General features: G+C 41.6%; 3 protein-coding genes across 3 annotated transcripts; all 3 read right to left on the bottom strand.

Moving 5' to 3' along the window:
• Window positions 1-5,141: 5,141 nt before the first annotated feature.
• On the bottom strand, window positions 5,142-19,811 carry LOC140121398 (sulfotransferase 6B1-like). The gene is made up of 7 exons (XM_072140913.1): window positions 19,534-19,811; window positions 17,474-17,583; window positions 16,154-16,243; window positions 14,494-14,620; window positions 13,114-13,208; window positions 10,718-10,874; window positions 5,142-5,304 (listed from the first exon to the last, which is right to left on the bottom strand). The coding sequence occupies exons 1-7, from the start codon at window positions 19,727-19,729 to the stop codon at window positions 5,174-5,176; spliced, it is 906 nt and encodes a 301-aa protein (XP_071997014.1). The 5' UTR covers window positions 19,730-19,811; the 3' UTR covers window positions 5,142-5,173.
• An 18,175-nt stretch (window positions 19,812-37,986) lies between these two features.
• On the bottom strand, window positions 37,987-53,234 carry LOC140121397 (sulfotransferase 6B1-like). The gene is made up of 7 exons (XM_072140912.1): window positions 52,960-53,234; window positions 47,017-47,126; window positions 45,291-45,380; window positions 43,663-43,789; window positions 41,207-41,301; window positions 39,150-39,306; window positions 37,987-38,240 (listed from the first exon to the last, which is right to left on the bottom strand). The coding sequence occupies exons 1-7, from the start codon at window positions 53,180-53,182 to the stop codon at window positions 38,110-38,112; spliced, it is 933 nt and encodes a 310-aa protein (XP_071997013.1). The 5' UTR covers window positions 53,183-53,234; the 3' UTR covers window positions 37,987-38,109.
• A 20,510-nt stretch (window positions 53,235-73,744) lies between these two features.
• Window positions 73,745-114,941, bottom strand: LOC140120480 (sulfotransferase 6B1-like). The gene is made up of 7 exons (XM_072139506.1): window positions 114,593-114,941; window positions 104,062-104,171; window positions 102,780-102,869; window positions 95,924-96,050; window positions 84,278-84,372; window positions 75,667-75,823; window positions 73,745-74,024 (listed from the first exon to the last, which is right to left on the bottom strand). The coding sequence occupies exons 1-7, from the start codon at window positions 114,801-114,803 to the stop codon at window positions 73,894-73,896; spliced, it is 921 nt and encodes a 306-aa protein (XP_071995607.1). The 5' UTR covers window positions 114,804-114,941; the 3' UTR covers window positions 73,745-73,893.
• Window positions 114,942-122,694: the final 7,753 nt, after the last annotated feature.

Genomic DNA, 122,694 nt, shown 5'->3' with positions numbered 1-122,694 from the left:
TAACCCCTCAACGACTTGGCCTTTTTTAGTTTTTTATTTTTTTTTTTATTTTTCCACATGAAGAGCTGTGTTATGGCTTATTTTCTGCGTAACAAATTGCACTTCATAGTGACAGTATTTAATATTCCATGGCGTGTACTGGGAAGCGGGAAAAAAAATTCCAAATGCAGTGAAAATGGTGAAAAACCACATTTGTGACGTTTTCTTGTGGGCTTGGATTTTACAGCTTTCACTCTGCGTCCCAAATGACATGTCGACTTTATTCTTTGGGTCGATACGATCACGTGGATACCAAATTTGTATAGGTTTTATGATGTTTTCATACATTTAAAAAAATTAAAACCTCCTGTACAAAATATTTTTTCTTTATTTTGCCATCTTCTGGCGCCAATAACTTTTTCATACTTTGGTGTATGGAGCTTTGTGTAGTGTCATTTTTTGAGAATTTTGATGGCATTTTCATTGCTATAATTTTTGGGACTATGCAACCTTTTGATCACTTTTTATGAATTTTTTTATATTTTTCAAAATGGCAAAAAAATTACGCTATTTTCCGTTACGGGGTTAAACGCATTTAAAAAAACTTTAGTATATTTTGATAGATCGGGCATTTTCAGACGCGGCGATACCTAATGTGTTTATGATTTTTACTGTTTATTTATATTTATATCAGTTCTAGGGAAAGGGGGGTGATTTGAATTTTTAGGTTTTTTTATTATAATTTTTTTTTTTTAAACTTTTTTTAATTTTTACTTTTACTATTTTTCAGACTCCCTAGGGTACTCTAACCCTAGGTAGTCTGATTCATCCGATCATATACTGCTATACTACTGTATGGCAGTATATGTGGATTTTACTCCCCATGCATTACAATATGCAATTAGCACATTGTAATGCATGGGTTAAAACGAAGTAGCCTCGGGTATTCGGAACACCCGAGGCTACCATGGCTCCCATGCTAGCACCGATCGCGGTTGTTACCGGTAAGCCTTTGCTGCAATACGGGCTATGGAGAGGGCTCGGCGCTGAGGTTTTTTCGCTAATTTCTTGCTTTCCACCTTCAAAAATCTGTACATTTTTCTGTGTACAGAACTGTGTGAGGGTTTACTTTGTGCGTAACAAATTTTATTTTACTCTGTGGCGTTTATAAATTATTCCGTGCCGTGTACTGGGAAGCTGGAAAAAAATTTAAAATCAGGGGAATTAAACAGCTCTTAGTTCCTATCTGTATTTGAAGCTGTTCCTCCTATGCTTAACTAGATGGGGAGCTAAATGGAGACAGAGATGAGCAATGGATTGTATGCTTATTAGACAAAATGCCGCTATAAAGGAGTATAGACGAGCAGTGGCTTGTATCTTAAGTGTTTGTCCAGCATGGTAACTAGATCATATGGCGTGGAAAGATAGGGACTAAGATAGACAGATAGGAACTAAGAGCTGTGTAATTCCCTTGATGATTTTATCTGATGATACATGAAACGCATAATGAATAGTTGTAAGGGACAGCTTTGGGACTGTCCTTGTCAGGACAGGAGCACTTGGCTCACCAGGCAACAAGTTGATTGTAGGGTATAATAGGCCCTACACACCTGGACTGTTTCCCAATTGGATCCGGAACCTATACACAGAAAACTGGTGAGATCCAATCTATTTTTCTTCTTGGTGTTCCTTGCTGTTGATTCCCTTAGGTGTCTTGAATACTTGACAATTTCAAGGTTTGCAATAAAAGGGAACGTGTCACTGGCATATCTGAACTTGTAAACATCATATAGTTCTGATTTTAAGTGACCTGTGGCTTCTTTTTATCCAGTTCTGGTGACTGGCTAGTCAATAATGCACTTTATCTTCATTGTTGAATATTTTATTGATACAGATTAAAAGTTACATTTTATATATGTTTAATGTGCACATCCTGCTTTAAATCTATTCATAATTTGTGGATGCATTAATGGTTTGGTGAGTATACCTGACTGGAAAACAAACAGTGCACTTCTCACTAGCATTCTTATTGTGGATTTTGATTATTTTACTCCCTTTGACAAAATCCTTCAAGGTTGTATTTTGCTAATTGGGGTGACTCTTTGGGAGTTTCAAATGTTCTGTTATCTCAAGGGCTTTATAAATTTAACACACCACCTGACCCATGATGTTTTTTTTATTTTTTATCAAATACCCTGATCTGCTTATTATCTATGTTCCTTCATGATCATGTGTTCTGTTTTCTCATGCAATATGAAAATCCAGTACTATAGACAGCAGTATTACAGTGTAGTGTGATAAATACATAGGTGTTGCTGCAGTCTACTACTGATAGTTTTGTTTTCAGCAGCTAGCGTATCTCATCTGTTTGAATTTTGTACTCTGATATCTCAGTTATAATGAATAGCAGCCACTATGTCTTTCATTTGCCAAGTCCTTAGGTAACCTTGAATTTTTATGCACCTAAAATGTATGATAGAACCTAATCAGTGTAAAATAAATATTTATTGGATGTCCAATTCATTTAAAGTATTTAAACAGGATATGTCACCTCTTTTGGTATTGGATTGTGCAGAGGCACACTAGCAACTATTAACACCTTCTTCCAAGAGAACTTGGAATATGTGTGGGAAATACTTAGCCAGCTACCTGAATCAAGATGACAAATCTCTTATATTTTGCTACAGAGTAGTAGTCTGGAATGTAGGCTTGAATCCACATAGCTGAGAGCAGGAACAGGTATGTGGAAATAGGCTGTTTTCACGTAAGCATTCATAGGTTCGGCTTAGTATCCTCGATAGCTAGAGTAGCATAGTCTGTAATGTTGTTCTTGCCACCAAATAATGGAAGCTGAATGGATATGCCATTTATATTTATTGGAAAAGAGAGATCATGGAGTACAGGCAGTCCCCGGGTTATGTACAAGATACATACAAATTCAAAACAAACCCATGGAATCTAAGTCGAAACATGTATATTTTATAATTGTAGCTCCAGACAGATTTTTTTTGTCCCAGTGACAATTGGATTTTCATCATTTTTTGCTGTAATGGGACCAAGAATTATCAATAAAGCTTCATTACAGTCACCTTACAGCTGATCATTGCATCCTGGGAGTAAAGTAAAGCATTCAGAGAGCTTCACCAGAGGTCACAGTGGGCAGAGGGGTCCATCTGTAGCTAGGGGTCGTCTGTAAGTCTGGTGTCATTAAGTAGTGGGGGCCGCCTGTATTTACAAACAGAACATATTAATGCTTTATAGTTAGCAAAAACCTGCATTTTTGCAGTGTAAGGCCAGCACTGTATATCGTGTGTAGACATTGCCGTACAGCATCAGGTTTTCTGTTTCAAACCATTAGGTTCAGTGACGTCTCACATAGTGAGCGTAATGCAGTTTGCTTACATTGTGGGTCTGTTAATAAGAAGTATCTGATTAACCCTTTGAAACCCTGCAGGCAAACCCTGTAAGCAATCAACTAACTCTTTTTTATGTTCGTTGCTGATGAAGTCTGTAAGTGGACTATAAATAACAAAAGTTAGCAGATTAGGTTAAATAGAGAGAATCCACAGGCTGATCTAACAGTAAAGAACCCCTGTTGTTAATTATATTAATAATTCCTTTATATAGAAAATGCAGCGCTACACAGAACTTGAAAAATCGGTCCCTGACCCCAAAGGGGCTCACGATCTAATCAACCTACCAGTATGTTTCGGAGTGTGGGAAACCAGAGGAAACGCACACACAGAGAGAACATACAAACTCTTTGGAGATGTTGACCCTGGGACTTGAATCCAGGTTGCCAGCTTTGCAAGGCTGTAATGCTAACCACTAAGCCACCATGTCTAGGTAATAGGTAAAGCTTGAGTTTGATAGCCTGCTTTTGTACTCTAACCCCTTTCCCACATTCTCCCGTAGCCTTGGTCAACCTCCTGTAATTCAATAATACATAAAGAAAAAGGGAAATGCATTGTAAATGCATATCCCCCAATCAAGAAAGCCGTGCTGGATACTCCAAGCACTTGGTCTGGGTCCAAGGTATAGATATTAGAGCAGAAGAATGCAATAAAAATGTAAATCCGCACAGGCAAAGGGATGAAATCCAAAAAATTCTTTATTCAATCCATGTTTGGTTAAAAAAGTGACTTTACTTAAAAAGAGTAAAATAGTATGCATTCTATTTTCACTTTTTAAGTGATGTCACTTTTTTAACTGAACATGGATTGAATAAAAAAGTTTTTGGATTGCATCCCTTTGCCTGTGCTTATTTACATTTTTATTGCATTCTTTTGCTCCTGTAATTCAACTTTTTCCTCATGATACCATGGTACCCAAAAAATGTATACAGTATTCCATGTGTGGTTTGCTTATCTATTTCTATAAAAGCATAACTATCTCCTTGAACAAAAGCATATTCGGAAATGCCAGGAGTGTACACCGGTATCTGGCTTTACATGGAATTGGTTCAACAAAGTTTGTCGCAGCACATCCAAAAATCACAATTCTTTGTTCTTCATCCATTAAAATACACAGCAGTGTACCTAGTCGGTGTAGGTGAGAAACACAGTGAGAACACAGACAAAAAATTCCTTGAGCATTAAAAATTCTTTTTGTGCACTCCATACTTTATTTGCTTAGGCAGCAGCTGTCCAATACTTCCTCTCCTGTCCACCAGGACCCTCAAGACTTTTTCCACTATGCCGTTGTTACCCAATGTTTTACTATTACTTTTTGTTTCCTGGGCCCAATTGCATTGCATTGCATTTATTTACATTAAATATTAGTCTGCATCTTCAATGCCTGGAGAAGAGGCTGTTCTAACATTTCCATAGACAGGGTCTGTAAGAACAGTAAGATTATGGAACTGTGCCACAAGATGATAATGGCTGATTCTTTGTCAATAATAACGTTATCTCTTACCACCAAAAATTACAATTTGCCTTGCACTGTTCACCAACACAGAAGACAAGCAGAAAAACTAAAACTCAAAAATCTTGTCTCCAAAGGGTTAACCTCTGAAATTGAACTCATTAATAGAAATTTAGAGGGCACAAAGTAGAGGGCCCAATACTGATCCCGATGGCATTCTACTGGTAACTTCAACCCCATCTGAGAATGGGATAATATTTACAGATGATGGCATTAATGCTCCACACAAATAAAAAAAGGATTTATGGTATTTAATCATACTACATTTTCATAGTTTACAATGGACATTATACTTAAGCATTTGTCCGAGTTTTGTTCCTGCCAAACACTCTTCAAATTTTGCATCCATTTCTTGGCTTTGAGCTTCTGAGAAATGGTTTTTCCAGTCTCCAACATCCCCTAGAAAATAAAAATAAAAACAATTGTAGAGAATAAAATAATAAATTTAGAAACATCCTCGCTTCCCAAAACATAAAAAAGATTTTTCTCTGTTGTGAATGCTGAAATGGAAAATAACAACCAAATGTCCAAATTGCCAATTTTCAGCAATTTTGCCACACATAAAAATTTGAAAAAAGAACAATCAAAAGTTGTACAGAAGGCAACATGGTATCAATGAAAATGTCCTATCATCCTGCAAACAGAATATGGCAACACAGGTTTTATTTGTACAAGACATGACCAATCTATAGAAATGTAGTATCTCTGCAATCTAAAGAATAAAAGGGAGCTGTCATCTGGACTGCACAGTGAAACCCATAATAAAAAAGTGCATTACAATATGGAACAAAAATTCCACCAAATTTGTAATTTTTTTCAGCTTTCCAGCGTCTGTGTACATGGCACAGAATATTAAATGGTGCTACTAGAAAAGAGATAAGCCGACATACAGCTTAGTAAACTAAGGTCAAAAAGATACTGTAAAAATACGGTAAAGATACTTAAGTATAAGCCAATTTTTGTGCTGAAACCTTCCCACTTAGCTTATACTCGGGTACATAAAAAATAAATAAATTGAATACTTACCATTCCGAAGCCCCTGGCAGCTCCTCTTCTTCTTTCAGGTACGCTGGCGCTGGCTTCTGGTCAGCAACAGCTCCGTGCGCACGGCCCGGCCAGCGCACAAATTATGTCATCACAGTTGTGTGGAAAATATGAAAAAAGAAGAGGATCTGCCCGGGGCGTCGGAATGGTGAATACTCAGGTTAAATTTTTATGTGCTGGGCATACTGGGAGCTGGCAGGCTATATACTACACGGGGCTGGCTGGCAGGCTATATACTACACGGGACTCGCTGCCTAGCTGGATATGTACTAAACTTACTTCAACTTGAAGGTGGTAATTAATTAACTAATCCTGGTAACAAGATAGTGGACAGGGTTTGTTATTATGGCAGCCTGGGGCTTTGTACAATTTCTGTTAAACTTAAAAAAAAAGTTGTTTTTTTTTTAAGGGCAAATACTCTAAATTCCTAGGCCCTTCAAGATGCAGCCTGTTTGTACGTTTAGGCTCAGCCTGATTTTTTGTAATCTGACAGGCTTCTCTTTATATGGTTATAACTTTTGGACACTTTAACTTACCCAAGGGATTTTGAGATTGATTTTTTGGGACACATTTTACTTCATGTTAGTAGTTTTGTTTTGAATTTATTTATTTGAAAAAATGACATTTTTTTTTACATTTTAAAAATTTGCCACTTTCAAAATTCAAAATTATTTCCTTTTCAGACAGATAGTTTTACCAGACTCGATGGAAAAATAGATCCAGCGTAGAAAAACAAAGTCTTTCATTAACCTCTTAACGCTCAGCGTCCGATATATCGGACGCTGAGCTCAGTGAGTTAGCGCTCAGCGTCCGATATATCGGACGCTGAGCTGATGCCGGTTTGGCTCAAGATCTGAGCCGAACCGGCATCGGGAAACACGGGGTGCCGGCTGTAACTAATAGCCGGCACCCCAGTGTAACACCCGCGATCGGAGTTGACTCCGATCGCGGGTGCTTAACCCGTTAAATGCCGCGGTCAGCGCGACCGCGGCATCTAACATGCCTCTGGGGGGTCTTTCCCCCACGATCGCCCCCCCCGAACCGTTTTCGGGGGGCGCCGATCGTTGCTATAGTAACTCTGGGGTCCGATCTGGACCCCAGAGTTACCTGCAAGAATTGCCAGTAAGATGGCGTCTGTGACGTCATCTTACTGGCACAGTGCCAGCCTATGCAAGTGCATAGGCTGACACTGATAATACTCTGCAATACATGAGTATTGCAGAATATTATCATGAAGAAGCAATCAGAAGATTGCTTCTTCATGTCCCATGGTATAAAAGTGAAAAAGTAAAAAAAAAAATGTTATTCAATAAAAAAATAAAGTAATAAATCACTAAAAATGCCCAAAACCCCCAAAACATATAAAGAGACATATAACTCAAAAAAAAGTCTAAATCATAACACAAACCCCACATATATAGTATCACCGCGTCCGTAACAACCCGTAGAATAAAAGTAAATCATTATTGAACCCCCACGATAAACGCCGTAAAAAAAAACTGCTATAAACCTTCCAAAAATTATGATTTTTAGCTATTCAATCCCACAAAAAATGCTATAAAATGCGATCAAAAAACCATGTGTACTCCGACATGATACTGGTGCAAAGTACAACATGTCCCGCAAAAAACAAGCCATCAACCAGCTCCGTAGCCAAAAAAGTAACAATGTTATGCCACTTGGAAGACGGCAATACATAAATGATAGATTTTTCCCCACATTAGGGTTTTGTTTGACAAATTTAGTAAAACGTAAGAAAATATATTCAAGTCTGGTATCCCCGTAATCGTATCGACCCATAGAATAAAGATAACATGATTATTAGTCTATACGGTGAACACCAAAAAAAAAAAGAGTAAAAAATCCAGTACAGAATTGATGCTTTTCTACTCCTGCCCTCAAAAAAAGTTCCTAAATTTTCAACAATAGGTGATACCAACCCCAAAATGGTAACAATGGAAAAAGCATCTCATCCCGCAAAAAAAATGGCATCACATGGCCCCAATAACGCAAAAGCGAAAATTTTATAGCCTTCAAAAGGGGCCAATGAGGAAACTAAAATCCTGGCAGCTGCAGGGCGCTCCTTCCCTTCTGCGTCTCGCTGTGCGCCCATAAAACAAGTAATGGCCACATGTGGGGGGTCTTTGTACTCAGGAGAAATTGCAGAACAAATTGTATGGTGGGTTTTCTCTTTTTATATTTTGGAAATGTGTAAATTTTAGTGCTAAATGAACGTATAAGGGAACAATTTGACCATTCTAAATTTCACCTCCATTTTGATTCAATTACTATGAAGATCTCAAGGGGTTAACAATCTTCGTAAAAGCGGTTTCTGATAGCTTGAGGGGTGCAGATTTGAAAATGGGTTGGTTATATAGGGGGTTTTGATGCTAAATATGTAAAATTTCATTCCAAACTGTATTTATCCCCAAAATAGTCAATTCTGAAAATCCGGAAAAGCGATATTCTTTTTGTAAGCCGCGTGACATCAAAATAAATTATCCAGACATATCAAAAATTATGAAAATGTAAAGTAGACAAATGGGAAATGTTATTCAGCAACTTATTTAGGTGGTAAATCTATCTGCCTGGAAACGCAATGATTTTGAATTTCGAAAATGGCAAATTTTTCAAAAAATTTATCATATTTTCTTTTTTTTTGTAAATAAACGCAAAACTTATCAGCCAAAATTTACCACTAAAATGAAGTACAACATGTGGGGAAAAAACAATCTCAGAATCGTTTTGATAAGTAACAGTGTTCAAAAGTTATAACCATATAAAGCGACGCAGGTCAGAATCCAAAAAATCGGGCTGAGCCTTAACCTGCAAAATGGCTGCGTCCTTAAGGGGTTAAAAACTTTATTCCAAAAATATTGTTTATGACCTAAAATCCACTCTAGTCATAACCAGCAAGTGAGAACAGGATAAAATAGCAGCTGGCGCGTTTACAGTATCACCCGACACTCTTACTCATAGCTTATTTTGTGGGCATGTGCAGAGCCGAATATGCATAGTAACCGAAACTAAATGAAATTTTTTTTATAGTTTTAGTCCTAGTGGAAACCAGGTTTGCAAATGGAATATCCGAAAAGCCTCTCTATCAAGGGCATTTTTTAACATCGCTACACCCCTGCTAGGTGTCTGTACTTTCTCAATGGCGTACACTTGGAAATACTGGGTGGTTCCACTGTGTATGTTGTTAAAATGTACGGATTCACCTGATATAACTTTTCTAACTACAGTATTAAATCCAGATTTACACCTAATATCTGCAAGATGTTCCAATACTCTGACTTTTATGGTACAGACTATTGATTATGTCGGGTAATTATACATCGGGTAATTATGTCGGGTAATATATATATATATTTTCTCAATTTATCAAAAAGGTAAGCATCAATAGAATTCATTTATATCCTTTTACATCGCCTTTAAAGCATGTAATTTTTATCTACAATCCAGTGAGCTACAACATTTTTCTTTGTTTTGTTTTTTTTTATTGAGTTTACTCATTCACAAAAAATAGGAGAAAACTAATTTTCCTGTACACAGGGACACCCCCCATGTGGAAGTTATTTTGTGAACGGGCACACAGCAAGGTGCCTATGAAAAGGAGGAACACGCAGCAGACAATTTTCCCTACGAGAATTTATGGTTTTCGTTTCTTCAAGTATATTGTAGTAACATTTTTGCTTAGCTTTTTTCTTGTCTATGGAGCTTGTTGACAAGTTGTACTTTACACTATTACCATTCTGGAGTACATGCATTTTTTTGATAACTTTTAATTGCTGGTTGTGTGACAGGATCTTACAGGCTCTGACTATGTACAGTCCTGTGGTCCTGATCAGACTCTAGTCATGCCACAGCAATGATTGTCACCCCCCAAAAACACTGATGGGGAGTAGGAAACTGAGGTTAATCAAGTGCTCCAATGTATGAGAGATAAGTGGACTCGCATTTAACCAGTACCCCAAATAGAATAGAAAATTACTACATCCACGTTATTTCTGTGTAATGCTGAATGTAGTACACGAAAAGACTCCCCCACCACATTCCCAGGGAGGTTGATGAAATGGTTAAAGGGGTGTTCCTATTTCAGCAAATTAATGTTATTGTTTGTATTATAAAAAGTTAAACAACTTTCAATTTTTTTGGAATAATTTTGGTATCAATGCCTCATGGTTTTCTAGATCTCTGCTTGCTGTCATTCTATAGAAAGCTTCTGCGTCTACTTCCAATAGACAGAAATCTGTCCATGGTCACACAGGTGCACAGGTCGTTATGTCACAGAGAGTAATCAGAGCTGTGTGATATAACGAGCCGTGCACCTGTGTGACCATGTTCTGATTTCTGTCTATTGGAAGTAGACACACAAGCTTTCTTTAGAATGACAGCATGCAGAGATCTAGAAAACCACGAGGAATTGATACAGAAAGTATATTGTAAAGTTGTATAACTTTTTATAATACAAACAATAACATTACTTTAACTTTAGTTATTGGATAGACTATTTGACACATTTTTTTTTTATTTTATGTGTATTTCTTAAGGTGTCCCCATTTTTGTACCCATTTGGATTTTCGGTAGCTACATGCCATCTGTCAGTGAAAATGAGCCGTCTAAATTAAGCAAATTTTCCTGGGGAATCTACAATAAAAAATGGGGTTTTCAATCCAATATGTATTTTCCATGATATTCCACTATTCTGACCTTTTTAAAAACAATGCTCTTTATGTCATGTTTTATATTGAACTAGCATGCTTACCTTTTCTAAAAATAATGTTTCCAAATTCACCATGGGTTTTTCTAGAATTCTCTTTCATGGATCTAAATGTTCCTTTTTCAGCAATCTGTTTCACTTGTTCATCAGTTATTGAAATTCCCAAAAATTCTGAAATCTTTTTAACTGATCCTTCCAGGTCCTATAAATGAAGTTTTGAATACAAATATGTTTCAAGTCACTAGAAATAAAATTCTTCTAAAAAGAAAAATTATTCAATTTTTTTTTCCCTAAGAATGGGTTAAAATAAAGCAGTATTCCTAAATAAACATGGAGGAATCCAACACTTCTTAAAACTTCTTATATTTTATTATTTCATATTAAAAGTACAATGTGCATTGTTCAATGAAAAGCAGCATGGAATAGTAAAATATAAAAAAGTTTTAGAACTGCTGGATCCCTCTTTTTTTTTTTTTTTTTTTTTTTTTTAAAAACAACTTCACTTGCAGTCAGATTGTGGGAATCCTTTTGCATGAAGCTGACAAAAAGCACACGCCCACATGACATCACAGGAAAGGGTGGTGCTTACTGGGTTTTATATGGAATCTTAATGTTTGTTCAATAGATCATGACTAAGGATGTCTAGGCAGAGACGCGTCAATCTTTTCACGTGTAACTTGGGATATCATGTTGTGTATGCCCTATTGAGCTTTTTACTTTGTTTAAATAAAGGAAAATCAATTTTTAACTCCACCGGAACCTGTGCTGGACTAAAGTTTTTTTCCTTCCTTGGTCTGGAGTCTCGGGATTGTCCGTGCACGACAGGTGGAGGACAAGCCGGGAGTGGTGAGCTGAATTTACCTTTCTTCTATTACTAAATTGCTGCATGTCTTCTTATTCTGAGCTATATGTAAATATGCCCAACAATTGAAAGCTCATTACATTGGAGTAGAAAAACTTCCACATGTCCATTGGTTGTGAATAGGCGGTCCCCTACTTAAGGACACCTGACTTACAGACGACCCCTAGTTAAGGATGGACCCCTCTGCTCACTGTGACCTTTGGTGAAGCTCTCTGAATGCTTAACTATTACTCCCCCAATATAGTTTTTTGGCCCTGTCTTTTATGCTCCCATGACGCTTTCTCAAGACAATATCTCCCAAGACATTCCTGTGCATCTACCCATAATCTCCTATTCTCCTCTGTAGGATTGTGCACAAATTCATTCTCCAAATTTAACACCTTCTCTTTTACCAATTGGAAGGACTCCATTTTCCTTTTTTTATAAAATCAAATTTGATCCCGAATCAACCCCCTCAGGTGCACCTTCAGTGTATCCCACACCACCCTTATATCTTGCCCCTCTATATTGTAATTCCAGAAGAATACAATTTCTTCTTTTAGGTTTTTATAATCTTTTATCAAATTAAACCAAAAGGGCTTAACTATATAGAAAATGATGCCAGTACTATTATACCTTTTATTGTAAACCACACTGGAGAGTGGTCTGAGAGACCTCTCGCCCCTATTGCTACCCCCGTCACTAAATCACTACCAAGGTCATTAGCCAGTACCAGGTCAATTCGGGAGAGAGAACTACATGACTTTGAATAACAAGTATAATCCCTCCTTGCAGGGTTCCTCTCTCTCCATATATCCCTGTATCCCAACTCCGAGATCAACCTTCCAAAGATAGTACTTTGCTGTTTGGCCAATATTCCACCATACTGGCTACTTTTGAACCTGTCCAGACTTTCGTTTATGACTTGGTTAAAATCCCCCAGCAGATAAATCGGATCATGTATCTCTAGTTGGTTCACAATATTCACCAGAACTTCTAATGGTGCAGCGGGCGGAAGATAGATGCCCACCAATACTATACTCACTCCATTGAGCGAGGCATGCAGGATAATATATTGACCAAAGGGGTCAATCCTTATCCCATGTTCTGCGAAGCTGACCCTCTTACTAATCATGATACTGACTCCACGGGCATACTCAACAACCTTAAAATAAGACCTGTCACCTGAATTTTATCCCTCACGTTAGTAATACCTGATGGTAAAAGGGCGAAGTCCTCCCCATATCTCCTAAAATTAGACAAATAGTTAAACTCTGAATGGAATAGTCATGTTTCTCCAGGATACCAGGATACCCACCTCCTTCTTTTGATTTACATATCTCATATCTTCTTGATCTTCATATCTCGCCCTGAGCAGAAAGGAAGTCCTCTCCCTGTCCACTTCCTGTCTTTCCCAGAATGCTGTCCCTCTCATGTTAAAGTGAATTCAGCAGTGAGCACTTTGTGGGAAGCTGCAAATCTTCTTACCATTTCACATACCCCACTATTGGACGAGCCAAGAGGCAGTAGGTAGAGCCAACATAGACAATAGCAGAAAAAGTTTGAGGAACAATAAATAACAAAGTGATTGTTTACTTACTTCTTTCATATCCTCAAATGTCATTAACATTATTGTATCCTCATCAAGATGCTTGTTCCAGGCAATTGCATGATCAAAATAAGATCCCCAGACAACTAATATTATGAAAAGGAAGATAATGAAAACCAAAAATATTATGTAATTAAAATGGAGTGATAATATATTCCAAAGCCGTTCTGAATTATTAGTTACAATGTATGACTATATTAAAATTTGAAAGGTTTTTAATTCTAAATTTAAAAAAAAATGCTAGTCATGTCCAGTATTTAGGATAGATCATCAATATTGGATTGATGGAAGTCCGATACAACACCCTGATTCTGCATGCATAAGCAGAGTGTGTACTGTGTTTTGAAATGCAATTGCATTAAAAGGTTGTGGTGAGGATCTTGAGGTGTTCTAACAAGCATTTACATTAAAATGCTTGCAATCAGGATGTTTTCTCACCTGCCTCTAGTGGATTCTGTATGGTGCAAAGTTACATGGTGGAAACAACTGTGAACTGCTATTTGATGGGGATGTCGAATTCATGTCTGGTATTCATTACTATTATAAGGGATATGTATACCATCAAATTCCGCAAATACTTATTTAAAAACACCATCAGAGAGACCTAGTAACTTAAAGGGAACCTGTCACCAGGAGACCCATTTTTAGCACCCCCCACCCCCAGTCCCCACAGAGCATAGTACATACACTGCCAAATTGTTTTTGTATTAAAAATTGGTTTTACAAAAAAAAGATATGTTATATTGTACCTTTCATTAGCATCTGCTGTGTGACTAGGCAGTTGCCAATTGGGAGGGGAAGTCCCCCCCCCACACACCCTTGGGGAACAGCTACTCCATGTGACCTTTTCAAATATATGAAAACTCCCCGAGTGAGGGGAGTTATTCATATATTTGAAAAGGTCACATGTTTTCCAAGGGTGGGGGGGAACTGCTCCTTTCCAGCCCCTCCCATTTGGCAACTGCCTAGTCACACAGCACATGCTAATGAAAGGTGCAATATAACATTTTTTTTTTCTGTAAAACCAATTTCTAATACAAAAACACTTTGGCAGTGTATGTATTATGCTCTGTGGGGACTGGGGGAGTGCTAAAAATGGGTCTCCTGGTGACAGGTTCCCTTTAAATGTGCCAGAATCCTATAATCATATACTCAAGTATAATGTAAATGGTGTGCACCTCATTTATTATAAGCCTTGGGCATTTTTTTGCTTTATTATGCAATAAAATGATGCTTAAAATGAACCAATGTGCACTAAAATAATATACTATATTATAACATACTTTCACTATCATGTTACCCTTGCTGTAACTTAGCTTATTTTAAAATCTATGTGTATTATTCGCAAAAGTCAAGTGTTAAATACAGTACCTTTTCCAGCCATGAAATCTTGGAAAAAATCGTCCCAGCTGTTGTAGTTAGGAAGCATTGGGTTGTTATTGTAGAAGTGAAAAAGTGACACAGCTGTATCTTTTGGATTCCGAAACACCACAAGCATCTGTTACACAGAGTAGTAATAACATATATTGATAAATGTGGTAGAGCTTTTTGTTTGATGCTGTTAAAATCCAGACTATTAAGGTTAGGTCAATACAGCAGAAATATTGGATATCTTCCATACACATTTTAGGTGGCCAAAGCATAGTGGAATACCGTTACATCAAGATGTATATAATTTTAACAAATTTATTTTCAAATAAATTTACATTGCAAAGTCATTTTTAAATCAACACCACCAATTCTTGTTATCAAGCAGCTAATTACCTTCCAGATGACCTTGTGACGTGAGATGTAATTTGGTTGTATAAAGTAACTGAGAGGGTAACTAAAGTGAAGCTCCCTCTGCCTCACTGTGATTGACATCATGGTAAAGACATTAGGAGAGGTGATACGTCATGTGCCTATATGCAGGTCTGTTAATTACATTGAAGGGGACTTTTTGAAGAGAACTTGACCGCATTCCTGAACTCTCCGCCTCCTCGACTCTATATAATTATTTGATACCTCACTTTAAAGCTGATGATGCTACTACAATGGTTCATAAAAGAAATATGACCTTAAATGGGTTATTCAGTTTAAATCATACTTACCGTGGTTTAATAAGACAATTTCTGCTGACAAAATCCCTATAAAATGATTACATGTGATGTATAGAGATGAGAACTTACAGTTCGGGTCTGGCTGAGCGAACAGACATATTGCTGGATTGCTGAACAGCTAATTTGTCAAATCGACACCATTTTTCTACTAGCTATGACCACAATGGACCAAATAGTTGTATTATGTACTATGCATCTGTACAATCATATAGTAGTTTAAAGGGGAAACAGCAATTATATACTATTCAACATAACACCACATTTATAGTTATTGAGGTTTAAGTATGAAAAAATATAGTAATTTTGAATTCAAACTATAATAGGGCCATTTATAAAATGCCCCCACCACATTTTACAAACGATTTTGGCAAGTTTTTCACTTTGATGACTGTATATTAGGACATCAAGTGGCAGTGTGGCAAATGTTTGCAGCATTGTTCTGATATAGACTAAGGCACAAGAAGGTATCCACTTGATACACCACTTGATATTTTTTTAAATGTGATGAAGTTTGGCTCTGCCTAGTTTATCATGGTACTATTTTCAGCCAAATAAATAAATCTGCTCCAGTGTAACATGTCACAATCATGGCTGTTCTGGTTCTATGTAAAACATATAAAGCCTAGTATCAGGTTGTGGCAAGCGATTTTAATCTGGATTTTTCAGACCCATTGTTATTTCATAGACTAGACTAACTGGAGACTCCTTGCTAATCTAGCAGCCCACACTAACCAAGTTAAAACTACACTCTACAACTCACACAATAAAAATTGTGCCATACCCCACAATATTTTTAGAGCTTGATCATTGGTGGAAACATTTCAATTTATATAGCATCCAAGCATAATTTGGCAGCACGTCATTGTGCATATTGCTGATCTGTGCCAGGATATTGTATACAATAACAATACAAGATCAGAGACAAAGCTCACCTTCACTTTCTTGTCAAAAAATGATTGAGGTATGTGATCATAATGCAAGTGCGTCCCCATGACTCTTGGTGAAGGGTCAGCTCTTAGCTTCTGAAAAATAAATGATTTAATTTAATCATTGTGGTAGATTTCAGGGCATCTATTAGTGCAGCAATTAGTGTAGCAATTGTGTTTATGAAAAAACTAAAAATGTACTCTGGAAAGGTACAGTATAGTAAATGCACAGTCCAAGAAACATCCAGATCTGGAAGTTCCCTAGTGATGTAGTTGGCCATATAAGGACAGCAAAAACATTAACAGCAGCCATACACTGGCAGCTGCTAATGTTCACTTGTTCTCCTACTTTCAGTGGGGATGGGTGGACCTGAAGAACGTATCCTACTACATGAGAATACCATAGGATATGTTCTAATGCTCCGTTGTAAGCATATGTTTGGAATCTGCACGACATATCTTTAAACCATTGGGCAAAAAGCAAGATGTGAATGTAGCCTAACAGAGATGAAAGAGAACAAAGCATTTTCTTTAAGAAGATATCGTCAATAGTTTATTATATTTGAATAAGCTCATAACCAAATTTTTCTGGAAAAAATGTAAAGTAGATTTTCAACTTTGGGAGTATGGCTTCATAGATAATGAATGTAGCTTAGAAGTGCAAGAAGTTTTAAGAAGTTGAAACTGTTCCAAAGCAGTAAATAGGTTTAACAAACACATTGAAACACCTAAAGATGCACCAGATTTATCATCCAGCATCCACCACTGTAAAACATTATGGACAGATATGGGTGGATAAAGATGCCCATGGACCTTGGGCTATATGAGATCAACACAAGTTAAATTTTTAAAATGGCATTGATTTTTTTTTTGCCTTTGGTCAAGTAACTTGGACCGTTACTGGGGTCCTTTCTGTCCACTTTTAGTTCTGCAGTTTAGGGATCTTTGGAGAGCCTTCAAAGGTCCCGGACATGCTTTTTTTATGCATGTTTGGTGAGAACAGGAACAAAAATATGAGGATTTCATGACTGGAGGCCCCTCTCTTTATAGCCCCTCCCTTTATTATATCTAAAAGATGGATTCCAATTAAGTAATTGATTTAGGTGACCATAGGCCCCCTAGAAGCTTAATCTGCTGCTGGACAGAGCGGAAGAGAGGAGCTGTAGACCAATTTATTTTGTGGGTGAGCCTCTTGTGCTAGCAGTTGGAGAAGTGACCGCCAGCAGCACAGTTTACTTCAGTGTTATTGTCATCTTATAACAAAGAAATATAACATTTCTTATAGCTTATCTTGCACAGTGTACTGTATCTATTAATGTACATTACCTCAAATTTATTGGGGCTTTTAAATTCAATTAATGGTACACCAGCTGGTGGTTCCTTTTTATAAGCAGCTTGCACCATGCCTAATAACAGCAAAATTGTCCAATTGGATCCTGTAAATAATAATACAATAAAATGAGACGATGTGTTATGGATCATGAAATGGATTATCTTTTCACAACTTCTGCATTGTGACATTAAAACGAGTTAGGCCCGATCTCAATGATGAGACCCAAACATATCACGAGAACAAGGGGTCCAATGGGGTTCCAGGTACCTCCATGGGACCCCTCATTGCTCCCCAAGATGAAAGAAGCAGACGGCCATGCATCTCTGTTCTTCTCCATTCATCTCTATGGAGCTGAAGGAGATTGCCGCGCGCAGCAATCATCTAACTAGTTTGGTGCGAAAAGCCCTTTAAATAAATCACACTTGTTTGGCAAATGTTCTTGATATGTGGTCTCCCTAATTTTTACCCTTTGACTTCTAAACTAGGATTGGGACTTTACTGCAGAGACCACCAGGTTGAGTCAAGTAGTCATAATATGGATAAGAGTTGAGGGCCAGGAGATGCTGGGGTAAAACAAGTAGATGAATGTAGTCTGGAAGTGGCCCCCAGAGCAGACCTGGTGAAGTTTCCCAGGTGTTATCAGGTTGGAGTTCATGGCAGACATTGCCAACTACTATCAGGGGTCAGCAATAAAGATCAGCAGATCAGAGATGTTTACTCTTCTGCACTGTTGGGTCATCCTGGCTACTTGTCAACTGCTGCCAGTGAGCTCTGCGTGTTATATCCTCTGATTTAATAGGCCAATGTGCTCAGTCCTATTGTGTCCCCAGTGTATCCATGGACACCCCTTGTCATAAAAGGCACCTTTTCCCAATGGGACAAAATGTCACATATTATTCTATATGTGTCAATACATAAAATTTAAAGGTAATGTGTTGTTTTGACTCATTGAAACCTAATAGCAAAATATATCACTTTGTCTAATTTGTTTTTATTTTTTGAACTTTTATTTCTAGTTTTTTTGGTCCATGATTATGACGGCTGCCATCTTGCTCTAGTTTAATAAATTATGATAACCTTTACAAAATCATCATCGTCAAAGACGGCAATGGTGCAGACTCTATGGAGATTTTATGAAGCAGTCATTTTCTAGTCAGATATGAGCTATAAATAAGCTGTTTGTTAAATAGGTAATATTCTGGTGATTCCTTACTTTGAGCCTGGGGGGCACATCAGAATAACCGCAGAAAAATAGCTAAAGCAGCGACACTGAGATGAAGTTCAGTGGCAGCATAACCAATACAATTTTAATTCAATTCACCTACTGCTTAAAAAATAAATAAATCAAAGGGCAAGGTGCTTTTTGCTGCTGGTTTACAATCTGCAGGTTAATCATTACAATGTAAAGTTCTATAAAAACAAGTGAAGTCAATAGAGAAATCTGCACAAAAACACAGCTAATTTATAGGGAACATCAATGCACATAAAAGGAAGTGGCGAGGGGCAAGGGAGCTGCATGAGTTTGGAGGAGAGAAGACTGACACAGGCACACACAGGCTGCATCTGCACCCAGTAGGACTCATCATACGCTGCTAGTAGGGAGCACAGCTAATGTGAATTTAATCTGTATAAACTACTGAAATTAAGGTGTTTTTTAAAATTGGCATATAATAGGCTATTGGAACCTATTACCAGCTAAGAATCACATTTCTGGTGACAGGTTTGCTTTAATGTCACCGAACCAGACAGTGGATCATTGGACAAACATGTTAAAGCATTTCCGGTCAAGAAACTGAAAGCTGTCAAGAGGGGGAAAACCTGTACAGATACAAAATTGCAAAAAAGGTTGACAGAAAGGCAAGAGAAACCACAAATGCCTTACCACCAGTTGCTGAAAACTTTTATGATAGAAATACTAATACAAATTTTACTAATATGTTCCCTCAAAAGTATATATCTGCTCAGCTCTCTCTACTCTGTTGCCTTTTTTGTGACCAGTTCCCTTTAAGACACATGAAACCAGAAATGTCCTGCCTGTAGTGTTTAAACCTACCGCATTTTGGATAAGCTATCAGCATCAAATCTTCTTCTCGTGCTTCAAATGTTTCCATAGTTTTGAATGTATCCACATCACATGTCACTGATGGATACAACACTTCATTGTAGGTGAAGATTAAGTCCTCCTTTGGAATATTCTTGGATAACTCAAGCACTTTTTCAACTTCTTCAATAAATTTAGGATTCTCCATTGCAATATGAGTTGGGACTTCTATCTCTGAAGAGAAATGTCAGTAAACTTCCTCTAGTTTACAGCAAGAGGGTTGAACCAGAGTAGGCAGGCGTATAAGAGGATTAGCTTTTCTAGATTCTGAATTTTAACCTCTTACATTCTGTAGAAGTAGTTGTGCTTATATGTGTAAATGTATAAATATTGTAGTTGCAAATTATGGTGTAACCAAGAAAAGTTCAATAAAGTACATAAACTAACAAAAGAAAAAAAAACATCAGTACACTGCCTCTGTTAATATGTTACTTAACTATTTCAAATCCACTAGTTCAATAACATTTTTACACTACACATTATAGGACATTGTAATGTTCGCATTAAAAGGATTTTCTTGCTCACACTGCCATATCCATAATCAGGAATGAATGGCAGAATTGTATGCTATCTCACAGACATTTAATAATTATAGTCAGCAAATTCAGCAATTACATCCTGGTCCTAGAGTCTGAAGGGACTTAAAGCCTCAAATCCATGGAAGACACCACCATGTTAACTGGAATATAGTACATGGGGTTACAGTGTTTTGCATTGGAATCCAGCAAAATTAAGGAACTGTAACAACAGATAAGTTTTCTCTCAAAGATAGCTGATATCATTCGACTGAGTGGGAGGCAGAATTATTTCTATCTAGAAAGTGCTAGAAAGGGAAAGAGTCTAGGGCTTAAGCTGGGGGGAACTTCTTATGGGGAGTACAGAAAACACTCCACAGGTCAATGGAGACAAGGGCTTGGGACAAACAACCACCTGTAACACCTGTTATTGGTGCTAGCAAGGGTCCTGTAATTTTTGCTGGGATCGTTGCTGCCTGTGACATTATCGCATAGGAACAATCTGTTCCAGGACTCCACTCCAGGACCTGTCATTTGCCGGAACTGTAAGTATGTCAGAGGATCAAAGTTATAAATCCATAGTAAATTCCCCATATACTGCAATACTGTAGTATTGCAGCATTTGGTAAGAGCGATCAGACCCCCCAAGGGTTAAAGTACCCTAGGGAGTCTACACATACAGTAAAAAAAAAAAGGAAAAAAAAAAAAGTTCAAATCCCCCCTCCCCTCATTACCTCATAACAGAAAAGTCAGTTTTTCACTATTTTGCATCTCATAAAAATTGGAATATAAAGTTTTCAATGATGTACATTGATAGTAGTTGGCAATGTCTACCATGACCTCCATCCTGATAACACCTGGGAAACTTCACCAGGTCTGCTCTTGGGGCCACTTCCAGACTACATTCATCTACTTGTTTTACCCCAGCATCTCCTGGCCCTCAACCCGTATCCATATTATGACTACTTGACTCAACCTGGTGGTCTCTGCAGTAAAGTCCCAATCCTAGTTTAGAAGTCAAAGGGTAAAAATTAGGGAGACTACATATCAAGAACATTTGCCAAACAAGTGTGATTTATTTAAAGGGCTTTTCCCACCAAACAAGTTAGATGATTGCTGTGCGCAGCAATCTCCTTCAGCTCCATAGAGATGAATGGAGAAGAACAGAGATGCATGGCCGTCTGCTTCTTTCATCTTGGGGAACGCTGAGGGGTCCCATGGAGGTAGCTGGGACCCCATCGGAACCCTTTTTCTCGTGATCAGTCTCATCATTGAGATTTTGAAAAAACCCTCATACAGCTCCGTGCATTGTAAAAATAAAAAAAATCTGCAAAAATTGGAAACCCAGAAACGAAAAGGACATTGTTTGCAAGGGGTTGAAGAGGTCAACTGGGCCAGTTGGGCCACCCAAACTCAAGTGGGTAACTGACAAGCCTTAATCCAGGCTTGTTGGTTCTCCCAGATAAAGTACAAATATTTTGTTACATCAAGAATCGGAGTTGGATGACACCATCCAATCAGAGGCATATTTATTTTAATTGGATTGATTCTCCCAACTCAGGATATTGTTGGCTGTACTCATGCATCCTCAAACCAGTATAAGAAGTCATACCTTGAGGTATTCATAACTCCAAGGTATTTATTATGTGGTTTACAAACAAAGTTAAGTGAAGTAGCTTTCCAGCATAAGGGGAAAGGTTGCAAAACAAACTAACAGTTTCAACCAGTAGCAAACCGATCAAGCAAGGCCACCAGGTTTAGAAGAGAAGTGATGGGTTTTGTGACTGTGATCAGCAAAAAGATTTGCCATCTCTTGCTAGGAGCCAACCACAACTCCCAAGATTATAGGGTCTGCTCTAAATAGTGAGGCCATGTGTTCCATAACCAAAGCGAAAAAGGGCCGGAGATAAAGTGCAACCTTGGCTTGTATCCAGGCTCAGACAGGCCCAATGGAGGACCGGAGGATCCTCCGGTGGGGTCCCCACTGGTCACCTTCATCACCAAGGGGAAAGAAAAGTTTTTATTTAAAAAAACATATATATTGTCAGCAACGCCCCGCATGGGGGTTTGGGGGGTGCAGTCCGGGGTGTCGTCGTGTGACTCGGTTTGGCTGCAGGAACAGGCACCAGGTGCCTTTGCCCGCTGGCTGTTGCACATACTGCATGGAAGCCTGGATAATAGCTGCAGTGGATAATGATGATTGAGTTGATAAGGTCATTACCATGTGACTCCTGTGTGCAGGAGGAGCAACACAGGAAGTCCCTGGGTAGAGTTTGCTGCCACGTGTGCTACTAAGCTAGGGGAAGTTATACTGAGGCAGTGCATGTGGGGGTTCGGGGGTTGCAGTGTGACATGTATGTAATGTGGGGGTGCAGCGTAAAATGGATTTAAGTTGGGGTTCAATGCACATGCGGAGCAAGGTAAGTATGCTTTTTTCCATTGGGTACTTGGGGGCAAGCACTGTGGCTACTTGGGAGTAGCACTGGAATCTCTGTGACATCTGGCTACTGGAGCATCATTGGCTTCTGGGGGCTACATTCTGACTACATTTTGGCAGCCCTGTGACTACTTGGGGACGGGACTATATCCACTATAGGTGCATAACTGTGATCTCTAGGGCAGTGATTTTCAACCTTTTTTGAGCCGCGGCACACTTCTTAGAAAATCCTGGGGCACACCACCAACCAAAATAGCACAAAATGACACTAAAACAGTCATATTATACATATAGTTAATAATATAGATTCTAAATTTATTTTACTCACTCAGTGAGTGAGTGTGAAACCTCTTCCTCAACAGTTCTCGGTTTCTCCCTGTTTTTAGTATATGCTGCTGATTATTATGTGGCTCATATACTGCAAAATAAAGGGGAACAATGAGAAGTACTATGGCCATGAGGCCAGAGTGCAAGTGCCAGCTCGTATACTCAGCATATGAGCTGGTACTTGTAGTGCTCCAGCCTCATGACTATAGTATTTCTCATTTTACATCGCTGCGCATTGCCGGGAAACAAAACACAGGGGGCACCATAGTTTGGGGAACTTTCCCCGCGGCACACCCGACCATGTGTCGCGGCACACTGGTTGAAAATCACTGCTCTAGGGGATCAACAGAACACTATAACATTTGTCATAAGTTGGAGGAGATGATGATGAAATGAGGAACTTATTGTAAATCTTTAGAGCAGAGTTCTGGCTGGTAGAAGCTAATGTATCCTCCAGTGCTCCAGTCCTGCGCTGTACCCCCCCCCCCATCACCCCTGGTATGATGTCACTACCACAGCGCTCCCTGTGCAGCCTCTGTATATGGCCTGTGTAAGCATTACACGGACCACAGCGAGGACCTGCAGGGGCTGGCAGTAGTGATGTCACTGCTGCACCTCTGTTTACATACAGAACTCTGGTAATGGGGGGCACAGCACTGGTCCTGAGCGCCAGAGGGGGGTTAGTACAACTGCTATCTTGTTCTTACACCCCCAAACGCCTTGAATTATGGTTCAAATGCTTTGGGCAAAATGATGTACGGTTGTTATAATCCATTGTATTATAAGTATATTAATTTTCTTTCACATTTATTCTTTTTCTGATGATAGATGTTTGTCTATTTTCTAAAGTATCATAGGTCAAACAACAGCTTTTAAGCAACAAGCATAAAGTATAAAGTAAGAACATATAGTGATGGGGGGTATGGAGAAAAAGACCAATGGATAGGGAAAATTGCAGGTCTTCATATTTTTATCCATGGTCTCATTCATTCAGGCAGAGGGAGGGGGAAGTGCTGAGGGAACAAGAAGAGAGTGAGACTGTGTAACAGCCTGTGAATCTCTCCCAGTCCCCTTCTAGCTAATTACCATAATGTTAAAAGTTGATTTTATAAGGAAGAAGGCCAAGGAAAACAAATAAGGTTATCATGCCTTTACCAAGAAAGGCATTTTGACAGTGTTCAAGAAAGGACCTGAGATCCCGAAGAAGATACAGATATTCCCAGAATAAGCTTGTGTTCCCGCTCGCGTAATTTTGAAAAACCCTCAGGGTTTTTATGTAAAACTATGGTCGGACCTAAGCCTCTTTATGTATCCGGCGGGATGTGGGGGGGGGGGGCTGACTATAATATGCTGAGTCTCCCCCTATAACTTTTTTAACATTGGGGGACATTTTTCAGAAATGTCTGCAGGCAAGACTGTTCTGGTTAGCCATGGCAACCAATCATAGCTCAGTTTTCATTGTTACACAGCAATTTCTAAAATGAAAGCTGAGCACTGATTGGTTTCCATGAGCAACCAGAACAGTTCTACCGTGAGACACTTCTGATAAATCTCCACCATTATCTTTGGCCTGACAAGAAGGGATACAGCATTTTAAGACTTGTCGCTTGGACAGATTTAAGTAAATTATTATATAAATTCAAAAGGTGTGTGTGTTTGGGTGTATAATTCTAAGAGAAGGTATGGTTTCTAAAGAGGATCTGCCACCAGATTTTGACCACCCTGACTAACAATGCCTACTGATAATGGGTTACGAGGGACCCCATATCTTGGGGCTTGGGAATTACAGTAATGTGACACCCAGGGGCGTCGCTAGGTCAAAAGATCCGGGGCCTGTGCCTTGTGCCCCAAATGTCCCGGGTCAGCAGGACACTTCCCCTGCTGCCCGGGCAGAATATCCCCACTCTGTACCCTGTAATGGTGAACAGAGCTGTCGCGCCGTTCTCCACTACAGAGAGCAGGAGACACAATCACACAGCATCTCCTGCTTCAAGCAGCTCAGTCACTACAGCGCCGGGAGCAGGAGACGCTGGTGATGACATCACCGCGACTCGGTGCTGCAGAAAACAGCGACAAGCCGGAGGAGACTGAGGTGAGTATCAGTGTTTTTTTGTTTTTTTTATTATGTAGTGGGGAGGGGAGAGAGGCACAATCAGACGACCTAGTCATGTGGGGGACATTGCTGATGGCTACAGGGAGCGCTGGGGACATCCCTGGGGCCTGTGAGTAAATTAGGGGGCTGTAGGGATGTTACAGGGAGCTTTGGGGGACTTCTTAGTCGGGGCTCTGAAAACATCATAAAGGGCTGTGGCGGACATTACAGGGGGCTCTGGGGAAAATTGGGGGGCTGTGGGGACATTACAAGGGAGCTCTGGGGACATTCCTGGGGCCTGTGAGGAAATTAGGGGGCAGTGGGGGTATTACTGGGAACTGTGGGGGTATTCTTAGTGAGGGACATTAGAGGGGGCTCTGTGGACATTACAGGGAACTGTGCAGGACATCACAGGGGCCTGTGAGGAAATTAGGGGGGCTGTGGGGGAACATTACTTAGGTACAGTAGTTATAGGTCCAAACACACATGTACAGAGGTCGGCATTTACTGAAAGTTCGATACATGTGCATTGGGGCCCGTGCCCCGGATCTTTTACCACCCTAGCAATGCCCCTGGTGACACCCCCAAAGAATTGAATTTATTTTCATCACCCTGCCCATCAAAGAGAGGGTGCAGGCTAAAAAACTGTACAGCGCCTCTCTTGCACCGTAAAGACACATCTTAAAAGTTCATTTATCTATTGAAAGCACATTGCTGTCAATGATTGTTGGTTTAGGTCTATATGATAATCCGCCATTGATCATACCAGTCAATGCTGCTTCAATTAACCCTTACATTGCTGATTCAAGTTCTAGGGACAAAGAACTATAAATTGCAAATAAAACAGATTTTAAATAACTTGATTATTAGTAGAACATTTTGATAATCAATAGATTGCAAAAAAGTTCTTCAATTCATAGTAAAAAAAAAAAGACGAGAATTTTGATCTTTTACATTTATAGGAGCTGTTAACCTACACCATGGTTAACCGTCTACATTCTTCAATACTTTTGTACTCATTCAAAAAGACTTAAGTCTTTTTGGCTCATACACCTCCAGGACATTGGTGAATGGGACAAGTTAAGGGTACGAAAAGATTGTTGCTCCAAAATTCTAGATCCGGTAACATTGCTTTGAATTCTATAACATTGCTTCATTTACTGAATTGCATATCAGTTTTAACATGTCTGTAATAATAGTGAGTGTTTTAATAGGAAACTTCCCAGACTGATGTAATATACCAGTAATAATGACAGGCTTAAGTATGCCACTCATAATGTCAAGCAAATTATGACATGACGGTAATATTTGAACAATGTTGCAATACAATATTAATATTAAGTCTTATTTCTTTGTTTTTCCTTTTATACTCCGTTATAAAATAACATAAAAAATATAATGAAGATTATTTTCCACGATTTACTATCAAAGCTTATACCATGTATATTTCACACACCAAACCTCTCTATCCGAAATCTGTGGTTTCTTCCACTGCACGGTGCAGGAGACAGCACCAGCAAGCACCACTGACCCCAGCACTTAAAAAAATAAACTAATACTTACCTTCCAGCGCTCTTCCCACAACTCCTCTTCTCCCCTTTTCTTCAGCAGTAGTGCGGGCAGACCCAGGTCCGCATGCTCTTCCTATGCGCACACTATGACGCAGCGCTGCCTCATGACGTCACACTGTGTGCAAAAGAAAAGGAGTCAAGGGGAGCACCGGAAGATGAATACTGAGTTTATTGTTTTTTCAGGCTGGGGATACCTATATACTGGGGGGAAACTGTGTGCTGGCTACCTATATATTTGGGGGGCAGCAGTGTACTTGCTACCTATATACTTGGGGGCATGTTCTGGTGCTACCTATATAGTATAATGTGCTTGGGCCACCTATGTGCTGGGAAAATGTATTGACTCATGTATAAGCCTAGGTTGGGAAATGCAGCCACTACTCTTTAATCAAATGTAAGCGGCAGTGCCACCATTAATGAAATGTCCAGCAGCCCCCACAATTAATGAAATGTCCAGCACCAGAAACCCCCATTATTGAAAAGTCCAGCAGTAGCCACCTATTATTGAAATGTCAGTTAATGATATGTCCAGCAGCCTCCTATTATTGAAATTTCCAACAGCATCCCGCCATTATTGAATTATCCAGCATCAGAACTATATTATTGAAATATTCAGAAGCGGCCTGCTATGAATGAAATGTTTACAGCATGGCCCCCAATTAATGAAATTTCCAGAAAAAGTGCCTCCAATTATTCAAGTTTCCAGCAACAGCACCACCAATTAATGAAATGCCCACAGGCACCCCTATAGTATAAATAATAAATAGTACTTATCCTCCGGTGCTCACCCCCAGGGTCCTCTTTTCCCCACACCTCTCCTCTTCTTCTGCTGGTAGGAGCTAGTAGTATATAGCCAGCCAGCCCCCAGTAGTTTACAACCAGCCAGCCCCATGTAGTACACAGCTAGCCAGCCATCCCCATGTTGTACACATGGCTCCCCCGTGGCTCCTCTTCTCTTTACTGTTTTCTTATCCTAACTGTAACAGCCGGCATGGATGCATCTCTGCCGGCTAATACAGCAGAGAGAAGACCAAAGAGGAGCCACCAGGAGCCGCAACGAGGATCCGAAGCCGCAACGAGCATCGGGGTGCTGGAGGGGGAGTATGTAAGTTTATTTTTTTTTATTTACTCGTGTATAAGCTGAGGGGAAGTTTTTCAGCACATTTTTTGTGCGAGTATATACGGTACTCAGTTTATTTTTTCAAAAACTCATGTGTAAGTCAACTCCGGCTTTTCAGCACAAGTATAAATGGTATTCATTGTTTGTTTAGATTCTTTAGTTTTCTTACTGTAGTTACCAGCACACCGCACCTTTCCTGCAGAGAGATTTGGTATAAAGTGAGTGATCAATGGGGTCCGTCATTGACATGTATACAGGTGCATTATCACGTATATGTCTAATAGAGAGGGGCACAGTATTTATATATCTAATAAAAGCGAGGATGGTACATAACAGAGGGGACACAGTATATAGCTAATACAGGTGTCACAGTATGAATTAAAATGAGTACTGTATTCTTAGAGGTGCACTGTACATATGTAAAATCATTTGGGATACTCTATATATGTATATAGGGACCGTGAATTGGTCCTGGTGCTGTGTTTCTGTAAGCAGCTCGGTTCTAGTACTGTACTTATGTATTAGACTCATACTGGTGCTGTATTTATGTACTAAACTTTGTTCTGATGAAGTATATATGTTAATCGCTATTATAATATTTTATGACAGGTGCAATATTATAATTTGAAAGACACTGTATATGGGATGCTGTTGTGGGTAAACCTGGGACATAACTCCCACCGAGTGGGACAGAGCCCAAAATCCGGGACTGTCCTGCTGGATCGAGGACAGTTGAGATGTATGGCAAACCCTATTAGCTGGAGAATAAATAATTGTTAAACAATATGAAAGAAATTTACTGGAACGTGCATGACTATAAGGAGATGCTGCATCACTCTTGTATTGTGCATCTTCATCAAATGTACTAAAAACTATTAAAATGTATCCAAGCTATTTTGAGGCAAATATGCCTGTGCAATGGGAAGAAATAAGTCATATAGTGTGAACAAAACATTTTTACCTTCTGCCAGACTTGGTAACAAGTAAAGTAAATTGCAGATCAGTCATAACATAGCTGTAATAGCCACTGAATCATATATTAAGAAACTTCCCAGTCTGATGTAATTTACCAGTAATAGTGACTTGATGACTTGTGTATGCAAACTATAAGATTACAAAAATGTATTAACCATGGTGCAATCTGCTAGCAATATTTCTTAATGTGTGTAGTGCAAAGAAAAGGCAGACAAGGAAAGGCCAGAAAGCGCTCATAGAGTAATATGTAGTTAAAAAACTTCGGTTAAGGTGAGGGGATTGGAATGAGGCTCACCAGAGGGGGTTGTGCTGATACCAGACACAACACTAGTAGGAAACTAGTGGGCATTGTGCTGCCCGTTGACAGGATAGTCAGAACACGGTAGCCATACCGGTCTGGATCATATGCACTGGGTAGTAGGGTGGTTGTAACTGAGGCGCTCACTGGTAGTGAATGGGACTTGGAGTCTTCTTCATAGGAAACTTTTTATTGAATCTCGGTTTACGCAACATGTTTCCGAATCTCACAGGATTCCTATTTCAAGTGGGAATCTGCTGAAAGCTCGGGTGTTTCTTGTTTGCCAGAGCTATGCAAGCTATGGATAGCTCTGGCAAACAAGGAGCACCCAAGCTTTCAGCCGCTTCCCCCTTGAAAAAGGAATCCATTGAGATTCTGAAACGCATTGTGTAAACCAAGATATCAATAAAAAGTTTCCTACGAAAAAGACTCCAAATCCCATTCGCTACCAGTATGGGACACAGTGACAACCACCCTACTACCCAGTTAATGTTTTAAGTGAAATTGTGCTCTAATTAAGGGCTAATGATCATGGCAGAAGCCTGTGTAATTGAGCTGTACGGTTGTTATCATGGGACTCTAAAGCTATAAAACGTAAAGTCGCCCATGTAGGCCTTCTACAACAGCACATTGAATGTCTATTGGAACATAGAATAATATACAATCAGAGTGACATCTGCCTCCGTGTACACTGCTCTACTTTGTAAATGTAACCTAATGTCACCAATTATTTTTAATAATGACCGATTTGGCAAATGAATTATTGTAATGAAATCCATTGTAATATAAGTATATTAATTTTCTTTCACATTTATTCTTTTTCTGATGATAGATTTTTGTCTATTTTCTAAAGTATCATATGTCAAACAACAGCTTTTAAGCAACAAGCATGAAGTACATAATAAGAACATATAGTGATGGGGGGGATAGAGAAAAAGACCAATGGATAGGGAAAATTGCAGGACTTCATATTTTTAGCCATGGCCTCCTTCCATCAATCAGGTGAGGGAGAAGTGCTGAGGGAACAGGAAGAGAGTGAGACTGTGTAACAGCCTGTGAATCTCTCCCAGGCCCCTTCTAGCTCATTACCATAATGTTAAAATTTGATTTTATAAGGAAGAAGGCCATGGAAAACAAATAAGGTTATCATTGTGATTTTGATGGTAGCGTTAACATAAATATAAACATAAATAAGTTTTCCAGGATGGGATAAGGAAAACCACGCCTCTTTAAATTATTATTGTAAGGCAGCTCCCTAGACATCACGCATTACCTACAAGAAGCCTTATGACATGATGCGCAATTAAAACCAAACCAGTAGACAGCACTGTTTTGACCTGATTGGCCTCCTCAGTACAGCATAAGGAACTGGTTTGGCTGAGTGAGGCTTTGACTAGGGTAATGAAGTAAGAGTTCTCCTTACAGAGACTGCTAATTAATGCCTCATTGTAGGCGTGTGGAGACTTGGACATTGTACTAGGGAAAATATGCAAATACATTTTCCAGGATGGGATTAGAAAAAGTAAGGCAGCTCCCTTGACATCAAGCATGACCTGTAAGAGGCCTTATGACATGATGTGGGATTAAAACCAAACCAGTATAACTTATTTGCATACTTTTCCAGAATCTCCTAGTGGAGCATCAATGGCTCCACACACCTAAGCAGCAGCCGTAAATAGGAGTCTCCGTAAAGAGAAGTCTTACCAAAAGATATGTAGAACTTCTCCACTGAGCTTTTTTTCTAGGGCACTGGGAAAAATAGCCATGGGACAACATGAGACATTAGTTGGACAATGTGAATGACATTGTTGGAAGAACAATTGTACTGTAGTATCATGTCACCTAATTACATTGCCCAAATATATCCCATTGGAGTTGTTCTGTGAAAATAACATTTTCATTTCTTTTATTCTTTTTATTGTGGTCAGAAAACTATGGTAATATTCCATAAAAAGGTCTCAATCACTTTGTTAGCTTTTATTTACTATGATCCAATTAATAAAGGTGTTTGTGTGCAACAACCTATTCCCCAACCACAACATAGGGACCATCGGATGCATCTGGGTGGGGATACCAAAAAATCTAATTCATGTGACTTTTGAAGATCCTAAAGGTCAGTCCACCACCACCTTGCAACTGTGTTGTACATGTGGGAAACCCCTATATTGGTAATTCAATTAAATATAAAGTTATCAAAATGTAGAGTAACTCACAGCCACAAGTAATTTGGGAGTTTATTTTCTGTTCCTTCCAAAGTCAAATGAAAGGACTTCTGGATAAGTTTGAGATACTCATAAGAAGCTGTAAAAAGTAAAAAGACAGCAGCGTAGCTGTATGATCTTTAGTTGTGTAGTGTCATGACATCTTAGTGCCCTTTAACACACAAATAAAACTTTATCAGCAAAAGCACATGGTGAGCAGGGAGCCTTGCTGCATATTTTGAAGGAACAATCACATCTCTGAAAGTAAATACAACTATATATTCAGTGGGTTGGATTGCAGGAAATAAAATAGTGAAGAAGATGGCTTATAAAACATGGTCTATGGGTTAAGGGTCACTAGTACAGGCCTTGCTATGGGGCATAAAACACAAAGTTTTCACACGATTTCAAGGAAAGATATAACCTTGCTTGTTTTCTAATCTGCTGTTTGACTAGAAACAAGGAGTGGAAGAAACCCTGCATATCTTGCATAGTCATAGTGACCAGACTGTCTTGAACATTACTCACCCTATTGATATGTAAAACCCTAGTACAGAACTTTTATAGCAGTGAACAGAAAAGTACATCTACTATAGTACAGGCTTCAATAAATCAAATAGAAAAAATGCTGCAACATGTATCACATGATAGTTAACAAACTATGACCAATACTCCCAAAATACTCCCAATTAAACTTATACCCAAAAAAGAGGTCATTTCATGGGAAAACACATTGATAAACCAAAAAAGAATAAAAATGAATCAATCCTATTGAGATGCATTAAAATAAAATGTCACTACAAAAGTGGGAAAAAAATCACTATGGGATGGTTGGTGTTCCCCTCAACAGTGTATAATATAAATAGATGACATATAGTCTATGGTAAATATCCACAGGGTAAAATATTTACTTATACAGGCGGTCCCTATATAAATCACATTATTGTTTACAAAACAACATATACAACATATACAATAACCATGTGATAAACCAAAGTTTACGTGAGGATAGAGGGGGAAGGCCCAAACACAACAAGCCATCCAATGCATGTTTCGGAGGAAACTCCTTTGTCAGGGGACTAGCGCTGACCATCACCAGTTATGTATATATAAAAAGTATGGACCAATAACAACATACATGGAGGAGGGTGCGATCGGAAAACAAGACGAAAGATCCAGAAGTGCATGGTCGAGGTCACCGGACGGGGGCCGAGCCAAGACACATCACAGAGCATGCATGATCGCGTTGTCATGGTGCTAATGGCTGATAATTGTAAAGGATAATACAATATATATTGATGTTGGCTATAAATTCCTGTTACATATGGGAACATTATGTAACGAGATGCTGACCACTATGGCAACGATCTAATGTGCCTCAGTGATAGTTCTGTATTTTTAGACTTGTTTGTATTCGATTTCTGCCAATTACTTATATATACACATATATAGGAAAAATCGCTCTGTGGTGTAATGTAAGTCATTTAAGTATGTCATGTGATAGTGGTAAACACCAGATAAGCCAAGAAAAGCCTTATCTGGGTTGCATGATGGGTAATAGTTTCTTCAGTCTTTGACACTGTTTGCACTTTCGCTGCTTTGGCATTTACTTCTTTACTATTTTTTGTGTTATTTCCCAGTGTTATTTAGGCTTTATTGTTTCTTGTGCCACGTTTCGGGGTAGTATCAAAACAATAGGACCAAACCCGAAACGCATTAACAAAGAAGCTACTTATATATTTTTATACCTTGCAATTGTAATTTTAACCTTATATGATATTAAATCGCTTTTTAATTCACTGGAGTCAATCTATATTGATGTAGATACTCCTAGATAGTGCCAGACCTTAGCACCATCTCTGTTGGCCCCCCTTTTTTTCCCTTTCTTTTTTTGCCTTATTTTATCTTGCATTGTTGATACCGGACCCCTGTGTTTTTGGGAGTTTCCAGTCTATGGGCCATTGGCAGCGGTCTAAGCATACTATAAGAATTGTAACCCAGACACTGTGGGCCTTTGAGAATCTCTTTATTTTCCCCTGGTGGGACGTTTGGCCTTTACCCAAGTGGTGATAAGGTGAGCAGCCCTGCATTGGGCCCCTGATTTAATTCAACCCATCTGTGAGGTATCACCCGAGGCACTGTCCTCGTTTGTCGTTTTGTTGTTTCTGTGCATTGTATTATATTGTATAATGCTTTTTCATAGAGAGGGTGAAACGTCGCTTTTTTATTATAGTAGAATAAAGAAATACTTTTTTAAGGAGTGCTGCTTTGCTACTATATTTTTCTGGTGAACTTTTGATGCGTCTGGATCAGCTGCTTTTGAAGACTTGAACTCGTGATTGACCTATACAAGTGCTACTCCAATTTTCTATTTTTTTTTATCACGTAATATAGCATCATGTTGTTCTGTGATGTTTTGATTCTCACCAGATTGGAAGTGGTGACAGGTCTTTAATTTTAGGGGTCTCAGGGGTGACCTGCACATAAAAACGTGTACAAGTCACCACAGAGGCCAGTGATCGGTTGTGTGTTGGTGTGAAAACAAACAAATATGTCACAAGATCCATTCAGGCTAGGAGTCTAAATTCGCAGTTACCATGTCTGGCCACTGTTGCTGAAAGGGGACCTGGAAAAGGTGAGTTATACAAAGTTTTTATACACAATTTTGCCTTCATTTGCCGATTAAGGTTATTGCTATATAAAAGTTATTTATATATTGGTGTCCTATATATAAAATGTCAGTGTAGGGACCCACTGTAATAAAACCACATCTGAGTGGTTAATCAGATGAAAAATTTAAATAAATAATTTTGTTCTCCAAGTTGTAACAAGGAAGAGCCCTGCCTCTCCACATGGCACTGTGCAGTGCTACACGCAGAGCCAACAGCAGCATATAGTCAATCAGGGCCGATTCTAGCATATTTGCTGCCTGAGGCGAATATTAAAATGCTGCCCCCCCCCCCACCGCTCCCTGTTAAGTAAATGCTGAAAACTTTACTAACAATTAGCATCCCTACAGACAGCTCCCTGACACTGTGTGACTGACTACAGGTTCTGGGAGTCATTAGTGGCATCTAGTACCTTATAGATGACAATCTCTTCCATCAGGAGGACTTTATTCCGGGTTCTCCAATCCATGACGTATCACTGAATTCACGGGCAGATATCTTCAGCTCCATGCAGCATCTCCACCCGGCGTCCCTAAAAATACCACAGTCACTTACAGTATGAAGTATATACCTCTCACAACACAACTGACCGCACTCTCCACACATATAAAACATCCCTTCATTATATATATATATTTCTACTGGAATTATAGCATACACAGCACCAATCAATATACAACACCCCCAATTTATTAATACAGACCCCCCAACATTTAGTTTAAATGATGAAAAGTAATCTATGGTATCCTATAACTAATATATCCCACCCTGTTATTATGTCACATGATTTTACATACAGTGCTCCCCTGACCAATGTGAATATATAGCATCCCCTAATATACAGACCCCCCCAGCTTAGTAATATACTGTATCCCATATACAGCCCCAGCTTAGTAATATACTGTACTCCATATACATCCCCCCAGCTTAGTAATATACTGTATCCCATATACAGCCCCTGCAGCTTAGTAATATACTGTATCCCATATACAGCCCCCCAGCTTAGTAATATACTGTATCCCATATACAGCCCCTGCAGCTTAGTAATATACTGTATCCTATATACAGCCCCCCAGCTTAGTAATATACTGTATCCCATATACAACCCCCAGCTTAGTAATATACTGTACCCCATATACAGACCCCCCCAGCTTAGTAATATACTGTATCCCATATACAGCCCCAGCTTAGTAATATACTGTACTCCATATACATCCCCCCAGCTTAGTAATATACTGTATCCCATATACAGCCCCTGCAGCTTAGTAATATACTGTATCCCATATACAGCCCCCCAGCTTAGTAATATACTGTACCCCATATACAGCCCCATAGCTTAGCAATATACTGTATCCCATATACAGCCCCCCAGCTTAGTAATATACTATATCCCATATACAGCCCCCCAGCTTAGTAATATACTGTATCCCATATACAGCCCCCCCAGCTTAGTAATATACTGTATCCTATATACAGCCCCCAGCTTAGTAATATACTGTATCCCATATACATCCCCCCAGCTTAGTAATATACTGTATCCCATATACATCCCCCCAGCTTAGTAATATACTGTACCCCATATACAGCCCCCAGCTTAGTAATATACTGTATCCCATATACATCCCCCCAGCTTAGTAATATACTGTATCCCATATACAGCCCCCCAGCTTAGTAATATACTGTATCCTATATACAGCCCCCCAGCTTAGTAATATACTGTATCCTATATACAGACCCCCCCAGCTTAGTAATATACTGTATCCTATATACAGCCCCCCAGCTTAGTAATATACTGTACCCCATATACAGCCCCCCAGCTTAGTAATATACTGTACCCCATATACAGCCCCCCAGCTTAGTAATATACTGTACCCCATATACAGTCCCCAGCTGAAATCTGGACCCATATAAATATATAACCCCCCCCAGGAAAAGAATAATCTGGCCTCATACAATATATACAGCCCTCCAGTATAAAATTATTCTGGCCCCATATAATATATAGAGCACCCCCCCCCCCCCGCCCCAGTTTAAATGAATCTGGCCCCATATAATATATACTGCATCCCCCCAGTATAAAGCAATTCTGGCCCCATAAAATATATACAGTGCCCCCCCTCCAGTATAAAGCAATTCTGGCCCCATAAAATATATACAGTGCCCCCCCCCCACAGTATAAAGCAATTCTGGCCCCATAAAATATATACAGTGCCCCCCCCCCCCAGTATAAAGCAATTCTGGCCCCATAAAATATATACAGTACCCCCCCCCCCAGGATAAAATAATTCTGGACCCATACAATATATACAGTACCCCCCCCCCCCAGTATAAAATAATTCTGGACCCATACAATATATACAGTACCCCCCCCCCCAGTATAAAATAATTCTGGACCCATACAATATATACAGTACCCCCCCCCCCCAGTATAAAATAATTCTGGACCCATACAATATATACAGTACCCCCCCCCCCAGTATAAAATAATTCTGGACCCATACAATATATACAGTACTCCCCCCCCCCCCCAGTATAAAATAATTCTGGCCCCATGTAATGTATACCCCCCCCCCCCCCCCGGTATACATCAATTATGGCCACATATAACTCCCCCACATAAAATAAATGACAGTAAATGAAAAAGAATAAAATCATACTCACCTGCAGGCAGCTGCTCCCTCGGCGCGCGGGTCACGTCTTCACGCGGCTCTTCTCGCAGCCGCCGCTCCGCACAGTGACACAGGCGCATGACGTCATGACGCCTGTGTCACTGATTAGAACGGAGCGACGCAGCTGCGGGAAAGGCGCTGCGTCGCTCCGCATATAAATCGCGCCTGTGTCTTAAAGAGACAGGCGCGATTTATTTAACTGGTGGGCGATTCGGGCGTTAATGGACGCCCGAATCGCCCACTTTAGAGCGGCGAATTTCGCCGCCCTTTACAGGGACCCGCATTCTGCCGCCTGAGGCGAGATTTTCATCTCGCCTCATGGCAGATGCGGCCCTGTAGTCAATATATATATAAACCCTTCCTCCAAAATAGCATTCATATTGAGTGCTGTGCTCCTGATGACGTCACAGTTCCCTGATGAGGTCACAGGTATTCCCTGAGCTGGTTAAGCTGAGATGCATGCAGTGAAGATGCTAGGTGCATCCTCTCTGCATGTTTGTATGTATTAGATTATCAGTGATACAATGGACTGTTTCCATTACAGCACTATGTGTAATATGTATATATTTTTCTAATTAGCGGTCATTAATGACAATGTCTTACCAAAAACATCTTCAGAAAGTTATCAGTAGAGAGACCAGAGACCAGCACCTACAGGTCCATCTCACCATGACAGAGCAATAACTGACAGCAGCTGAGAGCTGGTTTGATTACCATTTCAAATCCACCAATCGTATTGGCGGCTGCAGTTACTATGGCAATTAATCCATCTGAAGATTTGAAAGGACATGCTACTGCTATAGATGAGTGTCATTGATCAAATATGCTTTATTAATAGTTTTCAACTTCACCTGTGTGAACAACATTGTGTAGGGGACTTTACAAACTTTCTCTCATATTTTCCTGTTTCCCTGTGATCTCTTATTTTGGAGAAAATTCTATTTTGATCTTCATACAAATTGCTTCTTGGTGCACTAGGGGTGTGGCCATAGCTACTGCTACACCCATTTTTTTTGTTTTTGCAGTTTGCCTGTGGAGTGTGCAGAGTGCACATGATTGTTGAATTGTGGTGCATGTTCTTCATGAATCTGGCACACCCTGCACTGCTCCAACTGAGTGCACCAACATTTAATTTTTTTGGTGCACCTTTAACAGACACAATTCAGTCAGACACTGCATGATAAATGTTACACATGGTCTGACGGTGGAACTCCCCTTTTAGCACAGAAATTTAGCAATAAATGTGAAGCAGTTTGCACTGATAAGTACGTGCAAAGTCATACAAAATATGGGAGCAGGGGCTCCTTAATAAATGTGTGCCTATGAATTTTTATAGAGATGTAAGTAATTGTACAAATCACTGATCACATACATTTCTTTTGAAACGCAGACGTGATCTGTACAAGCCCCTCCTGTCCCGGGTTGCCTTGTATAATATAAATATATATTCTATTACATCCATGACAAGACAATGATTTAGACAAACATAAATAGCAAAGAGATAAACAAAACAAAGCTGGTAAAGCATCCATAGAAGAAACTAGTCTTTATTTTATCATTTTGCAAATGTAATATTTTGCCTAAAACATGTGGGCCTTCCTCATGCTTTAATATCGTTACAGTGATAATAAAACACAAGAAATAAGGCGTTTAATCAAAATGTACAATATTTATGATAGTTTATCTTCTCTCCGAGTTTTGTTCCTGCGAGATACTTCTCAAACTTGGCATCCAATTCTTTGCTCTGTTCTTCTGTAAAAAGACTCTTCCAGTCCCCAATTTCCCCTTGACAAAAGAAAAAATTGAAATGTGTTTTATTACTGTTGCTACTGGCAGTAAAGATCTCAAGGGTAAAACATTCCAATAGTATGACACAATACTGTAAGTTTCCAAATTTTCAAATGATTTGAATTAGTGCATAATTAGGAAATATGTGATCACACTTGTAAAGACAGTTATAGGAGGGCATAGGATGTCAATAGTTCCCTATTTATCCATGTTCTCTCTGATTATAGATATACATGTAAATAGTCTGCTATTAGCATACTAAAATATTAAAACGGCTGTGGCCAGTTTTCTGTTCTTTGCATGTTCTTTTAGGTGAAACTACTTGCACAGGTATTTAAGAAGTGCCTATGCCACATTTGTGTCAGACATGATCATTTTGTGGCGCGCCTCTACTATGCTTCACGTAACACTGAAGGGGCGAACCGGTGCTAAGTCGGACCATGCGCCAGATTTAACATGCAAATTCTGACAGAAATGTGTTCCACACCCTATGTTTAAGGTGCACCCAAAAAAAGTGGTGCACTCTGTCAGAGCAGTGCAGGGGGCACCATATTCATGCAAAACTTGCGCCAGAACACCTGAATCTGGCACCCCCTTGCACTGTTCTTAGTAAATATGCCCTAACATTTTATAATGTATAGACCACATACTGCATCATTCCCTCCATGAAGGCTCCATGCACTGGGTTCGATTTTGAGCATGATTCTTATAAATCCATTGCCATGCCATATTTATCTTAGCCATGTATGTATGTCCCCAGGACAATCTTTTGTTAAGAATTTCATTAATGAATTTCATAAGCATGTGGAGTATAAATCAGCAATTTTATCAGCACATACATACACAGAACACCACATAAGCAGTGGTGTGAATCTGCAATGACAAGTAAAATAAAAATACACTTACCTTTTCGGAAAAAGACATTTCCTAGTTTTCCATGTGTATCACCAGATTTTTCTTTCATGGACTTAAAAGTACTTTTTTCTTCAACTATCTGTATTTGTTCATCAGTCAGATTTAACCCATAGAAGTCATTAATTTTTCTCAGTTCTGCAGGAAGATCCTTAAAGTGAATAAAAGTAGCACAAAGATTTTTTTATAAAAGGAAGAAATACATTAAAATATTATAGATATATATGTGCAGAACAAGCTAAGCATTACCTAAACAATTAGACATTAACCCTTCCCGCATTTGGACTTTCCTGAACCCTCTTCATACTCACCCGGTGTTGGCTGCATGGTGCAGCTAGCACCAGTCATTAACCCCTTCCCGCCGGGTCCGGGTGCATGGAGAGGGCTCGCAGGCCGAGCCCTCTCCATAGCCGGTAAGTCTTTGCTGCATAATGCAGCAAAGGCTTACCGGTAACACCCGGAGGCCGGAGGCTTGCCGCGGATCATCGCTCCCCGATGACGTCACGGGGAGCGGTGATCCGTTGCCATGACAGCTTCGGGCCTCACGGAGGCCCGAAGCTGTCTCGTTTTAACCCATTCATTACAATGTGCTATCAGCACATTGTAATGAATGAGGAGTAAAATCCCCATATTGCAGTATGGCAGTATATGGTAGGATCGATCAGACAACCTAGGGTTAAAGTACCCTAGGGAGTCTGAAAAATAGTAAAAGTAAAAGTAAAAAAAAGTTAAAAAAAAAATTATAATAAAAAAACCTAAAAATTCAAATCACCCCCCTTTCCCTAGAACTGATATTAATATTAATAAACAGTAAAAATCATAAACACATTAAGTATCACCGCGTCTGAAAATGTATCAAAATGTATCAAAATATAATAACGGTTTTTCGCTGCGTTTAACCCCGTAATGGAAAATAGCGTCCAAAGTCAAAAATGAAATAAAAAGTGATCAAAAGGTCGCTCAGTCCTAAAAATGATAGCAATGAAAACGCCATCAAAAGTCGCAAAAAATTACACCACCCACAGCTCTGTACACCAAAGTATGAAAAAGTTATTGCCGCCAGAAGATGGCAAAATCAAAAAAAAATTTTTGTACAGGAGGTTTTAATTTTTTTAAATGTATGAAAACATTATAAAACCTATACAAATTTGGTATCCACATAATCGTAGCAACCCAAAGAATAGAGTAGACATGTCATTTGGGGCACACAGTGAAAGCTTTAAAATCCAAGCCCACAAGAAAACGTCGCAAATGTGTTTTTTCACCATTTTCACTGCATTTGGAATTTTTTTCCTGCTTCCCAGTACGCACCATGGAATATTAAATACCGTCACTACGAAGTGCAATTTGTTACACAGAAAATAAGCCATCACACAGCTCTTTATGTGGAAAAATAAAAAAGTTATAGATTTTTGAAGGTGGGGAGCGAAAAATGGAAGTGAAAAAACTAAAAAAGGCCAAGTCGTTAAGGGGTTAACAACCGCAATCGGTGTTGGCAGACAAAACGTAATAGATATCCCTTAATACATAATTGCATAAATCTATGGTTAAAACTACAATGGAAGCTTCAGCTGGAGTGACATTATTGTTGTTGTTATGATAAGGATATAGTTTTGCCCCTATTAATGACTAAAATCACCTAAGTCACTAGTCATTCATGCAATATAGTATATAATGTAATTACAAGGCAGTTAGAATGTTTAAATACTTGAATGAACTGTATACAGTTCTTTCTAATGACATTCTTATACCTGAAATGGGATGATTACATTTAGACTGTCATATTTGCATATTTGCAGGCTTAATTTCATACTAAGGGCCAATTGGCATTAGACTCATGTTTTTTTTTCTTTTGCCTAGCTCTGAATAAACACTGCAGGAGTATAGGTGGACCAGTTTCTTTATTCTACCTTTTCTACAGTAATAATATGAACTGCATTTGCGTTACTTATGGCATCAAATTTTATTTCATGTCTTAGAGAACATTGGACCTATTGACCACCGCAAATACTTAGCTTTAAGTATTTACTTGTATAAATTACTTTACTCACCGCTTTCATATCTTCAAAGGTCAGTACAAGAATATTTTCATCATCAATATGTTTTTCCAAGCCAAGGGCATGGTCAAAGTATGATCCATAAATGACTAAGACAGAGAGCAAACAATTAACTATCTTCCAGTTAAAGATATTCTTTTGCATCTAATTTCATGGAAAACAGAAAATTATAATGCATTATTTATTATTCACTTATTCCTGTATGTTATCACCTTCCATACTGTATGTCTTGCAAGGAGAAATTGAAACTGCTTTTACTTACAGTTTCACATACCATATTAATATTTATCTCATTTTTATCTTTACAGATTCTGTAAAGATTTGTCAGGATTGGAGGAAGTGGATCCGCTGAACCACCGTGGAATGATGACGCAAGCAAACACCTGGGACCGGAGTCTAAGTGGCACCCGGTCTTCCCCAGAGCCCACCGCAAAGCCGGATGGACTTGCTGCAGCTTGGTACCACCAGGTCGTTCCACAGCCTTGACTTGTCCGTGGTGGCAGACAAGGGGAACGGCAGGCAATCTCGTAGTCGTGGACAGGCAGGAGGTCAGGACGGGCAGTACGGGATTAGATGTAGCAATAGGTGAAGGCAGGCAGCGAAGGAGCGTAGTCAGGAACGGAACCGGGGTCACAACGGGAAATCACAGTAACAGTGCAGAGCATCAGACAAAGCTGTCTCTAAGGTACAAGGTGCGAAGATCCGGCAGGGTGTGAAGGGAGTGGAAGGTTTAAATAGGTTTCTGGGAAATGGCCCTCTAAATTCCATGAAGCCGACACGCACGCCCTAGGAATTGGGGATGTGCGCACATGGACAGGAATCAGGAGCAGGGAGAGATGAGCAGTGCGAGTGCCACGCCTGCAAACTTGGAAAGGCAAGATTCCTGTAAAAACATATAATGAGCTTACCACACATAATATTCTCCTATTGTAGGTAAAGGGAAAAATATGTTGCCCATCTAATGTACACGTAGACCTTACATGGGAAAAAATGAAAATCTATGAAATAGTATGAATCTTCAGCTTTATTCAGATATCTGCAAATTAAATCCTTTTTGCTTTCCCTTTATGGCTGCAGTTTCGGTACCCACTGCATTTGAAAGACTATGCAAAATGGGTACTTCTACAGCTGATCTTATTTTAACCATTCATGGTATACTGACTAACCTAATTCCAAATGAACATCCTTGATATACATATATCCGGAGATAGGAAACTTTTCTGGGTAAGGAACTGCAGTCTGAAACCTGCCATTCAGTTTGGCATATGGTTGCTAAGTCATCTCAATTTGCACAATATAAAGAAAATCAATGTAAAGTGCTTATGTTTTGGTACCAAACCCCAGAGTTAACCAATATATCCTGGAGGTGTGGAGGGGGGCTGTCTGTTCCCCACATTTTTTTGGATAAGTCCTCCTATTGTTCCTTAATGGAAGATGGTAGAAAATCTTATAAGCTCTGTTTTAGGGAGCCAGATAAACCCTACACAAATGAGGAAACCTACTGCTTAGCTTTTTCTTAACATTCATACAGCAGCCAAAAGTCTTATCTCGGCTAACTGGAAGCAAACAATCTCCCCTTGCCTCTGTTCCAGAATTCAAGAAGTTCATATGATGTAACAGCATTAATGCAGAAATGGGTTCACAATTTCAATCTTATATGGGCCCCTTGAGTTGAAGCCATCTATATTTAAATAGAAGCTATCATGTTAAAAAATGCAGTTCAATGTGAAGACAGCACGTTTCCTCACAAGAGGAGCTGAGCAGATTAATGTTGCTTCTGTCCCCATCATAGCATGCACTTCAGTAGCTGTAAGCTCCTCTCCATTAACAGCCACTCCCCGCAAATGGGGACTATTATAGGCAGCTTGATCAATACCATGGTTTAAAAACCTAGATCAATTTGGGTTTCTGAGTTCAGTAGGTGGTCATTCCTTCTTCAAGTTTTAATAAAAAGAGCGCTGTAGCTGAATTGGACCACCCTCTGGACACCTAAAAACTCCAAAAATTTTTTTATAATACTACAGTTTCCTGTTCTACCATCAGGAAGATTCCCTAACCCATTAACACTTTCTAACCTAATCTACAGTTTATCTAACTAATATGCACACATCGTCACTCGTGCCAGATTCGACTTCGTTATGCTCAGGTGGGGAGGAATCACATAGACTACCGCTGTGTGGGGTAGCCTATTATCCCTTTTCTCTCGGTTAGATTAGTATAGTTTAGGGTTTTAGATATTACTGGGAACCTACCGTAAGATCTACCTTAATAGGTATATTCCTGATTGTAGGTGTCCTTTAACATGCTGCCTGCAGAATGGACTAATATTTTCCAAAGACAGGATGCTTTTAAGACAGCATCAATTGGGTGTGGTAGCCACATTCAAAGTTTATTTTGATACAAATAGGATCTAAATGTTTAGTTACATATTATATGCATTGTTAAATTACCTTCTCCAGCTAAAAAATCCTTAAAAAACAAATCCCAGGAGCTGTATGAGGGAAGCACAGGATTGTTGTTTGTGAAGTGGTAATAAGACACTGCTGCATCTTTTGGGTTTCGAAGAATTATTAAGATCTGTATTGAAAATATAGTGTGTATTTTATTATTAATGCTTACAATAATAACACAGTATATAATTTACTGAAATCAAAGTAAAACCAAAGCAAAGAGGAAGAGGAAAAAGCTAGAAGATAAGGAAAGAAAGAGGGAAGGGCACAGGAGTTCCCCTCACACTGCTGGTGAATCACTTGAGCTGTTGCTAAGGTAGCCTTAAAGAGAATTAATTGCTGCCAGATCATTATGAAGTTATTGTTATTGCGTCAATGTCTGCAGAAAGCTCCCCCATCCTATAAATGTAGAACAATAGGTCCAGGTTCTTTAGTCCTATATCGCATGGAAGGGCTGGTATAAGGGCCAGTTTGGGTGAAGCTTCAATACAGCATCACATGCCATAGCCACAGAGAACATTTTAACCCAAAATGGGTAGACACATTAAAGCCCTACCAAATATGTAACACTGTCCCCCAAATAACAAGGGTCCTTTTTGTTAGAATTCTGCAGTATCATATAATAAAATTGTATGGGCAGGATGGTGTTTTGCAGTCAGCACTCCTTCTAAGGGGATGTGAGAGATCCTTGCGAAATGTAGACACTAGCAGAGCTGCTAGTTTTTCAACCAGTAAAGTACAGTAGATAGCATAGCATATGTCAGAAAGGATGCGCCTGCAGCAATGTAGAAATTGGAATATTATATATATATATATATATATATTTATTTAAATATTATGCATTATTTCTCTTGCCTTCATCCCTTTTACAGTTCTTGTTTATTTAATTTGGATCAACCATAGAACGGTTGCAATTCATTGCTTAGGATTGCCTAGCAGATTTGCCAAATAATATCTAATAGCTTGTTCCAACTGCCTTAGTATATTTATCTTTTTGAAAGCAATATGGTCAATCTCATTTAGCTTGCTACAGTCTATGATTGGAGGCTTTGTGTCTGTTTAAACAGTGTTTCTATAAAGGCTATTAGAGTGCACGTGCAGAATTCCAGACTTCCTGCATATGTGCCGGAATAATATGGTGCCATATGTGTTAGTGGTCTAAAAGCCTTATTTAAGAAGCTACCAGCCGACATACATTGTGCCTTCTGTGGAAATAGGACAGAATGGCCCAATGATGGAGCAAGAAGAAGGAACCAGAAACCTATAAGGACAGACTACCATAAAGTTATCTGACCTGTACTATATAGCTATACTCGCATGTGCATACAATTTCATATGGAGATATTCTGTTCGTAACATACAAAGTAATTTAAATTAGCAGCATAGGGAATGGGATTATCCCATCCAAATCTTAGAAAGAAAAAAAACTTTCTGGTGAAATATTGGTACAGATTGTAATTGCAGAATTCAATCTTTGCAATGTTCCCTTTACCTAATATGTATAGATTTGGAAGAAATGTATTAGCATTGTTATTAATGCTAATGTAAATAAACTACATAGTGTTTCTGACATATATTCTGTACAAATGTTTTATAACGAAACTGACCATGTAAATTTGCTACTATACCTTTGTCTTCTTTTCAAAGAAAGATTTTGGGATATTCTCATAAGTAACATGTGATGATAAGACTCTGGGTGAAGGTTTTTGCTTTAGATCCTAAAAAGAAAAGAAACATTTAGGAAAAACTTTAATGAAAGGCTAAAAAGCATTGTCCAAATGCTAGTGAAAAGTTATACCATTGTAAACCATCTCCTCTTGTTCTTCAATATTTTTTATCCATTGTAGAAACCGAAAAACTAAAATCCCAATTTGGATGGATCCCCTATATGACAAACACAAATGTATTTTGATTGTCCCATTGGCTATGATGGAGTGATGGTGTGGCATTTTTGAGAATGAAAAAGTCTATGAAGTTTGATGATACTAGCTCCCATTCCCAACCTTGTCTATGCCTGGTAGAAAGGGAGAGAAGACTCTGCATTCTGAACCTACAATTTGGAGTGGTAAAAGTGACATTCAACAAGTATGACATGTCATGCTACATATGCACTGACATACAAACATTTTATCTCTGTACGACCGTGTCATTTTTGTTTTTTTCCATTATTGTATTCTAAGATCCAAGTTTTTTTATTTTTCCATCAAAGTATATATATATATATATATATATATATATATATATATATATATATATATATATATACGGAGTTGTTTTAAATTGCACCATTTTGTGCTAAAATTATCTCATTCTTTTACTTTTATTAAATTTTTGGGGAGGAAATAGCCAAAATAATCAAACAATTCTACAATTATCTTGGAAGTCTCTGTAAGGAGAACTCTTACTTCTCGTCCCTAGTCACAAACCTCTCACTCTAGGGATGGGAAGTCTGGCTCTTCTTAGCAAGCTGGATCATTAGGCTCCGCTCACTAAGAGCCAGCTCTTCTGGCTCCTGTATGGCTCAATATTAAATATATAACAGGGAGCTTAAGGCCAGCCAGTCACCCCACACCACTCCACTTTTAACCAAGTTATAGGCCACTTTTAATCATATTAAAGGGGGTGTAGTGAGACGATTAGGGGTGGGGTAAAGGGAGTAATTGGCTCACTGAAGTGAGCCGACTCTCGTCGTTCACACAAATGAGCTGGCTCTTTGTGTCGGCTCATTCAAGAACGACCCATCACTATCTCACGCAGCTAAACCATTTCCCTAAACTGTACTGAAGAGACCCAACCAGGTCGGAAAAGTGCTATCTAGTACTTCCCGGAAGGAACAGATGTACTGTTTTGGTTTTACTCTTGTAGGTTATGCTTGATGTTATTGGAGCTGCCTTACAAGGTGTGGTTTTAATTATCCCATCCTTGAAAACTTATTTGCATATTTTCCCAGAATCCCCTAGTGGATCGTCCATGGCTATAAGTCTCCACATGCATATATGGGGGCTTTAATTGGCAGTCTCAGCAAGGAGAACTCTTACTTTCCATCCCTAGTCACAAGCCTCTCACTTAGCCAAACCAGCTCCATACGCTATACTGGAGAGACCCTACCAGGTAGAAACAGTGCTGTCTACAATTGGGAATCTGTTTTTGCTACAAACACATTTCAACTTCAAAACTGAAGTGAAATTTTAGGCCCTGGGAAACACTTAACTCAGTGGAATGAAAATATTGTGGGATATTCTAGTCTTTAATGCTGTTACATGATACATTTGTTTTAAAAATATAAAATATATATGACAACCATATTTAGGAGATAAATCTCAGAAGGGATTAAAGTTATGTAATGTAACAAACCTCATATTTTTCTGGTTTTCCAAATTCAAGCATAGCTTGGTCTAGTGTAGGTTCTTTGTTGTGAAGCAAAAATAGCATTTGATGAAGAATCTGTATTGTCCAGTTTGTTCCTAAAAACAATCAAGAAATTTGGTGTATTATTATGGTAAAGTTAAAGAGACTATGTAAACTAGAGTCCTTAAAGTGATTACTTTAATTTTCAGTTATTCAAATTTTTTTGTCTAAGTTTATATTTATCACCAGATAAAAAAAGGTTTTGCACTCCTCACTCCATTTTTTCTTAGTAGAAGGTATTGTGGCCATCGGATTAATAATACTGTTTGCCTAATTCATCAAAGGGTGGTGCACCTAATTAATTAAAATGTGTACACCACCTAATGAGTTAGCTATGATTATTCCTAGCTCAGAGATATTCCCCATTATGTACAGTATGTAGGTATTAATATACAATATACTTTTTTGTCTTGCACTATAATTATAAATACTCCAGAAGCTTCCTAAAATATCAAATTTGCTTAGTATTGTATAAGACCACAGTTAAATAAATGTCTTAATGATCACTATTGTATCCTGGAGAAAAATTTCAGTTTATAAGAATGTTAATGCTGTTGCAACATGAGCACAATTTCTAATCACTGGATCCTGCTTTGAGATAAAACCAGGGTTGAGACTATTGATCAGGTACTAGTGGTGGTAGCTACTAACAGGCAGGGTCATAATCTGCAAACTGTTTTGTTCCATCTGGGCCTGGGAGCCTTTGGGGTTCCCCATGAGAAGATTAGTATTATAAACAATTACATTCATCAGGCATACTACAAAGTTTACATTGGAGCCCAGCAGCTTCAGGTTACTTCTCTGCTGAGATTTTTGTGTATACTTGCAAAGCCACTTGATTAAGTTATGCAGGGTGGGTCCACTGGGTAGAGCCTTTAATTTTCTGGAAAATGTGTATTCTTTCTTATCTACAATGGGGCTACACTTGTAGTGCATTTTATTGTAATCCCAGATAGACAATAAAGTGTCAAAATATTTTCTGAGACCTGTTCAGTCAAGTGCCATTTGACTATGAACACACATGTTCAAGTATGGATGGTCTCCCTTGAAAGACAAATACAAGACAGGACAGGAGATAGCGAAGAATCGCTATGGTTAATAGTTTTGGATTTGCCTACCAGTTTTGCACTAAACAGGGTAAGGGTCTGTCTCGTCATACACTGTAATACACTTTCATGGGGTTTAAGAGCATTTGGACTGAAAGTCCACTCTGCAGTGGAGCAGGAAGCAACAATCCTGATAAATTGTGGTTAGGATTTCAACAAGACAACGAGCAAATTGACATTTTCTATCCATCAGAGTCCCACACCTGCTTTATTACAATGACCCTTTGAAACACAAATAAAATATTTTACAGCTACTAAAACAAATTTTTATATCAAATAGCACAAAATCCAAGGTGAAGGTAACTGGGATTACTGTCAATAGAATATTGTTCATTGTGCAGGCTCCATATGACGACATTGGCCCACATTTATTAAAGCGTTTGCGCCAGTTTGCTGTCTGAATTTGCACCAGTTTTATGTAGCAGTCGCTACATGTCCAACAAGTTCAATGTTGCCCTATGTCCAACATGTCCAACAAGTTGCCCTATGTCCAACAAGACAGAAGAAATGTGCACTGAAAGGGGCGTGGTAGTGCTAAGTCGGAGTTTGCACCACACTTAGTACTGATGTACGCCACAATTCTGTCTGCGCCACTGTCTGCACACTTCCAGAGCAGTGCAAAGTACACCAGATTGATAAAGTCCGTGCACCAGTTTTGATAAATATGGGCCATTGAGCGTGGATTTGCATTGAAACATAAGTAATTGCAAAGGTTTGCAAGAGAATTTTTTTTTACTACAGTGCTTTGCCTTATAGTGAATCTAATCCCACCAGGGATTATAATCTACTGGCAGCATGTCAGCATATGGAAATGCACTTTGATTTCTAGAATACCTTTATTATTTCCGTCCATCATGTCTTTTAGAAGATATACTCAGTTTCAGACTGCATTCAGATGAACGTGTGCCTGCCATACCGTAGCACAGCGGGCACACGTCAGCGCATGGCGTATTACGGGGAATTACGCCGTATTACGGGGAAAGATAGGATATCTCCTATCTTGTCCCCTGGCACGGAACTGTACAGTGCCGCAAGTGTGCTGCACTCTATCACTCTGTATGGCCCCTTGCGCCCATTGCCGGCCAATGGGGGACGTATATAGTCTGTATATACTGAGGCCGTATATACACTCACCGGCCACTTTATTAGGTACACCATGCTAGTAATGGGTTGGACCCCCTTTTGCCTTCAGAACTGCCTCAATTCTTCGTGGCATAGATTCAACAAGGTGCTGGAAGCATTCCTCAGAGATTTTGGTCCATAGTGACATGATGGCATCACACAGTTGCCGCAGATTTGTCGGCTGCACATCCATGATGCAAATCTCCCGTTCCACCACATCCCAAAGATGCTCTATTGGATTGAGATCTGGTGACTGTGGAGGCCATTTGAGTACAGTGAACTCATTGTCATGTTCAAGAAACCAGTCTGAGATTATTCCAGCTTTATGACATGGCGCATTATCCTGCTGAAAGTAGCCATCAGATGTTGGGTACATTGTGGTCATAAAGGGATGGACATGGTCAGCAACAATACTCAGGTAGGCTGTGGCGTTGCAACGATGCTCAATTGGTACCAAGGGGCCCAAAGAGTGCCAAGAAAATATTCCCCACACCATGACACCACCACCACCAGCCTGAACCGTTGATACAAGGCAGGATGGATCCATGCTTTCATGTTGTTGACGCCAAATTCTGACCCTACCATCGAATGTCGCAGCAGAAATCGAGACTCATCAGACCAGGCAACGTTTTTCCAATCTTCTACTGTCCGATGAGGTTGTGCAAATTGTAGCCTCAGTTTCCTGTTCTTAGCTGAAAGGAGTGGCACCTGGTGTGGTCTTCTGCTGCTGTAGCCCATCTGCCTCAAAGTTCGACGTACTGTGCGTTCAGAGATGTTCTTCTGCCTACCTTGGTTGTAACGGGTGGCGAATTGAGTCACTGTTGCCTTTCTATCAGCTCGAACCAGTCTGCCCATTCTCCTCTGACCTCTGGCATCAACAAGGCATTTCCGCCCACAGAACTGCCGCTCACTGGATGTTTTTTCTTTTTCGGACCATTCACTGTAAACCCTAGAGATGGTTGTGCGTGAAAATCCCAGTAGATCAGCAGTTTCTGAAATACTCAGACCAGCCCTTCTGGCACCAACAACCATGCAACGTTCAAAGGCACTCAAATCACCTTTCTTCCCCATACTGATGCTCTGTTTGAACTGCAGGTGATTGTCTTGATGTCTACATGCCTAAATGCACTGAGTTGCCGCCATGTGATTGGCTGATTAGAAATTAAGTGTGAACAAGCAGTTGGACAGGTGTACCTAATAAAGTGGCCGGTGAGTGTACATCCCCCAACAGACATGTGAATGTAGCCTAACCTGTATGGTAATTAGGCACTTGGTGCATCAAGGTCATGTCCTCAGCGCATGGATTACTGTTATTTTCACATAATCACTTCTGGTCTTCTTCTTTCTTCTGACAAATATCTTGCTTTTCTGATGGTAGTTTTCCAGGCAGGAACACAATGCATGGGATGATAAGGATGCCAACTCCTCATTGGCATTCAGATTAAAATGGGAATTTCTCAGAAATGCAATAATGGCCAGAAATAATAAAGGAGTTTTTACTAATAATAGAGCATTTCTCTACAATATGCTGTCAGAAGATTTTATTGTGTGGGAAGAGGGTAGACTCCCTTTAGTTGTGGTTAACAGTGTTAGGCCCGTTCCACACTTGCGAGTGTGATGAGATGAACTTGCATCACACTCGCAACGCATGCTGTCGGGATCTCACGGACTGAATGCTGCACACCGGGGGTGAACTGACATGCTAAGTTCACTCCCGGTGTGCAGCGTTCGGGCCGTATAGTTCTTCAGTACTTTTGTGTGTTGCCTTGAATTGCAATTATTTTCCCCCTTATACCACCTATGGAAGGGTGTTCCTGCCCGACACCAACGCACTAGCTATGGCCTGTGCCATTGAGACACAGGTTATAGCCCAATTCTAAACCAAGGCTGGACCTAGCGTAGAATTGCCCAGGAGCGCAGCATGGCGGAGGGATGAATTTAATTAATCATAAGCTGGGACACGATACGTCAGCATATGATAAACCCACCTATATTGCTAAAATTTTGATAAATTACATATGTCTTATGTATGTATGTATATAGGCAATCCTCCAGGCAAATTCTTTTTGTCTCTGTGACAATTGGATTTTAAAAATGTTGGGTTGAAGCTTAACTTCAGATACCTGTGATAACTATTATAGCTGAGCATTGTAGCCTAGGACTAAAGTAAAGTAAATTACCAAATTCCAAAAGTCCGTTTGTAACTAGGGGTCATCTGTAAGTTGGATTTTCTTAAGTATTGGACCTCCTGTATACATGTTTTTTTATATTACATTTCCACCCAATGTAGTCTGCAGCTAGATGTGAAAACTCTACTTATAAAGTACCAGTTGTCTCTTCCTGGGCTATATCGGGTCTAGAGAAACCCAGCAGCAGCCACCTAACACCAGCATCCCAGCAATTTACATGTTAAAAGCAAATGACAACAGGGATGAATTGATGTATTTTTTGAACAGCATTAATTAAGCATGAAGAATCTGAAAAGACCACTTCTGCTTTCTCTCTGGGGTTCCCTGCACACAGAGGACCCACGATTCAACTGCTCACTCAGACAGCCTTCTAAGGCTTGTATAAAAAATTATTAGGTACCGTATACACTCGAGTATAAGCCGACCCGAATAAAAGCAGAGGTATCTAATTTTAATTCAAAAACTGGGAAAACCTATTGACTCGAGTATAAGCCTAGTATGGGAAACACATTGGTCACAGACTCCACCACAGTATATAGCCAGCCCATGCCCCCTAGTATATAGCCAGCAGTTCCCAGCACCTAGTATGCCCAGCCTATAAAAAAAAACAAATCTCTGTACTCAACTTTTGACGTCCCCCTCCTCTTCTGTCTTCTGAAGCTCAGGCTCCCTCTTCGGGTACCCGGATGCTGACGTTGCATATACCATGATGTCATCCGCTTGCTAACATCATAGTTTGTGCGCACACTATGATGTTGGCAAGTGGCTGATGTCATGTTGTGTGCAAAGCAGCGCGCAGAGGTTCGAAGACAGAGCTGGAGCTTCAGAAGGCAGAAGAGGACCTGCAGGGGTGTCTGAAAGGTGGGTGCAGAGTTTGTTTCTTCATAGACTTGAGTATAAGCCGATTTAGGGTTTTTCAATACATTTTTGTGCTGAAACCTCGGCTTATACTTGAGTATATACGCTAATTGATTATTAGGTAAGCTAGTCTTAAGCCGTTTTTGCATTAGACTGTGATCAGTCAGAGATCACAGATGTGAGAAGTGTGATGCCACAGAATAATCACTATGCTGGGGACTCAGTCAGTGTATAATATTCATGTATGATGAATGGAGTTCTTGTTTTCCCAATTCTGTTGTATATCAGGGGAACAAGAACTCAGTGCATCATATATTAATAATAGGCATGGAGTTCAGTCCCCAGTGATCAGTCTGTGGTATGGCACTTCTCACGTCTGTGATTTCGAACTAATGTGAAAGCAACCTTGTGATTACCTGAGAGCGGTTAATTAGGGGCTAAGTGGAGCATTTCACCCCATTACAATATTTTGTATTAGTAAGGGCTCATGCACATTTACAGTACGTGTGCCCTCCCGGCCCTATCATATAGCTTTGCTCTGTGCGATAGAGCTTAAACTAAAAATACATACAGTACAGAACATTGAAATCTATGTAGTCCCTTCCCCTACTCACCACATTTTGGATAAGTTATGATCAATACATCATCTTCTCTTGCTTCAAAAGACTCCATAGCCTGAAATGAGGCCTCACTGCAAAGAAGACTAGGATAAAGAATCCCTTTATAAGAAAATTGCATCTCCTCAGGAGTCATGTTGTTGGCCTGCTCAACAATTCTCTTCATTTCTGCCTGAAACTTCTCTAGGTTGGTCATGTTTTGCTTCTCAGATCCTGACATCTTTCTGCTCTGTGAAAGGAATGTGAAGTAATGTGATACAGAGACACTTCCTATTTATGTGAGGCACTACAGGGGAGTGTTCACACACACTACGCTTTGTTTATACACACCCACTGAGAGTAGGTTATTAAGCAGAGAGTACTAGCTGCAACCAAGACAAAAAAAACTAGCAGAATTTCAGCAGCTTTCCATGTTTTATATATGAGAAAAAAACACCATTTTATACTATTTTCATGACTATCAAAACCCAAGAAGAGAAAAATAGAAGAGAATTCACTGGTATTCACTGCCTTACTGAGCATAACAGTAAACATTATGATCTAAGTCTTTCCTCCTCTCAATTTTTTTTATCAAGAGGCTGAAAAAAACTGTGTGTCTTTATTCCATCGTGCGACTTTGCGACTACACAGTACGTTTTTCAAACATCTTTTGGTATCTACTTATCAATCTCTCTCTATGTATATGTATTTCTATAGCTATCTATGTTTGTATATCTATCTATGTATATTTATCTATTTATATCTATCTATATCTATCTGTCTACATGCATATGTATCTATATGTCCATCTATTTATCTGTATGTATGTCTATCTATATGCCTATCTATTTGTCTATTCGTATGTTTGTCTGTCTGTCTATCTATCTACATATCTATCTTTATAACCTATGCGCCTGGAATCACTGGCGTAACAAGACCCCAGTGGGCCCCAGTGCGAACTTAGAAACGGGGCCCCCATACACCTAAACCCTCACTGCCGGCTCCATACCGCATGTAATTCTTCAGAATATACATATTTCATATATACACTCCACAGACATAAACACATATACACTACATATGCATAACACACAGGGGCATAACCAGCTGAGACAGGGCCCCATAACAGACCTTTGAATGAAGCTCTTTATACAATCACATTCATTTTTAGACTCATACACGTGTCTACACATTCATACATTTATACACGCATACAGTATATACACATAAAATTTACAACATACAATATACAGTATATATACACAGCATACACACATATACAGCATATATACACAGCATACACACATACAGCATATATACACAACATACACGCACATATACAGCATATATACACAGCATACATGTACATATACAGCATACATGCACATATACAGCATACATGCACATATACAGCATATATACACAGCATACACAAACATATACAGCATACATGCACAGCATACACACACATATACATAATATATAAACACAATCCATTATATACACACATATACAACATATATACATACACATCAAGTATATACAGTATACATACACATATACAGCATGTATACACACATACAGTATATACACACATATACATCATGTATACACACACATACAGTATATACAGCATACACACACATGCATGCAGTATACATAAGTATACATATGCAGCATGCATACACACATACAGTATATACAGCATGCAGTATATACACACATATACAGCATGCAGTATATACACACACATACAGTATATACACACACATACAGTATGTAAACACACATATACAGCATGTATACACACATATACAGCATGTATACACACATACACTATATACACACATATACAGCATAATATATATATATATATATATATATATATATATAGAAAAAAGAAAAAAAGTTCACAGCGGCACTGCTTAACAAATATGGTTGGGTGCACGCTCAAACGGGCCGGCTAGGTCCCACAATCCATACAAAATAGAAAAATAGGCGGCACTCCAGTATTGTGGGAAAAATCAAGTGGTTTTTATTCCCAAGTTGCTACGTTTCGGCCTCATCCGAAGCCTTTCTCAAGCAATAATCAAGGTGCATAAGGTTTCCATATATAGGAAGTGGTTCATAACATGGGTGGAGCATAAATATACAAAAAGTGTTATAGTATATAAAAACAGTGATTAAATAACATCCAATACATATAATAGTATATAGAGCAGTGAATATTTGTAGTGTACATAGTCCAAGTATTTACATTCCAAGGTGTACAGGTGAAGTGACTGACATACACTCACATGACGATCCTGTTCATAAAAATAGCGTTCTCCTTTTCCTTCTGCGCACGTGCAGGTGACGCTCACAGGGATTCACCAATCAGCATTAAATAAGCGATAACGCCCATCTCGTGTACCCCACCTACTTTTTCGCATCAATGGTAGCCTAGTCGCGCATGGTATCTTGGCTGTCCGCGTCACTTCCGGTCCGTCATAGGGTCTCACACGTGTGACCTGACGTCACAGACACGTGACATATTTTCGGACATGCGCAGAGTCATACCTAGTGTGCGGACGCCATTTTGCTTATGGGTAGGTAGCGGGGTAATATTCCTAACTAAAAGAGGTAAGTCTACCAGGCGAAGACATTGGTGAAGTCCCCGAAATTTCTCCAAGGCTTCTACTCCGTCTATTAACACCTTTGGGACCGCCTCTATGTATATTAATCTGACAGCTGTTATTTGTGAGTCCCCGGTGCTCACCCTTATCGGCAGTATAGGAGAATCTTTATGTAGAAAAAAATATAAATAAAAATTCGGTTCAAGATACTCGATGATTAAAGCATAAGCTACCGAACAGGATCGCTTCAGTGTTCAACAATTTCAGTTGTATTTTTCTTTCTGAAATAAAGTAAAAACATATCAATGATGTGATCATATCATTTTACATCAAAGATTAATGCACAGCCCTTACATAGAGGGTTCGAAGTTACAAATCCAATGGAGACAAAAGAGGAAAAAAGCAACTCAGTGTCTAACTCCCGACAAGGAAAAGTCCACATTTAAACCTTTCGGCTTCAAAGTGTCTAATTTATAAATCCATTCTAGTTCTCTACGTTTTAAGATCGCCTGTCTGTCACCTCCCCGTCTCAGTGGTGGTATATGGTCCAATAGACAAAATCTTAATTGTCCCTCAGTATGTTTTGCTTCAAGGAAATGTCTTGAAACAGGTAAGTCCTTCCTTTTGTTACGTATTGTGTATCTGTGGTGATTTATTCTGGTCTTAAAATCCCACGTTGTTTCCCCTACATATAGGAGTTTGCATGGACACATCAAAACATAAATAACAAACCTACTATCACATTTCAAAAAGTGGTTTATCTGATAGGATTTATTCGTGACTGGATGTATGAAATTCTCTCCCTTAATCATTGATGTACAATTAATACAGGAGAGGCAAGGATAGCTGCCTTTACGTGATCTACCAGTTAATGTGGCTTGTCTCGTTTTTCTCAAGGGTCCAACATCTGCTTTGACTAGGTAATCCCTGAGGTTTTTAGATCTTTTGTAAGATAATAGGGGGGGGTTTCGGAATTCATCAATCTCAGGGTCGCAACTTTCCAGTATATGCCAGTGTTTGCGAACAATCCTGGCCACATCTGGACTTTCATTTGTATATGTTGAAATAAACGGTATTCTTTTCATATTTCTTGGGGAAGCTGTCTTCTTTTGTATTAAGGATTCCCTATCTAGTTCTTTCACTTTAATTCTATTCTTCATAATAGTAGTCGTAGGGTATCCTCTTTCCTTAAATTTACTAGTCATTTTATCTAATTGGGTGTCTAACTGGAGGAGGATTTCGTCTATGTGTCCCACCACTTTGGCCTAGTTGCCCGGTGGTGGAGATACATAGACGATATCTTCCTCTTATGGTTGGGTACGGATGTAGAACTACAATCGTTCTTTGAATATCTAAACACGATTGACAGAGATGTAAAATTCACGATGGTTAAATCGAGAACGAATATACAGTTCCTGGACGTGTCTGTTACGATTGACAATAGGACATTGAAGACAGATTTATTTTCAAAACCGACTGATAGAAATCAAATATTAAGATATGAGAGTCATCACCCAAGACCCATGGTTAATTCACTTCCGTTTAGCCAGTTATTAAGAGTTAAAAGAATAGTAAGCTGTGAGGAACAGTTAGACACCCAATTAGATAAAATGACTAGTAAATTTAAGGAAAGAGGATACCCTACGACTACTATTATGAAGAATAGAATTAAAGTGAAAGAACTAGATAGGGAATCCTTAATACAAAAGAAGACAGCTTCCCCAAGAAATATGAAAAGAATACCGTTTATTTCAACATATACAAATGAAAGTCCAGATGTGGCCAGGATTGTTCGCAAACACTGGCATATACTGGAAAGTTGCGACCCTGAGATTGATGAATTCCGAAACCCCCCCCTATTATCTTACAAAAGATCTAAAAACCTCAGGGATTACCTAGTCAAAGCAGATGTTGGACCCTTGAGAAAAACGAGACAAGCCACATTAACTGGTAGATCACGTAAAGGCAGCTATCCTTGCCTCTCCTGTATTAATTGTACATCAATGATTAAGGGAGAGAATTTCATACATCCAGTCACGAATAAATCCTATCAGATAAACCACTTTTTGAAATGTGATAGTAGGTTTGTTATTTATGTTTTGATGTGTCCATGCAAACTCCTATATGTAGGGGAAACAACGTGGGATTTTAAGACCAGAATAAATCACCACAGATACACAATACGTAACAAAAGGAAGGACTTACCTGTTTCAAGACATTTCCTTGAAGCAAAACATACTGAGGGACAATTAAGATTTTGTCTATTGGACCATATACCACCACTGAGACGGGGAGGTGACAGACAGGCGATCTTAAAACGTAGAGAACTAGAATGGATTTATAAATTAGACACTTTGAAGCCGAAAGGTTTAAATGTGGACTTTTCCTTGTCGGGAGTTAGACACTGAGTTGCTTTTTTCCTCTTTTGTCTCCATTGGATTTGTAACTTCGAACCCTCTATGTAAGGGCTGTGCATTAATCTTTGATGTAAAATGATATGATCACATCATTGATATGTTTTTACTTTATTTCAGAAAGAAAAATACAACTGAAATTGTTGAACACTGAAGCGATCCTGTTCGGTAGCTTATGCTTTAATCATCGAGTATCTTGAACCGAATTTTTATTTATATTTTTTTCTACATAAAGATTCTCCTATACTGCCGATAAGGGTGAGCACCGGGGACTCACAAATAACAGCTGTCAGATTAATATACATAGAGGCAGTCCCAAAGGTGTTAATAGACGGAGTAGAAGCCTTGGAGAAATTTCGGGGACTTCACCAATGTCTTCGCCTGGTAGACTTACCTCTTTTAGTTAGGAATATTACCCCGCTACATACCCATAAGCAAAATGGCGTCCGCACACTAGGTATGACTCTGCGCATGTCCGAAAATATGTCACGTGTCTGTGACGTCAGGTCACACGTGTGAGACCCTATGACGGACCGGAAGTGACGCGGACAGCCAAGATACCATGCGCGACTAGGCTACCATTGATGCGAAAAAGTAGGTGGGGTACACGAGATGGGCGTTATCGCTTATTTAATGCTGATTGGTGAATCCCTGTGAGCGTCACCTGCACGTGCGCAGAAGGAAAAGGAGAACGCTATTTTTATGAACAGGATCGTCATGTGAGTGTATGTCAGTCACTTCACCTGTACACCTTGGAATGTAAATACTTGGACTATGTACACTACAAATATTCACTGCTCTATATACTATTATATGTATTGGATGTTATTTAATCACTGTTTTTATATACTATAACACTTTTTGTATATTTATGCTCCACCCATGTTATGAACCACTTCCTATATATGGAAACCTTATGCACCTTGATTATTGCTTGAGAAAGGCTTCGGATGAGGCCGAAATGTAGCAACTTGGGAATAAAAACCACTTGATTTTTCCCACAGTACTGGAGTGCCGCCTATTTTTCTATTATATATATATATATATATATATATATATATATATATATATATATATATATCTATATATATATATATATACACACATACAGGCATATATACAGCATGCACACATATACAGCATATACACACACATACACATCATATATAAACATGCATCCAGTATAAACAATATATAAAGCATATATATACATATATACAATTACATATACAAACACATACATTTACTATTAATTATACTCACCCACTCACAGGACGGGCCGCAGTTGCGGTGGGTGGATAGGCCTGCCCGCTGGTGAAGAGGGTGGACGGGCCGGTACGTGTTGCAGGTCGGATGGGGCGGGCCGGGACGTGCGAAGGTCAGACGATGCGGGCCAGGGCTTGCACAGGTCAGACGGGGGCCGTGCCGAATGTCAGCAGGGGTGTGCCTGGAAGCATGTCTGGTGGGCGGGCCGCAGTAGCTATCACCGCCCCCTTCCCCCGGCAGCTATCGCCGGGGTGTTTAGCTTTTACAGGAGGGCCCGGGCCGCGAATGTGACTACACGGTTATGTCCGTGGACAGATGCATTAGTGACACCCCCGGCCCGGGCCTCCCAGTCCGATGAGCCCGGTCGCAAGTGGAATCTGTTAGCAGTTTTGACTATACAAAAATTCTAACAGTGAGAGGCAGAAACAGATATGTAGCAATATATTGAAGTGCACCAGAGAGCTCCAACTATCTGTCTGTCTGTCTATCCATATGTCTATCTATCTTTATGTCTGTCTATCTATCTATAATCCCTATGTGCCTGGAGTTTGTCAGCAGTTTGGACTATACAAAAAAAATTGACAGTGAGAGCCAGCAGTTAGAGATGAGCGAACACACTCGTCCGAGCTTGATGCTCGTTCGAGCATTAGCGTACTCGTAACTGCTCGTTGCTCGGACGAATACTTCGCCAGCTCGAGAAAATGGCATCTCCCGCCGTTTTGATTTTTGGCGGCCCGAAACAGAGCCAATCACAAGCCAGGAGACTCTGCACTCCACCCAGCATGAATTGGTACCCTTACACGTCGATAGCAGTGGTTGGCTGGCCTGATCAGGTGACCCTGCCCGCGCTGCTCGCATCATTCTCTGTCTGGATGCCGTTAGGGGGAGAGCTGCTGCTGCAGGGATAGCGTTAGGGTGTTATATTAGCTTACTGTTAGGCAGGAGTGAGTCTACAAGAACCCAACAGCCCTTGTTAGGGCTAGAATAGCGTTATATATTTTTTTTGTTTGTTTGCTTGTGGCTGGGCTTGCTGGCACTAGTAGTGCAGCTAGTACCATATTGTGAGGAATTTGCAGGGAGACTTGGGAACGTTCTATTTAGCTCTTAATGACACCCATATCCATCTCAAACACCTAAGTTGGACAATTTATTAGGGGTTTGATTGAATTAGGCACAGTCTGACGATTTTTTTTTTCTTCAAAACTTAAAGTGACTTAAAATCCAGTTGTGTGCTGTCAGTGTAGGTTAGAAACTAGGCATACAAGAACCCAACCGGCTTTCTTAGGGCTACAATAGCGTTATATATATATTTTGTTGATTTGCTTGTGGCTGGCCTTGCTGGCACTAGTAGTGCAGCTGGTACCATATTGTGACAAATTTGCAGGGAGTCTTGTGGACATTCTGTTTAGCTCTTAGTGACACACATATCCATCTCAAACACCTAAGTGGGACAATTTATTAGGGGTTTGATTGAATTGGGCACAGTCTGCTTTTTCTTTTCTTTTCTTTTTTTTTCAAAACTAAAAGTCATCAGGCACAGCACAAAATCCTGTTGTGTGCTGTCAATGTAGGTTAGAAACTAGCCATAGCAATAGGATAGCATTGTTTTGTTAAAAAAACAAAAACACAAAAAAAACAAAAAAAATTTACAGTTTACACTTCAATTTTGAAAATGTTGAACCCGAGGGCTAGGGGTAGAGGACAAGGGCGTGGACGTCAAACTACTGCAGGGGTCAGAGGCAATGGTCCTGAGCGGGGTGAGACACCACCTTCTGATGAGGGAGCAGGGGAACACCGCAGAGCTACACTCCCTAGGTTCATGTCTCAAGTTACTGGGACTCGTGGTAGAGCACTGTTGAGGCCAGAACAGTGCGAACAGGTGATGTCGTGGATTGCGGACAATGCTTAAAGCCATTTGTCCACCAGTCCAGTCTTCCACGCAGTCCACCCATGTCACCGAAATCAGCACTCCTCCAGCTCCTCCACCTCAGCCTCCTTCGCCCCAGTCTGCCCCCTCCCAGGAAAATTTGAGCCGGCATACTCTGAGGAACTGTTTTCTGGACCCTTCACAGAGACACAAACAACTTGTCCGGTTGCTGCTGAGCTCTTTTCCGATGCCCAGGTTTTCCACCGGTCGCAGTCTGTGGGTGATGATGACATTGTTGACGTAGTGGAAGAAGTGTGTAAAGAGGTATCGGACGATGAGGAGACACGGTTGTCAGACAGTGGTGAAGTTGTTGTCAGGGTTGATAAGCCGGGTGAAGACAGTGCTTCTGAGACGGAGACGAGTCCTATACCAGAACAGGTTGGAAGAGGCAGTGGTGGGGCCAGACGGAGAGGCAGGGCCAGAGCTGGTGCATCAGCGCCAAATGTTTCACGTAGTGAACCTCCTGTGGCGAGGGCTAGATTTTCGGAAGTCTGGAGGTTCTTTAAAGAAACACCGGATGACCAACGGACTGTGGTGTGCAACCTGTGCCGGCCGGGCCGGGCACACCACTGCTCCTTCCCCTGTGTCATCTGCTGCCTCTGATAGTCAGCCCCCTGCCCAGGACCCCGGCCCAAACACCTCCCGTGCGAAAACCACACCTTCGCCTCCACGATCCTCCACAGCATACACCAATGTCTCCATGCGCAGCGTTCAGCTCTCCATACCCCAGACACTGGAGCGCAAGAGGAAGTACAGTACAACCCACCCACACGCCCAAGCCCTCAACGTCCACATCTCCAAACTACTTAGCCTGAAGATGCTGCCCTATAGGCTGGTAGAGACCGAGGCCTTTCGCAACCTCATGGCGACGGCCGCCCCTTGGTATTCGGTCCCCAGCCGCCACTACTTTTCCCGATGTGCCGTCCCAGCCCTGCACCAGCACGTGTCAGACAACATCATCTGTGCCCTGACCAACGCAGTTTCTGACAAGGTCCACCTGACCAAGGACACGTGGACGAGTGCTGCCGGGCAGGGCCACTTTATATCGCTGACGGCACATTGGGTTAACTTGGTGGAGGCTGGGACCGAGTCTGACCCTGGGGCTGGTCATATACTGCCGACGCCGAAGATTGCGGGGCCTACCTCGGTCCAGGTCTCTCAGGCCTACTACGCCTCCTCCTCCTCCCACCCCTCCTCCACCTCCTCCTCCGAATTACCATTCGTGGGCATGGCGCCATCAGTCGGTAGCTCTAGGCACAGCAGCAGTGCCGTCGCTAAGCGACAGCAGGCGGTGCTCAAACTGCTGAGCCCAGGCGATAAAAGGCACACCACCCAAGAGCTATTACAGGACATCATGGCGCAGACTGATCTGTGGCTGGCAATGCTAAACCTGAAGCCAGGCATGGTTGTGTGGGACAACGGCCGTAACCCGGTGGCGGCTCTGCAAGTCGGCAGACTGACACATGTGCCATGCCTGGCCCATGTGTTAAATCTCATAGTTCAGCGGTTCCTCAAGACATACCCCAATCTGTCTGATTTGCTCACGAAGGTGCGCCACATCTTTGTGCATTTCAGGAAGTCCAGCACAGATTCTGCCATTCCCAGGACAGCGCAGCGCCGCTTCCAACTGCCCGCTCACCGACTATTGTGCGACGTGCCCACGAGGTGGAATTCAACATTAACCATGTTATCCAGAGTTTATCAGCAGCACTGATAGAGCGATTGTAGACTGCCAGATGTCAACTTCCACCAGAACTGGTAGTCAGGTCAGTCAGCTTCCTCAAGTCTACAATGAGGAGTGGACGTGGATGTCTGATATCTGTCAGGTGCTGAGTAACTTTGAGGAGTCAACACAGATGGTCAGTGGCGATGCCGCCATCATCAGCCTCACCATCCCGCTGCTTGGCCTGTTGAAAAACTCTCTGGTCAGCATGAAGTCAGAAGCTTTGCGCTCGTCACAAGAGACGGGGGAAGAATATTCCCTTGTTGATAGCCAAAGCACCCTCAGGTCTGTTTCTCAGCGCATATCGGAGGAGGATGAGGAGGAAGAGAAGGAGAATGTTGGCGAGACAGAAGAGGGGAGCATTACTCAGTCCTTCACTGTACAGCATGTATGGGCAGAAGAAGAGGAGTTGGAGGAGGAGGAAATGGACAGTCAGGCCAGTGAGGGGAGTGAATTCTTGCGCGTTGGGACTCTGGCGCATATGACAGATTTCATGCTAGGCTGCCTATCCCGTGACCCTCGCGTTCAAAGAATTTATTGCAGCACCGATTACTGGGTATTCACTCTCCTGGACCCACGGTACAATCAAAATCTTTACACTCTCATCCCTGGAGAGGAAAGGAGTGTGAGAATGCATGAATACCAGCAGGCCCTGGTGCACAAGCTGCAACAGTATTTCCCTTCTGACAGCGCTAGCGGCAGAGGGCGTACTTCTGCGGGACAAGTAGCGAGGGAGAGTAGGCGAGCAGGCAGCTTGTCCAGCACTGGCAGGGGTACGCTTTACAAGGCCTTTGCCAGTTTTATGTCACCCCAGCAAGACACTGTCACCTGTCCCTAGTCTCGGCAGAGTAGGGCTGATCTTTACAGAAAGATGGTGAGGGAGTACGTAGCTGACCATACCATCGTCCTAAATGATCACACAGCTCCCTACAACTACTGGGTTTCAAAGCTGGAGATATGGCACGAACTGGCGCTGTACGCCTTGGAGGTTCTTGCCTGCCCTGCCGCTAGCATGTTGTCTGAGCGGGTTTTCAGTGCAGCTGGTGGCATCATCACCGATAAGCGTACACGCCTGTCGACTGACAGCGCTGGCAGGCTGACGCTTATCAAGATGAATAAAGCCTGGATTTCTCAGGATTTCCATTCTCCACCAGGTGAAAGAAGCTCAACCTCAATAATGTATGCACTCCTCCTCCTCATTTTCCTCCTTCTCCTCCTCTTTGTACACTATAGCAGAGGAAACTGGCTATTTTTTGCCAGGGCCAACTGGCTCTAGCTATAGTACTCTATGTATTTAATTTTTCTGGAGGGCCACCTACCCGGTCCTCTGTTTTAAGCAATTTTTGGGAGTGCCACATACAGGCACTCAATCTATTTAATTTTTCTGAAGGACCACCTACCTGCTCCTCTGGTTTGAAAACTTTTTTGGACTGCCACATACAGGCACTATCCTAATTTAATTGTCTCCATAGCAGCCTCCACACGTCGTCTATATAGCTGCCTCCATACATCGTCCCCTTAGCAAACGAGCTGTGTCAGGCAGAATTTTGGGTTTTTTTCATGGCTTCCACATCAAACTTGTTAACTTTGTCGCCACCCTGCTCTGTTATCCACAAAATATACTGGCAAATTTTTTTCATTTACCGATATTATTTCAGCGCTTCTTGCGCATCTGTTTACATTCCCCTCACCCGCCATAACCAAGCCAATTACTTATAAGAACAGTACTACACTTGATCTTATACAAAAGGTTCTTAGAAGTGCTGTTTGTAGCCCCCGCCTGCTTTGAAAATTATAATTTTTTTTTAAAGTAAACACTTCTGGCCCCCAGGCCCATTTTGGGTGGGGAGGAGCCGAGTGACAGGGGCTTGGACAGGCGAAAGCTCGCCTGGCAGCGGACCGCCAGCTCCATCCCAAGATTAGACAGCCTCAGAGGCATCCATGCATACTGCCCCAGCTGTTTCCTGTCCATTTCGCCTCCACTATCCTCCACAGCGTCCACCAATGTCTCCATGCACAACTTTCAACTCTCTATACCCCAGACGCTTGAGCACGAGAGGATATACAGCACATCATCCCCTTATCAAACGAGCTGTGTCAGGCAGAATTTTCAAGTGTTTCACCAGATACATAATGGAACTCGGCATCTGTCGCCACCATGCTGGAGACCTGAAGTTTCAATCATAGCAGCGCAATATGGAGGCCCCATACTGTCACTCTTAATCATGGAAGTCGTCTCCATGGCTGCCACCAATGTCGTCCCCTTATCAAACGAGCTGTGTAAGGCTCATTTTTCGGGTGTTTCACCAGATATGTTATGTCGCCACTATGCTGTGTTATCGACTAAATATACCGTCAACCTTTTGTTCACATAGGAAATTTCAGCGCCTCTTGCTCACCTCCTTTGGTTCCTCTCTGCCACCCATTGGTTTGAAGCCTGAGTCCATTTGGGGTATGTTGCCATGCCACTCTCTAGCCTGCCGCTGCTGCCGCTACCTCTGCATGCCGTCTTCTATAGTGTCAAGGTCAATTATTGGATGTTTTAGATGCTATCTAGCCTCATTCGGTCACTCTGTCATCGCCATGCTGTTGCCCATAATTTTGGCATAATGGTGCGATTAAGCAGCCTCAGAGGTATACATGCATGCTGCCCCTGCTGTTTCCTGTCCATTTCCGTGGTGTTTCCATCATTTTCTGAGGTTTCCAGGTGTTTGGCCAAGCTTCCCTGTGCAGACCCTTGGTCCCCTTGAAAAATGGTCGAGTCTCCCATTGACTTCAATGGGGTTCGTGGTTTGTCTTGAATAACGAGCACCCGAGCATTTTAGTGCTCGCTCATCTCTACCAGCAGTCTATCTATCTGTATAAATATCCAAAGCAGTGTGAACTATCTACTCCAAAGTTTTAATACTTGCCAAATTGAGTCATTTATTTCCAGAGTTGTATTCATCTTAATTGTTATTTACATGATTATATATCAGTCTCTATAATGTATATGAATTCTTTTCTTCTATTGTTGCCGTTAAAGCCTTCAAGTTGACTCAGGTGTACTACTGCATCAATATAAAGGTAGTATGTGATTTAATTTTATTCTGATAATGAAATAAAGATTTATATTTACTAGATCTATTTGTGTAGCGACATTTTTTGTTGGTTCCTTTTGTTATAAGGATGCTTGCAGATGGTGCTGCTTGGGGCATTGCATTAGTACGCCTAGCCTTCTGTTAGTTTGGGGGGGGGGGTTTGATGTTTTGATTAATCTGATGCATACAGTGTGTTCCAATTTTATGCCCTTAAAACAGAGGTTTGCATAACTTTTTTTTACTTCAGCTACGCTTTTAATACTCATTCCAGCGCTGCTAGAGTCAAAATTACAAGGCATGCAGGGGAACCAGATTTAATCAAATGGATGATGGGTTATTTAAGCTCCAGACCTCAAAGGGTTAAGTTAGGAAGTTTATTGTCTGATAAACTAGTGTGTAGTACTGGAGCCCCCGGGCACTGTATTAGCCCCCTTTCTGTTTATTCTATACACCCCAGATTTTATTAAGAATGATTCTGGCTGCTTTCTCCAAAAATCCTCGGATGATTCTGTGATGGTAGGATACATTAAGGAGGCGGAGAATTCTGAATGTAGGCAGACAGTGACAGTGTTCATAGATTGTTGTAGCACTAATGGGCTTGTGCTTGATGTTAAAAAGACCAAAGAATTGGTAATCGTTTTTTGTGGAAACATGGTGTAACATGCCAACCGCTGAGCATAGGAGGGATAGAAGTAGAGCAGGTTAGAAGTTATAAATATCTGAGCATTGTTATAGACTATAAGCTTAATTAGCACATTGACAAGGTATGTAGTCAAGCCCACAGTAATTTATTCTTTTTAAGTAGACTGGGGTAATTTGATGTGTCTAGAATAATGATGGAAGGTTTCTATCGTACAGTTATGATGAGTGCATTTACATTTGCCTTAACAGCTTGGGATAATTGTATTTCTATTAGAGACTTCAAAGGTTGCATAAAATAATTAGAAATGCACCCTCAATAGTGGGTATGTCTTTTGAGTATTGGGAGCAATTAGGGCAATATAGAATATTGAAGAAATTGGATAAAATCATAGATATTTGTCAGATAATCCCTTGTTTGGTGTATTTCAGGCCCAGCTGAGTGGTTTTAGTCCCCGCTTTATATCTATATGTTGTAGACATTTAAGAAAACATTCATACCAGCTGCTCTCGAAATGTCAAATGCTGTGGGGAAGTATAGAAAACTGTTATTTTGGATTTCAGATGTGTATTGTATATTTATTGTATATATGTTTGTTTTATCCACTAGTTATGTTTTACTTTTGTGTATGTTTTAACTGTACAGGCAGTCCCCTACCCCTACCCTGACTTACAGACGACCCTTAGTTAAAGAAGGACCCCTCTACCCACTGTGACCTCTGGTGAAGCTCTCTGGATGCTTTACTATAGTCGCTTACCGGGGGGTTCTGCTGCTTCGATCGCAACCCCGGGGTCTGCCATCCTCTTCTGGAGCCGGCTGTAACACACTGAGCATGCGCATCAGTTCAGTGTGTTACATAAAACAGTGTAATACATCTTTCTTTAAAAGTAAAGACAAAACCTTAAAAATACTTTTTAATAAAAATAATTAATTAAATATTCCCTATACACATGTAATAAAGTTAAAAAAAAAACCTGAAAATCACCAAAAAGACACATATTTGGTATCACCAACAATCTATACAATAACTCAAACATTTTTGGACCCGCTCGGTGAACGCTGTAAAAACAAAATCCAAAAAAATCGCAAAAAATAGAAATTTGTCATAAAATTCCATCACAAAAAGTGATCAAAAAAATGATCAAAAAAAGTTATGTGCGCCAAAATGGCACCATTGAAAAGGACAACTCAACATGTAAAAAATAAGCCCTAAAACAGCTCTGTCAAACAAAAAATATTAAAGTTATACCTCCGAGAAGATGCAAAAAGATACAAAAACAAAATTGTAAAAATATAGAAAAACTTTACAAATGACGTATCACCGTAATTGTAGTGATCTATAGAATAAAGATAATATAGTATTTTTAGTGTATGGTGTACGACCCCCCAAAAATAATAAAAATGACAATTTTCTTTTCCTCCATACATTCAAGAGTTAATAAAATCTCATCAAAAAGCCAATAACCCACTAAAATGAAGTATTTGTAAAGTACATCTCATGTCGCAAAAAACAAGCCCTTATATGTCCAAATTACCAAAAAATAAAGATTGTATAGCCAATAAAAAGTGACAATGCATAATCTGTATGTGCCCATACAGCAGATTACCACCACATATGGGGTATTGTTATACACGGGAGAGATTGGGTATCAAACTTTGTGGAGCGTTTTGGTATTTTATCCACTGAGAATTTGTACATTTTATGAAAAACATTAATTTAGCCAAAAAAAATTTAATTTCAAATTGCATCCAATTTTGTTTTAACCCCTGTAAAAGAATTAAAGGGTTAACAAACTTCATAAAAGTTGTTTTACATACGTTGAGGGGTGTAGTTTCTATAATGGGGTAATTTATGGGGTTTTACTTTTATTTAGGCCTCTCAAAGTGACTTGAAACCTGAGCAGGTCCCTCAATAGCAGGATTTAGCGTTTTTTAAGAAAATGTAAAAAATCTCAAAGCCCAATAACGTCCTACAAAAATGAGTGAATGCATTAAAAGCCATGTCCACATAAAATAGACATTCAGTAAATGTTAGTTATTATGGTTTTTTGCTGTTATGACTATGTATGGAAAAAGTAGAACATTTTGAATTTAAAAAATTGAGAATTTTTCCAAATTTTTCCAAATTTCACCAAATATCTCATTTTCTCATAAATAAATGCAAAACATACCACGAAAATTTTTCAACTAACATGAAGTACAAAGTGTCACGAGAAAACAATTTCAAAACCACTTGAATATGTTAAAGTCTTCCAAAGTTATAACCACTTAGTGACACATGTCAGATTTGAAAAAAATGGGTCGTGTCAGGAAGATGAAAAGTGGCTTCGGCATTAAGGGGTTAAGAACAAACCTATGGAACCTATCCTGTACGTACTGCCTGTATTTGCGTACCTGAATCCAACCCTGTGCTGAACCCGGAGCATGCGCAAATAGAGTGGAGACTGTCGGCGCTTCTCCACTCCTATCTGCGATCTGATGTGGACAGCGTAATCGCTCGGCCCGCAAAAGAATGCAGGGAGGCGGAGACATGAAGCAGTGTAGCGGAGGGAGGTGGGAGGAGTTTTTTTAAATTAAAAATCGAGGAGGACTAGCAGTTTGTATAGGGGTCACTTACTTTGAGAAACAATGACCACGCCCAGGGGGTGACTAGGCAGGGAACCAGGTAAAGTTTTATTAAAGTTATTACTTGAAAGAAATAAGTCATGAAACTAATGAAAACTGGTTTGGAATATGCTTGGAATTGACTGCGGGCACGTGGAGAAATTAAAAACAGTGTTTTGGTGACAGGTTCCCTTTAAATCTGTATATTTAAGAAGCAAGAACCATTACCAGAACCATTATCAGGCTATATAAAGCTTATTTTCTGCCTAGAACTTTCTCATTACTTATTATAAGCAGGGTCTGCTAGGAATAAAATCTGAAAATAAAGGTCTCTTACAAATGATTATTTTCTTTATACTACTTCTCCAGCTTTTATGTTTCTATATTATTATTATTAAAATATTGGAGCCGCTGCCATCTGCTGGTGATAGCTGGTAATGTAGAAACATATATAATGCTTTGCAAATACAGGCGGTCCCCTACTTAAGAACACTCGACTTACATACGACCCCTAGTTACAAACGGACCTCTAGATATTGGTAATTTATTTTACTTTAGTCCTAGGCTACAATGATCAGCTGTAACAGTTATCACAGGTGTCTGTAATGAAGCTTTAGTGTTAAAGAGAACCCGTCATGCAAAATAACCTCCCTAAACTAAATATATTTTCATAAACTGCCATTAGAGAGCATTGCCTCTATCCCTTCATTGTCCCTCTACATGCCTGTAAACCTAAGCAATAAGGTTCTAAAGCTGTATGCAAATGACCTGTGAAATGTCCAATGAAGCATTAACATATTCAAGCTGTCCACTCTATTCATGAGTGGGAGGCACAGCCACACCCCCAGCGCATGACTGACAGCCTGTATAATGATGTGAGGCTGTATAATGATGTGCTTCCTGGTGCTGGTGGCCACGCCCCCTGCAGCCTGTGTGTGTGTATAGGAGAGATACAGCAGCTCCAGGCAGCCATGTTACAGCAGAACATGTCAGATTCATGTGTAGCTGATGTCTGTGTCTCTCACCTGTATATTAGGAGGATGCAGCATGTCAGCAGATGCAGCACACACTAGCCATGCTTTACTATACATTACACACAGACATGAGAGGGGAGGGGTAACAGGGGTGACATCACTGCCTCTGACCATGTGACCAGCCTCATTTACATAATAAAGAATAGATGATTTTACAATGATTAATGTATGAAATAACTAGATAAAGGCTGTGATGGATCCTTGTGAGCTGCTCCAACAGGTAGTGGTGACAGAAATAGTGGCACAGACCTGATGACAGGTGTCCTTTAATATTGATTCTTATGACAACCCAACATTTTTAAAATCCAATTGTCACAGAGACCAAAAAAGTTTCGGCTGGGATTACAATGATAAAATATACAGTTCCGACTTACATACAAACTCAACTTAACAACAAACCTACAGACCCTATCTTGTATGTAACCCGGGGACTGCCTGTATATCATAAAGTCTTTGAAACTAAATGCGTCAGCAATGTAAAGCATTTTTTTAACCCCCTTAATGATGAGGCCTGAAAAGGCGTTAATGATTGGCATTTTTACAGAATGTGTGGGTGCAGTAATTTAAGGGCTATAACTTATTTTTGGTGGGCTACTATAAAATAGAGCACAGAGCTACTTAAAAATGAACAAATATTTTTTCCATTTCAAGTTTTATTCGGGGTTAAAGTCACAAATAGTGGAAAAAAGGCTTTTTTTGTCATTTATAGAACAGTTTTTTTTACATTAACGTAAAATGATATATAATATATATGTCGTCATATTATATGTATTGTCTCGGGTAAACAGGGCAATGTTTTTCAAAGTGTAGCGAGGGATTTTTTACTATTTTATTGAGAAATATGAATATGTATTTATATTGTGTATATATATATGTATATATATAGTGTATATACACTCACCGGCCACTTTATTAGGTACACCATGCTAGTAACGGGTTGGACCCCCTTTTGCCTTCAGAACTGCCTCAGTTCTTCGTGGCATAGATTCAACAAGGTGCTGGAAGCATTCCTCAGAGATTTTGGTCCATATTGACATGATGGCATCACACAGTTGCCGCAGATTTGTCGGCTGCACATCCATGATGCGAATCTCCCGTTCCACCACATCCCAAAGACGCTCTATTGGATTGAGATCTGGTGACTGTGGAGGCCATTTGAGTACAGTGACCTCATTGTCATGTTCAAGAAACCAGTCTGAGATGATTCCAGCTTTATGACATGGCGCATTATCCTGCTGAAAGTAGCCATCAGATGTTGGGTACATTGTGGTCATAAAGGGATGGACATGGTCAGCAACAATACTCAGGTAGGCTGTGGCGTTGCAACGATGCTCAATTGGTACCAAGGGGCCCAAAGAGTGCCAAGAAAATATTCCCCACACCATGACACCACCACCACCAGCCTGAACCGTTGATACAAGGCAGGATGGATCCATGCTTTCATGTTGTTGACGCCAAATTCTGACCCTACCATCCGAATGTCGCAGCAGAAATCGAGACTCATCAGACCAGGCAACGTTTTTCCAATCTTCTACTGTCCAATTTCGATGAGCTTGTGCAAATTGTAGTCTCAGTTTCCTGTTCTTAGCTGAAAGGAGTGGCACCCGGTGTGGTCTTCTGCTGCTGTAGCCCATCTGCCTCAAAGTTCGACGTACTGTGCATTCAGAGATGCTCCTCTGCCTACCTTGGTTGTAACGGGTGGCAATTTGAGTCACTGTTGCCTTTCTATCACCTCGAACCAGTCTGCCCATTCTCCTTTGACCTCTGGCATCAACAAGGCATTTCCGCCCACAGAACTGCCGCTCACTGGATGTTTTTTTTCTTTTTCGGACCATTCTCTGTAAACCCTAGAGATGGTTGTGTGTGAAAATCCCAGTAGATGAGCAGTTTCTGAAATACACAGACCAGCCCTTCTGGCACCAACAACCATTCCATGTTCAAAGGCACTCAAATCACCTTTCTTCCCCATACTGATGCTCGGTTTGAACTGCAGGAGATTGTCTTGACCATGTCTACATGCCTAAATGCACCGAGTTGCCGCCATGTAATTGGCTGATTAGAAATTAAGTGTTAACGAGCAGTTGGACAGGTGTACCTAATAAAGTGGCCGGTGAGTGTATATGTATATATATAGTGTATATATATATGTGTATACATATATATATATTGTATGCTTCTTTTGTCTTTTTAACTTCATCCTTTTACTTTATGGATGACATTTTCACTGTTTTTATTTAATTTTATTATTACTTTTTTTTTTTTTTTTTTTTACAAGATTTCCACTGTAAATGGGGCAACTATAAAAGCCCCATTTACAGGGGGAAATGACCCACTAAAAAGCAGATTTCTTGGCAAGATCTGTATGTACTTGACCCTTTCATACCCAGCGATCATATCACATCACTATTCACTACATAGTGCTGCTTCAGTACTATATAGTGAGGAAAGGAGAAGACAAAAGCGATAATAAACCACTCCTACTTCTCCCTGGGGTCTCTGGCTATTTCTGACCCTAATGTGAATTGTTGTTGTTTTCTGGGACACTAATGTACCTTAAGCTTTGAGGTCATCTCTAATCCTTTAGAAGTTGTTCTGGGCTCTATGGTTACCATTCATGTTATCCATCTTTTACATTTTGTGATAAATTTTTCTCTTGTGACCTCATCCAGGGGGGTAGCTACAGTCTTGCAGACTGAGATGCTCCTGCCTCAGGCAGCACCACCAGCAGCAAGATGGGGGGCAGCATCAGTGGCACAGTCGCCTGCTACAAAGCAGGACCTGACACTTGACACTTAAAAATAATGTCTCTCCTCATCCAATGTCAGTATAGCAGTGACGCACTGCATGGACAACCCACTTAGTAAAAAAAATAACCTGATATGTTACTACTGGAGGGGGGGGGGTCATTCTTTAGCTCGCCTCAGATAGCAGAGAGTTTAGGTTCATCCCTGCCAACAAACCTTAAACCTTTTATGGCCTCTACCTATAACATGTCTGTCTATTATTTTCCTTCTAATCTTCTGAGACAACTCTCCCCTATACTATGCTTTGTCCATTTTCCTCAGCCCATGTGTCCTCCGCATGTGCTGATGCCATCTACTTGCTTCTCCTCCTATCCTTCACATGGCTTCCACGACCCATAGGCCCAAATCTAATGTGACATGTAATATTCCTTGTCATAAAAGGCTTCTCCCCCTAATACAATAATAAAGGAAGCATCTTTATATCATTCCGGTGAGTGCCCTATTTCCCTCTTTTGGTTTTCCTCCCCTTAAGATTCCGAGCTCAGTAGTTATGTGTAAATGTCCTGGATTTCAAGTCCTTTCACATCTGATTTTATTGGGGCCAAGGTCCATCAGCAAACAGCAAGTATTTGAAAAAAACACAATTTTTTGGGGCAGAAAACCTCTTTCATATCAATTTGGCTTTTGTTTTTAAAAAAATTGACAATTATACACTAAACTCTTCTGTTCAATAATTTTTATTGACCAATAGATCTCATGCACAATCATGTTATTTTATTTGAACATGTTGATCTAATGCATAGTATTTACTTTTTTAATTTTTAAATTAAATTAATTAATGAATTGATTATTGATCATATATAACACCAGGTAAACACTACTTTTTTTTGTAACTTCTGGCATAGCTAGAACTTGCAGTACTTGTCATAGTTCAGCATATTTCCCAGTTTAGTTCCTGCAAGATATTTCTGAAACATTGCATCCACCACTTTGCTCTGTTCTTCTGTAAAATAACTCTTCCAGTCCCCAATCTCTCCTAGTTAAAAAAAAAAAAAGGCAAAATTAAATCTTCAACACAACAAAACTATCTAAACAACACAATGTATATAGAAATCTATAAATAACCATATGAAAATATCTCCTAGATCAATAGTGAGCACTTTGCCATGACAACATACTGCAGACTCCTTTTCATTTGTTTCCTAACATCATGTTAACTCAAATAACATAGCAATTCAAGACTCTGGCATAGATTTATTTGGCCACAGATGCCATTATATTAATATAAAATAAAAAGTGATCAACAAGGTCATGACAATAACATCTCAGTCATGGTCGTGGATTGGCCTATCCAGTCTCCTGATCTGCAGCCAGTCAACATCTTTGGAGGGAGCTGCAAATAATTTACTGGGGCTCATTTACTGAGGGCCTGCGGAGCACATTTTTGTCTGGTTTCCCGACGATTTCGGAGTTGCGCCGCATTTAACAGGGGATTTTGGCACACGCGATTGGATTTTGAAGCATCGGTGCTGGCTTTCACGTGACACAAATCAGAGGACGGGCCGTTGAACGATCTGATGGATTCGGACAACGCGTGGGATTTAACATCGGAAATTGTGTCGCAAGACACGCACTTACAAGCACCGGAAAGAAGAAGGTGAGCTTTGGCGGACCTCGGCGGGGAAGCAACTTATGCAGGAAATTGCGAGCTATGGGAATTGTGCCGGACTTCATCCTCGTCGGACCGTCCGGATCAGGGATCGCGACAGGACTAGGTAAGTAAATTTGCCCCAGTGTTGCAATCCAGTGATAGCCTTGAAACCTGAAAGATCTGGAGAGGATCTGTATGACAAATCTGTAGGACAAATCCCTGCTGCAGTGTGTGCAAACTTGGTCAAGAACTACAGGAAATGCCCGACCTCTGTAATTTCAAATAAAGGTTTCTTAATTAATTTCTTAAGATTCCAAATATTAAGTTCTGTTTTCCTTTTTTTTAATAAATAATACAATCATTGTCAATCATGATTTGAGTCCTTCAAGTACAAAAACTGTAGAACTGGACATCAAACCATTCTGGCGACGTGCCCAGACTTTGGGGAGTAGAAGGGGAACATTCAGAAAATGCAGAAATGAAAAAAAAAAATTTAAAAAGAAGAAGAAACTCATACTTGTGATTGCGTAACATATCCTGCCCAGTAGCTCAATTGTTTTATCTAATTGCGCATCTAATGACGCTGCTCTCTCAATTGCACTGATCTAGTTTTCAACTCTTGTTGACTTGCGTTCTGTTTTTCAATTGTATTGTCTCTTACAGTTGCAAAATCGGCAGTGTATTAAAATGCTTATTTCTCCCACTATTTATTCCTGAAATGCTTTATTATAACTTCCTTGCACTATTTGTTTTCTTTTTATAAATTAAAATACATTTTTTCAATTATTGAAGTGTAATCAGTAAACTTCTGATATTCCTTAAAGGTGTTAGCGCCTCTTTAGTGCCTATTTTTGTCCCTTGTTCCATTATCACTACTGAGTCGTTTATGATTATCCCTTATTTGGCTTCACAGAACAGCCTTTCATCTGATTTCCTAACAGAGTTGCCTGTTTCCCCTTTTATAATTTTACTCATTTTTGATAACTTTTCTTTTTTTTTGGCAAGTGTAATTAGTGTATTGTCCTACCTTTTCTAAAAAAGGAGTCACCCAGTTTTCCATGAGTATTGTCAGATTTTTCTTTCATAGAGTTAAATGAAGTGCGGCTTGCTACCAAATTGATTTGTTCTTCACTCAGGGACAGTTGAAAGAATTCAGATATTTTCTTCAGTGATGAGGGAAAATCCTTCATTTAAAAAAAACAATATTGATTTAATTGCTTCATACATTATTTAAACAATTTGTATTGGCAGTATAATTAATGCATCATTGTGTATGTGTGTATGTAATTCCACTTTTGGAACAGGACACTCTGGATTGGATCCCTGGGGGATTTCTGCAGCAGAATTGTCAGCAGCTAACCCACAACTACTTACAGTGACAGTGGAGGGGATTTACACAAATCCTGTTAACATGTTACTTAGAAAAAACATGTAGTTTTTTTTTTTAATCAGACAAATTTTTATACATTTTTTTAAAATAACAAACATAGAAACACACAATACATTCTGATCATTGAGTTATACATGCATGACATTCCACAACTGTCTCTCTTATGTCTGTGCTGTAGCATTCTTACAATGTGATATATCACAATAAGTTGGTACAGTATACAATACAAGAATAAAGGAATACAGTAACCCCCTACTTCCCAACCAACACAGAGTCATCTCCCAGGGTTAGGGCCAAACCGCCCTAAAATAGTATACCTAAGGAGTATTAACCATTATAATCACTAAGTAGATGCTTGAATAGTCAGAAAGTTGGTACTGTAGGCTCGCCATGTGCTGTAGTAGAGGTTGCGATGGGAGTACTGGTGTATCCAAACATCTTCCCCATAGTTTTTTCAAATTTAGCTATGCAATTGCTTTTCAGCTAGGATCCATATTCCAGTCTAAGTACATTATTCCTTCTGTCCACATATTCTCTCACCAATGGGGGCCTAGGTTTTATCGAATGTGCAGTAATTAGAGATGAGCAAGCATACTCGTCCGAGCTTGATGCTCGTTCGAGCATTGGCGAACTCGCAACTGCTCATTGCTCGGACGAGTATTTCGCCAGCTCGAGAAAATGGCGTCTCGAGGCGTTTAGATTTTTGGCGGCCAGAAACAGAGCCAATCACAAGCCAGGAGACTCTGCAGTACACCCAGCATCCCGTGGTACACTTACATGTCGATAGCAGTGGTTGGCTGGCCTGATCAGGTGACCCTGGAATATACTAGCCCCTGCCCATGCTGCTCGGATCATTCTGTGTCTGGATGCCGATAGGGATAGAGCTGCTGCTGGTCAGGGATAGCATTGTGTGTTCTAGTAGATTACTGTTAGGCAGGAGTGATTCTCCAAGAACCCAACAGCCCTTGTTAGGGCTACATTAGCGTTTTTCAAAACTTAAAGTGACAGTCACAGCCAGGGGCGTTGCTAGGGTAGCAAAAGATCCGGGGCACGGGCCCCAATGCATATGTACAAATTTTCTTAAATGTCCACTGCCGTACATAAGCCCCTTACATGTTCCTGCACCAACAATAACTGCACCTATACAGTTACAGGAAACACAGGAAAAATTCCTACCTATTCCATTCACTGAATGCCGGTGACATGTCCGCGGATTGTACCTGTTCTCTATCTTCTCCATCAGGCCCGGCATATCCATATCTCCACTTTCAGCAACATGCCCTCCCTGTGTGGTTTACCACAAACACATCTTATGTTATTCAGTTTCCAATTGTCCCTACATGTCGGTCCCCCACAGTGTCATCCTGCTGCTGCCCCTAAAAGTCTGTACCAGGATACAAATAATGCTTCCTAGTATAACACGCTGTAAAATTACCCCCATTCCAGGCCCTACACCATAAAAAGCCCTCTTTATGATTCTTGAGCTGTATAATACCCCCTTCCCTCAGTGTGGCCCCCACAATTTATAATGTGGGACATTGTGGCAGTATACTGTCCTGATATTGGGTCCCAAACTTAGTAATGACCCACAAGCATTAAACTCCACATTCACGTTTAGACACTGTACATTAGCCACATTTTATAATGAACCGTCTAATATTCTGGTATATGGTCCCATACATTGCATTATCCCTCTCTGTTGTGTCACTTGTACTTAATAATGACACCCATTGTGCCACCCACCCAATAAATGTTACATAAATGTGGCCTATGTGCTATAATGTCACTCACTAAATCTCTGTATACCCAACTAATTCCCTCTTACTGTGACTCCTAACACTAAAGAATTCCCCCTCAAAGACCCTATACTTTATGCCCCATAATTGTGGCCCCCTGCCCAATTCTCCTTCCTAATAATTCCTCTTCCCCGACTGTGGCTCCTGTTCTAACATTGCCCACTGTTGTCTATTAAAAAAGAAAAATTACAGTTTATATTTCTATTTTGTCTATAAAATAGACTTTAATTTGGAAAATGTTGAACCCAAGGGCTAAGAGTAGAGGACAAGGGCATGGGCATCCAATTACTGCAGGGGTCAGAGGCCGTGGTCTTGACCGGGGTGAGACACCACCTGCTGATGAGCGAGCAGGGGAACGCCGCAGAGCTACACTCCCTAGCTTCAAGTCTCAAGTTACTGGGACTCATGGTAGAACACTGTTGAGACCAGAACAGTGCGAACAGGTGAGCTTGTGAATTGCGGACAATGCTTCAAGTAATTTGTCCACCAGTCAGTCTTCCACGCAGTCCACCCATGTTACCCGAGTGAGCACTCCTCCAGCTCCTCCACCTCAACCTCCTTTCTCCCAGTCTGCCCCCTCCCAGGAAAATTTGGCATTTGAGCAGGCATACTCTGAGGAACTGTTTTCTGGACCCTTCCCAGAGTCACAAACCACTTGTCAGGTTGCTGCTGAGCTCTTTCCCGATGCCCAGGTTTTCCAACGGTCGCAGTCTGGGGGTCATGATGACATTGTTGACGTAGTGGAAGAAGTGTGTAAAGAGGTGTCGGACGATGAGGAGACACGGTTGTCAGACAGTGGTGAAGTTGTTGTCAGGGCAGGAAGTCCGAGGGGGGAGCAGACTGAGGGATCGGAGGATGATGAGGTGACAGACCCAAGCTGGGTTGATAGGCCGGGTGAAGACAGTGCTTCTGAGATGGAGGCGAGTCCTATACCCGAACAGGTTGGAAGAGGCAGTGTTGGGGCCAGATGGAGAGGCAGGGCCAGAGCTGGTGCATCAGCGCCAAATGTTTCACGTAGTGAACCTCCTGTGGCAAGGGCTAGATTTTCTGAAGTCTGGAGGTTCTTTAAAGAAACAGCGGATGACCGACAGACTGTGGTGTGCAACCTGTGCCACACCAGGATCAGCAGGAGTTCCACCACTACTAGCTTATCCACCACCAGTATGCATAGGCATATGAATGCTAAACACCCCACTCAATGGAACCAAGGCCGTTCACCTCCGGCCGCTGCTCCTTCCCCTGTGTCAATTGCTGCCTCTGCTAGTCAGCTGCCACTACTTTTCCCGGTGTGCCATACCAGCCCTGCACCAGCACATGTCAGACAACATCATCCGTGCCATGACCAACGCCGTTTCTGACAAGGTCCACCCAACCACGGACACGTGGACGAGTGCTGCTTGGTGGAGGCTGGGACCGAGTCTGACCCTGGGGCGGCTCATATACTGCTGATGCCGAGGATTGCGGGGCCTACCTCGGTCCAGGTCTCTCATGCCTACTATACCTCCTCCTCCTCCCACCCCTCCTCCACTTCCTCCTCCAAATTACCATCCGTGGGGATGGCGCCAGCAGTCGGTAGCTCTAGGCACAGCAGCAGTGCCGTCGCTAAGCGACAGCAGACGGTGCTCAAACTGCTGAGCCCAGGCGATAAAAGGCACACTGCCCAAGAGCTGTTACAGGGCATCACGGCGCAGACCGATCTGTGGCTGGCACCGCTGAACCTGAAGCCAGTCATGGTTGTGTGTGACAACGGCCATAACCTGGTGGCGGCTCTGCAACTCGCCATGCCTGGCCCTTGTGTTAAATCTGATAGTTCAGCGGTTCCTCAAGACATACCCCAATCTGTCTGATTTGCTCACGAAGGTGCGTCGCATCTGTGTGCATTTCAGAATGTCGGCCACAGATGCTGCCACTCTCAGGGCAGTGCAGCGCCGCCTCCAACTGCCCACTCACTGACTGTTGTGTGATGTGCCCACGAGGTGGAATTGCACATTAACCATGTTATCCAGAGTTTACCAGCAGTGCAGAGTGATTGTAGACTGCCAGATGTCAACTTCCACCAGAACTGGTAGTCAGGTCATTCAGCTTCCTCAAGTCTACCATGAGGAGTGGATGTGGATGTCTGATATCTGTGGTGCTGAGTAACTTTGAGGAGTCAACACAGATGGTCAGTAGCGATGCCGCCATCATCAGCCTCACCATCCCGCTGCTTGGCCTGTTGAAAAACTCTCTGGTCAGCATGAAGTCGGAAGCTTTGCGCTCCTCACAAGAGATGGGGGAAGAAGATTCCCTTGTTGATAGCCAGAGCACCCTCCGGTCTGTTTCTCAGCATGTAACGGAGGAGGTGGAGGAGGATGAGAAAGAGGAGGAGAATGTTGGCGACACAGAAGAGGGGACCATTGCTTAGTCCTTCACTGTTCAGCGTGTATGGGCAGAAGAAGAGGAGTTGGAGGAGGAAGAGGAAATGGAGAGTCAGGCCAGTGAGGGGAGTGAATTGTTGCATGTTGCGCATATGGCAGATTTCATGCTAGGCTGCCTATCCCATGACCCTCGCGTTCAAAGAATTTTTTCTAGCACCGATTACTGGGTATTCACTCTCCTGGACCCACGGTACAAGCAAAATCTTTCCACTCTCATCCCTGAAGAGGAAAGGAGTGTGAGAGTGCAGTGAGCTGAAACAGTCTTTCCCATCTGTCACCGCTAGCAGCTTAGGGCATACTTCTGCGGGACAAGTAGCGCTTTTTTTTTAAAAATGCGGCGGTTTTTACAAATCCGTCGGGTTTTCATTCAGGGGCATGCCATCGGGGGCATGCCAGTGCCGATGCGCCACAATCCGATCGCGTGCACCAAAATCCCGGGGCAATTCAAGGGAAATCGGCGCAAATCGGAAATATTCGGGTAACACGTTGGGAAAACGTGAATCGGGCCCTTAGTAAATGACCCCCTATTTATTTAATTTTTCTGGAGGGCAACCAACCCGGTCCTTTGTTTTAAAAAATTTTTCTGAGAGGTAGTCTTTTTTTTTTAAATTTTTCTGGAGGGCCACCTACCTGGTCCTCATTATTGCAAATGTTTTGGGAGTGCCACATACAGGTACTCCATGTTTTTAGTTTTTCTGGCGGGCCACCTACCCGGTCCTCTGTTTTGAAAACTGTTTTGGACTGCCACATACAGGCACTTTCCAAATGTAATTGTCTCCATAGCAGCCTCACTCAGTCACTCTGTCATGGCCATGCTGTTGCCCATAATTTTGGCATAATGGTGTGATTAAGCAGCCTCAGAGGCTAAAAAATACAGCTAAAAAATACAGCCAGGGAAACCAGGTTTTTCCATGGTGATACAATCCTATGTTTCCACCAACTATAAAGGTTTAAGCACTAGCTTTGAGAGGTTAGTAGACATTTTAATGAATGTAACACAGTTACTTGTATTATCGACTTCATCTCCATCTTCATGCAATGTAATAACCCACAAAATCATGATTGTAGTTTGGCATTGATGTATTGCAGGAAAGCAGGTGCTCCTTGCATCATACATTATTATGAGCTTGGAGTCCCGTCCTCAGCCCTTTGATAGATCTGTGAACAGGACACCATGGTCCATGATAAATTTAACTAAAGAATACAGTCCTCAGCATCAACATTACAATGTGCGTGTGCCCAAAGCCATCAGAGATTAGTAAAAAGCTCAATAAAATCGTCAACCTCTCTCTCTTTTCTAGTGTTGTTCCTTCTTCTTCAAGCATGCTGTTGTTACCCTATTACTAAAGAAACCCTCCCTGGACCCATCCAATGTTGTTAACCCCTTCTGGTCTAAGCCACCTTAGGGCCTTAGGACCAGCCCTGATTTAAAATGTGCCCTCTGTCATTGTAGGAGGTTATACCTTTGTAACCGTACCATAAAAATAATGTGTTAACTTTATTCTATGGGTTGTCACAATTACGGCAATACCACATTCATATAGCCTTTTTATGAACAACTTGTTTTGCAGAATATAGAACTCATTTTATGAAAAATGTGCTTGTTTTTGCTTGGGCATAACAATGGGCATAACATTTATATTTTTTGCTGGACAAGCTGTACTTATTTTTGGTATCATGTCAGGGTATATGTTACTTTTTAAACACTTTTTATGCACTTTTTATGAGGTTAGATGTGAAAATTTCATAATTTTTGGTGTTTTTTATGGCATTCACCATACAGGTTCAGTGACAATTTATTTTATTGTACGGGTTGTTACAGATGTTGTGATACCCAATATGTTGTGTTTTTTTGGGGTGATTTTCACTTTTTATGTTTTATTTGATTATTGCATGGGATGGGACTTAAGGGGACTTTTATTCTTTTTTAATAATTTTTTAAATTACACTTTTTTAAAAGTTTTTTACTGTTTTATTTTGTCCCAGGGTGGGACATGAACAAGTGATCATTTGATCACTTGTTCATTGTAATATACTGCAATATTACTTATCGGACCTCAGGGCAACGATCGGCACCTTTGTGCCCTTTAAGGAGGGGGCCGATCATCGGGGCGGCGCACTATAGAGGCTGCGGTCACTTTGACCGCAACGTCTATAGCAGTGGTGGCGAACCTATGGCACGCATGCCAGAGGTGGCACTCAGAGTCCTCTTTATGGGCACCCTTGCCAATCACCCCAGGGTAGAGTTTGCCATACAGGACTCAAGGCCTCTTGCAGTCCCAGGCAGCCCAGGACCCCAGAAGGAAGCTACAATGATAATCCAAACTCCTTATCCTTCTTTCTACTGTATTGGTATCCTCAGATGCCTATACAATTTAAACCTGTGAAAAAGCAGGTAGTAATAAGTTACTGCTTAAATTGTCGCAATGGCACTTTGTGAAAAATACATGGTTTGGGCACTTGATGTCTAAAAGGTTTGCCATCACTGGTCTATAGGGTTAAACAGACAGGATCATGATAGTTCCGCGGTGATCTCACAGGCTCAGCTTCCGAGCCCAGGCGTCGAGGTGCGGGAACTACCCGCATCCTATGACGTAGAATTACGTCAGGGTGCGGGAAGGGGTTGACTAACAACCAGTCTCCAATCTTTCTTTCATTTCCAAACTCCTGGAACGCCTGCTCTATTCTTGCCTAACCTGCTGTCTCTGAGCTAACTCCCTGCATGACCCCCTACAATCAGGTTTTCACTCATGTACTCCACTGAAACTACTTTCTAAAGTCTCCAATGATCTCTTCACTGGTACTTATTGTTGCCCTTTCTGGATCTCTGTCTTCTCTTCTTCCTCTCAGTTTCGGAGTTCCTCAGGGCTCAGTCCTAGTTCCTCTTCTATTTTCCCTTTAAACTGCCCCCATCGGACAAACTATCAGAATATTTCGTTACCAGTATCATCTTTATGCTGATGATACCCAGCTATATACCACATATAGTCAAGTATAAGCCAACCTGAGTATAAGCTGAGGTACCTAGTTTTAACACAAAAAACTGTGAAAAACTATTCACTTGAGTATAAGCCTAGGTTGGGAAATGCATTGTTTGTAGCCTCCAGCCAGTATATAGCTGACCAGCTCCCTCCCCCCATTATTTAGCTAGGCAGTCCCCAGCCACTTGCCAACGACATTGTGCACCACTGGCTCCGTCACTTGTGTGGGTGCTGGCATCGTAAAGGTACCTGAAGATGGAGCCGGAGCACTCAAAGCAAGAAGAGGACCTACAGGGGGCATCGGAAAGGTGAGTATAATGTTAATTTCTTTTAATAGACACAAGTATAGGCTGAGTTAGGTTTTTTCAGCACAAACATTACTTCTGCATGTAACTTCACCCCTTCAGAACATCAGTGATTGTTTCACTGACATCATGTCCTCTCTCTTCTTGAAAATGAATCTTTCTAAGAAAAAAATCTTTCTAGAAAAAGAAAACTGACGCGAGGTCAGAGCGACCCTTAATCGTAGTATACTAGGATTAAGGGTCGCTCAGACCTGAAACACGGCAGTTTTTTTTCCCCTAGATCTTTTGCCATGGCATTGATACCCTGTTTTTAATACTATGGTATAAAAATTTTGTTTTTAAACTTTCAACATTTCGTGGATTTGGTCGAGTGCTGGATACATTCCTATGTTTCTCTCCAACATGAACGGACTCCGGCTCAGATACTCAGGGCACCTACTATACAGGACGTTGACAAGGTGAGCTGAAAAGATATTTTTGTTTTTTTTCTCTTTCAATCACACTCACTAATGGCACAACATTTCTACTTTCTCTTGTAAAGCACTGTGGAATATGATGTTGTTATATAAATAAAAATTATTATTATTACTATTTTATTTTATATCCAGATGAAGAATACAGCTGCATAGATTTTCTTTTAGACTGTTTCATACATTTACCCCAAAGTATATTAAAGGTTTGTAGGGTTTTATTGTACAATGGTTTGGTTTTATTTACACAAAGAAATATACTTCAGAAGAAGCAATTACCTCTTTCATTTCTTCAAATAAAATTGCCATCATAGTCTCATCATTGAAGTTTTTCTCCCAGTCTACAACATACTCAAAATATTGCCCATAACTCACTGTAGTAGAAATATAAAAAAGTATGTTAATCCTGTACAGAAACATGACATATCCATATAACATTTAATCCCTCCTTAGTGTCTTTACACAGTATAATACCCACCTTAGGAGTCCAATATGTCATTGAACAGCTCCCTTTTGTGCTCCTAGACTGTATAATGTCACATTCTAGTATCCCCCCTCATTGGCCACTCAACAACGCCTTTGCTACTTACGAGAAAAAAAAATCAGCTAAGAGCCTCCTGATTTACCATTCGGTTCAACTTGATCATTAGAGAGATTAAAGAGCAGAACATACCACGCAAGACAGTGGGACAGCACCCGAAATCCAGAGTTGTCCTGCTGAATGACCGCCTCCTGCACCTGATGTAGTGGTAATGTTACACTGAAAGCCTGGAACAGCCTGTAGTGGGAACTTGTCTGTCCAGAGCCCTGTAGTGTTCTGAGGAACGGGTAACTGAAGGTGTGCTCGTAGCAAGTTACATTGAAACCTACAACTAGACTTAATGATTCCTTTTGAAACTTTCTGAAAAGCGATGTAGAGCCATCACTGGACTAAGGACCTTGTGAAGTGTTGTGTTTTAACACTGTGCACATTCTGCTGCTTCTGAACGTTGGACCATTACATCCACACTAACATTACCATCATAGTGTTCTTGAGCAAGCACCACCATGTAAATTACTATATTATCAGTAATACAAGTCTCAAGTTATACTGATATCCAATGATCAGTACCATCACCACTACATAATGACTCAGCAATACCACCACTATGATGCTAAACAGCCTATACTATACAAAGATATTAATGCATTATATATTATGCACTATACAAGGATATTATTTCCATTCAGTGACCATACAGAGGCAGATAGTACTTCTACACAGATGCTCTACAAACCATAAAATTGAATGTTAACATATCTGTCAGGATTCGGGATGCGTGAATCCAATGGACCACCGTGGGAGGTGGTACTAGCCGACATCTGGGACTAAGTGGCACCAGGTTGGACTTGCTGCGGTAGGTTACCACCAGGTCGTTCCACAGGTGCAACTAGCCCGTGGTGGCAGCTGAGGTCGAGGTACCTTAGCAGGAGACAGTCTGGGGGTCAGGTCCAGGCACAAGGTCAGGGCAGGCGGCAGAGATGCAACGTCAAGTCCAAGCCAGGGTCAGCAATGGGAGCTCCAGGCAGACGGGAACACAGGAACGCAGGACACAGGAACTCAGGATAATCATTAGGGAGCTTTCTCTCGGGCTGTGAGGCACAAAGATCCGGCAGGGGGCACAGGAAGGGGCTGGAAATTTAAGTAATATGGTTGGCCTGCCAGCACCAATTATCAACGTGCTGGCCCTTTAAATCTTACAGAGCTGGCGTGCGCACTCTAGGAGATGGGAACGTATGCTCCAGAATGCAGCGAGCGGGATGGCCGCCGCCGCTGGAGCTGGGAGAGGTAAGTTAGCAGGCAGGCAGGGTGCGGGCATAATAAGGCACCTGCGACCAGGGATATGGTTCGCAGGGGCACCTGTGGCCGGGACAAGGTATTTCATTTCCTTGATGGACATTTGTCATGCATTTCTATCCACCAACCCAAAATGACAAGCAATGGCTGTAAACCACCTCACACCTCATCGTAGCTCCAAGTATCTGGCCAATGAGGTGTGAGGCAGTTCCTGGACATTATGGGTAGAGATGGGCGAATTTGTTAAAATTCGTTTCGACCCTATTCACCTAATTTTTCGAAAACATTTGATTCGACCCGAATGGAATCAAAACGAATCACGTTAAAAAACAGGCATTTCCTGGCTGCAGAGAGTCTGTAGGGTGTTGTAGAACGTTGTGCCATGCTTAACCCCTTAGGGACGTGGCCCTTTTTTGTTTTTGCATTTTCATTTTTCCCTCCCCACCTTCAAAAATCTGTAACTTTTTTATTTTTCCATGTACAGAGCTCTGTTTGGGCATGTTTTCAGCGTAACAAATTGCACTTCATAGTGATGGTATTTATCATTCCATGCTGTGTACTGGGAAGCGGGAAAAAAATTCAGAATGCAGTGAAAATGATGAAAAAACGCATTTGCGCCGTTTTCTTCTGGGCTTGGATTTTACAGCTTTCACTGAGCGCCCCAAATCACATGTCTATTTTATTCTTTGGTTTGGTACGATCACAAGGATACCAAATTTGTACAGGTTTTATAATGTTTTCATACATTTAAAAAAATTAAAACCTTCTGTACAAAAAAAAAATTCTTCATATTGCCATGTTCTGGCACTAATAACTTTTTCATACTTCAGTGTATGGAGCTATGAGTGGTGTCATTTTTTGCGACTTTTGATGACGTTTTTAATGCTTTCATTTTGAGGACTGTATGGGCTTTTGATCACTTTTTTTAGAATTTTTTATATTTTTCAAAATGGCAAAAAAGTGGCATTTTCGACGTTGGGCGCCAATTTCCATTACAGGGTTAAATGCTGGGAAAAATCGCTAACATATTTTGATAGATCGGACATTTTGGGACGCGATGATACCTAATGTGTTTATGATTTTTACTGTTTATTTATATTTCTATCAGTTCTAGGTAAAGGGGGGTGATTTAAACTTTTTTTTTTTTACTGTTTTTTCATATTGTTTTTTTTTTTTACCATTATTTTAGATCCTCCAGGGTAATTTAACCCTGCAGGGTCCGATTGCTAATACTATATACTGCAATACTACTGTATTGCAGTATATAGCTATTTTACAATGATTTTTAATAGCCTGCCCTCTGGTGGCTATTAGAAATCATTGCACCTGGCAAGCCTACAAGTCTCAATGAGACTCTAGGCTGCCATAGCAACTGATGGCACATGTAAAGGTAAGTTAGGTGCCGTGGTCGGGTTCGACCGCGGCACTTAACAGGTTAACTGCCGCGATTAGTGCTAGCACCGACCGCGGCAGTGACAGGCGGGTGTTGGCTGTTTTATACAGCCATTACCCACTGTGTATGGAGAGAGCTCAGCTCGATATAGTTCGTCCTCGGTCGGCAAGGTGTTAAATATGAGCGTGGTTTGGTCTTCAAACAATGTCTTTTAGTATGACACGCACATGACAGCCACCGCTCTTAGAATCGCTTCACTCTTCACTTCCATGTGCACTTACATAGGCCAACTTCCCGAAATAAGCGAAGCGGGAACGCAGCCTGACAAGGTAAGGTCTGTGCCAGCTCGAAAGGACTGGGCTGAGTGCCAAGATCCCACTATAATATCAAAGAGTGCACTCTTTTTACACTGAGTGGCACAATGATATAGTGTGAAGGTGGCATCAGAAGCAGCAAGAGCGGCAGAGTGGCACAATGATATGTGTTGGTGGCATCAAAAGCAGCAGCAGCAGGAGCCCGCAGAGTGGCACAATTATATAATGCGTTGGTGGCATCAGTAGCAGCAGCAGCAGGAGCCCGCAGAGTGGCACAATGATATAGTGTGAAGGTGGCATCAGAAGCAGCAAGAGCGGCAGAGTGGCACAATGATATAGTGTGAAGGTGGCATCAGAAGCAGCAGGAGCCTGCAGAGTGGCACAATGATATAGTGTGAAGATGGCATCAGAAGCAGCAGGAGCCTGCAGAGTGGCACAATGATATAGTGTGAAGGTGGCATCAGAAGCAGCAAGAGAGGCAGAGTGGCACAATGATTTAGTGTTTTGGTGGCATCAAAAGCAGCAGCAACAGGAGCCCGCAGGGTGGCACAATGATATAGTGTGAAGGTGGCATCAGAAGCAGCAGGAGCCTGCAGAGTGGCACAATGATATAGTGTGAAGGTGGCATCAAAAGTAGCAGGAGCCTGCAGAGTGGCACAATGTTATAGTGTGAAGGTGGCATCATAAGCAGCAAGAGCGGCAGAGTGGCACAATGATATAATGTGTTGGTGGCATCAAAAGCAGCAGGAGCCCGCAGAGTGGCACAATGATATAGTGCGTTGGTGGCATCAGTAGCAGCAGCAGCAGGAGCCCGCAGAGTGGCACAATGTTATAGTGTGAAGGTGGCATCAGAAGCAGCAAGAGCGGCAGAGTGGCACAATGATATAGTGTGTTGGTGGCATCAGAAGCAGCAGGAGCCTGCAGAGTGGCACAATGATATAGTGTGAAGGTGGCATCAGAAGCAGCAGGAGCCTGCAGAGTGGCACAATGATATAGTGTGAAGGTGACATCAGAAGCAGCAAGAGAGGCAGAGTGGCACAATGATTTAGTGTGTTGGTGGCATCAAAAGCAGCAGGTGCCCGCAGAGTGGCACAATGATATAGTGTGAAGGTGGCATCAGAAGCAGCAGGAGCCTGCAGAGTGGCACAATGATATAGTGTGGAGGTGGCATCAGAAGCAGCAGGAGCCTGCAGAGTGGCACAATGATATAATGTGAAGGTGGCATCAGAAGCAGCAAGAGAGGCAGAGTGGCACAATGATATAGTGTGTTGGTGGCATCAAAAGCAGCAGCAGCAGGAGCCCGCAGAATGGCACAATCATATAGTGTGAAGGTGGCATCAGTAGCAGCAGGAGCCCGCAGAGTGGCACCGTGATATAGTGTGAAGGTGGCATCAGAAGCAGCAGGAGCCTGCAGAGTGGCACAATGATATAGTGTGAAGGTGGCATCAGAAGCAGCAAGAGAGGCAGAGTGGCACAATGATATAGTGTGTTGGTGGCATCAAAAGCAGCAGCAGGAGCCCGCAGAGTGGCACAATGATATAGTGTGAAGGTGGCATCAGAAGAAGCAGGAGCCCGCAGAGTGGCACAATGATATAGTGTGGAGGTGGCATCAGAAGCAGCAGGAGCCTGCAGAGTGGCACAATGATATAGTGCGAAGGTGGCATCAGAAGCAGCAAGAGAGGCAGAGTGGCACAATGATATAGTGTGTTGGTGGCATCAAAAGCAGCAGCAGGAGCCTGCAGAGTGGCACAATGATATAATGTGAAGGTGGCATCAGAAGCAGCAAGAGAGGCAGAGTGGCACAATGATATAGTGTGTTGGTGGCATCAAAAGCAGCAGCAGCAGGAGCCCGCAGAATGGCACAATCATATAGTGTGAAGGTGGCATCAGTAGCAGCAGGAGCCCGCAGAGTGGCACTGTGATATGGTGTGAAGGTGGCATCAGAAGCAGCAGGAGCCTGCAGAGTGGCACAATGATATAGTGTGAAGGTGGCATCAGAAGCAGCAAGAGAGGCAGAGTGGCACAATGATATAGTGTGTTGGTGGCATCAAAAGCAGCAGCAGGAGCCCGCAGAGTGGCACAATGATATAGTGTGAAGGTGGCATCAGAAGAAGCAGGAGCCCGCAGAGTGGCACAATGATATAGTGTGGAGGTGGCATCAGAAGCAGCAGGAGCCTGCAGAGTGGCACAATGATATAGTGTGAAGGTGGCATCAGAAGCAGCAAGAGAGGCAGAGTGGCACAATGATATAGTGTGTTGGTGGCATCAAAAGCAGCAGCAGGAGCCCGCAGAGTGGCACAATCATATAGTGTGAAGGTGGCATCAGTAGCAGCAGGAGCCCGCAGAGTGACACCGTGATATAGTGTGAAGGTGGCATCAGAAGCAGCAGGAGCCTGCAGAGTGGCACAATGATATAGTGTGAAGCTGGCATCAGAAGCAGCAGGATCCTGTAGAGTGGCACAATGATATAGTGCGTTGGTGGCATCAGTAGCAGCAGCAGGAGCCCGCAGAGTGGCACAATGATATAGTGTGAAGGTGTCATCAGTAGCAGCAGGAGGAGCCCACAGAGTGGCACAATGATATAGTGTGTTGGTGGCATCAGAATCAGCAGGAGCCCGCAGAGTGGCACAATGATATAGTGTGAAGGTGGCATCAGTAGCAGCAGGAGCCCGCAGAGTGGCACAATGATGTAGTGTGAAGGTGGCATCAGAAGCAGCAAGAGCGGCAGAGTGGCACAATGATATAGTCTGTTGGTGGCATCAAAAGCAGCAGCAGCAGGAGCCCGCAGAGTGGCACAATGATATAGTGTGAAGGTGGCATCAGTAGCAGCAGGAGCCCGCAGAGTGGCACAATGATATAGTGTGAAGGTGGCATCAGAAGCATCAAGAGCAGCAGAGTGTCACAATGATATAGTGTGTTGGTGGCATCAAAAGCAGCAGCAGCAGGAGCCCGCAGAGTGGCACAATGATATAGTGTGAAGGTGGCATCAGTAGCAGCAGGAGCCTGCAGAGTGGCACAATGATATAGTGTGAAGGTGGCATCAGAAGCAGAAAGAGAGGCAGAGTGGCACAATGATATAGTGTGTTGGCGGCATCAGAAGCAGCAGCAGGAGCCCGCAGAGTGGCACAATAATATAGTGTGAAGGTGGCATCAGAAGCAGCAGGAGCCTGTAGAGTGGCACCATGATATAGTGTGTACCAGTCCCTGGTAAAGATGGTAGGAGGCAGATGGTGAAACTAGCAGCAGATGTGTGGCATCGGTCGGGTGGCAACATCAGAATAGTAGCTGAGGCAGGTAGTTAGAACCCCGACTCATTTCTCAACGCTTGGAGAAGGCATCGTGGCTGATCTAATGTGATGCGTTAGGCATTGGTGAGTTGAAATCCTGGCCGATCCAAGCCGGATTCATCTTGACAAAGGTCAGTCTCTCCACATTACTGGTGGACAAGCGGGTTCTCCTGGGGGTAACGATGGCCTGCGCTGCACTGGACACTTGCTCTGATGCCACACTACTGCCCGGGCAGGACAGCTTCTCTACTGCAAACTCCGCAAGTTGCGGCCACGCATCAAGTTTGCCTGCCCAGTAGTCCATGGGATCCTCTACCTCAGGTGGTAAAGTGCTGTCCAAGTAGGCCACCACCTGCTGGTGCAGGGTCTGCTTCATGTCCTGCTGCTGCTGCGGGTGACGGCTACCCTCCTCACTAGGCGGGTGAAGGAAATTGCTCATTAAGGAATCCAGACTTAAGCGACTGTTGATGGAACTCCTACTGCTCCTACCCCCCCAGCTCCCCACAGCAGCCGTGGTAGTAGTACGTGAGCAATGACTGCCAGGAATCCCCCGGGAAGACCTTACAGAGGATGGACAATGGCGCACATAGGCAGCGGCCAACTGTGTACTCAGTATTTCTCTATTGTATGCCAGTTGTTCCTTCCTCTCAGCAGCAGGAAAAAAGTCACCCATTTTGGACCGGTAGCGAGGGTCCAAGAGGGTGGAGAGCCAAAAGTCATCCCTATGCCGGATGTTGATTATTCGGCTGTCACTAGTTTGGCAAAGCAGCATGCTGTGGGCCATCTGCGCAAGTGACTCTGTGGGACTCCCGGTCTCCATATCCACAGTATACTGCCACGGTGCTTCAGGGTCATCTGCCTCGTCTTCTACCTCCTCCGGATGCTCCTGCTCCTCCTCTCCTGTCACCTGAGTAGAAAAACCACAAATTGCACCATACCCTGCTTGTGCTCCAATGTCCTCCTCTTCCAGTTCAGCCCCCAGGGGACTCATGTGGCCATGAGATGTAGTCTCCACTTCTCCAGTGCCCTGACCAGACAGAGTTTGTGTGTTCCAGGACATGAAGCAGTGGAATGACATTATTCATCCCGCAGTCCTGGCAATTGACAAATAACGTGGCCTCTTCAAAAGGCCTGAGCAAACGGCAGGTGTCATGCATGAGCTGCCAGTGGCTGACATCAAAGTTACACAGGGGAGTACTACAGTCCGCTTGCATCATCAAAAAATCATTAATGGCTTTTCTCTGTTCATACAGGCAGTCTAACATATGGAGGCTGGATTTCCAACGGGTGGAAACATCGCATATCAGACTATGTTGGGGTAGGCCGTTCTGGCGCTGCAACTTGAGGAGGGTGTGCTTGGCTTTGTAAGAATGGCTGAAGTGCGTGCACAGTGTCCTGGCCATTTTTAGAATGTCTTGCAGATGGGTGTAAGACTTCAGGAACTTGTTGACTACCAGACTAAAAACATGCGCCACGCAGGGCGCATGGACCATCCCTCCTCGTTGCAGTGCGGACATCATGTTCCTCCCATTGTCTGTCACCATGGTTCCGATTTTTAGTTGTCGCGGAGAAAGCCATACATTGATTTCTTCTTGCATGACGTGGAACAGTTCCTCCCCTGTGTGACTTCGTTCGCCCAAGCAAACCAGGTGTAGAACTGCTTGACACCGCTGTACCCTCTACATGTGGTATGATGGAGCAGCACTTGTGGAGGCTGAGGTGGTGGTGGAGAAGGAGGAGGCGGACACTGGCGCAGGAGCAACAGTTTGACAACGTGGAGGAGAAAGTGCCGTCTTTTGTTGAAGTTGCTGGTTTGGCTGGGCGGGAAGCACATTCCCCCAGTGGGCCGTAAAGGACATATACTGGCCCTGACCATAATTACAGCTCCACACGTCTGCGCTGCCGTGCACCTTGGAAGAAACTGATAAGCTTAAGTACTGGCCCACCTTCTGTTGTACATATTGATGAAGGGCTGGCACAGCTTTTTTGGAAACAAAATTGCGGCTTGGAACTCTCCACCTCGGTTCGGCACAAGCCATTAGTTCTCTGAAGGGTGCAGAGTCCACGACTTGGAAAGGGAGAGACTGCAGTACCAATAACTTCGACAAGAGCACAGTCAGATTCTGCACCTTGGGATGGCTGGATGCATAGAGTTCTCTTTTTGTAATTGCCTCGCTCAACGACTGCTGGGCCATGCGTAGCCAGGAGCATCTGGACCGGGAGATGATGTCAAAGACAAACAGCTCCCTTCGGCAGAGGTGCTGGAGCCTTGACTTGCTGAAACAGCATGTGTGCCACTAGGTGCTGCTGCTGTTGCTGCGCCTGCAGGATGGACCGCATCTGACACCCATTTCTCCCAGGCCATTGGATGGTGACGCTGCATGTGTAGGCGCAGGGCCATGGTGCCAAGGTTAGCTCCCTGGCCATGCTTCACTTTCTGCCCCCAGATACGACATATACCCATGCTCGGCTCCTCTGGTGTCTTTACAAAAAACTGCCACACCGCTGAGGTGGTAATTTTACTGCCAACACTCTACAGTGAGCGACTGCTACCGCCGCTGCCTCGCTGAGCCCCTGTGCCAGCCTTATTTGGGCCTGCGAATCGGGATTTGTACCCCACGGACGTTTTGGCTCCCGTCCTCGCACTGCTGCCACCCTGCTGACTCACAGCCACAGTATCGACTTGCTGCTTGCTCCGCAAGCTGACACTCTCTTCGCCCGACGATGAAGATTCCCCTGCTACACCCAGCTCCCAAGTGCGATCGGCTACATCATCGTCAATTTGCTTTTCCCGGTCACTGCTACTCTCCTCACCGATGTCAGTATGCACAGCCTGCCTACTGCAGGAAGCAGCAGAAGTCTGCCCCACCTCTTCACTGCAAAGCAGCTGCTGACTGTCCTCAAACACTTCGTCCTCGCTGAATAGTGGCGAGGTGCCCAGACCACCTAGTAGCTCTCTGGCTGCGCGAAAGGAACAGGACAGAGCCTGGTTGAGGACAGGTGAGGGCCGCTGACCTGCTCCTGGGCCATGCCAACTAATTGTTGTATCAGAGGAACCTACAGACTCTTAGCTGGGGTTGTCAGATGTTATATTTTAAGAATTGGACGACCTAGTCAACCATTCAACAACCTTTGGGTTGTCGATCAACACACTGCCACTAGATGACAACGGCAGTTCTGCCCTCACAGAGTCACCCCTGCTGCGACATCCCCTTACTGTGCTGCCACCTCTGCCTGCTCCACCTGCCACCTTTCTGTCTGACATAGTGGTTTATACACTACATGGATTTCACATGTAAATCTGGCTGTAAACTAGAGCCCCCAAAAGGTATTGCAATGTGCGTTATACAGATACCCCACAACTGACAGTGTAATTTCAGCGAAAATCACTGTATAAACTATGTGGATTTCACACATAAATCTGGCTGTAAACTAGAGCCCCCAAAAGGTATTGCAATGTGCGTTATACAGGTACCCCACAACTGACAGCTCACTACTGCAGATGCATGAAAGTCAAACAGATTTCTTCCTATTCGATTTTGTCACTAAATAGAACTGCTATTTGGGGTATACAGATCCCCCTCAGAGAACAGCAAGGGATTGCAGCAAGAATTGCACAGCACAATAGCAGCAGCTGGACGCTATAACAAGAAGTGTGAAGTGCTGAGATAGAAAATGGCTGGGTTTTATAGGGCTGTGTGACATTGCATAAGCCTGCCGGTGGCTGATTGGCTTACAGGTCTGCAGATGTCATCGGGGGAGTTCCTTTCTCCATCCCAGAGTTCTCTACCACATGTAACACGTTGTTCTCGCGCCCATTTAGCAGAAACATGAGGGAAAAAAACAACTTCATTCCCGCGAATCAGCATAAACTTCGGCTTTGTGGCGAATCAAATTTTTCCTGAAATTCTAACCGAAGTTAGAATCATTAGAATCGATTCGCCCATCTCTAATTATGGGTCACATTTACTAAGGGCTTTGTGCCAGTTTTCTGATGGACTTTGCATGTTCTTTTCTAGTGCAAACTGCTTGCACAGGCATTTAAGAAGTGTCTGCACCACAAATTTGTTGCATGTGACTTTTTTGGTAGCGCAGCTGCACTAGTCATCATGTGACACAAATTAGGGGGTGTTTTGGTGTTCAGTTGGACCGTGCGCCAGATTTATCATGCAAAGTCTGTCACACGCCCTATGTTAAAGGTTGATGAACTCTGTTGGGCAGAGCGCCAGATTCAATATTTCTGGCGCACATATTTAATGAATCTGGCGCACCAATCATTATACACATGCAGAGCACTTTTAATGAAGTTTCCTACATTATTAGTAAATGTGCCCCTATGTCTGAGGCTGTGTTCAGGTGCACCGGAGAGACGCAGGAATCGCTGATCAACATCTTCTATGCATGCTGTGAGCAATGTTACAGTACTGTGTGCATGCGTGTGTATCAAAATTTTTGATCAATGGAGCGGTCGGAGAACTAAAAAGCTAGTGCTGTTGCTCCCAACACTTGTGAGTATGGACATATGTTTATTAGGAGGGTTAATCAGAGAAGTATAATTTAGATAATCCAACTTGCTTCCAAGTACTTTGTTGGGGCGCCACTTTTGGGTTCTAGGGTTCTGGCTCATCATCTTATTAACCCTTCTAGTAAACATATGGTCATATTAACACTGCTGGAAGCATGAAAGGTTATTAAAGTTAAAACCCTGCAGCATATTTCCCTTAAATATTTGATCTGAAATTTGTACAAACAAATATTTGTTAATTATTTTGCAAGCCTGAAATATTTTTGGATAAGAGTTATATATTCCATGCATGAGTAAGGCTCATCTGTATCTGCAATGCAGTTCATACCGGATCATTTTTGCATGTTGCAGTTGTAGGGTTGCCAGCACATACATTTTAGTTCCGAAAATCCCCTGCATAACACTGTATCAGACTAGTGGATAGGTTTCTGCAAATCTTATTTAAATATTGTGCAAGCCTCCTGGACTAATGAGGTCCCAATAGAAAAACTACTGTAGAAGAACATTACTCCGATTGTGTGTGATCACGAGCTTTATCATTTATGGTTTAATAGGTGTAGAATAAATACCTTTTCCATCTATAAAATCGTTGAAGAACAAGTCCCATGAAGTATAAGATGGAAGAGCAGGCAGGCTGTTATAAAAATGATAAAAGGATACCGCTGTGTCTTTTGGGTTTCGGAGAACCAGCAATATCTGTCAATGCAAAAGATCAAATATTAAACTTTTTGGCAAATTTTATGGCTATATTATACTATTATACTATATTTATATCTTATAAATACAAAAATGATAGTTGTTCTTATTGTAGAATTTCACATTCATGTATGGTCCATGGTACCTCCCTTGTGCCTTACATTTGTCTTTGTATTTCACATTTATAGCCATAGCAACCGTATATAACCATTTCAGCATTTTATTTTCATAGTTTCATAGTTCAGCATTTTATTTTCACGGCAGCACACTATAGAGGAGGAATAGCGATGCACTGCATATAGCCATTTATGGGAGATACATCCCAACAACGACAGTATGAAAGTAGTAGGTTTTTTGCTTCCTTTTTACCATACACATAAGTAATCATTTAAATTTTAATAGATATTCACATTTATTATGGGTTTAAAAGAGAAAAACATGATTTGTATCATATTTAGCTATGATATTAATCGATCACCAATAATAATGGCATATATTTATCAAAAATACTGCAAGCTGTACGTCATCCGGTGTGCGTCATAAAAAGTGTCACACGGTCTTCATGAATCTGGTGCCCCCTGCACTGCTCTGGCAGAAGCACCATTTTTCCTGGTGCCCTTTGTTCATGGTGTAGAAATGTGGTTCGGGCAGAACCTTTTCAGGTGAACATTTTTTCTTTGCAAGCAGCTTTCACATTCTTTCTAGTGCAAAGTCAGACAGAAAACTGGTGCAACGACTTTAACCCCTTAACGCTCTGCGCCGTAGCTCTACGGCGCAGAGGTATAAGGGATGTATGAAGAGGGCTCACGGGCTGAGTCCTCTTCATACAGAGGTGGGGGTTTTTGCATTTTGCACAAAACCCCCACCGCTAATAACCGCGGTCGGTGCTTGCACCGATCGCGGCTATTAACCCCCTAAACGCCGCCGGCAAAGTCGCCGGCGGCGTTTAAAAGACGGCGGCGCGTGGGCGCCGCCATCTTTTTTTCGATCGCCACGCCCCCGAACGTCATCGGGGGGCGGCGATCAGTTGCTATGGTAGCCTCGTGTCTTCTTTTGACACGAGGCTATCTGGCAGCTGCATATTCGTTACAATGAGCCAGTGGCTCATTGTAATGAATGTGCTGCAAAAATGCCATATATTGCAATACAGAAGTATTGCAGTATATGGTAGCAGCGATCTGACTATCTAGGGTTAATGTACCCTAGATGGTCTAAAAGATAGTGAAAAAAAAAAGAAAAAAAAAAGTTTAAAAAATAAAAAAAATTAATAAAATATTAAAAGTTCAAATCACCCCCCTTTCCCTAGAACGGATATAAAACATAACAAACAGTAAAAATCACAGACATATTAGGTATCGCCGCGTCCCAAAATGCCCGATCTATCAAAATATAAAAACGGTTACGGCCGGCGGTGACCTCCGAGGCGGGAAATGGCGCCCAAATGTCCGAAATGCGACTTTTACACCTTTTTACATAACATAAAAAATGAAATAAAAAATGATCAAAATGTCGCACAGACCTCAAAATGGTAGCAATGAAAACGTCGCCTCATTTCGCAAAAAATGACCCCTCACACATCTCCGTGCGCCAAAGTATGAAAAAGTTATTAGCGTCAGAAGATGGCAAAAAATTTTTTTTCTTTTTTGTACACATTCGTTTAATTTTTGAAAATGTATTAAAACACAATAAAACCTGTATAAATTTGGTATCACCGCGATCGCACCGAACCAAAGAATAAAGTAGGCGTGTTATTTGGAGCGAAGAGTGAAAGTCGTAAAAACTGAGCCCACAAGAACGTGACGCACGTGCGGTTTTTTTTCAATTTTTCCACATTTGGAATTTTTTTTCAGCTTTGCAGTACACGGCATGTTAAAATAAATATCATTACGGGAAAGTAAAATTTGTTACGCACAAAATAAGCCCTCACACAGGTCTGTACACGGAAAAATGAAAAAGTTATGGATTTTTGAAGTTGGAGAGCGAGAAATGAGGCGAAAAACCCTCCGTCCTTAAGGGGTTAATAAATGTGGGCCAATGTGTTTACTATATTGTTTAAGTTGGAAAAGTTATTGGGCTACCAAATATTTCTGTTATTTACTGTCTACATTATGTTATTTCATTGTCTACATACCAACCTATTATCTATCTAAATTTCCTAATTTATAAACAAATACAACCATTTTAACAACCTGTAAATACAGGTTATTTGTGTTAACTGCATAGATTCTTGAGTTAGAACACATACAACATGAGAGCCAAGCTTTGTACATAAAAACAGCTCCAACGTAATGTTCACTAGACAAATACAGCATGAAAACCAAGCTGTGCACATAAATAAAGCACCAGAATCAATTTCCGAACCTACTTACAGAACCAGAATCAAGCACACAAAAATACTATATAGCGGACAGACAGTCAGGTGGCAAAGTAATTCCCTAAAAACATATATCCAACATACACAGGTTTTATTGCATTTTAATACATTTTCAAAAACGAATGTGTACGAAAAAGAAAAAATTGCCATCTTCTGACGCTAATAACTTTCATACTTTGGTGTTTTGCAAAATGAAACAACGTTTTCATTGTTACCATTTTGAGTACTGTGCGACAATTTGATCACTTTTTATTACATTTTTTATGTCATGTAAAATGGTGTAAAAGTCGTGCGTTTCGGATATTTGGGCACCATTTTCCCTTATGGAGGTCACTGCCGGCAATAACGGTTTTTATATTTAAATAGAATGGGCATTTTGGGACCCGGTGATACTTAATGTGTTTGTGATTTTTACAATTTATTATGTTTTATATCAGTTCTAGGGAAAGGGGGGGTGATTTGAATTTTTTAATTAATTTTCTACATTTAAAAAAAAAAAAAATTTCATTATTTCTTAGACCATCTAGGGTACTTTAACCCTAGATGGTCTGATCATTCCTACCATATACTGCAATACTACTGAATCCTCAGAAACCATCCAACCATGCAACTGTCATGGCAACTGATCGCCACGATGACGTTCGGAGGAGCAACAATCTCAAGAAAGATGGCAGCGCCCATGCACCGCCATGCTTTAAGTGCAAAGATGCCAGCGGTATACAAGAGGTTAACACCCGCGTTTGGTTGAAAGCATCTCTGTATGAAGAGGGCTCAGCCTGTGTGCCCTCTTCATGCACCCTTTATAGCTCTGCACTGTATCATTAAAAGAGGTTATAACTTCGGAACTACCCTATTAAAATATCCAGGGTATTTTGAGATTTTCTTGTCACACATTGTACTTCAGACACACACACACATTAATATATATATATATATATATATATATATATATATATTTTTTTTTTTTTTGAGAAAGTGAGAGGTGTCATTTGGGAAAACCGCTATCTATCATACAGGCAGATGAAGGGTGTGTGGTAACCTAAGGGTTAATGCAGACATGATAAGCAGGAATAGTCTGTTTGGTCTATGTTGGCCTAGCTAACACAGACACATTTGTAATGTCCGTACTGGGCCTACTTATTATGGAGCAGGGATAGGCTGGTAGTGGGACTCCTACTCCATCCGGGCTTCGGTCCTGGGTTTCTGTATAGCCCACCGGTGCAGGTCACAGACCTCCTTAGAGCCTGATTTAATCTGTAGGCCAGAAGCAGTAGGGGAGGCACTACCTGGAGAACTGAAGGCTGGACCGTGTTCACACAGCAAAGGTAACTGAGTGCCTCCTGATATTCTGCTGGCCAAGAGCATGTGCCAGGCAGCCTTGTACATGTATAGTTAGGGGCTGTTATTGTATTAGGCAGTGCCCGCTGGGCAGGGTTTATTTTTGGTATTTTGTTTGTGCCTAAGCCAAGGCTGAATTTGTGTTTTGACAAGGAAGTGTGAATAAACACTTGATTTTTGGACTTTAACTCTGCATGTGTCCCTGCTTCCAGAGCAATTCCCCACAATATGTATGTTTTAAAGGGATTGTCCAGGCTTTACCTGTTTTATATTTCAACTTGCGTGTTTACCTTTTAAAAAAAAGACCTCCAAAGAAATATTTGCTGAAAATAGTCATTGTTCTTGACTGAAATTCATCACTTTTAGATGCTGGAAGAGGAGCATAACTTCAGATGCCCGTGTCAAGGTTTCTATAGTAAGAACCATTTTTATGCTCTAATATACAGCCAGTTAATTGTCTGGATTTCTGGTTCAGAGAATAACAATGAATTGAAGTGATTTCAAAATGAGATTCAATAGTTGACTCTTGAATACTTTTTATTCAAAATTTCATTGGTGACAAAATAGTTATATAACATCAATTTTGTTTTTTTCTTTTAGGCCATCGTAACAGATATTTATTTTTATTTTGAAAGGTTTCTCCATCCATTTATAGTTAATGTGGCCAAAGGATTTAAATATCCCCCAGCCAAGATCTTTCACCACCTTATGAGGGTCCCTGTGAATTAAATAACAATTTTAAAAAGGTCAATAATGTATCCACTATAACAAAAGACCATGATGGAAAAAGTATTTTTGAGCACTAAATGACCTAAAAATAATTCTCAATTTACTGTATTAACAAAATAAAAACACAAATTTCTGTTGAATAGCCAAACTATAAAACAGAACACATTACTGCTCATTACTGCATTCAGATTGGAATGTGTATCATTACTCAAGAAAATCATCCAGTCTTCAACTTGTTTACATAATGGGGCAGATTTACTTAACCAGTCCATTCGCAATCCAGCGTCGCGTTCTCTGTGGTGGATTCGGGTCCGGCTGGGATCACTAAGGTAGTTCCTCCGACGTCCATCAGATGTTGCTGCTGTGCTGAAGTTCCCCGAGGTCTGCCGGAATGCACTATCCTATACCTGGGGAAGGTAAGTGCGAGTACCGCAACACTTTTTTTTTTTTTTAAATGCGGTTGTTTTTCCGAATCCGTCGGGTTTTCGTTCGGCCACGCCCCCCAATTTCCTTTGCGTGCATGCCAGCGCCGATGCGCCACAATCCGATCGCGTGCGGGAATATTCGGCAAACACGTTGGGAAAACGCAAATCGGGCATTAGTAAATGACCCCCAATGTGGCACATTTACTTAGAAAGTCACTAGAGTTCACTAAAAGTGCATTGTCCTTCCATTATGCAGTGTGCAGTGATTCACTAAGATCGTGCGTCAGAAATCATGAATCTGTCGCTTCCCTGCTCAAGTCCAACAGGGTTCACCATTTTTTTGTGGTGCATCTTTAACATAGGGCGTGCGACACAGTTTGAAAGTGAAATACGGTGCTCGGTCTGAATCAGTCGGACCGTCTGACAGCATGCCCCCTGATGTGTGTCGCATGGAAGCTGTAACGGTCCACAGACACGGGGCTAGAGTCTCTTTGGGAAGAGTCTGGTGTCTTCCCAAAGGAGTCTGTGGACCGGTGGACCCTCTGTACCACCGCGGGAGATGATGATGGTACTAGCCGACACCCGGGATCGGAGTCTAAGTGGCACCTGGTCTTCACCAGAGCCCCCGCAAAGCAGGATGGTCTTTCTGCGGCGGGGTGCCACCAGGTTGTTCCACAGGTGCAATTAAGCCCACGGCTGCAGCCAGGGAAACAGGGGTAGCAGGACACAGTCCAAGCCTGTGATGACAGCAGGAATATGGCTTGGAAGGATGAGCTGGAACTCAAGGCAGGCAAGCGGGCAGGAGCTGGCACACGACCAGGCGGACAGTAACGGACAGCTCCTTGAAGAAACACGGAGGCATCTGGAAACGCTAAAGACACACTGGAGCATATGGGAACGCTGAAGACACTCAGGAGCGTATAGGAACGCTGGAAACTATCTCAAGCCAGTACAGGAACCGCTTAGGGAAGCTTGGTAAGGAAACCATGGAAGTTCCTTTAGGTTCAGAAGATAGGGCTTTCACTTACAGGAACAATGCTGAACTGAAGATCCGGCAAGGCGGAAAGGGAGTTGCCGGATTATAAGGGTGAGGCCGGATTAATGAGCTCCAATCAGGAGGATGCTGACCCTTTGAGGCTAGGAGAGCCGGCGCATGCGCTCCCTAGGAATGGGAACGGGGCCTAGTTATTCGGGAAACAGGCTCGTGAAGTGGTAAGTCCAGGCCGGGGCTCGCCGCGGTTGCAGCTGTGACAGAAGCCAGCACAGATGTTCCACAAAAGGGTCACGTGCAACACAATCTCAGCGCAGACACTTCTTAAATACCTGTGCAAGCCGTTTTAGCCATGAAGAACGTGTACAGCGCGCAACCCTTATTAATGTGCCCCAATATGTAATAGTAGTTATTTTATTTAATAAATAACTGCTAATGTCTTTTTATGTACCGTTTAGGTAACAAAAAGTTCTCCCAGTTTTAAAATGTATTTGTATCTGTTTAAGCTCTTTATGGTTTTCAAGTATCTCAGATTATAGTTATACAGTTTCATAGTTTATTTCCATATTCACAGATTTGTATTCTCTATTACATGATTGCAAACTGATATGTTGGAAAGACAGCTAAGGAAAAGGTATCATAATAACATAATGAATAAACTTTTTTGGTGGCGAAGTAATCAAAAAATGTTGGTTCCACTGCATTTGCACTACCACTCCATTTATACAGAGGACTCATGTACATGAGTTTCCAGCATGTGCCACCATCAGACATTTATTGCCTATTCTGTCAACAGGGGTTCAGTGTTCATTGAGGGAAAATCTATTTAAAAATAATTGCATGGTTCTCCAGTTGCTACTTAAAGAACTTACCTTAACCTTCTTTTGAAAAAAAGACTTTGGGATATTTTTGAAGTTTAGGTGTGTTGAAATGATTCTGGGTGAAGGTCTGTCTTCAAATCCCTGCAGGGAAAAAGCATTGATGAAGATTTATTAACCCCATAAGAAAAAGGCCATTTTCAGTTTTGTTTTTTTTTTTGGCTTTCAGCGTTTTGCTAGTGAAGGTATTTCATATGCCATGCCGGTCACTGGGAAGCTGGAAAAAAATCCAAATATGATGAAATAGCTTGAATAAACACATTTATGCCATTTTCTTTTTGACACAGTTTTTACAGCTTTCAGTATGCACTCCAAATGATACCTTTACTTTATTCTTTGGGTTAGTATGATAACATTTATATAGGCTTTATTTTGTTTTAATTTTGTACAAAAAAAAATTCTCTTCATACTTTCAATGCTACCATTTTGGGGACAGCCTTTTGACCACTTTTTATACAATTTTTATGTGTTGCAGAATGGCAAAAAGTGGTGTTTCTGTCTATTTTTCATTGGAGGGTTCCCAACCAGGAATACTCTAGGCTGCCATCGGAATGAATCGTCACCCACAGATGACATCAAAGATGGTGGCTGGTGTAACTAGTATGTACCCACCATAAATGAGGAAAACTCTTCGTACATCCTTACATTTACGTCACATTAGGCATAGTGTGCACCAACTATATATTATGGGTTAGTCACTTCTTCTTCCTACCTTAAAAGTTTAACCATCTTATAAAAGTCAACTGGCTACAATTCTGATCAGTGTCTAGATCTTGATCTAGATCAGTGTCTAGAAACTAAGCATCGAAACAAGTTAATCCAAGTTGCATTTTGTCTTCTGTACGTTTTTATGCTGACAATATAGAAGAGTTGCAATTCAACTCCTGATCATACAATGAGTGACAAGCTACCATGTATCTTGTTCAGCTATTTGTCTGACAGCTTTGGATTACCATTCCTTTGCTATGTGCACCAGGTTGGGGATGGGAAGGAAGGAAACCTGGGTGTTTTGGTTGAGCTGTTTTTCAACCAAAGGGTGATATTTTTATACTGCACAGTAGTTGGTATGGTATTAGTAGTCACAATTTAAACTTTTTGTAAATAATGGAGTTATATAAAATCACAACTTTCTTTTTTTGCCTTTGTAAGTTTTGAAACTATTGATTAGTCATTACAGTATCTGTATATTAGGTATGTGTTTTTAAGTATGGAATTTATATCTAGATTCTATATTACTGGAACAAGCATTTCTGTTATGGACTGAAGTTTTACTCACTGCTAGTATTTCTGGATCTCCAAATTCAATCATGGTTGCATCTAGTAAAGGATCACTATTGTGAAATACAGACACCATTTCATGCAATATCTGTATTGTCCAATTGGTTCCTGAAACAAAGAACATTATGTAAATGTCATAAAACTATATATATGTTTCTAGAGCTTTCGTTCTTCAAGTCCTATAATACACATTTGCTACCAACATGTGCCCGGATGTTAGAACTTAAGTACTACTCTATATTCTCTTTATACTCTATATCCCCTATATCCTTAATATCCTCTATATACTCTATTTTCTTAATCTTGTACTGTTCATTAAAGTAATCTCATTATGAACGTCAAGTGTGCTCCCAATCACATTCCCTAGCTGCATGAAACCCTCCACCCCCTCTACCATCCAGACCAGATGTCCCAGACAGTGTAGGAGATGTGGATGCTGCCCCTAGCTGGCTCGGCATCTGTGCGTTCTGCAGCTGAACTCCCTTCATACTGTAAATACTCTTGTATATGTCGAGGCTCCTAATTACTGGGAAAAGTTATTGACTGTAGTATAAGCCCTAGGGTGGGAAATGCAGCCGCTACTCTCATAAAATGTCCAGCAGCATAGGTACCTCGTCAATGATATGTCCACAACATATGTTCCACTATAAATAAGAGAAGCATACAGAATCTACTTTTCCAAACATAAAAAAACGGAAACCCACAACGCAAATGACAGATATAGGCATACTCACACTTTTAGTATTTTTTTGCAAGTATTCACAACATCCTTTGGTTTTTAGTCTCTGGGACTATGTAGGGCTATTTGTAGGCCTACATCCTCATGACGGTTCCCTTTTCATAAAAGTCTACAAATAAACTAGGTGAACCATTAAACCAAAATGGTTCCATTAAAAATAGAAATTATTTTGGAAAATACAATCCCTCATTGAGGTTGACTAAATAATGAAAAAGCAATGCCTATAGGAATTCATTGACCACACAGACCAATTATAGTCCCTAGAGCCACAAATCCATCTTTTTCTCTGTCCAATGTAATTATATGTAGCTCAGAAAAAAGCAGGCTGCACATGAAAGTTAGTTAGAAATGGTGCTGTGACGAGTTTTACACAAATTTAGCGATGTTTGTGGCTCTGCAAGTATTAACCTTTATGTGGACAAAGGGGCAATGATGGTTCTAGTTCTATTTTTGAAAATAATTGTACATGTTCCTCTTTTTTCTTCTCCCTTTCCCTTTCACAGAAATCTTGGAAGTTAAAACCTGCATATTCTATTAATCCAGACTATGGAGAAGTATATGTTGATGTGTATGGTGGCTCAAATGCAGAATAAATCTACATGACAACATTACAGTTGAAATTATTAATTTCCCTCACTCCTTCCCCAAGCATAATCTATTTATATTCTTATTCCGTGTAACCTTCTGCCTTTAGTCCAATACCTATGAACAATCAAATATAATACTTCTGATTCCCTATAATCTATTGTATTCAGCATCTTAAAAAAAGCAGACCTTCAAGGTTTTCAAGTTTCAATACATGTTATATAAGGAGGGTACATGTTTAATCCTGTTCTGTTGTCATGTACACCTGCACAAGAAAGGATATCTGTAATTTTTACTGTTCCCAGGCATATTGAATTTTCATTAACCATACTATATCTGGACTGAAGTGCCAGCTTCTTGCTCTGCTATTGGCCATGTTAGGGAGAGGGGTGATCTTGTCTGGGTTTGGATGTAGGGGAGTAAATACAAGGATAGCAGCTGCTATGGGGTCCAGAGTGTTATGGGGCCCCAGCATCTGGAGTATTGGATGTGAATATGCTGTATGTTTTTGTGATGTGTATATGCTGTAAATGAGTATGCATATGTGATGTGTATATGCTGGTATGTATGCATGTATATACTGTATTTATGTATACATGGTGTGAGGGTTCGGAGTAGTGAACCTCCTGGACCACCACGGATGATGACACAAGCCGACACCTGGGACCACAATCTAAGTGGCACCCGGTCTTCACCAGAGCCTGCTGCAAAGCAGGATGGTCTTGCTGGGTCGTGGTTCCACCACGTCGTTCCACAGGTGCAACTTGTCCATGGTGGCAGCCAAGGTCGAGGTACAGAATCACTAGGCAGTCTTGTGGTCAGGAACAGGCAGATAGTCAAAGCAGGCGGCACAGATGCGAGGTTGGGAACGGAGCAGGAGGTCAAGGCGGGCAGTGAAGGAGCAAAGTTAGAGTCAGGTCCGGGGTCACAATGGGAGGTAAGAATGCAGGGAATAGTCAGGGAGGGAAGCTTTCTCAGTGGCATGAAGCTCAAAGATCCGGTGGGGGTTGCTGGGAGAAACCGGATTTTAAGGAAACCCGGAAGTGGCCAGCCGAAACGGGAGCAGGAACGCGGAGAGGTAAGTGAGTGGGGACCAGGGTGCCGCCACGGAGACGGGTATGGGTGTGCCTGCGATCTGAGACGTGGATCACAGGGACACCTGTGACGCATGGTGTATATACTTTAATGACAATCAAGAGACAATCCAGTTCCTCAGATCTAGATAAAAAAGATCTACACTCCATGTAATGTATTTTCAACTGGCAGAGTAAACAGTATCTTGATGCCTGTTTTGATACTAGAAAGAAGCGTACACAAGACATAATAATAATAATAATAATAATAATAATAATAATCTTTATTTATATAGCACCATAAAATTTTGTAGCTTTACAGATTATGGGGAACCTATAGCAAAAAAATAAGACATTAGAGAGTAATAACAGTAATATGTAAACAATAGGACTGAGGGCCCTGCTCGCAAGAGCTTACAGTCAATGAGGATAAGGGGGTGACATAAGAGGTATAAGAGTTTGTATAATGGTCCAGCCATTTTTATAAGTGATTGGAACAAAAATAATTTAATGAATAAAAAATGCTGCTGATTGTATATAAGATGGAGGCTGGTGGCTGGTTCAGAGTCCAAAGTAAATGGGACTGCAGAGAAGCCTTGAGCTTGGTACCTCCTGAAGCTTATTGCTGAATCATGAGGGCTCTCTGGTGAAATGGGGAGGTTATAAAAGACCATACCCAACCTCTTAGAGCTGTTTTTGGCAAGGCCTGCACTGTCCTTGCTCCAGTCATGGCAGAATTTATGCTGCTCCCAAACTTCCAGGAAGGGCAGTGACTGGTAGATGATCCATGGGAGCTGTAGCTTTTGATCTCCCCCACTAGGAGGACAATATTCCCCCAGGATTCGTCTGAAGAGCTTCCTAATAAAGCATGCTGGAAATTGCTCCTGAAGGTCTCATAGGGCTTCCAAAAACATCCAGTCCTGCATGGAGCTTCCAAAGCCTGTACACAACCGTTTGTGTATTGATCTACTGCAGAAAGAGGAAGTGCAGGGGGTGGAGATCTGCTCTGCACATTGTAACAGTCTGTAATGCTACAGCACTGAGGGGCTTTGTAAACACCCACTAATTAGTATAATTTTAAAAGTTGATTTTTAAATTGATTGAGTCACTGTGCCTGCTTTATAATGCTTGAATTTGATGGTAGATTGTCCTTAAATAAACATTGTAAGGTCAGTTTCTTGAAAAAAGTTGCATTATAATTCATTATGGTAGAATATAACCTATAAAAGGGCAGTGTAACTGATAAAGGGGCCCTATACTCAATGAAAAGGTAATATAACATTTCAGGCAACACAAAGTAGCCAATTTTTATTTTGTGGAGGCACAAAAGGGGTTTCAATTACTTCTTAATGGCAATAATAATACCCCTGCTCTATTTCGAAACCGTAACAACACCACCTTTATGTGTTCTTACACAATCTAATATATAAAGCTGAGTGTGTGTGCGTATGTATGTATATCCGCTAAAGGAATCTGCACCGTCGCGTTTAAAATCATAGACTCGGTTTTGAAGCAAAATTTTCACCCTGTGGCTTCCAAAATTCACTTATTAACCACCATTTGCAGGAGCCATTGGATCTGTGGCAGTTATAAGCTGAGCCATGATTAATTGCTATTTTTCCACAGGTCATTAATATGAGCTCTGAGCTTTGATTGGTTACTATAGCCAATGAGTGTAAGACAGCTTATGTGTGAGGTAAGATGGATCGAGAGAGACAGTCAAGTACAGAGTCAGACAGTGAGAGACAGTCAAGTACAGAGAAACAGTAAGAGACCGTCAAGTACAGAAACAGAGTCAGGTACAGAGAGACAGATTCAGAGACAAAGAAAGTCAGAGACAAAGACAATAATAGACAGAAACAATACAGAGAGACTATCAAGTGCAGAGAGACAGCCAGTGTCAGAGACAAAGACAGTCAGAGACAGGGCAGAGAGACAGTACAGAGAGACAGTCAGAGACACAGACAGTCATAGGCAAAGACAGTCATAGATTAAGAAAGTCAGAGACAGACAGGGACAGTCGGAAAAAGAGAGATAGATACATATAAAATATTTGTTGTTAACATAATACAATGTGTTGTACATAATACAATATTGTACTTCAAAGTGACATTATTTAGTATCCCATGCTGTGTACTGTGAACTGGGAAAAAATTCCAAATGCAATGAAATTGGTGAAAAAATGCAGTTGTGCCATGCAGTAAACATCGATATTGTACGGAGAGGGTTCATCCCGTGAGCCCTCTTCATATGCCAGAACCAACATATGACGCAGTAATACGTCACACGTCAGTAAGGGGTAAGCATTGTTATTATTATATAGGGTTACATTCCCTGTTTTCACAGCTGGTCTGTGAGACAGGTGAGGGAAGCAGTTTTGTGATTTCCTAATTTCCTTATTTTCTTGTAGCTGGTTTACTACTTCATAGTGGTTTAGGTGCAATGTTGATTTTACTGTTCCAGTGTGTACTATTTCACAAGTCTTTTGCTTTTTGATTTTATATCTCATTTGACTTTCTCTTGTGACCTTGGACTTTATAACTGCTGTGATGTGTGAAAGCAAGTTCTGGTTAGGGCCTTGATAGTGGTTGTCACCCTCAGGGCATGTTATTTGTTGCAGGCAGAACCCTGGTCTGTAGGTACATTGCCTAAGGCTAAATGCACATGATGTGGAAATGAGGACGTGTGCAAGCTACTTTTTCTAAAGCTAGCAGATGACCTCTTACATTTCTATGGGCTCATGCACAAGGTTGTGGATTCCATGGCTCCATTCATGAGCTGGCTACCATTTTCACCTGTCAATGGCAGCAGAATATTGTATAACGGCACATGTGTGTGCTGGTAGTCTTGGTAGTCTGGTTTGTAACCATTTGGCCAGTTCAGTCGAAATTTCGGGGTCTGCAGTTTTTGTCAAAATTTGGTTCGTGACCCAAATTTCAGGCTGAGCTTTGAGCTGAACACAAATCACTTTGAAGTCAATGGGGATGCAAATTTTAAAACCCAAAAATGTCTGTAAAGTAGGACTAGAGGGCGGAAAAATGGTGGGAATAACTGGGCAGTTGTCCTGCCAACATTGGGCTACAGAAAGTACTTGAAACAATTACATAACATTAAAAATATAAGAAATATAAAAAAATAGATGTTACAGCTGTTACCAAGTTATTTACATAGAGCAATAGAAAAGTACACCCTTCCTCTCAGCTAAAGGTGTTCTTGGTGTTCAGAGCAAGTTCGTCATTCTCATAGTGGTGAAAGAAGCAATGGGAATACTAGACAACCTTCCTCTCACTGAGGTTAAAAGCACCCTGGGTGTTCAGACCCGGTTAGTCATTTTCATAGCAGTAAAAGGAGCAATGGAAAAACCAAATACCCTTCCTCTTACTGCGGTGCCCTGGGTGTTCCAGTTGTTCAAATTGGAATGTGGAAAATTAACGTTTCAAGAATGTGTAATTGAAAATTTTGAAATTGGAGTTCTGTGAATGCAAGGATCCTCTTGGTGATGACACCACCGGTGGTGCTGAACACGCGCTCTGACAGCACATTAGCAGTTGGGCTAGCACTTGCAAGGCATAGAGGACAAGCTTCTTCTCGATGAGAGGTATCTCCACCTACTCTGTGGGGCACATTTACTTACCCGGTCCTGTTGCGATCCCGCGGTGCGCTGTCCGAGGAGGATACGGGTCTGCCGCGATTCACTAACCTCATGCGCCCGACTTCCTGCATCCGTCGCTTCTGCCCCGAGGTCAGCCGGAGTTCACCTGCTTCTTCCTGGTGCATGTAAGTGCTTCATCACAAATCCTTTTTTAAATTCCGCGGTTTGTCCAAATCTGTTGGGTTGTCCGACGGCCCGCCCCCTGATTTCTGTCACGTGCAAGCCGTTGCGCCAAAATCCGATCGCGTGCGGCAAAATCCCTGGGAAATCTTCGGGAGACCTGACGAAAATGCGTCCGACGGACCCTTAGTAAATGAGCCCCTGTATCTCCCCAGAAATGCTCCACTGACGTCCATGAGCTGCTCTGGGTGTCACCCAATCAAGGTCGGCTCTAGGTTTCAGTAGGCCCCTGCTCAACAAAACCTCAGTAGACCCCTTTCCAGTGAACTCACGTGGTGGCAATTAAAATTCAGAAACTAAAAGAATCTCCTGTTCCCTAAAATATTCCCTAGTTTATCATACCAAACTGCCCCCTCAAGGTTATTTTATATACAGCCCCCTCATCCCCTATGGATTCATTAGATACAGACCCTAACCCCTTATGTACAGCCTTATGTGGGCCCCCCCTGGAGCCCTGGGCCCCGACACTTGCCCATGTATACCCAGTGCTGACGCCGGCCCTGCACCCAACACCTCCTCCTCCTCGTCCAAAACTGTCCCCTGGCTAGACAGTGCAGTAGCAGATCGCTGTTTAATATGAACTGCAAAACCTAAATGACTTTCATTACCTTTTAAATAATGTGAACAAGTAGAACACTTGAAGCCACATGTAAGGTATTTGTTTACTTTTAAGAAATTGGATTGCAAAACTTGAGTTGTCATTTCTCCTACAAACTCTTGTGAAACTTAGCTTATAGTTAATTTAAATAATAATTTAAAAAAATAAAATGCATTTTTACACTCAAATTTAAATACATTTTTTAAAAACTCTGTGCGTGGTCAAAATGGTCATGACACCCTAAGGTAAATTACTTAACCCCTTCCCGACGCACACGGTACTAGTACAGCGCGCTGGGTCCCGGTGCATGGAGAGGGCTCGCGGGCCAAGCCCTCTCCATAACCGGTAAGTCTGCATATTACAGCAAATGCCAGCACCGATCGTGGGTGTTTTCACCTTGATCGCCGCCAGTAGTATGGCAGTATATGATAGGATGAATCAGACTACCTATGGTTAGAGTACCCTAGGGAGTCTGAAAAATAGTAAAAGTAAAAATAAAAAAAAGTTTAAAAAAAATTATAATAAAAAAACCAAAATATTCAAATCACCCCCCTTTCCCTAGAACTAATATAAATATAAATAAACAGTAAAAATCATAAACACATTAGGTATCACCGTGTCCAAAAATGCCTGATCTATCAAATATAATAAAGTTTTTTCACTGCGTATAACCCCGCAACGGAAAATAGCGTCCAAAGTCGAAAATGGCATTTTTTTGCCATTTTGAAAAATCTAAAAAAATTCATAAAAAGTGATCAAAAGGTCGCACAGTCCCAAAAATTATAGCAATGAAAATGCCATCAAAATTTGCAAAAAATGACACTACCCACAGCTCCATACACCAAAGTATGAAAAAGTTATTGGCGCCAGAAGATGGCAAAATAAAAAAATATATTTTGTACAGGATTTTAATTTTTTTAAATGTATGAAAACATTATAAAACCTATACAAATTTGGTATCCATGTGATCATACCGACCCAAAGAATAAAGTAGATATGTCATTTGGGACGCAGAGTGAAAGCTGTAAAATCCAAGCCCACAAGAAAACGTCACAAATGTGGTTTTTCCCCATTTTCACTGCATTTGGAATTTTTTCCTGCTTCCCAGTACACGCCATGGAATATTAAATACCGTCACTATGAAGTGCAATTTGTTACGCAGAAAATAAGCCATAACACAGCTCTTTATGTGGAAAAATAAAAAAGTTTATAGATTTTTGAAGGTGGGGAGTGAAAAATGGAAGTGAAAAAACTAAAAAAGGCCAAGTCGTTAGGGTGTCTTGTAAATTGCTTAAGGGTGTAATTTGTAGGGCTTTTTGCTGTTTCAGTACGTCAGGTACTTTGCCAACAAATCATGGTATCTAAGAACAATTGCAGCACAAACTCACTTTATTCCTTCTGCATCCAGATTTTTAAACAATGTGTATAGAAAGAAGGAGGCAGCACTCACCGAACCTATGGAACTACTTCTTTTATTCAGCGAACGGTGTGGTACACGGAAAATACTGGAGCCAGACGGCGACGTGCCGTTTCGCGCTTACTAGCGCATCCTCAAGCCGTTGATCTCAACGGCTTGAGGATGCGCTAGTAAGCGCAGTGTTTTCCATGTACCACACCATTCGCTGTATAAAAGAAGTAGTTCCACAGGTTCGGTGAGTGCCGCCTCCTTCTGTCTATACACATACTGTGGACTTGTTGAGCTCAGGCTGAGCAACACCGCTACGGAACCTCCCAGCATCGGTGTAATACCTATCTGCTCCTAGCCACTGTCTGACCAATACTAAAAACCTGCGTGGGCTTACACAGAGTTTGAGCAGTACAGAGACTCTATGGGGCAGATTTATCAAGCAGTCTGAAAGTCAGAATATTTCTATTTGCCCATGGAAACCAATCACAGCTCCCCGTTAAAATATTCAAGAGAACTGGTAAAATGAAAGCTGAGCTGTGATTGGTTGCCATGGGCAACTGGAAATATTCTGACTTTCAGAGTGATTGATAAATGTGCCCCTATGCCTTTCTTTGGACTTGCATGATACAGATTTTTAAACAAACCTTAAGGTTCAAACTAACTGTGTTTGTAATGGGTTGAATCTGGGTCATTTCTGCATTAATTATTTTGTAACATTTTATTGATATTCTTCATCATAGGTTTACTAGATTCACTAGCATACCTAGCATCACCACCCAATTGGCCCATATTTAGTGGGACAGTTCCAGTTTGAACTGGCGCATCCCACATCAGGACCTGGAGGTAAGTCAGCTTCCTGCTGCTTCGACACAGCTGCTGCTGCTCTTTAGCATATGTTTAGTAACTTCTCCCCTATGCTAGTCACATTCCCCTCATGCCGCAGCATCAGAAGAGGAAGCAGGACTTGAGAGAACGGTAAGTAACAATGTTTTTTTTTTTTTTGTTTTTTTTTTGTTTAATACACAGCAACAGGAAGATGGTGGGGGCCACAATATGAGGTGGATGGAGACAGGATATAACAATGTGAGGGGGTGGAGTACAAGAGGCCACAATATGAAGTGGGGGAATACAGGAGGCCACTTTATGAAGGCTCTGCAGGACAGGGGTAACAATAGGAGGGGGTGGAGGACAGGGGGCACAAGATTAGGTGAATGGAGGACAGGGAGCCACAATAGGACGGGGTGGACAGGTGCCTCAAAATGAGGGAAATAGAGGACAGTGGCCACAATATAGGGGGTAGAGGACAGGGGGCCAAAATATGAGGAGGGGTGGAGGACAGGGATCACAATATGAGGGGATGGAGGACTGGGACCACAATAGGAAGTCAGGAAAGAGAGGGGTCACAATATGAGGAGGAGGGGGAAGAGTACAGAAAGTTAGTAAAGGGAGGATAAAATAAAGAGGGGGTATTATATATTGCTGAGTTACATTAGGGGGTATTATATGGGCCCATAGGAGAGTTGGCCACAGAAAGGGGACATTAAACAATTTGGGACCATTAAGGTCAATATTATACTATGCTTAGGATGGGGTAAGGGGCAAGACAATGCGCAAGCTTGTATGAAAAAGGGAGGAAATTTTTGTCATTCTTTCTGTAGCCCAAAAGTTGGGAGGTATGCAATGAGCCCTAAAAGATATATGAGGAAGAAATGATCAACTATATCATATGTATTGGATAACTTATCTCTAAGTATTGGTTACCATCAGTACCATCCAATGCTTGGAGATAAGTGCTCAAATAAATATTGGAGTGCTGCATGTAATGTACAGTACTTTAGTGAATGATTTGATCATTTTCAGGCAGTATATAATACTACAGTTTAAATAATATTTGCATAAACATATTAAAATATAAAAAAAAGACTTTTTAACTGAAAACTACTATTACAGGCGGTCCCCTACTTAAGGACACGCGACTTACAGACAACCCATAGTTACAGACAGACCCCTCTGACCTCTGGTGAAGCTTTCTGAATGCTTTACTATAGTCCCAGATTGCAATGATCAGATGTAAAGTGTCTGTAATGAATCTTTATTCATAATCCTTGGTCCCATTACAGCAAAAAATGTTTAAACTTCAATTGTCACTGGGGCCAAATTTTTTTTGTCTGGATCTACAATTATAAAGTATACAGTTTCAACTTACATACAAATTCAACTTAAGAACAAATCTCCGGACCCTATCTTGTAAGTAACGCGGGGACTGCCTGTATATATATTTTAACACAACTTACCATTTTTTGGATAGGTTACAACCAATAAATCATCCCCTCTGGCTTTGAATGTTTCCAATGCTTGAAATGTCTCCACACTGCAAAGAATGCTTGGATAGAGTATTCCCTTATAGGACATCAACAAGTCTTCAGCTGATGTTTTAGTAGTTGAATGCAACATTTCCAGCAACTTTTTACGGTCATTTGTACCCAAATGCTTATTATCAGTCATCTTTTACTAGCGTTATTCTAGTCAGCTTATCAGTCCACTCTCTTCTACAGCTTCAAATGTGTCTTAAATAGAGGACAGTCGTGTATATACAATAGGGAATTAGACCTGGCTCAAATATTTTGCCAATGTAACATAATATCCCAGGGAAACATTCACAAATTGTGAAACTATTATCCCTTTTCCTTATGCAACTACAGGGTAAATAAAAGCTATTGACAACTTTACTTTAAGGGGGTTGGAAATTGGCAATGGTCCTTTGAATCATTAATAGGAAACTGACCAGGAGAAATCTACCACCAGAAGTATTTCTGATGGTAGATTTCTCCTGCCTGCCTCTGCCCTAATCTCTAATTTAAAGGGAACCTGTCACCACATTGTCACAACTATAGCTAATGACAGGTTCCTATAGAGGACTATTAACTAACGAATGTCCTTCTTTTAGCTAAAAATAGTTTCCCTTACATCTCAAATGAATTAACTGTATCTTATATTTCCTGGCATCAGAGGGGGCGTGCCCTACTCGACTGGCCCCAACTAGATCTCCTCATGACTCATGCTTCTTCTTAGAATGTCATGTGACCAGGGTGACGTCATCACATGTTCCTTAGCCTCCTAACATTAGCACACTGTACATGCATATATCTGATAACATGCCAATATCATGGCATGATTACATCATGCCTCTGTGGACCTCTACTCCTCGTCATGGCCCCATTAAGGCATGTTGTGATTTTATGTGATCAGATACATATGCAACATCCCCCACCGGGGCCTAGCCTTTCTCCACTGGCTATAGACAGCGGGGCCCAGAGTGGCTGGCTCATGTGGCCTTGGGCCTGCTATGGTCACAGTGCTTGGTATTGCTACTGAAGGATGAGCCTGCAGCCTTGCAGGTCTCCTGGTGGTGGTGTGTGCAAGAAATATGGAGGGAGAGGCTGATGCAATAGGTTTCTCCCTAGGGCAACCTCTGAGGTGTATAAAGGAGTCCCTGGATGATGGAAGATGGGGAGCCCGTGATGATGATGCAGCCTGATCCAGGGATTACACAGAGGCACATTGTACAAATCAACTTACAGTTCTTTATTCAACTTTAATGGCATGCAACGGTCTTAACAGTATCACCAGATTCAACAGATTGGAAAGCTAGTAGGAGATAGCTGGTCCGCAGGAAGGATAGCTCGCAACCTGGTAGTAACTTCAGGCTGGGCTGGTGTATGGAGTCGAGTTCAGATGGTGGATCTCTGCTCTGGGGCTTAGTCATCTGACTTGCCCAGGGTATCAGGCAATGGCCTGAGGTACCTCTGCTTCCTGGTATTAAGACACTGGCTGCACTCTCCTCTGCTTGCTTTGCTGACTAAACTGCAGGACAGAACCTGAGGTCTGAATCTCTGCTCTGACTCCCTGCTCCCTCCCACCAGGGTTTTTTATCCTCCCTTAGTCAGGTGGGAGCACCCTCCAACCAGCTTCCAACTTGCTTTACAATAGCATAAAGATTATTATTGGATAACAACATTTCACATTGTTAACTCCTGCCTTACCAGGCAGTGACTACAGCTGCAATTACAAAGTTCTCCACCATTTAGAGACCTCCTAAAGAGTTAATCAGTCTCCCAGAGAGCTCCTAACATGGAGAGGGCGCTATTTGCAACAACCACCTTGCCTATGCGTTGGCAGGGTGTTGCACATTCATGGGGTAGATTGTGCAAATGTAACAGGACCTTAGATGTTACATTTGTCACTCATGTCACTCTGGTCATATGACATGAAGTGACTTATGATGTCACAGAGCTCCAACTCAATGTTCCACGTAGCAACAGTTCTGCAGCACTGAGAGTTGTCAATCAGGTTCTAGGAGGCAGGTCAATGCCTCATGAATATGAAGGGCTTCATTGGAGTCATTGGTGAGTTGCATATAAGTTTACAAACAGATTTTTTTTTAAATAGCAGCCATGGAAAGGACCCATTCACGGATAACAGAAATGCTTTTTAATCATAGTTTTTAATAAAGTATTTATTTTGGGTGGATTAATTTGCATGTCAGATTCTTTTTAATAATCCTGGAACCTAAGCTAATTTGTTCAAATTTACTCTACAAGCTACACACATATAAGGTCTTTACCCAGGAGGGAGGCATAGCAGGGCTGACAGTGTGTGTTATAGGTGAGTTAGCAGAGCTGAGAGTGCCATTGTGATTTATATGCATCTCATGAATCTCATTATCTCTAATCTCTCTTTTTATATGTCTCAGATACTAAAAGAATGTTCAGAGGCTAAATAAAACACTAGATAAACCCTGATAATCTAAGCATATTGTCAGCACACAGCATTTTATAGCATAGAGCAGTGGTGGCAAACCTATTGCACGCATGCCACACAGGGCATACAGAGCCCTCTCTCTAGGCAAGCATACCATCTTCTCGGCCTTGTCAAAGTTTATCACTGGAGCTTTGGCCATGCAGGAAATAGTGTTGCATGCCAAGAGCTCCCATGATCTCTCCCATTGCATCCTGAAGTTGATCTACTCTGTCTTACTAGTTTTGCCTTAGTGAGACAGCAGCAGTAGATCAGAGCCCGCCCCTCTGCTCCCTCCCCCTCCTCCTCTCCAGCCCATGAAGAAAGTGCTTCTGTTGCTGCTGTTCAGTGAATAATTAAAGAGGACCTGTCAGGCTTTGGGACACTAAATCAACTATACATACTTGTGATTTAGTGTTCCAAATCGCCCTGTATCACAGCTGTCTGTGGCCAAATATATACTTGACTCTCTCTTAAGCTCTCATCACCTGCATAAGGCTGCCAGTAAAGCCAGCACAACCCAACAGCTTCACTGTGCAAGCACCATATGCCCATTTTAAGCTCAGATGCAAGCACAAATACCTCTTTGAGCTCTAAATAAAAGGTGACTATGTTCTCATTCTTCTGACCCTTTTGGCAGTGTATGATACTGTGGGCCACCAGCTCCTCCTCGGGATGCTTCACTCCATTGGACTGAAGGACACTGTGCTCTCTTCTCCCTGACCAACTTTCAGTATTTTTTTTCCTGGATCTCTCTCATCTCCTATTTGTCAGAATGCAAGGGTAGCGGACCCACTGTACCACTGCAAGCGATGATGTAAGCCTCAGAGCGGGGTCTAAGTGGTACCTGGTCTTCACCAGAGCCAGCTGCAAAGCGGGTTGGACTTGCTGCGGCGGGATTCCACCAGGTTGCCCCACAGTTGACCAAGGCGAAGTACAGAATTGTAGAGCAGAAACGTGGTCATGGACAGGCAGGAGATCAGGACAGGCAGCACATGATCAAAGTAAGGGACGTAGCGGAAGGTCTGGACAGGTAGCAAATGATTAATGTCAAGAATGTAGCAGGAGGTCACAAAGGGAATCACACAGGCAGAGTAGAAACGCTTTCTCAAAGGCATAGAGCACAAAGATCCAGTAGGGGACACAGGTAGGGGAGGCCCTAGGAGGCGGGACATGCGCGCTAGACCAATGGGACTGCCGCTGGAACAAGGGAAGGTAAGAGCTGCCGCAAGGCTCTGGCGGCGTTGGGAGGCACGTGGGTGTACCTGCGACCCGGAACATAGGTCGCAGGAGCATATGTGACAGTACGCCCCCTTTGGAACCTGTGCAGGAGAGCACGATCCACGATGATGTCCTCGGGCTCCCAAGACCTCTCCTCTCGGCCGAACCCCTTCCAGTCGACAAGAAAGAATCAGTAGCAATAGCCTCAGGAGCAGGTACTTGCCAGGAGAAGGAGTTTGGGATGCACATGGTGGGCGGAAGATGAAGCTTGTAAGCCACAGGATTAATGCACTTCAGTACCTTGAATGGACCCAGGAAGGGAGGACCGAGCTTTGTAGCTGGGAATCTTCATATCTGGAGGACAGATACACTTTTTCACCCGGAGAGAAGATCAGAGGAAGCCTGCTTTTTTTTGTCGGCCTGGGTTTTGGTTCAAGCAGACGCCTGAAGTAGGGAAAGATGAGTCTGCTTTCAGATGGACTTAAGATCTCGGACCAACTCTTCCACGGCAGGAATATCAGAAGTCACAGAAAGAGAAAGAAGTGGGCGTGGATGCTCTCCATAGACAATGAAGAATGGAGCAGAGCTGGCAGGTTCAGAATCCAAGGATTATAGGAAAACTCTGGCGGAGATAGCAGCCCAGAGTTTGATTAACTCTCTCCACTTGTCCATTAGACTTTGGATAGTAGGCAGAGGAGAAGTCCAGTTTCACTTGAAGTTGGCTGCATGGAGAACTCCAGAACCAGGGAAAAAACTGGACCAGAACGAGGAAAACTGGATACAATATGTAGAGGGAGTCCATTAAGCTGGAAGATGTGGAGGAAGAACTGGCAAGACGAGGAGATGACGGTAGACCAGACAGAGGAACGAATTGGGACATCTTAGAAAACCGGTCTGTGACCACCCAGATGATGGTATTTCTGGAATATGTTGGAAGATCCGTAACAAAGTCCTTGGCTATGTAAGTCCTCAGGCAACTGGGTATCGGCAAAGGCAGGAGCAGACCTGCTGGCTTGAGACGTGAAGACTTGCAGGATCTCACAAAATCTTCTACATCCTTGACCAGATCTGGCCACCAGTAGAAACAAGAGCAACAGATCTTTGCACCCCAGGGTGCCCAGCCACACGAGAGCAATGTCCCCAAGTTAATATCCTCTTCCAAAGAGCAGGTCGGACATAGATCTTGCCAGGAGAAAGCTGCCGTAGGTCCACAGGAGTAGCAACAACCAGCCGTTCAGGAGGAACAATACATCAGAGGACAGAAATGTATCATGAAGGTGAAGCGGGAGAAGGAGAGGGACCAACAGAGGTCGAGGATTGAGGCACTGAGCAGTCTGGAGATATAGGAGGTTCTTGTGGCCTGTGCAGATACAGACCGGGTGACAAACTCCTTCCAGAAGGTAACTTCCTTTTTCCAGCTAGCTTTATGCCCAAAAGCTCCCGATCACCTATGAAATAATTCCGCTCTGCAGCTGAGAAGGTCTAAGAGTAGAAGCCGCAGGTGATATATAGATATCTATCTATATCTATCTGTATATCTATCTATCTAAGTAACACTCCAGCACAGCACATGAGGGCACAGCTTGCAGACTTGTAGAGAGTCTCCTGCCATTTCTTGTGTGTGTGAGGTGATGGGGGGAGGGGTGGCTGCAGTTTCTGTCATTGTGGATTATTTGTTATACAGTATACAGGTGTAGGGGAAGCTGAGGAGAGATATGTGTTTAGGTGTTTGGTCACTATATTAGTGAGGTCTTCTCCCTGCACATGGCTGAGTGCTGGGGCAGTGACACATGAGGTAACAGCTGTGTGCAGGGACACATGAGGTGATCAGCTGATTGCAGGGGGAGGGGGGCGTGTCTCCTGTTCCGTAGTCTTCTTTATGAAGACGGAATGTCCATAGCAGTGACGGCAAACCTTTTAGACACTGAGTGCCCAAACTACAACTAAAACCCACATATTTTATGCAAAGTGCCAAAGCCACAATTTAAGCAGTAACTTATTACTCCCTGCTCTGTCACAGGTTTAAATTGTATAGGCACCTGAGGATAACATTACAGTAGAAAGAAGGAGAAAAGTTTGGATCATCATTGTAGCTTCCTTCTAGGGTCCTGGACTGCCTGTGATTACAAGAGGCCTTTTGTCCTGTCTGGCGAACTCTGCGCTGGGGTGATGGCAAAGGTGCCCATATGGAGGGCTTTGAGTGCCACCTCTGGCACCCGTGCCATAGGTTCTCCACCACTGGTTCATAGTAACAGCTATAGTGCCATCTAGGGGAAGTCAGCAGAATACAAGAGGAAGGAGCAAGATTTGGGTAACTAATCCAATTGCAAAAAATGGCTTAAAATTACCTGCCCTACAACATATCAAAAGTTTTTTGAAATGACAGTTACACTTTAAGCTTGGTGAAAGTTTCTTCAGCCATCGGAGGCCAGAGTTTTGAATCAGCATTTTTTGAATCAACTCAACACCATGATAGGAGACAAGAGAGAGGAATAATGTGGTATAACTTGCCAGTAGTAGTTAGCAAAGCCCAGGAATCTCTGAATAGCGAAAGTCCTACTGGGCACGGCCACTGAAGTACCACAGAAAACTTGGCAGGATCCATCTGAAGTCCCTTGTCAGAGATGATGTATCCAAGGTTTGGAGCCATCTGGGTTTGCAGCCAGATCTTGTTGCAGTGAGCACAGCAGATTTTTGTGGCAAATAACCTTTTAAAGAGCATTCAGAAAAGCGAGTATGCGCAGTGTCCAAAGTGGGACTTAGGATTAAGGGACTTAAGTTTAAGGGACTTTAGCAGGTAACTGCTGTATTTTGTGTTACTTTGACTGTAAATTCTGCTTTTTTTTCTGTATTTCTCCTGTAATCCCCATTAGAATAATGGACTCCATAAGTGTCATTGCTACACAGTGTAGATACTGTGCCATGTATGCTTTCCTTGAACAGCCGTTCGAGGGAGAATACTGCTTAGTGGGATGTGTGAAAATTGGTCATCTGGAAGCCCAGATTCTGGATCTAAATTAGCAAGTTTCAAGGCTGTGGGAAATTGACAAAATGGAGCGAAGTTTGTTGCTCCTGGAGCACAAACTCTCTGGGGAAGATGGGTGTGGGGAGGTAAGTATGGAGGTGCAGAGTGAGGGGGCAGCTAGTTGGGTAACATGTAGAAGGCGGGGTAGAGGGAAGAGTTGTAGGGAGTCTAGTCCTGATCTGGACTACGTGGCCTCTAGCAAACAGGGGACTGTCTTCTCCGGTAAGAAGGGTAATGGGAGCACAGGCAAGGTCAGACAGGTGCTGATAGTGGGAAATTCGATTATTAGGGGAACACACAGGGCAATCTGTCACAATGACCATGCATACCGAACAGTGTGTTGTTTGCCGGGTGCTCGGGTTCGGCATGTTGTGGATCAGGTTGACAGATTACTGCGAGGGGCTGGGGAACCAGCGGTCATGGTGCACATTGGCACTAATGACAAAGTAAGAGGTAGGTGGAAGGTCCTTAGAAATGATTTCAGGGATTTAGGCCATAAGATCAGGGCAAGGACCTGGGAGGTAGTTTTCTCTGAAAAAGAGAAAGGCAGCGGGAGATCGGGGAGGTAAATAAGTGGCTCAAAAGTTGGTGTAGGAAGGAGGGCTTTGGGTTCATGGAGAACTGGGCTGACTTTTCTGTCGGCTACAGGCTCTACAGTAGGGATGGGCTGCACCTCAATGGGGAGGGTGCAGCTGTTTTGGGGGAAAAAAATGACTAGAAGGTTGGAGGAGTATTTAAACTAGAGACCTGGGGAGAGGGAAACTATACTTGTGCAGGGCAAATAGACAGTGTAGATAGAGAGCTGGGAAGAGTCACAGTCCATGGGGGAGGAATGGGGGCTGGAATAACATTGGGGAATAAGAACAAAAGGAATACGGACAGGGAAAACCATATAAAGTGTATGTACACAAATGCCAGAAGCCTCACAAACAAAATGGAGGAACTGGAACTCTTGATGTTGGAGCGGAAATATGATATAGTGGGTATCAGCGAGACATGGCTGGACAGTAGCTATGACTGGGCTGTTACTACAGATGGTTATAGTCTTTTTAGAAATGATCGTTTAAATAAATAAGGGAGGGGTTTGAATTCTTGTGAATGTGTGAATTCGTGCCTCAAGCCTGCCCTGCGAGATGGCATCGGTGATGCAAATGTAAAGTCCCTATGGGTGGAGAGAGGGGAGGGAAAAAGAATAATAAAATATTACTAGAGGTTTGTTATATGGCTCCAAATATAATGGAGGCAGCAGAGGAAATGTTGATAAATGAAATGGATGCGGGTTCAAAGCATGGTGAAGTACTTATTATGGGGGACTTCAATTACCCAGATATTGACTGGGGGGCAGAAACCTGT

This window comes from Engystomops pustulosus, chromosome 3, assembly GCF_040894005.1.
Source record: "Engystomops pustulosus chromosome 3, aEngPut4.maternal, whole genome shotgun sequence".
Classification (NCBI taxonomy): domain Eukaryota; kingdom Metazoa; phylum Chordata; class Amphibia; order Anura; family Leptodactylidae; genus Engystomops; species Engystomops pustulosus.
Note: the sequence above shows the minus strand (reverse complement) of the source record. Positions and strands in the feature narration are given on the sequence as shown.

Coding starts and splice junctions, on each gene's coding strand:
- LOC140121397 (XM_072140912.1), bottom strand. CDS start 53,182: ATGTCAGGATCTGAGAAGCAAAACATGACCAACCTAGAGAAGTTTCAG. Junction 45,381..47,016: donor GAAAACCAGAAAAATATGAG/GTTTGTTACATT, acceptor TTTTCTTTTTAG/GATCTAAAGCAAAAACCTTC. Junction 43,790..45,290: donor TCTTTGAAAAGAAGACAAAG/GTATAGTAGCAA, acceptor TTTTCAATACAG/ATCTTAATAATTCTTCGAAA.
- LOC140121398 (XM_072140913.1), bottom strand. CDS start 19,729: ATGGAGAATCCTAAATTTATTGAAGAAGTTGAAAAAGTGCTTGAGTTA. Junction 17,584..19,533: donor GATAGCTTATCCAAAATGCG/GTAGGTTTAAAC, acceptor TATTATTTACAG/GATCCAATTGGACAATTTTG. Junction 14,621..16,153: donor TTTTTGACAAGAAAGTGAAG/GTGAGCTTTGTC, acceptor TCTGTGTAACAG/ATGCTTGTGGTGTTTCGGAA.
- LOC140120480 (XM_072139506.1), bottom strand. CDS start 114,803: ATGACTGATAATAAGCATTTGGGTACAAATGACCGTAAAAAGTTGCTG. Junction 96,051..102,779: donor TTTTTCAAAAGAAGGTTAAG/GTAAGTTCTTTA, acceptor TTGCATTGACAG/ATATTGCTGGTTCTCCGAAA. Junction 75,824..84,277: donor TATTTGAAGAAATGAAAGAG/GTAATTGCTTCT, acceptor TTTTAAATGAAG/GATTTTCCCTCATCACTGAA.